Genomic DNA, 143,744 nt, shown 5'->3' on the forward strand with positions numbered 1-143,744 from the left:
GGCCTTCATTTGTTCCGGGCCCCAGAGTCACTGTTGTCCGTTCTGCAGGAGGTCGCTCAAGGGTTCTGTGAGTCTGGCCAAATTAGGGATCGATTTCCCCACCCGGTTTACTATCTCCAGGAAAGGTTAACTTTTCGTGATACACACAGTTCGGAAGCTCAGTAATGACTTTCGTTTGCTGACATAAAAAAAATAAATTACTGCGGACGCTGGAATCTGAAACGAAAGAGAAAATGCCGGAAAATCTCAGCAGGTCTGGCAGCATCTGTCGGGAGAGAAAAGAGCTAACGTTTCGAGTCCGATGACTTATCGGGCTTTGACAAAGAGTAATCGGACTCAAAACGTTAGCTCTTTTCTCTCCCTACAGATGCTGCCAGACCTGCTGAGATTTTCCAGCATTTTCTCTTTCGTTTCGTTTGCTGACGATCGACTGTAATGCCATTGATATACCTTCAATTCACCGAGAGGCAGAGAGAGCGAGTGAACATTAGGTTTTATTAATCATGAACTTGCCTAGCCAGAGTCGGTTGTACAGATGAATGCCGCCCACAGGCGGCAGGTCTATATATGGCCCCGGTGAGGGCGGAGCCAGAGGCGGAGCCCATTGGGGTTACAGTACAGTACCTGGAAGCAGTTCATATCACCACTTCCAGGTCATAGGTCACAGGTTACAGTGTCATACATGCATTAGGTGAATACATTCACCACATTCATCCCCTGTTAAAAAAATCAAGTCCAGCGGGGGTGACGTGGGGTCATTACATATTCAGTCTATCTGGAGGCCGGATCGTTCTCTTCGGCCTCCTCAGCTCTGGCGGTGCGGCGGGCACGGTTGTTGCAGGTGGTGACTCCAGGGGCATTGTGTCTGGAGTTTGAGCCTCAGTCCGGCTTGTTGGAGACGGTTGGGGTGTGGGGGCAGGCAAGGGGGTGATGGGTGGCGGCAGTGTCGGCACGGGACAATACAGGAGACCCAGGGGAGCGTGCTGGGGGTGGCGGTAGGCAGCGGGGAGGGGGGCGCGTTAACAGGGGAACCAGCTGGTGCCAGGTACCATAGGGAGACCGTATCTGCCGTCCGTCCTGGTGTGCGATATAGGCGTACTGGGGGTTGGTGTGGAGCAGCTGGACCCTCTCGACCAGGGGGTCGGTCAAATGGCTCCTTATGTGCCTCCGGAGAAGGACTGGTCCCGGAGTTGACAGCCAAGATGGAAGCGAGACCCTGGAGATGGACTTCCTGGGGAAGATAAACAAACGATCGTGAGGGGTCTCATTCGTGGCTGTGCAGAGGAGTGATCTGATGGAGTGGAGGGCGTCAGGGAGGACCTCCTGCCAGCAGGGGATTGGGAGACTTCTAGACCTGAGGGCCAGAAGAACGGCCTTCCATACCGTCGCGTTCTCCCTCTCCACCTGCCCGTTTCCCTGCGGGTTATAGCTCGTAGTCCTGCTCGAGGCGATGCCCTTACCGAGCAGGTGCTGACGTAGCTCATCGCTCTTGAATGATGTGCCCCGGTCGTTGTGGACGTAGGCAGGGAAACTGAACAGTGTGAAGATTCTGTGCAGTGCCTTTATTACAGTGGCCGAGGTCATGTCGGGGCAGGGGACAGCGAAGGGGAAGCGGGAGTACTCATCGATGACGGTGAGGAAGTATATATTACGGTTGGTGGAGGGGAGGGGCCCTTTGAAGTCAATGCTTAGGCGCTCAAAGGGCCAGGAGGCCTTTATCAGGTGGGCCTTGTCTGGCCGGTAGAAGTGCGGTTTGCACTCTGCGCAGACTTGGCAGTCCCTGGTCATTGCCTTGACCTCCTTGGTGGAGAAGGGCAGATTGCGGGCCTTAATGAAGTGGGTGAGCCGGGTGACCCCCGGGTGACAGAGGTCATTGTGGCTAGCCCAAAGTCGGTCATCTTGCGCGCTGGCGCATGTGCCACGGGACAGGGCATCTGGGGGCTCGTTGAGCTTCCCAGGACGATACTTGATATCGTAATTGTAGGTGGAGAGTTCGATCTTCCACCTCAGGATTTTGTCATTTTTAATTTTGCCCCGTTGTGCGTTGTCAAACATGAAGGCGACCGACCGCTGGTCGGTGACGAGGGTGAACCTCCTACCGGCGAGGTAGTGCCTCCAGTGCCGCACGGCTTCCACTATGGCTTATGCTTCCTTCTCGACCGAGGGGTGTCGAATTTCGGAAGCATGGAGGGTCCGAAAGAAGAATGCTACTGGCCTGCCCGCCTGGTTTGATGTGGCGGCCAGTGCGACGTCTGACGCATCGCTCTCTACCTGAAAGGGGATGGACTCGTCCACTGCCTGCATTGCGACCTTGGTGATGTCGGCCTTGATGCGGCTGAAGGCCGAGCGGGCCTCATCCGTCAGGGGAAAACTGGTGGTTTGAATAAGTGAGCAAGCTTTGTCCGCATAGTTGGGGACCCACTGGGCATAGTATGAGAACAGCCCCAGGCATCGTTTTAGGGCCTTGAGGCTGTGGGGAGGGGGGTGTTCTGTAAGGGGGCGCATACGGTCGGGTCGGGCCCTAGGACTCCGTTCTCCACGACGTAGCTGAGGATGGCTAGTCGGGTAGTATGGAAGATGCACTTTTCTTTGTTGTATGTGAGATTGAGGGATTGGGCGGCCTGGAGGAACCTCTGAAGGTTGGTGTCATGGTCCTGCTGATCATGGCCGCAGATGGTCACATTGTCCAAGTACGGGTATGTAGCCCGCAAACCGTACTGGTCCACCATTCGGTCCATCGTTCTCTGAAAAACCAAGACCTCGTTAGTGACGCCGAAGGGGACTCTGAGGAAGTGGAAGAGTCGGCCGGCTGCTTCAAAGGCAGTGTAGTGGCGTTCTTCCGGGTGGATTGGGAGCTGCTGGTAGACCGACTTCAGATCGACCGTTGAGAACACACGGTACTGCGCGATCTGGTTGACCATCTCTGCTACGTGGGGAGGGGGTAGGCATCCAGTTGCGTGAACCGGTTAATTGTCAGGCTGTAGTCCACAACCATCCGATTCTTTCCCCCGGCCCGGACGACCACCACTTGCGCTCTCCAGGGGCTGTTGTTGGCCTTGATGATCCCTTCACTCAACAGTCGCTGGACCTCCGACTTGATAAATGTCATGTCTAGCGAACTGTACCGCCTGCTCCTGGTGGCGATGGGCTTACAGTCAGGAGTGAGGTTCGCAAAGAGTGAAGGGGGGGAGACCTTTTGGGTCGCGAGGCTGCGTACCGTGAAGGGGGGGGGGGGGGCAAGGGTCCGCGAAACTGTAAGGTCAGGCTTCGGTGATTACATTGAAAGTCCAATCTGAATAATAGTGGGGCGCAGAGGTGGGGGAGGACGTAGAGCTTAAAACGAGCGTACTCTGCGCCCTGCATCGCGAGATTGGTGATACAGTACCCCCGGATCTGAACCGAATGGGACCCGGAGGCAAGGGAGATTGTTTGGGAGGCTGGGTAGCTGTGGAGGGAGCAGCGCCTTACCGTGTCAGGGTGGGCAAAGCTCTCTGTGCTCCCGGAGTCGAAAAGACAGGGGGTCTCGTGCCCGTTGACCCAGACGACCATCATGGAGTTCTTCAGCTGTTTCAGGTGCGACTGGTCTAGAGTGACTGCACCCAGCTGCAGGTAGCCTGTGTGGTCGGTGGAATCACAAGATGGCGGCACCCATGAGTCGCACGTGTCGGGCTGGGGTGAAGATGGCAACCAAGATGGCCGCCCCCATCGGTCGCACGTGTTGGTCGGTGCTGGAGCCGGCGGCCAAGATGGCGGTCCCTATGAGTCGCACGTGTCGGTCGGTGTTGGGGCCGGCGACCAAGATGGTGGCCCCCACGAGTCGCACGATGCTGATGACGCATCTGACGGGGGAGTTCCGGGCAGGCACGCAGCCAAATTGCGGGATCTGTGGGGCTGCGAGTCCATGAGTTGGGCCTGGTGTGTTTTCGATTTCTGGGCCTTAGGTCGGCCCAGACAGACTCTCTCGTAGTGCCCCTTTTTCCCACAGTCGCTGCACGTCGCTGTGCGGGCTGGGCAACGCTGCCGGGGGTGTTGGCCCTGGCCGCAGAAGTAGCACTGCGGTTCCCCGGGCTGGGCTGGCAGGCACGTGACGCAGGCCTGCGACGTAGTCGGGTTCGACGGGGGCTGCGACGAGGGTGTCCATGAGGGGTTCGCCAGGCCTGCAGGGAACGCACTGAGGTTCTGGTAGGCCATCTCTAGCGAGGTAGCTAGCTTTACCATGTCCTGCAGGTCGGAGGTCCCGTTTTCCAGCAGTCGCTGCCTGGTGTAGTTCGAGCGGACCCCCGCCACGTAAGTGTCCCGGATCTGTGAGTTCATGCGTTCCTCCACCGTCACATCTCGATAGCTGCAGTTCCTCGCGAGTAGAGTCAGAGTTTCCAGATACTCGTCCAGCGATTCTCCGGCGTGTTGACGACGAGTAGTGAGGAGGTGTCTGGCGAACACCTCATTTACGGGCTTCACGAAGTGTGCCTTGAGGGTTGCAACCGCCGCCTCGTACGTGGCCGCTTTCTCGATCATTACTGAGATTCGATGGCTCACCCGAGCGCGGAGGAATCGCAGCTTGAGGGTCTCAATGGGAGGCGTTGTGGAGGAGTCGAGGTAGGGTTCGAAGCATTGAAGCCAATGTTCAAATATCTCCTTGGCTTCGGACGGGCTGGCGTCGAGTTCGAGCCTGTCTGGCTTTAGAGAGGCTTCTATAGTGCTCTCTATGATTAATAAATTGATATACCTTCAATTCACCGAGAGGCAGAGAGAGCGAGTGAACATTAGGCTTTATTAATCATGAACTTGCCTAGCCAGAGTCGGTTGTACAGATGAATGCCGCCCACAGGCGGCCGGTCTATATATGGCCCCGGCGAGGGCAGAGCCAGAGGCGGAGTCCACCGGGGTTACAGTACAGTACATGGAAGCAGCTCGTATCACCACTTCCAGGTCATAGGTCATAGGTTACAGTATCATACATGCATTAGGTGAATACATTCACCACAGCCATGCCAATGGATTCTGTGTCCTTGGAATTTTGTATTGATTCTGGCAAACTCACATTTGTTGTTTGGCATGAGACCTGCTTCCTGGAGAGCCTTGAGGACCTCAGATACCCAATGGTCATGCTTGGCTCTTGTGGAACCATTTTTAAGGATTTTGTCCACATAGCAGATAACTTGTTTGCCCTCAAAGATTTGCGATATGGTACGTTAGAATATCTCCAGAGCAGACGATATGCCAAAAGGCAATGTCGATCAAAGAGCATGATAAAGGTCGCCAGGAGCCACGATTCCTTGCCGAGGGATATTTGCCAAAAGCTGGTGCGCGGTTCTCCAAAATGGAGACTAAGTGCTCGCGCCGTCACGTTTCACGACGGCGCGAAACAGGCGCGGGCAGTAGGGATTCTGCTCCCAACAGGGCCAGCATATCGTTGGAGCGGTTCATGCCGCTCCAGCCTTACATCCTGGACTAATGGGGATCCGCGGACTGGGGCAGCGCCAACCCGCGCATGCGCAGTGGCAAAGCGCCAACCGACGCATGCGCGGTAGACTCGCGGAACGCTCCGGCCTCGACGCAACATGGCGTGGGGGTTCTGGGGCTGGAAACGGAACAAAGTAGGCCCGGGGGGGGAGAGGCCGGCCCGCCGATCGGCGAGCCCCGATCGCGAGCCAGACCCCATCGGAGGCGCCCCCCCCCCCGGTGAAGGAGCGCTTTACCCCACCCCACAGGCCGTCCCCCCCACCCTTCGCGCAGAGTCCCGCCGGCAGCAACCAGGGGTGAACGGCGCCGGCGGGACTCTGCCGTTTTCGCACGGGCGCTCTGCCCATCCAGGCCGGAGAATCAGCGGCCCGGCCGCGTACAGCGGCCCCCGACCGGCGCCGCGCCAAACGCGCCGTGCAAATGGCGCCGATTCTCCGCACCTCGGGAGAATTGCGCGCCAGCGCCAGGGCAGCGTGGCGTGATTGCGGCGATTCTCCGGCCCGGCGCGGGGCTTGGAGAATCGCGCCCATGGTGTTTGCATTGAGCTTCATACAAAGGACCCTATTGGCCAGCTTAATCAAACAGTCGTTTCCCAATGCTACCAGGTGGATCTCTGCTACACACTTTTATTAAACTGCGGAAGATCCACACAAAGCTGGAGGTGACCATTAGTCTTGGGAATGATGACCAGACCAGTGGTTTCGTTGTGTGATTGGGGAAATAACATTCCCTGTGTAACATGTGGTTAATCTCCTCCTTAATCTGTTGTGGACGCCTGGTCAACTCTCAGCAGGGGCTAAGATACTGGACTAGGGCCGTTTTAAAGTTTTAATGCTGTGTGGAAAGATCGATTCATTCCAGGAGTGATAACATAAGAAATAGGGCTTGGTTATTTTATAAACAAGCTTTATTAAAACAAAAGAAAATCACTATTTAAACTTTTAAACTACAACTCTAACAAAATAGTTAACATGTAGTTTCTTAAACCTAATACACGAGTTCCCAATGAACAGCACTTCAAAGGAACATGCAGTTCTCATACCACTTACACAGGCAGGCAAAGGTGATACTTGCATTTACAAAGCAATTTTTCTTCTGTTAGTGAAGTTACTTAGAACCCTTTTCAAAAGCCTATCTCTGGAACAGCTTTCCATGATCTCTCTATGTGGCTTTTCAAATCCTTCTACCCACCTGTTCAAACAGGATTCTTTCTATCTCTCTCTCGGAGCTCCGCCCAGCCCCTCAAACAAAAGTTCTTTCCTGGGGTCTCCAGACTTGAACCCATTATCATTATCTTGGCTGTCTGATTTCCCACTCCCATTTATACAAAAGGACAGAGCCATGCTATTGAGTTGCAACTAGACTCTCATTCTAACACTGGCATCTCCACATCATAGTGGTATTGTCATTGGACTAATAATTCAGAGACCCAGGGTTCGAATCCTGCCATTGCAGATGGTTGAATCCAACACAAATATGGAATTAAAAGTCTAATGATTACTATTGTCTTAAAAAACCATCTGGTTCACTAATGTCCTTTAGGGTTACTGTCTGTGTGGAGTTTGTGCGTTCTCCCTGTGTCTGCATGGGTTTCCTCCGGGTGCTCTGGTTTCCTCCCACAGTCCAAAGATGTGCAGGTTAGGTGGTTTGGCTATGCTAAATTGCCCTTAGTGTCCAAGAAGATGTGTAGGTTAGATTAAGGAATTAATGGGATAGGTGGGGGAGTGAGTTGGGTGAAGTACTCTTTTAGAGGGTTGGTGCAGACTCGATGGGTGAGTGGCCTCCTTCTGCACTGTTGGGATTCTATGAAATCTGCTACCTTTACCTGGCCTACGTGTTCTTAACTGCTCCCTGCAAGGGAAATGAGGGATGGACAATAAATGCAGGCTCAGCCAGCGATACCCACATCCCAGGAATGAACTTTTAAAAACTCAAAATCCTCTGCTGGGCAATCCTGTCATTTGTGCTATTGTCTTGTGCACAGACATTTCAAAATGGTGGTCCATTTTGGCAAGCTTTGGCCGGGTCGGAATTACTGCGTGTGGCCCTGGGAAAGGAGCAACGTGGATTGGCTGTGGATATTGTCTATTTGCCATGGTGTGTCTTGCAGGAGAAATCTCCATGTGTGTCCCCAAAGTTTGTAAATGAGCGGGGTAGGGCCAGTGATCGCTCTGGCCATGCCGCTCAACAAGTCATTTTGGCAGGGCGGAACTGTAGTCACCTGGGACCATCACCATATAGTACGAACAACAGGCTAAATTGGTGCCACCACTGCTACCATGTTGTAGAATGTGTTAGGTCTGGATTCTAGCAAGGGGAACGTAGCAGGGTATTGATGTGTTGGGTACTCAGCTACACAGACGAACCAACACGGTTGCGAATGGTACAACTCAGTTTTATTGCGAACATTTATCTACAGTGGTAAACTGGTTACTGAGGTTCGATCATAACCCTAGAATCTGTGGACCTATTCCTAATACTATCTTGTAGTGGCACTCAGCACATGGCGGATGTCTGAGTGGCTTGCTATGAGCTCTGTGCCCTGAGCTGTCTCCTGCTGGAATGCTCAGGAAGTGTCGTGTTCCCTGTTTTGTACTGTGTATGCTCTTGCCTGTAATTGGCTGTGGTGTTGTGTGTGTGTTTATTGGTCCGTTGATCTGTCCATCAGTATGTATGTGCTATGATGTTTACCTGAATATCATGACATCCCCCCTTTTGTACAAGAACATGTGCCTATGTGGTTATAAATAGAGATGTGTACTGAGTGCAGCTGAATGTGTGTGTGTGCAATATCTACAGCATGTACATGGGGCTAAACTATATACAAGGGGCGATGTGGGGTGCGACATAACAACGAGGTTGTACCATAAACAAAGAACGGGGAAATGTTGAACGACAAAAACAAACTCCTGTAACGACAAGGAAGAACAGAAACATATCAACACAGTGGTATTATGAGTTCAATGTACAAACAGGCTCATAAGTCCAGTCTAGTAGGTGGGCGACAAATTCGGGTTGACCGCCTCAAGGGTGGGTCTGGATCCACTGGCTGAGGAATGGGCCTGGCCACGGGCGACGACGGAAGGGGCATGGTGGCAGGAAGCTCCACGAAGTCGATATCAGGAACAACAGGAGGGCGCGGTGTTGGTGTAAGTTCCCGTAGCGAGTGTGGAAGTAGGCGAAGAGCCTGGCGATTGCGCCTACGAATGGAGCCATCAGGCATGCGAACCAGGAACGAGCGGGGAGCCACGCGTCGTAGAACTTCGGCAGGTGCTGACCAGCCACCTTCTGGTAAGTGGATGCGGACGTCGTCTCCAGGCGCTAGGGCGGGAAGGTCAGTTGCCCGTGTGTCATATGCCATCTTCTGGCGAACGCGCTGCTGTTGCGTTCTGTGTAGTACCGGAGCATGGTTGGTTGTGGGTACCAGAATGGATGGCACGGTGGTCCTGAGGGTGCGACTCATCAACAGCTGGGCTGGTGAGAGGCCAGTGGCTAGTGGGGCCGAACGATAGGCCAGCAGGGCTAGGCAGAAATCCGATCCGGCAGCAGCAGCCTTGCAGAGGAGCCGCTTGACGATGTGAACGCCCTTTTCCGCCTTTCCATTGGACTGGGGATGCAGAGGGCTGGACGTCACGTGTGTGAAGCCATACGAAGCAGCAAAGGACGACTATTCCTGGCTGGCAAAACAGGGCCCATTGTCCGACATGACAGTAATCGGAATGCCGTGGCGAGTGAAGGTGTCTTTGCAGGCCCTTATGACAGCGGACGATGTTAAATCATGCAGGCGTATGACCTCTGGATAGTTGGAAAAGTAATCAATAACGATTACATAGTCCCTACCAAGCGCGTGAAAAAGGTCCACACCCACCTTCGCCCAGGGGGACGTCACTAGCTCATGGGGCTGAAGCGTCGCAGGAGGCTGCGCCGGTTGAAACCTTTGGCAGGTGGGGCAGTTGAGCACCATATTGGCAATGTCATCACTGATGCCCGGCCAGTATACCGCCTCTCGGGCCCTCCGTCTGCACTTCTCGACCCCCAGATGGCCTTTGTGTAGTTGGTCGAGGACCAGCTTGTGCATGCTGTGTGGAATCACAATCCGGCCCAGCTTTAGAAGGACATCATCAATGACGGCCAAGTCGTCTCAGACATTGTAGAACTGCGGGCACTGTCCTTTGAGCCACCCACCCATCATGTGGCGCATCACCCGTTGTAGAAGGGGGTCAGCTGCAGTTTCCCGGCGAATACGGGCCAGACTGGAGTCGTCAGCTGGCAGATTTGCCGATGTGAAGGCCACCTGCGCTTCGACCTGACAGACGAACCCCTCCGAATTGGGCGGTGTGCTCACTGCTCTGGATAGGGCATCCACATTGATAAGGTCCTTTTTCCAGGGTGTAGACCAGTTGGAAGTCATACCTCCTGAGTTTAAGTAGGATGCGCTGGAGGCGAGGGGTCATCTCGTTCAGGTCCTTATTTATGATGCTGACCAGGGGGCGATGGTCAGTCTCAACGGTAAACTGGGGGAGACCATACACGTAGTCATGGAACTTGTCTATTCCAGTCAGCAAATCCAGGCACTCCTTTTTGACCTGCGCATAGCGCTGTTCTGTGGGGGTCATGGCCCGCGAGGCATAGGCGACCGGGGCCCATGACGCAGTGTCATCCCGCTGTAGGAGACCCGCCCCAATACCGGACTGGCTGGCATCAGTCGAAATTTTTGTATCACGAGAAGTGTCGAAAAAAGCCAATACCGGGGCTGTGGTGAGCTTAATTTTGAGCTCCTCTCATTCCTTCTGGTGTGTGGGCAGCCACTGGAACTCCATGGACTTCTTGACGAGGTGGCGCAGAGCCGTCGTGTGGGGGGGCAAGGTTGGGAATGAACTTTCCCAGGAAGTTGACCATGCCTAGGAAGCATAGCACTGCTTTCTTGTCTGCCGGCTGCGGCATGGCTGTAATGGCGCTGACCTTGTCTGCATCCGGACAGACCCCTGACCGGGAAATGTGGTCCCCCAGGAACTTCAGCTCAGTTTGGCCGAAAGAACACTTGGCTCGGTTGAGGCGCAGGCCGTTTTCCCGTATGCGCGCAAAGACGCGCTGGAGACGATTGATGTGCTCCTGTGGTGTGGTGGACCAGATGATGACGTCGTTAACGTAGACACGCACCCCATCGATGCCCTCCATCATCTGTTCCATGATCCCGTGAAAGATCTTGGATGCCGAGATGATGCCAAATGGCATTCTGTTATAGCAGAACCTGCCGAAAGGGGTGTTGAAGGTGCACAGCTTTCAGCTGGACTGATCCAGTTGGACCTGCCAAAAACCCTTCGAGGCATCCAGTTTTGTGAAGATTTTAGCCCGGCCATTTCGCTCGTGATCTCTTCCCGTTTGGGTATGGGATAGTGTTCCCCTGTTATGTTGTTGTTGAGGTCTTTTGGATCAATGCAGATCCGGAGCTCGCCGGAGGGCTTCTTAACACACACCATGGAGCTGACCCATGGTGTGGGCTCCGTGACCCGGGATAGCACCCCTTGGTCCTGGAGATCCTGCAGCTGCTGCTTGAGGCGGTCTTTGAGTGGCGCTGGGACACTGCGAGGTGCGTGAATGACCGGGGTGGCATCCGGTTTGAGCCGAATTCTGTAGGTGTAGGGCAGTGTTCCCATGCCCTCGAATGCCTCCTGGTTGTGGGTGAAGAGCGATTGGAGATGTGCCCTGAATTCTGCATCCGGAAAGTCAGATGTGCCTTCTGGAGACAGACCGTGGACTCGTTGCACGAGGTGGAGAACCTTGCACGCCTGTGCGCCTAGCAGGGAGTCCTTTGATGACCCGACTATCTCGAATGAGTGTGTGGCCATGTGTGTGTTGTGTGTCACCTGGAGCTGGCAGGATCCCATAGCCGGGATAACGTTCCCATTGTAGTCGACCATCTTGCAACGGGATGGCCGAATTGGTGGTCTGACCTTCATGGCGTAGAAGGCTGACCATGCTATGAGGTTGGCGGAGGCGCCAGTGTCCAGACGGAATGTTATCGGTGATCGATTAACCGTTAGGGTGGCACACCATTCATCACCCGGATTGACACTGTTCACTTGCAACGGCTGGTGGGTCCTGGCTGGAGACATCCGGTTCCCATCAATGACCGCAACACGGAAGGCGTCCCGGTCGTCTGTGTTACTGGTCTGGATATCGTCTGGGCACGACTCGTAGTAAGGAGGCTGAATGGTCCGCACGTCCCTGCGAGGTTGTCGGAATTGGGGAACATTGACAGGTTGAGCTGCTCGACAGCAGCAGCGTAGTGGCCCATCTTGCCACAGCGGAGGCATTGTCAGTTTCTTGCGGGACATTGCCGCTTTAAATGTGCGGCTCTGCAGTTGCCGCACGTCGTGACGTCATGGCGTTCTTTGCGCCACCGCGCATGCGCAGTTCGGTCTTGCGTCGGGCGCGCCTGCGCATCACGTCCCTCTGTGTCGCCGTCGTTTTTGGCGCGCACAAACGCGGGAGACCTCGGAAAGCGCGCAAAATGGTTGCCCTCGTCCGGGCCGCGGGCCGGGAGGAACTCGATCGCCTGGACCCGTTCGGCCTCGTAGGACGCCTGCCTCGCCGATCCAGCCGCGTAGGACCCCTGCCGTGCCGATTCGGCCGCCTGAAATTGGGAATAGCGGCTAGTCGCGTTTTCATGCAGGACACAGGCTTCGATTGCGGAGGCTAGGGTGAGGCCTTTTATTTTTAAGAGCTGCTGGCGTAGGGTGCCCGAGGTGCCCCCAAAAACGATCTGGTCCCGAATCATGGAATCGGAGGTGGTGTCGTAACCACAGGACTGCGCGAGGATACGGAGATGCATAAGGAAGGATTGAAAGGGCTCATCCTTACCCTGCAGGCGCTGCTGGAAGAGATACCTCGCGAAACTCTCGTTGACCTCGACGTTGAAGTGTTGGTCGAGTTTGAGAAGGACCGTCTTGTACTTGGTCTTGTCCTCACTTTCCGCAAACACCAGGGAGTTGTAGACATGGATGGCGTGTTGACTTGCCGTGGAGAGGAGGATGGCGATCTTTCTGGTGTCCGAAGCGCTCTCCTTTTCATTGGCCTCCAGGAAGAGCTGGAAGCACTGTTTGAACAGCTTCCAATTAACGCCAAGGTTTCCAGCGACTTGTAGCGGCTGCGGTGTGCTGACGGTGTCCATGGCGCAGGATGGCAGATTCCGGAGGATCCGGAGGTAGGTCCCACAGTTACTCCTGGTACTATGATGTGTTGTGTACTCTGCTACACAGACGAACCAACACGGTTGCGAATGGTACAACTCAGTTTTATTGCTAACATTTATCTACAGTGGTAAACTGGTTACTGAGGTTTGATCACAACCCTTGAATCTGTGGACCTATTCCTAATACTATCTTGTAGTGGCACTCAGCACATGGTGGATGTCTGAGTGGCTTGCTGTGAGCTCTGTGCCCTGAGCTGTCTCCTGCTGGAATGCACAGGAAGTGTTGTGTTCCCTGTTTGTACTGTGTATGCTCTTGCCTGTGATTGGCTGTGGTGTTGTGCGTATGTTGATTGGTCCGTTGATCTGTCCATCAGTATGTATGTGCTATGATGTTTACCTGAATATCATGACAGGTATCTATTTAAAAACTAATTTATTTACAATATTTACAGTATGCTGATCGTGAGTTGGCAGGAAGGTACATTGCCACTCAGGGCTGCCTATCTGCTCCTTACAGTACTCAGTATGCGACTCCCTGAAGTCAGTGCCACAGCATTCTGTGTCCCATGGATGAACCTATCCATTTTGTTCACCACATGGCCTGCAGCAGTTCAAAAAGGTGGCTCACCATCACCTTCTCAAAGACCATTTTGGGATGAGCAGTAAATGCTGGGGTTGCCACATCTCATAGATTTACTGGGATAATTGCATGGCTAACGACCTTCAGTTAGGAGATGTGACTGAAACTGGAGCTTTTCTAATTCGAACAAATTAAGTAAAGGAGAGACCGAATAGATATGTTTATTACTATGAGATGTTTTCATTCAGCAACACCTCACTTTTATCTATGTGAAAGTTTATTTGTCATCGAACCGGCCAATCTGCAAATTTTCCAATGTATACTTCTTCCAAAGGGCTTTCAGTGCTCTGCAGTATAAATCAGCTTTTCAAAGAGAATGGGATGGACAGATATTGGAAACGAAAATGTGACTGCTTCACGACTGGCTCCCGGTTCCTGCATGGACTCCTCCCGGCCGCCAGAGGGCGGCAGAGGCACGTCACGCATGCGCCACCCCAACAACGGGACTGGCGGGACTACAGTTCCCGGCACGCCCTGCTGGATTCCCCCGGCGCCCCCCGCGGCAGCTCCAGTCACGTGGAAGAGTCACCCCCCCCCCCCCCCGCGCGATCATGTGACAGATCCCAGTCAGAGTCAGAGCTGCGAGAGTCGGGCTGGTGTGCATGTACCCGGAACGACCCCGCAACCTCCTCAGGTAATTGGGGTAACGGTGTTGGGGGATGGGTCCCTCCCTGGAGTTGGGCCCCCCCGCGGTGGGGATGTGTCTCCCTCTGGGATGATGCTTCATACTCCACAATCCAGCCACTCTGCCCTAAAATAGTCCAAGATTCTGCTTTCAGGAAGAGATTTCCAGACTCAGAATAGGAGGAAGAAAAATCTCAACTCCGTCTTAAATGAGTGTTGACCCTCGGTCTAGATTCTCCCACAAGAGGAAGCATCCTCTCCACACCCACCCTGTCAACACCCCTCAGCATCTTCTATGCTTCAGTCAAGTCGCTTTCCTGCCCAACATTTCCTCATAAGGCAACCCACCCTCTCATCTTTGTAAAATGATTCATTTTCCTGCGAGGTAGATTTTGATATCAGTTGTAAAGTTAGTGATTGTAATTTGGGAATCTGAGTGGCCTGGGGAATGAAACTGTTTAAAGTTGCAGTGATCATGTGCTAGTGACCAGTTCACATTGCGCAAACTGTCGAGATAGGAATCACGTGTTTGCTCAAATGCTTCGGGTGGCACGTAAGAGGTACAAGAAAACTTGTACTCCGTAGCAACTTTCAGTGTGTTAAAGTCTTCATAATCAATTAAATAGTTTTAAAGTCACTTGAATTTAAGGAATCTGCAGCTATGTGCATCAGCAAAATTGTACAAATGGTTACCTGCTTTCGTTGAGGGATAAGTATTGACCAGTTCACTGGAGGGCTAACTATCCTGTTTTCTTCCAAAGAGGAGTGCAAAATCTTTTACTAGGCCTCCAATTTATGTCTTGTTCAGACACCTGCACTCCCCCCTCTGATAGTGTTGCACCCCGCCCCTGACAGCTACCCACACCCCTCTGACAGGACTGCACCCCCCCCCCCCCCCCCCAATCACTGCACTGGAGTGGAAGCCTGGATTATGTGCTCACGTCTCAGGAATGGGACTTGAACTGATGCTGTTCAGACTCGGAGGTGACAGTGTCGCCCACTGAGCCAAGGTGATACTGTTCATAGAATCTAAGTGCAGAAGGAGACCATTCAGCCCATCGAGTCTGCACCGGCCCTTGGAAAAAGCACCCTACCTAAGCCCAAATCTCTACCCTATCCCCGTAACCTAGTAACCCCCACTTAACCTTTTTGGACACTGAAGAGCAATTCAACATGGCCAATCCACCTAACCCACACATCGTTGAACTGTGGGAGGAAACTGGAGCACCCAGAGGAAACCCACACAGACACTGGGAGAATGTGCAGACTCCACACAGACAGTGACCCAAGCCAGGACCCCGGAGCTGCTAAGCAACTGTGCTAACCACTATGCCACCATGCTGAAGCAAAATATTGCTTCACCTGGGGCAATGCAGGTTAAGCAAGCACAGGGGCGAGTGGGGAATATCTTGCTGCAAGCCAAAACACTAGCAGAGATGTATAGACAATCATAGCGATGGCACAAATATGAAGTGCAAGTTCACCACAGGATTAAGTGTCGCGATGGAGATAGTTGACCGCTTCAGATTCCTAGGTGAATCTACCCTGGTCCACCCAAGTCGACACTACGACAAAGAAAACACAACAGCGCCTATATGTCCTCAGGAAACTAAGGGAATTCTGCATGTCCACATCGACTCATCTATGTTTTACAGATGCACCATAGAAACATCTTATTTGGCTGCAGCAAAGCCTGGTATGGCAACTGCTCTGCCCAAGACGGCAAGAAACTACAGAGTCGCAAACACAGTCCAGTCCATCACATGAACCCGCCTCTCAGCCATTGACTCTGTCTACACCTCCTGCTTGCCCCCACCCACCCAGGTTATTCACTCTTCCAACTTATCCCATCGGGCAGGAGATACAAAAGTCTGAGAACACGCACTAACTGTTGCCAGACTCCTGAATGACTCTTATGGACTGATCTAGTCTCTTCACATATCTTCTCTATTGAATAGTACTACACTCGATATGCTTCATCCAATGCCTGTGTCAATATATTTACATTTTGTATTTATGTATGTCCTATTTTTTAAAATTCATGTATGGAATGATCTGTCTGGACTGTACACAGAACAATACTTTTCACTGTACCTCAGTACACGACAATAAATCAAACCCAAATGTGGCACCAAGGTTATGAACAGACTGGCTTAATCTCATACCATCTCCAGGGAGAGGGATACAGCCAGTAGCTGGGAGCAGGCTTTGGTGCATGGTCCGAAAACAATGGCTTCAGTCTTCCCAATATTTAATTGGAGGAAATTCCTGCTCACCCAGTATTGGTTTTAACTAAGCAGCTTGATCATTTAGCAAGAATGAAGTAGAGAGAAGTGGTGGTGAAGGAGAGCTGGGCGTCATCTACATACATGTGAAAACTAACACTGATCTCAGAAGATGTCACTAAGGGGAAGTATGTAGGTGAGAATCAGAAGGGGGCTGAAGGTACATCCTCGGGGACAGGGATAGCAGTGCAGGAGCAGGAAGAGGAGCTACTGCAAATTATTCTCTGGCTAGGATTAGTACAAGACAAATGGAACCACATGAGAGCAGCCTAACCAACCAGACAATAGTAAAGACATGTCGGAGGAGGATGCTGGTCAACTGTGTCAAAGTCTGCCGGCAAGTTTCATTTGAAAGTTTGATAAGAGCATTTTTGGACTTTAGCTGGGGCAGAAGCTTGATTGCAGGGTTCAGACATGAGTTCCAAGAAAGGTGGGAACAGATTCGTCAGGCGACAACACACTCATGGGCTTGGGAGAGAAAAGGGAGGTTGGTGATGGGACATTAGCTTGTAAAGATGGATGGATCATGGTTTGTTTGTGGGTGGGGAAGAAAGAGCAATGATAACAGCAGGTTTAAAGATGACAACAACTTGAGAGAACAGTTTACAAACTTAGCCAGGAAATTTGGGTGATCCAACAGTTCAGTGGGAACAGGACAGAGCACAGGAGATGACTTGCATGGTTCAAACATGGACAAAAGAGCTGACCGGGGCAGCACAGTCGCACAGTGGGTAGCACCGCCGCTTCACAGCTCCAGGGTCCCAGGCCCGACTCCCGGCCTGGGCCGCCGTGTAGAGTCTGCACGTTCTCCCAGTGTCTGCGTGGGTTTCCTCCCACAAGTGAAATGAAAAATGAAAATCGCTTATTGTCACAAGTAGGCTTCAAATGAAGTCACTGTGAAAAGCCCCTAGTCGCCACATTCCGGCGCCTGTTCGGGGAGGCTGGTACGGGAAAGTCCCGAAAGACGTGCTGTTTGGCAATTTGGACATTCTGAATTTTCCCTCTGTGTGCCGGAATGGGTGCCGGAATGTGGCGACTAGGGGCTCTTTACAGTAACTTCATTGCAGTGTTAATGTAAGCTGTTGAAAGAGTTGTTTTAGTGGTTTCTAAATAGGGTGGGCGATTAACCTGGCATCATGTTCTTTGTTTTCTGTCTCCTATTTTATTTTAGATGCTGAGGCTGAATAAGTGAAGAGGAAGTCTGTGCTTTTCACTTCTCCATGGATGCTTCGAAGGTTTGGAGCCTGTCATAGTTTAAGCTGTTGGCAGCTTTGCCTTGCAGGGTGGCTGACTAAGAGCTCAGGTTGTGGCTTCTCCTGTTTGGTCGAAGCTGCGGACAGTGTGTGTGGATGGCCTTCTGCGAAGTCACAGTGAACAATGACCGGCGGGATTGGAGCTGGACTGAGGAGACCGGGGAAAAGGCCAGTCTCCTGCAGAACCCATTGACCACCGAGCGGCCGAGGGGCAACAGGAAGCAGGAAGGCAGCACGTCGGCCTCTGGGGCTGTATTCATCGTGGTAAACGCCGCACTCGGCGCAGGGCTGCTCAACTTTCCCTATGCCTTCTTCGTGGCTGGTGGAGTGGTGTCCGGAATCATCCTGCTGCTGGTGAGCTGGATAACGTCTGGCCGCTCGATCTCCGCGGAGTTTGGTCTTGGCGCCCTCATTTTGTGTCTTTCCCAGTCGGGTCTGTGCTGTGGACAAGAGTCTGAGAGTGAATGAGTGACTCCGCAGAGAATGCCAGAAATGGCAGGGTGTGAGATGTCAGTCTGCCCTGGTGCCTTCTTTGCCCATGTGCTGCTAAACAGGAGCACGGGACAATGGTCAGAATGTAAATCTGAAGACGCTTGAATGGATCCTTGAAGGAGAACACCTGGTTTCTGCTTCACTCTCAGCACATTCCCCAATCCCAATTCTTACCGCGGAATTCTGGCCTTTGCACAACAATGAGAGAACCACAAGTGTTTCATATGGGGTGAATGCTGACATCTTATATTATCCCTATCACCCCCAGTGACTGGTCTGTCATTGTTAGGACCTTGTTCCAGCTTCAGACCGGAATCCTTGTTTCTGCAAGTCCAACATTCGAATCTCTCTCCAGACAGTCCCAGTTGGAGGAGACTGGAATTCCTGATCGGAATTCTGAGTTGACCTCCAGTGGGATGCTTGCGGCCGGCGAGTCTGGGTGCCTTTCTGTGGCAGGTGTGCAAGCCAGAGACTGTTGTCAAAGAGCCAGATCTGTTCCTGCTGGCTCCTCACTTTTGGTAAACACGGTTAGTGCAAATCTTCCAGTATGAACAGCAGGTCAGCCAGCGTCCACAAGAGAGAATGGCATGTGGAACATGTCCTCGTTGCTGAAGGCAAGAGACACATCAACAGCCCCCACTAGAGTTTACTGCTCGGCAGGTAGAGGTGTTTATATGGCACCTTTAAACCAGCAGAATGTCCCTAAGTCTTTCACAAGAATTTTGTTGTGGCTTGAAATTATTAGCACTGTACCATAAGAACGTAATATGTAGGAACAGGAGTAGACCGTTCTGCTGCCATGGGCAGCACGGCAGCACAGTGGTTAGCACTGTGGCTTCACAGCTCCAGGGTCCCGAGTCTGATTCCCCGCTGGGTCACTGTCTGTGCGGAGTCTGCACGTTCTCCCCGTGTGTGCGTGAGTTTCCTCCGGGTGCTCCGGTTTCCTCCCACAGTCCAAAAGATGTGCAGGTTAGGTGGATTGGCCATGATAAATTACCTTTAGTGACCAAAAAAAAAGTTAGGAGGGGTTATTGGGTTACGGGGATGGGGTGGAAGTGAGGGTTTAAGTGGGTCGGTGCCGACTCAATGGGCCGAATGGCCTCCTTCTGCACTGTATGTTCTATGTGCACCATTCGGCCCATAGAACTTGGCATATGAACAGACCTGATCTTGGGTTTCAACTCCATTTTCCTTCTCGCTCCCCATATCCCATGATCCCCCGAGAAGCCAAAAATCTGTTTAGCGCCGCCTGAAATATATTCAATGATGGAGCACCCACAACCCTCAGGGGTAAAGAACCCCAAAGACTCACAACCCTTTGAGGGAAGAAATTTCTCCTCATCTCAGTCCTCAATGACTGGCCCCTTCCCCTGTGACTGTACCCCCACCCTCACGTGTTTTATATCCCCCGACCAGAGGAAACAACCTGTCTACCTTGTCAATCTCCTTCAGAATCCTGAATGTTTCCAGTAAACCATCTCTAATTCTTCTAACCTCCAGAGAATATTGATGCAATTTACTCAGCCTCTCATCAGAGGACAACCCTAGGGCTGCATGTGGCGCAGTGGTTAGCACTGTGACTGCGCGCTGAGGACCCGGGTTTGAAACCCGGCCCTGGGTCCGTGTGGATTTTGCACATTCGCCCGTGTCTGTGTGGGTTTCACCCCCACAACCCAAAGATGTGCAGGTTAGGTGGATTGGCCACACTAAATTTCCCCTTAATAGGAAAAGAAAATAATTGGGTACTCTAACTTTAAAAAAATAATTTAAAAAAAATCAGAGGGCAACCCTCTCATCCCAGGGTCCAATCTAGTGAACTTTTATCCTTGCTTAAATATGAGACCAAACTGTTCCTTCACTGTCGCTGGGTCAAAATCCTGTAACTCCCTCCCTAACAGCGCTGTGGGTGTACCTACACCTCAGGGACTGTAGCAGGTTCAAGATGGCAGCTCACCACCACCTGCTCGAGGGCAATTGGGGATGGGCAACAAATACTGGCCGAGCCAGCAACGCCCGCAACCCGTAAATGAATAAAATCAGTGATATTGAGCAACAAGACAGGTAGGAGCCATCGGTCTGCTCAAAAAAGTTTAATGAATGTCTCAGAGCGTGAGAGATTTTTGAGGGGGGGGGGGGGCGGGGAGAATTCCAGCAATGAGTGGCAGGCTGACGATGGTGGAAGGAAGGAAGTTGGGGATAGAAATGAGTTGGGAGAATGCAGAGTTCTCAAAGTGACGTAGCACTGGAGCATGTGACGAGCTTACTGAGATGGTGAGAAGTGAAACCGTTGAGGAGTTGGTGCTGCGTCTTTCTTTTCAGTTCCCTTCCCCTGCCCCCTGGAGTTTTGCCAACTGACTTAATTCTGTGTCATCTGCTTACTAACCATCCAGTACTTTGTGACTCTTATATTGTACCCAACCCCATATTTTCCAAAGCTGTCGCTGGAGTTTTACTCCGGGTGATTTCACCTTTGGGTGAAGTAAGCCCTGTGTTTGATTTCTTGCAGTGTTTAGTGTTGTTCATCATTGCTGGGCTGGTGATTCTGGCATACTGCTCGCAGGTCAGCAACAAGGCCACTTACCAGGAGGTGGTGCGGGCAGCCTGCGGGCAAGTGGTTGGCACAATCTGCGACGTCCTCATCGCTGTTTACACCTTTGGTACCTGCATCGCATTCTTAATCATCATCGGAGATCAGCTGGACATGAGTGAGTGAGCGCGGAGCGGCGCGTTAGTCCCTCAGCTTGGGGGGGGGGGGGGGGTTGTAATTGTGGGCAGCGGGCAGACGGCAGTTTGAGAGATGGGGCGGGGTCTGGGCCATTGGGTGAAAGTCTGATCCAGCCGTGGGGGGTAGTATGTGATACGAGTTCACAGCCTCAGCCCAGTCCCCCAACAGGCCCACAGTAGACAGTCATCAAATTGTGCAGTAAAGTAGGACACTTGGTCCACCTGTCTGCTGGATTTTGAAAAAAGCTATCCAATTACACCCACTGTCCTGCTCCTTCCCCCAAGTGCTGACATTTACTTTTCAAAATATTCATCCGCTCTCCTTTCACCCTGGTCCTTTTGCTAGTGACTTTAGCTCCGTGTCCGCCCAGTTACTGACTCTCCTCTCATGGTGAACAATTACTCCTTATTCACTCTATCACAACTGGGGGAACCAGACCATGCAGTTCGGCTGGGCCACTCCTCGTCTCTCACTAACTGGTGTCCCAACAGTTTTCCGGGTTTTCAACTCGGCTGATGCCCTTCATCTTTACCGCGTCCCTGGGGTTCAATTTACTGTCAGCAAAAAAGAAAACCCACTCACACCCTGGGAATGTTGGGGGTGGGGAGGGTGCAGTTCTGATCTGGATTCTTGAGCAATGGCTGTCACCGTTGTTGGACAGCCAGGAAGAGCAGGAGTTCGGTCCACGTGTGTGTGTGTGTGTGTGTGTGTGTGTGTGTGTGTGTGTGTGTGTGTGTGGTGGGGGGGTTATCAGAACCTTTTTTGGCACCAACGGCTCCATTGCTGATCATGTTCTTGCGGCGTCCAGCTACTGGCCCAGCTCACTTGATGTCACGGTGCGTACCCCTCAACCCAGCCTGCTGCCACTGCTCTGTACCTGCTCCACGTAGACATGGGGCGAATGTGCAAACTTCACACGGACAGTGACCCAGGGCCGGGATTCGAACCTGGATCCTCGGCACCGCCAGCCCCCCCTCCTTGACAATCCCACAGACTCCCGTTCTGGAACTTGCCCTCCCCGATGTAATATCCGTGTGCCTGCCAGGAGGTGCCAGTCACTTTGCAGGTTAGGCTGGCCTCTCCCATCGGCCCAGTTGGCCTCTAGAGCAGCCCACTGGAATGTTCATAGCAGACATCAGGATTGCACAATTCTCCTTCGACTGAGTTTATTGATTAGTTAAGTCAATCTGCCGATTGCCGTAGAAGCCTATCTGGTTCACTGATGTCTTTTAGGGAAGGAAATCTGCTGCCCGTACCCGGTCTAGCCTACATGTGCCTCCAGACCCACTGCACTGTGGTTGCCCTATGAAATGGCCCAGCCAAGAGGCTCGGTTCAAGGGCTGTTAGAGATGGGTAACAAATTTTGGCCTTGCCGGTGATACCCACATCCACAGAACCATAGAAAATGTATGGCACAGAAAGAGGCCAAGAGGTCATTCAGCCAACTTTCTAATCCCAATTCCCAGCAAGACTTAAAAAAAAAGAGTCATCAATAAAGAGAGGCTAGGGGTATGAATTGTAACCCAAGCATCGAATAGTCAAGATGCATCTCTTGCCACGGACAAATATAGATGTTTGAGGAAATGTTATTCACTGATAAATGGTAAATGCGATCCTCCAGTTGCATGCTAATGTAATCTGTTCATGTGTTCAACTGTACCGAACAGGCTGGATTGCTGACGGCGCTCTTCTGACTTAATGCATTCATAATTACTGTAATTTCATAGAATCTCTACAGTGCAGAAGGAGACCATTCGGCCCATCAAGTCTGCACCGACCCTCTGAAAGAGTACTCAACCCAAACTCACTCCCCCGCCCTTTCCCAAAAATCCCTTAATCCTACACATCCTTTTTTTGGACAGAAAGGGGCAGTTTAGTATTGCCAATCCACCTAACGTGCACATCTTTGGACTGTGGGAGGAAACCGGAGCACCCGGAGGAAACCCACACAGACACGGGGAGAAAGTGTAAACTCCACACAGTCACCCGAGCTGGAATCAAACCCGGGTCCCTGGAGCTGTGAGGCAGCAATGCTAACCACTGTGCCACCCTTTCACGCATATTGTTTGTGCTGAAGTGGAGTATCATGCAATGTAGAAAATTAAAGCAGGATTGGAATGGTTTCTTGAAGGCCTGAAGTGTGCTGCCTGGTTTTACATGAATCAATCGGCAATGTGACTGATCCATTGTGAAATTCAGAACAAAAGCAAAATACTGCAGATGCTTTCTCTTTCTTTTTCTCTCTCTCTCTCTGTTGCTGACTATTTCCAGTGTTTTCTGTAAAACCAAACATGATTATCAATTTGTGCCCACCGTTGAGCTGTTATCGATCCACCAGCCCTGCACTGTATAATTAAGCCGCATTGTGCAATATGTCAGGTTGCCAAAGGCTGATAAAGGCATTACAATAATCACGTTGTTTGTCAGTTGGTGTTGGCAGTTTGAATGCAAGGTTTTTAGAGGCAAAATAAAAATGAGCCTGGACATTGGTGAGTAACTTGCTTTGTACGACAGGAGAGACTCTCTCTGCGCCCCTGCTTCACTTGCTGTCCTCTAAATCTAAATTGCTGTCGAGAACCCTGTCAATTGGAAGGGAAATATTCTATATAGAGAAGGCCCTGACTGCTTTTCTTTGTTTTGCAGTAATTGGGGCATTCATGCACACACCCGAGGGAGATACTTCAGTCAAAGGCCACTGGTATAGTGACCGCAAGTTCACCATCTCAGTCACCTCTATTCTGGTCATCCTGCCCCTCTCCATCCCCAAAGAGATTGGATTCCAGAAATATGCCAGGTAAGTGTTTCCACCAGCTTGATCTATTGGGTGAAACCGTGCTGTCGGACTCCATTGTTGAATCCTCAGCTCACGCCAGGGCATGTGGGTTTGAGGGATAGTTGCAAAAAGATAGGAAATTTGTACAATTCACATTGTCTCGTTTTTCAATAATAATGTGGGATTTTTGTCCCTGCTAACCGAACCTAATCCCCACGTTGTGTGAGGAAAAAATTCTCACAACCCCAGACTTGCCTTTCAGAAGCCTCTTTGCCAGACAGCCCAATCAGAGAGACTCTCATCACCAACTCCTATTTGGGCGTTTATTCTGAGGGGTACTCGCCATTTCTCACTCTACCCACTTTTTACTCATCCTCTCTGACCCTAGATTCCAAAGTCATCCCCTGGCTGCTCTCCACAATTTTTGCCTCCTACCTCCTTTTAGCTCCCATTTTCCCACCATCAGTTACCTTGCCAAATTGTCTGCTTTAATTCCCCTTTGTACCCTTGTCTTTAACAAGTCCAAGGGGATCATTGATTTCTTCATCTCGAGCGGTTGAGGCCTTTGGTGTGGCTGCCTCTTTGACGTTGGCCATTCCCTGCTCCTCGTTGCTACCCCCATCCCGTACTCCATCTTGTGATTTTTACCTCCTTCATCTCCCGCCAGCCTTTTCAAAGCTCATTTCGTCAAGACTCACTTTGATCTCCATTCCTCTCTGCCCATCCTCCTTCCCATGAACTGCCTTTCCTGCCCATGCGGTTAGGCGCTGTTCCCCTTTAAAATCTAGTATCGCCCAACATCAATCCTCTCAACTACCGTCAAATCTCTACCCTCACTTGCCCAATGTCTTCCAGGTGTCTGCTGTGTCTGGCAAGGCTCTTGTCCACCTGTTACTTCAGGAGCAGATCTTGCCAGCTCCTTGTACGGGTCTAACACTAACTCCAGTTAGTTTCTGCAAAGTGAACTTAGATTTTCTTCTTCCACATGTTTTTCTGTCTTTTTTCCCCCCCGATAATCTGGGAAATTGCTCCAAACCACGGTTTGCCACAACCAACTGACGACTTTGAAATGATGATCGTTGCCATCCATACACATCCCAGTCTGGTCCCTCTTCCCAGAACTGCCACAACTGCTGCTCCTGTGGACCTTGGGAAAAGCCTATGCCTGCTTTGCGACTGCATGCGTGTTTAGCAAAGATTGAAATTGCGAGATTTGAAGCGTGAGATCATGAACAAGGTTCAAAAATCGCAATTGTTGCGATGAATTTGTCCTTTAAACTAAATTTAGAGTGTCCAATTCTTTTTTTTTTTCATATTAAGGGGCAATTTAGCGAGGCCAATCCACCTACCCTGCACATCTTTGGGTTGTGGGGGCGAAACCCACGCACACAGGGGAAGAATGTGCAAACTCCACACGGACAGTGTCCCATGGCCGGGATTGAGTCCGGGTCCTCAGTGCTGTAGGCATCAGTGCTAACCACTGTGCACCATGCGATGAATTTGTGAGAATTGTCAAGTCTGAGGTATCTGAAATAAGAAGGGGACCACTCTTGTGAACTCATCCTTTCCAGTAGCAGCCCAACAAGTTTCTAAAGGGATGTTGAATATCATATAATAATCTTTATTGTCACAAGTAGACTAACATCAACACTGCAATGAGGTTACTGTGAAAAGCCCCTAGTCACCATATTACGGTGCTAGTTCGGGTCCACTGAGGGAGAATTCAGAATGTTCAATTCACCTAACAGCATGTCTTTCGCCACTTGTGGGAGGAAACCGGAGCAGCCGGAGGAAACCGACGCAGACACGGGGAGAACGTGCAGACACCGCACAGACAATGGCCCAAGCGTGAATCGAACCTGGGACCCTGGAGCTGTGAAGCAACAGTGCTAACCACTATGCGACCGAGATGCCTAAATACTTCAAAGCAAAGATTTCTATTGGAGCTTTATATTTAAGGCAGATCTACAGGAGGATGCTCAAAGTTAATTTTGAATCTGTTTTGATTATCTTCTCTCTCTGTCTCTAGTACCCTGAGTGTGCTGGGGACTTGGTACGTGACCATCATAGTTATCATTAGGTACATCTGGCCAGATCAAGGTATCATTGTCGGAGAAATCCCAACCCGGTAAGTGCTGGCTGTTCAGTGCCCATCTTGTCACCGATGCTAATTTAATGAGGAAGACTCTTCCACTCTTGCGTGCTCATGGATTTATTTTGGCTCGGGGCACGATTTCAATGGTGCCGAGGTCACCAGCACTCATGGGGCTGCTGCTCAAAGGAATGATTGCTGCGGCCCTTTGCCCACACCATCTGGGTGAACCCCCGCACCCCCCCCTGGGTGACACCCTGCGCCCCCCCCGGGTGATCCCCTGCGCCCCCCTGGGTGACCCCCTGCGCCCCCCCGGGTGACCCACCGCACCCCCCGGGGTGACCCACGCGCCTCCCCGAGGTGACCCCCCGCACCCTCCCTGGGTGACCCCCCCCCGCGCCCCCCCGGGTGACCCCCCGCACCCACGCGGGTGACTCCCCGCGCCACCGCTGGGTGACTCCCCGCGCCCCCGCTGGGTGACTCCTCGCGCCCCCGCTGGGGGACTCCCCGCGCCCCCGCTGGGGGACTCCCCGCGCCCCCGCTGGGTGACTCCCCGCGTCCCCGCTGGGTGACTCCCCGCGCCCCCACTGGGTGACTCCCCGCGCCCCCGCTGGGTGACTCCCCGCGCCCCTGCTGGGTGACTCCCCGCGCCCCCTCTGGGTGACTCCCCGCGCCCCCGCTGGGTGACTCCCCGCGCCCCCGCTGGGTGACTCCCCGCGCCCCCGCTGGGTGACTCCCCGCGCCCCCGCTGGGTGACTCCCTCCCGGGTGACTCCCCGCGCCTCCCCCCTGGGTGACTCCCCGCGCCTCCCCCCTGGGTGACTCCCCGCGCCCCCCCCCCCCGGGTGACTCCCCGCGCCCCCCCCCCCCGGGTGACTCCCCGCGCGCCCCCCCCCGGGTGACTCCCCGCGCGCCCCCCCCGGGTGACTCCCCGCGCCCCCCCCCCCCGGGTGACTCCCCGCGCCCCCCCCCCCTCCCGGGTGACTCCCCGCACGCCCCCCCGGGTGACTCCCCGCACGCCCCCCCGGGTGACTCCCCGCGCCCCCCCCCCGGGTGACTCCCCGCGCCGCCCCCCCCGGGTGACTCCCCGCGCCACCCCCGGGTGACTCCCCGCGCCCCCCCCGGGTGACTCCCCGCGCCCCCCCCCGGGTGACTCCCCGCGCCCCCCCCCCGGGTGACTCCCCGCGCTCCCCCCGGGTGACTCCCCGCGCCCCCCCCCGGGTGACTCCCCGCGCACCCCCCGGGTGACTCCCCGCGCCCCCCCCGGGTGACTCCCCGCGCCCCCCCCCCCCCGGGTGACTCCCCACGCACCCCCCGGGTGACTCCCCGCGCCCCCCCCGGGTGACTCCCCGCGCCCCCCCCCGGTGACTCCCCGCGCGCCCCCCCCCCCGGGTGACTCCCCGCGCCCCCTCGGGTGACACCCCGCGCCCCCCCCCCTGGACGGCTCTTCTCTCCCCCCCCCCCCCCCCGGACGGCACTTCTCCCCCCCCCCCCGGATGGCTCTTCTCCCCCCCCCCCCCCCCTTTCCCGGACGGCTCTTCCCCCCCCCCCCCTTCCCGGACGGCTCTTCTCCCCCCCCCCCCCCACCGGACGGCTCCTCCCGCCCCCCCGGGTGGCAACCCTTCCCCCGCTGAGTGACCCCTTTCTGGGTGCGTCTCTTTCTCCAAGCCATGCTCTCTGAGTGCATTCACCCTCCCTGACCCATGGGTGCACCCCACCTGTCCCTGGAAGAATCTCTTCCCCCCCCCCCCCCCCCAGGTGTGTCCTGTACAGGAAATTTTTGGTGTCCATTGCAGACATTTCCTAATTCGAGTCCCGACCCAGCACCCTCAGGACGAGTTAGATTGGTTGGCTCAGTAGTTGTGTTAACTGGACCATTTTCCTCTCACTGTTGCACCTGGGATTATAATATCTCATTGCAGTGCAGCATTCCCTTCCCATCATGGGAGAACAAAGAACAAAGAAAAATTACAGCACAGGAACAGGCCCTTCGGCCCTCTAAGCCTGCACCGATCCAGGTTTCAATGTGAACTTGTCCTGATGTGGGGAGGGGGAATATCATACCTTTCCCAACTTCCCACTGTCCCTCTGCTCTAATACAGCCAATGGAGCTTTTTGCAAATGTAATCTGAGGAATATTTGAAGGAAAGGCTTGAGGTTGGTGAAAGATTTAGACGGTGAATAGGGAAATACTCTTCAAGGGGCTGGTGATGAATCATCAATTTAAACCAGTCAAGCGGAATTAGGTTTGGATAATAAACACTGGGTTAGCAGTGACACCTTCATTCTGGGAAAGAAAAGAAAATGAGTAATTGAGTGACAAGCGAGACTGGTAGAAATCTACAGAGCAGATTATTGGGAAGGAGGGCGATTACACTGGAGAATGGGAGCCCAGCTTGTGGTGGTCACTAAGGGCAGTATCACCCCAAAGGGTTGTCAGGTTCGGGCAGTGACCGTATAATGAGAGAGGGAACCGAGTTGAATTGTGCAGTTTGAGGGGTGGGGAGTGAGTGTAATGGTTTGCAGAGTTGCCGATGGCATTAACTTTTTTTTTCTTCCTCTCTCCTCAGCCCTTACTCCTGGATGGCCGTGTTCAATGCCATTCCAACCATCTGTTTCGGCTTTCAGGTATTCATATTTTTCCCTGACCTCTGTGGTTCTCTGTTGCTTGGTCCCTCATTTGCCACAGCTTACGGTCAAATGTGGGCAATTCAGGAAAAATTTCTGGAAACTTCTCTCCCACTCCCGAAGGCAATTGAGCACCAGCAGACTGTGGTAGCCCACATCACAATCTCAACTCGCTGGAAATTTACTCGACAAAACTGGAGATGTCCTCGTGTCTCAGGCACTTGTCCGCTTCCCTTTTAAAGGTCGGGAGCAATTCTGCAGACGTCACGTGTCTTGTTGCTTTGTTACCAGATCATTTGGGGGTGAGTGGACAATGGCTTCCTAACACTCAGTCTAGCTTCAGTGTATTCCCATGTAGTCCTGCTATCACTTATCTGTCTGAATTCACCTATTCGACTAGACTGTGTACACAGATAAGGAAACCTCCTGCTGATTACCACCTACCCCCTGCCACCCCCACCTCAGTGCTCCTCTATGTTGAACAGCACTTGGAAGAAGCACTGAGGGTGACAAGGGCACAGAATGCACTCTGGGCGGGGGACTTCAATATTCGTCACCAAGAGTGGCTCAGTAGCACCACAAAGGACATAGCTGCTAGACTGGGTCTGTGGCTGTCGCAAAGGAACCAACCAGAATGAAAAACATTCTATTTTTAAAAAAAATTTCTAATTAAGGGGCAATTTAGTGTGGCCAATTCACCTACCCTGCACATGTTTGGTTTGTGGGGGTGTGACCCACGCATACATGGGGAGAATGTGCAAACTCCAAACGGACAGTGACCTGAGGCTGGGATCGAACCTGCTCCTCGGCGCTGTGAGATAGCAGTACTAACCACTGCGCCAGTGAGTCGCCCTGAAAAAAAAAACTAAACCTCATCCTGAACAGTGTACCTTTTAAAATTCATTCATGGGATGTGGGCATTGCTCGTTGGGCCAGCATTTATTGCCCATCCCTGAGAGCATTTACGAGTCAACCACATTGCTGTACATCTGGAGTCACATGTAGGCCAGACCAAGTAAGGACGACAGATTTCCTTCCCTAAAGGACATTAGTGAACCAGATGAGTTTTTACGACAATCGACACTGGTTTCATGGTCATCATTCGACTTTGAATTCCAGATTTGTTTTTAACTGAATTCGAATTTCATTATCTGCCAAGGTGGGATTCAAACCCAGGTCCCCAGAGCATGACTCTGGGACTCTGGATTACTAGTCCAGAGACAATACCACGGCACCACCGCCTCCTCTCACCTGTTGTACATCTGTACATGACAGTATCGGTAGGGGTGACCATTGTGCAGGCCTGTGGAGATTAAGCCCCCTGTTCATACTGAAGATAACTGTTCATCGTGTTGTGTGGCATTATCACTGTGCTAAAATGATGGATTCCAATCATATCTAGAAACTCAAAGCTAGGCAACCATGAGGTGCTGTGGGCCACCAGCAACAGCAGAATTGTACTCCACCACAATCTGTAACCTCATGGCCTGACATATCCCCCACTCTACCATTACCACCAAGCCAGGGGATCAACCCTGGTTCAATGAAGAGAAGGACATGCCAGGAGCAACACCAGGCACACAGAAAAATGAGGTGTCAACCTGGTGGAAAAAAAAGAGCAACACAGGACGACGTGTGTGTAATAGACAGAGCTAAATGATCCCCAAACCAAACAGTTCTGTCATATTTAGTGAGGAGTAGACAATTGATCAGCTAACCGGAGCAGGAAGCTCCACGAACATCCCGATCTTCAATGATGAGAGATCGAGCAAGACCATGCAGAGGACGAGGCTGAAGCATCTCCAATCATCTTCAGCCAGAAGTGTTGAATGAACGATCCATGTTTACCTCCTGCTGAGGTGCACAGCATCACAAATAAGAACCAGGAGCAGGCAGAGACCATCCGGCCCATCGAGTCTGCTCCACCATTCAATATGATCACCTCTGACGAACAATTCCTCAAACCCCTCCTTCAACCCCCTAAGGGCAAACTTTATCCCGCTACATCCCCCAACCAAGTGTGATCCCCGACATCGCTGCCAACCTCCAGTTCAGTAGTATCCGGGTAATCAGGAGAGGCGAAGGCCGGAACATCGGCCCCGTCCCCTCCTGCAGGACCGGTGCCACTGACACCCCAGTTGTGATGGCGACGCTGTTTCAATTGGCAGAACGGTCGATAACTATATTTAAAATAATTAGCAACAAACTCGGGGGAAATGTTTTTTTCATAAAATTAGAGCACCCAATTAATTTTTTCCAGTTAAGGGACACTTTTCGCGTGGCCAATGCACTTACTCTGCATATCTTTGGGTTATGGGGGTGAGATCCACGCAGACACAGGGAGAATGCGGCAACTCCACACCAAGGGCCGGGATCGAACCCAGAACCTCGGCGCTGTGAGGCAGCAGTGCTAACCACTGCGCTACCGTGCTCCCTCGGAGGATGGGGGGGAAATGTTTTGAATGACAGTCAATGTGACAGGGCTGGAGAAGGGGCCTCAGCTGGTTCAGGGTTTACAGATGGAGGCTAGGTGCCAATGAAGTGGATCCGGGGACAGATGATTGAAGTCAGGACAGTGGATCCATTTAAAGAATAAATGCCAGTGGAGTTGTTTTGGGTGGACCTGGTCAAATAGACTGAACGATATAAAGAGCAATATCACCACCCAGTGATAGAATCTCGCTATTGCAACTCCAGGAGCCATTGAGCCTTGTCTGTCACAGAGTCCAGGGTTTAGCAAGAAGGCGAGTGTCTGACACACTGATAACTATGTTCTTTCACCCGATATATAAATAATTGCCCGTCCATCCTCATGCCTGTTTCTTTCCTGTTTTTTTTTTTTTACAGTGCCACGTGAGCAGTGTTCCCGTGTTCAGCAGCATGGAGAGGCCGGGGGTGCGGCGTTGGAGTTGGGTGGTGACGGCGGCTGTGGTGATCTGTCTGTTTGTGTACACAGGCACAGGTATGGCACACACTTCCTCCACTACAGGAGAGAGAGGTGGGGCTGTCAGAAGTTCCAAGTCCCAATGCGAGACTTTTTACACATACATAAAAAGCAAGAGGGTAGCCAGAGAACGGGTTGGCCCACTGAAGGATAGGCAAGGGAATCTATGTGTGGAGCCAGAGGAAATGGGCGAAGTACTAAATGAATACTTTGCATCAGTATTCACCAAAGCAAAGAAATTGGTGGATGTTGAATCTGGAGAAGGGTGTGTAGATAGTCTGGGTCACATTGAGATCCAAAAAGACGAGGTGTTGGGCTACTTGAAAAATATTAAGGTAGATAAGTCCCTAGGGCCGGATGGGATCTACCCCAGAATACTGAAGGAGGCTAGAGAGGAAATTGCTGAGGCCTTGACAGAAATCTTTGGATCTTCACTGTCTTCAGGTGATGTCCTGGAGGACTGGAGAATAGCCAATGTTGTTCCTTTGTTTAAGAAAGGTAGCAAGGATAATCCAGGGAACACCAGGCCGGTGAGCCTTACGTCTGGTAGGGAAATTACTGGAGAGAATTCTTCGAGACAGGATCTACTCCCATTTGGAAGCAAATGGATGTATTAGTGAGAGGCAGCATGGTTTTGTGAAGGGGAGGTCGTGTCTCACTAACTTGATAGAGTTTTTCGAAGAGGTCACAAAGATGATTGATGCAGGTAGGGCAGTAGATGTTGTCTATATGGACTTCAGTAAGGCCTTTGACAAGGTCCCTCATGGTAGATTGGTACAAAAGGTGAAGACACATGGGATCAGGGGTGAGCTGGCAAGGTTGATACAGAACTGGCTAGGTCACCGAAGGCAGAGAGTAGCAATGGAAGGGTGCTTTTCTAATTGGAGGGCTGTGACTAGTGGTGTTCCGCAGGGATCAGTGCTGGGACCTTTGCTGTTCGTGGTACATATAAATGATTTGGAGGAAAATGTAACTAGTCTGATTAGTAAGTTTGCAGACGTCACAAAGGTTGGTGGAATTGCAGATAGCGATGAGGACTGTCAGAGGATACAGCAGGATTTGGATTGTTTGGAGACTTGGGCGGAGAGATGGCAGATGGAGTTTAATCCGGACAAATGTGAGGTAATGCATTTTGGAAGGTCTAATGCAGGTAGGGAATATACAGTGAATGGTAGAACCCTCAAGAGTATTGAAAATCAGAGAGATCTAGGTGTACAGGTCCACAGGCCACTGAAAGGGGCAACACAGGTGGAGAAGGTAGTCAAAAAGGCATACGGCATGCTTGCCTTCATTGGCCAGGGCGTTGAGTATAAGAATTGGCAAGTCATGTTGCAGCTGTATAGAACCTTAGTTAGGCCACACTTGGAGTATAGTGTTCAATTCTGGTCACCACACTACCAGAAGGATGTGGAGGCTTTAGAGAGGGTGCAGAAGAGATTTACCAGGATGTTGCCTGGTATGGAGGGCATTAGCTATGAGGAGCGATTGAATAAACTCGGTTTGTTCTCACTGGAACAACGGAGGTTGAGGGGCGACCTGATACAGGTCTACAAAATTATGAGGGGCATAGACAGAATGGATAGTCAGAGACTTTTTCCCAGGGTAGAGGGGTCAATTACTAGGGGGCAGAGGTTTAATGTGCGAGGGGCAGGGTTTAGAGGAGATGTACGAGGCAAGTTTTTTTACACCGAGGGTAGTGGGTGCCTGGAACTCGCTGCCGGAGGAGGTGGTGGAAGCAGGGACGATAGTGACGTTTGAGGGGCATCTTGACAAATACATGAATAGGATGGGAATAGAGGGATACGGACCCAGGAAGTGTAGAAGATTTTAGTTCGGACGGGCAGCATGGTCGGCATGGGCTTGGAGGGCCGAAGAGCCTGTTCCTGTGCTGCACTGTTCTTTGTTCTTTGTACTTGAGCACAACAGTCAAGGCTGACATTCTTGTGCAGTGTTGAGGGAGTGCTGCTCCATCAGAGGTGTGCTGTCTTTCAAAGTCTTGAGCGGTTGTAAAGCTCTTTGCGGTTTCTCATGGTGGTGATCGAAACTTTAAACAGCAAGTCTTCTTTCCTACCTACCCACCCACCATCACATCGTAAAATATCCCAACCAGCACTGCTGCCTCACGGCGCTGAGGACCCAGGTTCAATCCCGGCCCTGGGTCACTGTCCGTGTGAAGTTTGCACATTCTTTTTGTGTCTGCATGGGTCTCACCCCCACAATCCAAAGATGTGCAGGGTAGGTGGATTGGCCACACTAAATTGCCCCTTAATTGGAAAAAAATAATAATTGATTACTTTAAATTTAAAAAAGAAAAATCCCAATTCTGTTTCATAGAATATAGGATCAGGGAGGTTTTGGTACAACTTTATAAAACATTGGTTAAGCCACAGATGGAATATTGTGTGCAGTTCTGCTCGCCACACCATTGGAAGAATGTGATTACGCTTGAGGGGGTGCAGAGGAGATTCACTAGGATGTTGTGTGGGATGGAAGGTTTCAGCTATGAGAAGAGACTGGATAGGCTGGGTTTGTTTTCCCTGGAGCAGAGGAGGCTGAGGGGGGTTCAGATTGAGGTAAACAAAATTATGAGGGGTATAGATAAGGTATATTGTAAGAATCTTTTCCCCATGGCAGAGGTGTCTAAGACCAGAGGGCATCGGTTGAAGGTGAGGAGTAATTGGTTTAGAGGGGACCCAAGGCAACATTTTTTCATCCAGAGGGTGGTAGTAATATGGAACGCGCTGCTTTAGAGGGTGTTGGAGGCAGGAACTCTCGCAACACTTAAGAAGCTTTTGGACAAGCACTGAAATCGCCACGGCAGAGTAGGCTATGAACCAAGTGCTGGTAAATGGGATTACTGTAGATTGGTGTTTGATGGTTGGCATAGACATGGTGGGCCAAAGGGCCTGTTACCATATGATTCTACATTATCAAACTGAATTTGACAAGTGAGCCACAAAGGGAGATATTAAGGAAAATAAACAAAAGCTTGGTCAAAGGTGCAGGATTGAAGTAAAGGGGTGTCCTAAAGGAGGAAGAAGAGTCATTCTCAAGTTCTATAAAACTACTTTCTATTGCTTTCTTCATCGCTGTAATCTTGCTGACATTAATTTTGTTAAGTCCCTGTCCCAGATTCAATAACAGTTCCCTTGGGATTTCCAGTGTGCTGACTGTTTTCCTGTAAGTACACAGCAATTACTCAGCACATTTGCCAATTCCTGATTTTCATTGATCACACCATCACTATCAGTTGTCAATCTACATGCTCTCTTTTTGCACCTTACTGTTTTGTCATCCTTGCTGTTCTTGTATCTTTCCCATTAGCAAGGTTCTGCACTGGATTTGTATGCTTTTTCCTTTAGTTTCATTTTGTCCCTCACCTCTTCACTTGTGCAGGTCTGCCTTTTTCTGGCAAGTGGAGCTCTAGCCCCCTTAAGGGCTAGGTTCTGTTCACATTCAATCTTTGAAGAGCTCCCACTGATCCTCTGTCCTTTTAACCACAAACAGATTTGCCCACTTTGCTGTGAACTCTCTGTCTCCTCAAATTGAAGGTCCCATGATCTAAATCTAGAATCCTAGCTGTTTAATGTTTCTCCCTTTCAAACTCTGTACCTGTCCTGGGAGTGTTGATGGGGACAGTGTAGAGGGAGCTTTACTCTGTATCTAACCCCATGCTGTACCTGTCCTGTGAGTGTTTGATGGGGACAGTGTAGAGGGAGCTTTACTCTGTATCTAACCCCGTGCTGTACCTGTCCTGTGAGTGTTTGATGGGGACAGTGTAGAGGGAGCTTTACTCTGTATCTAACCCTGAGCTGTACCTGTCCTGTGAGTGTTTGATGGGGACAGTGTAGAGGGAGCTTTACTCTGTATCTAACAATGGGCTGTACCTGTCCTGGGAGTGTTTGATGGGGATAGTGCACAGGGAGCTTTACTCTGTATCTAACCTCATGCTGTACCTGTCCTGGGAGTGTTTGATGGGGACAGTTTAGTGGGAGCTTTACTCTGTATCTAACCCTATGCTGTTCTTGTTATCGGATTGTTTAATGGGACTTTAGCCTCCGGTCAGGTGTTGAATGTTTAATTGAAGTGTCTGTGTATCAGTGATCTGTGCAGGATGTTTAAATCTGACCTTCGTGGCCTCCCTGTACCTGCCCTAAAGGCCTGCGGGCGGCTACGACAGCTTGCTGTTTGCTGATGGAATGTCTCTCTCCAGGAGTCTGCGGTTTCCTGACGTTTGGTTCCAGTGTGAATGTTGATGTCTTGCTGTCCTACCCTTCAAATGATATCGCCGTAACCATTGCCCGTGCCGCCATCATCCTTTGTGTGCTCACATCCTACCCAATCCTTCACTTCTGCGGCAGGTAAGGCTTCTGTCTGCGTCCAACAGTGAGAAGGAGAGCAGGGAACAAGACAGAAGGCTGTTAGCCATGCTCAGTCTTTGATTAGCCCATGGTATCAGCACCATTAACTGGCACTCAAATCGGGGCTTAACAGAGATGACCATTCAGCCTTTTGAGCCTGTTCGATTCGGTCATGGCTGATCTGTATCTTAACTCCATTTACTCAGCTGGGTCTCTGCCTAACAATCTCTCCATTTCAGTGTTGAATTTTGAAAAGCTTAAACAGCTGTTTTGGAGTTAAGAGTCCCAGATTTATTTTCTGTTTATGTACAAACATACGAATGAGAAGCAAAAAGAAGTCTTTTGACCCCTTGAACCTACTCTGCATTTGATAAAATCTTGGTTGGCCTGCTTGTGGCATCAATTCCCATTTTCCTTCCCCCCCAGCCTCCCCCAACCTTTGAATACTTTGAAGACTGAGTCAGATATATTCTTGATTGACAATAGGGTCAATGACTCTGCCTGTACTCTGTTGTAAAGAGAGTGTTTAGAGGCTTACTACTCTGAGGGAAAAAAAGACTTTCTTCCCATCTCTGTCTTAAATGGAAGACCCCTTATTTTCAAACGGTGTCCCCGAGTGTTAGACTCTCCTACAAGTGGAAACACCCCCTTCAGCATCCGCCCTGTCACAGGTGGTAAGTGTTGAGCAAACCAAATCCTAAAGGGAAACTTGGCAAGCTATCACAACTCTTTACTTTTCGTATTTTACTCCAAGCAGAAGTGTACTGATGTCTGCAGTCACAATTTCCAATCACACTTCTGGAGATTTGAAATATAAAATTAAAAGATTTATTAACAAAGAAAAGAAAACTTAAACACACAAGATTACTTTGACATAGATAGAATTAGTCTTCCAGACCATTCCTCCCAAAAATATTCCTTCTTGGCTAGACTCAAGTATCCTTTAGGCAACAATCCCTTTATAGATATTTAATCTGTTTAAAAAAAAAAGTAATATTACCACAAGACAACCCCACAGTTGCTGTAGGGGAGGTATGTCATAGGGCTCCTCTTCCCCTCTCACCTCCTTCTCTCCCCTGCTGCCCTCTCTTTGTGCCCCCGCCTCCCTCCCTCACCCCGCCTCCCTCCCTCACCCCGCCTCCCTCCCTCACCCCGCCTCCCTCCCTCACCCCGCCTCCCTCCCTCACCCCGCCTCCCTCCCTCACCCCGCCTCCCTCCCTCACCCCGCCTCCCTCCCTCACCCCGCCTCCCTCCCTCACCCCGCCTCCCTCCCTCACCCCGCCTCCCTCCCTCACCCCGCCTCCCTCCCTCACCCCGCCTCCCTCCCTCACCCCGCCTCCCTCCCTCACCCCGCCTCCCTCCCTCACCCCGCCTCCCTCCCTCACCCCGCCTCCCTCCCTCACCCCGCCTCCCTCCCTCACCCCGCCTCCCTCCCTCACCCCGCCTCCCTCCCTCACCCCGCCTCCCTCCCTCACCCCGCCTCCCTCCCTCACCCCGCCTCCCTCCCTCACCCCGCCTCCCTCCCTCACCCCGCCTCCCTCCCTCACCCCGCCTCCCTCCCTCACCCCGCCTCCCTCCCTCACCCCGCCTCCCTCCCTCACCCCGCCTCCCTCCCTCACCCCGCCTCCCTCCCTCACCCCGCCTCCCTCCCTCACCCCGCCTCCCTCCCTCACCCCGCCTCCCTCCCTCACCCCGCCTCCCTCCCTCACCCCGCCTCCCTCCCTCACCCCGCCTCCCTCCCTCACCCCGCCTCCCTCCCTCACCCCGCCTCCCTCCCTCACCCCGCCTCCCTCCCTCACCCCGCCTCCCTCCCTCACCCCGCCTCCCTCCCTCACCCCGCCTCCCTCCCTCACCCCGCCTCCCTCCCTCACCCCGCCTCCCTCCCTCACCCCGCCTCCCTCCCTCACCCCGCCTCCCTCCCTCACCCCGCCTCCCTCCCTCACCCCGCCTCCCTCCCTCACCCCGCCTCCCTCCCTCACCCCGCCTCCCTCCCTCACCCCGCCTCCCTCCCTCACCCCGCCTCCCTCCCACACCCCGCCTCCCTCCCTCACCCCGCCTCCCTCCCTCACCCCGCCTCCCTCCCTCACCCCGCCTCCCTCCCTCACCCCGCCTCCCTCCCTCACCCCGCCTCCCTCCCTCACCCCGCCTCCCTCCCTCACCCCGCCTCCCTCCCTCACCCCGCCTCCCTCCCTCACCCCGCCTCCCTCCCTCACCCCGCCTCCCTCCCTCACCCCGCCTCCCTCCCTCACCCCGCCTCCCTCCCTCACCCCGCCTCCCTCCCTCACCCCGCCTCCCTCCCTCACCCCGCCTCCCTCCCTCACCCCGCCTCCCTCCCTCACCCCCGCCTCCCTCCCTCACCCCCGCCTCCCTCCCACACCCCCGCCTCCCACACCCCCGCCTCCACCCCCACCTCCTTCCCCCTCCGCCTCACTATCTCCCCGCCTCACACTCTCCCCGCCTCACTCTCTCCCCCCGCCTCACTCTCTCTCCCCGCCTCACTCTCTCTCCCCGCCTCACTCTCTCTCCCCGCCTCACTCTCTCCCCCCGCCTCACTCTCTCCCCCCGCCTCACTCTCTCCCCCCGCCTCACTCTCTCCCCCCGCCTCACTCTCTCCCCCCGCCTCACTCTCTCCCCCCGCCTCACTCTCTCCCCCCGCCTCACTCTCTCCCCCCGCCTCACTCTCTCCCCCCGCCTCACTCTCTCCCCCCGCCTCACTCTCTCCCCCCGCCTCACTCTCTCCCCCCGCCTCACTCTCTCCCCCCGCCTCACTCTCTCCCCCCGCCTCACTCTCTCCCCCCGCCTCACTCTCTCCCCCCGCCTCACTCTCTCCCCCCGCCTCACTCTCTCCCCCCGCCTCACTCTCTCCCCCCGCCTCACTCTCTCCCCCCGCCTCACTCTCTCCCCCCGCCTCACTCTCTCCCCCCGCCTCACTCTCTCCCCCCGCCTCACTCTCTCCCCCCGCCTCACTCTCTCCCCCCGCCTCACTCTCTCCCCCCGCCTCACTCTCTCCCCCCGCCTCACTCTCTCCCCCCGCCTCACTCTCTCCCCCCGCCTCACTCTCTCCCCCCGCCTCACTCTCTCCCCCGCCTCACTCTCTCCCCCGCCTCACTCTCTCCCCCGCCTCACTCTCTCCCCCCGCCTCACTCTCTCCCCCCGCCTCACTCTCTCCCCCCGCCTCACTCTCTCCCCCCGCCTCACTCTCTCCCCCCGCCTCACTCTCTCCCCCCGCCTCACTCTCTCCCCCCGCCTCACTCTCTCCCCCCGCCTCACTCTCTCCCCCCGCCTCACTCTCTCCCCCCGCCTCACTCTCTCCCCCCGCCTCACTCTCTCCCCCCGCCTCACTCTCTCCCCCCGCCTCACTCTCTCCCCCCGCCTCACTCTCTCCCCCCGCCTCACTCTCTCCCCCCGCCTCACTCTCTCCCCCCGCCTCACTCTCTCCCCCCGCCTCACTCTCTCCCCCCGCCTCACTCTCTCCCCCCGCCTCACTCTCTCCCCCCGCCTCACTCTCTCCCCCCGCCTCACTCTCTCCCCCCGCCTCACTCTCTCCCCCCGCCTCACTCTCTCCCCCCGCCTCACTCTCTCCCCCCGCCTCACTCTCTCCCCCCGCCTCACTCTCTCCCCCCGCCTCACTCTCTCCCCCCGCCTCACTCTCTCCCCCCGCCTCACTCTCTCCCCCCGCCTCACTCTCTCCCCCCGCCTCACTCTCTCCCCCCGCCTCACTCTCTCCCCCCGCCTCACTCTCTCCCCCCGCCTCACTCTCTCCCCCCGCCTCACTCTCTCCCCCCGCCTCACTCTCTCCCCCCGCCTCACTCTCTCCCCCCCGCCTCACTCTCTCCCCCCCCCGCCTCACTCTCTCCCCCCCCTCGCCTCTCTCTTTCCCCGCCCCCCCGCCTCTCTCTTTCCCCGCCCCCCCGCCTCTCTCTTTCCCCGCCCCCCGCCTCCCCGCACCCCCCGCCTCCCTCTCTTCCTCTCACCTCCCATAAGACCATAAGACAGAGGAGCACAATTAGGCCACTCGGCCCATCAAAGCTGCTCCGCCATTCAATCATGGCTGATATTTTTCTCATCCCCATTCTCCTGTCTTCCCCCTATAACCCCTGATCCCATTATTAATCAAGAGCCTATCTATCTCCGCTCAATGACACTCCGTGATTTCGTTTCCACAGCCTTCTGTGGCAAAGAGTTCGACAGATTCACCACCCTCTGGCTGAAGAAATTCCTCCTCATCTCTGTTTTAAAGGATCGTCCGTTTAGTCTGAGATTGTGTCCTCTGCTTCTAGTTTTTCCTACAAGTGGAAACATCCTCTCCACGTCCACTCTATCCAGGCCTCGCAGTATCCTGTAAGTTTCAATAAGAACCCCCTTATCCTTCTAAACTCCAACGAGTACAGACCCAGAACTGTTCCTCATTCTACAAGCTGTTCATTCCAGGGATCATTCTTGTGAACCTCCTCTGGACCCTTTCCAAGGCCAGAACATCCTTCCTTACATACGGGGCCCAAAACTGCTCATAATACTCCAAATGGGGTCTGACCAGAGCTTATGCAGCCTCAGAAGTACATCCCTGCTCTTGTATTCTAGCCCTCTCGACACGAATGCTAACATTGCATTTGCCTTCCTAACTGCCCACTGAACCTGCATGTTAACCGTAAGAAAATCTTGAAGAAGGCCTCCCAAGTTTCTTTTGCTTCTGATTTCTAAGCATTTACCCATTTAGAAAATAGTCTATGCCTCCATTCCTCCTTCCAAAGTGCATAACCTCACAGTTTTCCACCTTGTATTCCATCTGTCTCCCCACCTCCATTTCCCTCTCTCTCCCCTTCCCCACCTCCCTCCCTCTCCCCCGCCCCACCTCCCTCTCTCTCCCCCTCCCCACCTCCCCCTCTCTCTCTCCCCACCTTCCTCTCATCTCTCCAACCCCCCCCCCCCCCCCCCCCCCCCACCCCCCCCCACCCCCTTCAACCGCTGACTGTTATTTCCTGTTTCTCCAATCTAGGACATCTCCTCTCCCCCCCCTCTCTCTCTCTCTCTCCCTTTCCACCTCCACCTGGCTCCTCTTCACGTGCGGGAAGTGTGTCCAGCTGCAGCTCTTGCTAGACCGCATGACGGCTCTGGAGCTGTGAATGGACTCACTTTGGAGCATCCGCGATGCTGAGGAGGTCGTGGATAGCACCTTTAACGAATTGGTCACACCACAGATTAGGAATGCTGAGGGAGAAAGGGAATGGGTGACCAAAAGGCAGAGAAAAAGCAGGAAGGCAGTGCAGATGTCCCCTGCGGTCATCTCCCCCCAAAACAGGTATACCGTTTTGGATACTGTTGGGGGAGATGGCTCACCAGGGGAAGGCAGCAGTAGCCAGGTTCATGGCACCGTGGCTGGCTCTGCTGTACAGAAGGCCGGGAAAAAGACTGGCAGGGCTATAGTCATAGGGGATTCAATTGTAAGGGGAGTAGATAGGCGGTTCTGTGGTCGAAAACGAGACTCCCGAATGGTATGTTGCCTCCCAGTTGCACGGGTCAGGGATGTCTCAGATCGGCTGCAGAACATTCTGAAGGGGGAGGGTGAACAGCCAGTTGTCGTGGTGCATATAGGCACCAATGATATAGGTAAAAAACAGGCTGAGGTCCAACAAGCAGAATTTAGGGAGTTAGGAGCCAAGTTAAAAAGTCGGACCTCAGAGTTAGTAATCTCAGGATTGCTACCAGTGCCACGTGGTAGTCCGAGTAGAAATTAAAGAATAGGCAGGATGAATGCGTGGCTTGAGAGATGGTGCAGGAGGGAAGGGTTCAGAATTTCGGGACATTGGGACCGGTTCTGGGGGAGGTGGGACTATTACAAATTGGATGGTCTACACCTGGGCCGGACTGGAACCAATGTCCTTGGGGGTGCTTTTGCTAACGCTGATGGGGAGGATTTAAACTAATGCGGCAGGGGGATGGGAACCAACTGAGGAGGTTAGTGGACAGTAAGGAGGTAGTAACTAAAGCCTGTAAGGAACTAGATCATGAAGTCAGTGTGACTTAAGGGGAAGAGTAGGCAGGGAGCAGATGATGAACGCAAAGGGACTGGTGGTCTGAGGTGCATTTGTTTTAATGCAAGAAGTGTAGTAGGTAAGGCAGATGAACTTGGGGCTTGGATTAGTACCTGGGAGTATGATGATATTGCTAATACTGAGACTTGGTTGAGGGAAGGGCATGATTGGCAACTAAATATCCCAGGATATCGATGCTTCAGGCGGGATAGAGAGGGAGGTAAAAGGGGTGGAGGAGTTGCATTACTGGTCAGAGAGGATATACAGCTGTGCTGAAGGAGGGGACTAGGGAGGACTCAAGCAGTGAGGCGATATGGGCAGAGCTCAGAAATAGGAAGGGTGCGGTAACAATGTTGGGGCTGTACTTACAGACCTCCCAACAGCGAGCGTGAGATAGAGGTACAAATATGTAAACAGATTATGGAAAGATGTAGGAGCAACAGGGTGATGGTGATAGGAGATTTTTATTTTCCAAACCTTGATGGGATACACTTAATGTCAGAGGTCTAGATGGAGCCGAATTTGTAAGGCGCATCCAGGGGGGGTTTCTACAGCAGCATGTAAATAGTCCAACTCGGGAAGGGGCCATACTGGACCTGGTGTTGGGGAATGAGCCCGGCCAGGCGGTTGAAGTTTCAGTCGGGGATTACTTTGGGAATAGTGATCACAATTCCGTAAGTTTTAGAATATTCATGGACAAAGCCGAGAGTGGTCCTAAAGGAAGAGTGCTAAATTGGGGGAAGGCCAACTATACCAAAATTCGGCAGAGGCTGGGGAATGTGGATTGGCAGCAGCTGTTTGAAGGCAAATCCACATCTGATATGTGGGAGGCTTTTAAAGAGAGGTTGATTAGAGTGCAGGACAGACATGCCCCTGTCAAAATGAGGGATAGAAATGGCAAAGATTAGGGAACCATGGATGACAGGTGAAATTGTGAGACTAGCTAAGAGGAAAAAGGAAGCATACATAAGGTCGAGGCGACTGAAGACATGACGAAGCTTTGGAAGAATATCGAGAATGTAGGACCAATCTGAAACGAGGAACCAGGAGGGCTAAAAGGGGTCATGAAATATCTTTAGCAAATAGGGTTAAGGAAAACCCCAAAGCCTTTTATTCATATATAAGGAGTAAGAGGGTAACTAGAGAAAGAGTTGGCCCACTCCAGGACAAAGGAGGAAAGTTATGCGTGGAGTCAGAGGAAATGGGTGAGATTCTTAACGAGTACTTTGCATCGGTATTCACCGAGAAGAGGGACATGACGGATGTTGAGGTTAGGGATAGATGTTTGATTACTCTAGGTCAAGGTGGCATAAGGAGGGAGAATGTGTTGGGTATTCTAAAAGGCATTAAAGTGGACAAGTCCTCAGGTTCGGATGGGATCTATCCCAGGTTACTGAGGGAAGTGAGAGAGGAAATAGCTGGGGCCTTAACAGATATCTTTGCAGCATCCTTGAACACAGGTGAGATACCGGAGGACTGGAGAATTGCTAATGTTGTCCCCTTGTTTAAGAAGGGTAGCAGGGATAATCCAGGTAATTATAGACCGGTGAGCCTGACGTCAGTGGTAGGGAAGCTGCTGGAGAAGATACTGAGGGATAGGATCTATTCCCATTTGGAAGAAAATGGGCTTATCAGTGATAGGCAACATGGTTTTGTGCAGGGAAGGTCATGTCTTACCAACTTAATAGAATTCTTTGAGGAAGTGACAAAGTTGATTGATGAGGGAAGGGCTGTAGATGTCATATACATGGAAAGTAAGGCATTTGATAAGGTTCCCCATGGTAGGCTGATGGAGAAAATGAAGTTTCATGGGATCCAGGGTGTACTAGCTAGGTGGATAAAGAACTGGCTGGGCAACAGGAGACAGAGAGTAGTAGTGGAAGGGAGTTTCTCAAAATGGAGAACTGTGACCAGTGGTGTTCCACAGGGATCCGTGCTGGGACCACTGTTGTTTGTGATATACATAAATGATCTGGAGGAAGGTATAGGTGGTCTGATTAGCAAGTTTGCAGATGACACTAAGATTGGTGGAGTAGCAGATAGTGAAGGGGACTCTCTGAGAATACAGCAGAATATAGATAGATTGGAGAGTTGGGCGGAGAAATGGCAGATGGAGTTCAATCCGGGCAAATGCGAGGTGATGCATTTTGGAAGATCCAATTCAAGAGCGAACAATACGGTAAATGAGAAAGCCCTGGGGAAATTTGATGTACAGAGAGATGTGTGTTCAGGTCCATTGTACCCTGAAGGTGGCTGCGCAGGTCGATAGAGTGGTCAAGAAGGCATACAGCATGCTTTCCTTCATCGGAAGGGGTATTGAGTACAAGAGTTGGCAGGTCATGTTACAGTTGTATCAGACTTTGGTTCGGCCACATTTGGAATACTGCGTGCAGTTCTGGTCGCCACATTACCAAAAGGATGTGGATGCTTTGGAGAAGGTGCAGAGGAGGTTCACCAGGATGTTGCCTGGTATGGAGGGCGCTAGCTATGAAGAGAGGCTGAGTAGATTAGGATTATTTTCATTCGAAAGACTGAGGTTGAGGGGGGACCTCATTGAGGTTTACAAAATCATGAGAGGTATAGACAGAGTGGATAGCATGAAGCTTTTTCCCAGAGTGGGGGACTCAATTACATGGGGTCACGAGTTCAAGGTGAGAGGGGAAAAGTTTAAGGGAGATATGCGTGGAACGTTCTTTACGCAGAGGGTGGTGGGTGCCTAGAACGCAATGCCAATGGAGGTGGTAGAGGCGGGCACGATAGCGTCATTTAACATGTATCTAGACAGATACATAAATGGGCGGGGAGCAGAGGGATACAGATCCTTAGAAAATAGGCTACAGTTTTAGATAGAGGATCTGGATCGGCGCAGGCTTGGAGGGCCGAAGGGCCTGTTCCAGTGCTGTAATTTTTCTTCTTTGTTCTTCTCTCCAGCCATCCACCCCCCTCAACCACTGACTGTTACTTCCTGTTTCTCCAATCTAGGACAGTGATTGAGGGCCTTTGGCTTCGTTTTAAGGGTGAGGATGTGGACATGTCCCTGGAGAAGCGCCGCCGAATTCTGCAGACTCTCATCTGGTTCATCCTGACACTGGTGTTGGCACTTTTCATCCCTGACATTGGGAAAGTGATCTCTGTGATTGGAGGACTGGCTGCCTGTTTCATCCTGGTCTTCCCAGGTACAGCACTCGCTGGGGTCGGATGGATAGGTGGCTGAGTGATGGGGTGAGAGGTGTTCAGGGGCCACAGGCATTGGGAAGGAGTTGGGGGAAATTGGGAGGGGGGATAGTTAAGGGGGTCAGGCGAGAGTGCTCAGCAACAAGCAGGCAGGGTGTGATCTGTCCCCAGTGTCTCACTGTGCGGAGATTATTGTGGAGCTACAGCAGGGGGGTGCAGTAGCGTAGTCGGTCTGTTCCTAGACTCAACTCAGAGACATGAGTTCAAACCCCACCACGGTGACGGTGAAATTTAAGTTCTGTAATTGAACAATTAGTCTCAATAATGGTGACCATGAAACTATTAAGTTCTTGTAAAAACCCATCTGCTTCACTAATGTCGTTTACGGAAGGAAATCTGTCATTCTTATCCGGTCTGGCCTACATGTGACTCCAGACCCAAAGACATGTGGTTGACTCTTAACTGGCTGCAAAATTTGTGCAAGTTACTTGGGTCAGGGCCACACTATCGATGACGGGCTGGAACTTTGTGGGAAGGTGGGGCAAAGGCAGGTGGGACCCATTTGAAGTTAAACTGCGATCCGCCTGCTCATTGCTCTTTGTAGAGTCTTTCATTTTTAAAAAAAAATAATTTTTATTAGGGTTTTCTCAAAATATCAACAACAGAATGGAAAAGAAACCCAATAAAATTAAATACAGAACAAATTAAAACAACCCCCGTGCCCCCCTTCCCCCTATACATAAATAATAAATTAACACCCTGAGTTTGACACAAAGCAAACATAGCAAATATGTACACCCCCTCAGATCCCCCAGGGCAAATACAAATAAAGACTCGTACCCACACAAGACGCCGTCTCCAGCCTCTTCCATGCAGCCCCCTCCCCCTCCATCACCCACTTGCGCACCATCGCCGCAATGGCGGCCCAGTAGTACGCACAGAGGTTGGGCAGCGCCAGCCCCCCCCATCCCTACTCTGCTCCAGGAACACCCTTCTCACCCTCGGAGTCCCTCGCGCCCACACAAACCCGGTTATGCTCCTGTTGACCAGCCCAAAGGCTCTCTGGATAACAATGGGGAGGCACTGGAACAGGAACAAAATCCTTGGGAGCACCGTCATCTTAACTGACTGCACCCTACCCGCCAGGCACAGCGGCAGCGCGTCCCACCTCTTGAACTCCTCCTCCATTTGCTCCACTAGCCTCATGAAATTGAGTATGCAGGGCCCACCAGCTCCTGGCCACCTGAACCTCCAAGTACCTGAAGCTCCTCTCCGCCCTTTTTAGTGGGAGCTCGCCAATCCCCCTCTCCTGGTCCCCTGGGTGAACCACGAACAACTCGCTCTTCCCCATGTCGATCATGTACCCTGAGAAATCCCCGAACTCCCTGAGAATCCTCGTTACCTCCGGCATTCACCCCACCTGGTCCGCCACATACAGCAGCAAGTTGTCCGCATAGAGCGACACCTATGCTCCTCCCCGCCCTGCACCAGCCCCCTCCAGTTCCTCGACTCCCTCAGTGCCATAGCCAGGGGTTCAATCGCCAGTGCGAAGAGCAGGGGGGACAGTGGACACCCCTGCCTCGTCCCTCGATACAACCGAAAGTACTCAGACCTCCTCTTGTTTGTGGCCACACTCGCCATCAGGACCTCGTACAACAACCTAACCCACCCTCCCCAAACCCGAACCTCTTCAGCACCTCGTCCATCGCCAGCACTATCTCCGCCTCCCCCTCCCTAGCCAGCATCATAATCATGTTCAGGAGCCTCCGCACATTCGTGTTCAACTGCCTCCCCTTCACGAATCCCGTCTGGTCTTCGTGGATCACCTGCGGCACTCAATCCTCAATTCACGTGGCTAAGACCTTCGCCAGCACTTTGGCATCTGCATTTAACAGCGAAATCGGCTTGTAAGACCCACACTGCAGGGGATCCTTGTCCCGCTTCAGGATCAAGGCGATCAGTGCCCGGGACATCGTCGGGGGTAAAGTCCCTTGCCTCATTGAAGGTCCTAACTGGCAACGGGCCCAACAGGTCCACATATTTTTTGTAAAATTTGACCGGGAAACCGTCTGGCCCCGGTGCCTTCCCCGCCTGCATGCTCCCTATCCCTTTGGCCAGCTCCTCCAGCCCAATCGGGGTCCCCAATCCCGCTACCAGTCCCCCCTCCACCTTCGGAAACCTCACTTGGTCCAGAAAGCGGCCCATCCCTCCCTCCTCCCGTGGGGGCTTGGACCGATACATATCCTTCATAAAAGTCCCTGAAGATCCCATTGATGTCAACCAGACTCCGTACCACACTCCCTCCCAGTCCTTAACTCCCCCAATCTCCCTAGCTGCGTCCCGCTTCCGAAGCTGATGCGCCAGCATCCGGCTTGCCTTTTCCCAATACTCATAAATCGCCCCCTGGGCCTTCCTCCACTGCACCTCTGCCTTCCTGGTGGTCAACAGGTCGAATTCGGCCTGGAGGTTACGCCTCTTCCTCAACAGTCCCTCCTCGGGCACCTCCGCATACCTCTTGTCTACCCTCCCCATCTCCCCCACCAGCCTCTCCCTCTCCCACTCCTCTCCTTGTGGGCCCTAATTGAAATCAGCTCTCCCCTAACCACCGCCTTCAGCGCCTCCCAGACCATCCCCACTCGGACCTCCCCGTTATCGTTGGCCTCCAGGTATCTCTCTATGCTTCCTCGGACCTGCTCACTCACCTCCTCGTCCGCCAACAACCCCACCTCCAAGTGCCACCACGGGCGCTGGTCCCTCTCCTCCCCCAGCTCTAGGTCTACACAATGCGGGGCGTGATCCGAAATGGCTATCGCCGAGTACTCGGCAACATGCGCCGCATAAAACCCGCGTCATCCCAGTTCGGGGCATACACATTGACCAGCACCACCCTCTGCCCTTGCAGCTTACCACTTACCATTACGTACCTGCCGCCATTGTCTGTCACAATGCTCGACGCCTCGAACGACACCCTCTTTCCCACCAAGCTCGCCACCCCCCGATTTTTGGCATCCAACCGTGAGTGAAACACCTGACCTATCCACCCCTTGCTCAATCTTACCTTGTCTGCCACCTTCAGGTGTGTCTCCTGGAGCATGACCACATCCGCCTTGAGCCCCTTCAGGTGCGCGAACACCCGGGCCACTTGATCGGCCCGTTCAGTCCCCTTACATTCCAGGTTATCAGCCGGATCGGGGGGGGCCACCCGCCTCCCTCCCCCGCTGACTAGCCATAACCCCTCCTTGGCCAGCCACGCGCCCGCACCCCACACCCGGCCCGTTCCCCTCGGCGGCAGACCCTCGTCCCAACCCCCTCTACTCGCTCCAGCTCCCCCTTGACCATAGCAGCAGCAGCAACCCGGTCCCTCGTCCCACCCCAACAACAATCCCCAACCACCCATCCTGACCCTCAGTTTGTGTCCAGTTTCTCGGCCTGAACAAAGGCCCACGCCTCCTCCGGAGACTCGGAAGTAATGGTGCCGGTCCTTGTAGGTGACTCACAGTCGCGCCGGCTGCAGCATGCCAAACTTCACCACCTTTCTGTGCAGCACCGCCTTCGCTCGATTGTACCCGGCCCTCCTCTTTGCCACCTCCGCACTCCAGTCCTGGTATATCCGAACCTCCGTGTTCTCACATCTGCTGCTCCTCTCTTTCTTGGCCCACCTGAGCACGCACTCCCGATCAACAAACCGTTGAAACCGCACCAGCACCCCCCCGCGGTGGCTCGTTAGCCTTGGGCCTCCTCGCCAGCACTCTATGGGCCCTTTCCAGCTCCAGGGGCCCCTGGAAGGACCCCGCTCCCATCAGCGACTTTAGTATGGTGACCACATAGGCCCCCACGTCCTGCCCCTCCAGCCCCTCCGGGAGGCCCAGAATCCGCAAATTTGTCCGCCTCGACCGATTCTCCATCTCCTCGAACCGTTCCTGCCATTTCTTGTGGAGCGCCTTGTGCGCCTCCACCTTTACCGCAAGGCCTAAGATCTCGTCCTCGTTGTTGGAGACCTTTTGTCGGATCGCGGATCGCCACCCCCTGGGCTGTCTGGGTCTCCAGCAGCTTGTCTATAGAAGCCTTCATCGGCTCCAGCAGGTCCGCTTTAATCTCCCTGAAGCAGCGCTGGATAACCTCCTGCTGCTCCTGTGCCCACTGCATCCACGCTGCCTGGTCCCCGCCCGCCGCCATTTTGCTCTTCTTCCCTTGCACCTTCATTGGGTTCACCACCACTTTTTTAGTCGCCCCGCTCCTGGTCCAAGCCATACACTGTCGGGGAACTATTGCAATCTCCTTCCCACACTGGGAAACGTCGAAAAAGTGCCATTGAGGGCCCTGAAAAGAGCCCAAAAGTCCGTTTTTAGCGGGAGCTGCCGAATGTGCCACTTAGCTCCGCAGAGCCACAACCGGAAGTCTCTTTGTAGAGTCTTTCTGTGCACTGACCATACTTCAGAAGTATTTTGGGTGCAAAGTATGGGAGTTTGGTGTGCTTTGGTATGCTTTGAGGTTGTGAGTGGTGCTATGCAAATGCAGAGATGGGCGGCATGGTTAGCACTGCTGCCTATGGCGCTGAGGACCCAGGTTTGATCTTGGCCCTGGGTCACTGGCCGTGTGGAGTTTGCACATTCTCCCCGTGTCTGCGTTGGTTTCATCCCCACAACATAAAGATGTGCAGGTTAGGTGGATTGGCCACGCTAAATTGCCCCTTAATTGGAAAAAAATATTTGGGTGAAATAAACAAATGCAGAGATGTTTTACTGAATTGGTACCAGCGATGAGGAATGTCACATATGTGGAGAAACCCAGACTATATCCTTTAGAACAAAGCAGATGAAGTAAAGATTTGATCAGAGCACCCAGATTCAGGACCATTGGCAAACAATAGTATGGAGATGAGATTTCTCTGAGTTGTGATCAGGAATGCGCTTCCTGAAGAGGCAGTGGAGATGGGTTCTCTACGCCCTCTCGTTAATGTGGTGTTCTCTGCGTTTAGGACTCTGTCTGATTGAAGCAAAATTCGCGGAAATCCAGCAAGTCGGCTCTGCCAGGTAAACATTGACAGTGTGAGTGAACTTCAAACCCTGGGCACATGACCAGCGGAGGGGTCTATAGGGTTTGTAAACTGGTAGAGGAGTCTCACCCAGTGCCACGTGCATCAGCTCCAAGTTCAAAGAATCCAGTGTCCTCAGCTGAATTTCTATTTTGTGCCGACAGGGGTGTACAAAATGACTGTGTTCCGATAACAGCTTCACTTGAAGGAATCTGGGTTTGGAGACTGGGGGAGGGGTATATTGAGATTGTAGTCTGGGGGTAGTGGGGTGGGGGTCTATTGGGACAATGGATTGAGGGGCAGGGTCTATTAAGATTGTAAACATGGGGAAAGGTCTATTGGGATTGTAGCCTAGGGGGTGTGATGTATTGGGATTGTAGCCTAGGGGGTGTGATGTATTGGGATTGTAGCCCACTGGGGAGGGGGGGTTATTGGGATTATGGACTGAAGGAGTCTACTGAGATTGTAGACTGGGGGAGGAGTCTATTTGGATTATAGCCTGCGAAGATGGGAGGGGGTCAATTGAGATTATTGACTGATGGGAGGAATCTATTGGGGTTGTACACTGGGTGGAAGAGTCTATTGGAATGGTAGCCTGTGGGGGTGGGGGGGACTATTGGGATTCTGGACTGAGGGGAAGAGTCTATTGGGATTGTAAACTGGGGAGGAGTCTTTTGGGATTGTAGACGGGAGAGGAGTCTACTGGGATTGTCGACTGTGGGGGGGAATCTTTTGGGTTTGTAGACAGAGGAGGAGTCTTGGGATTTTAAACGGGAAGGAGTCTATTGGGAATGTAGACGGGGAGGAGACGATTGGGATTGTAGATGGGGAAGTCGATTGGGATTGTAGATGGGGAAGTCGATTGGGATTGTAGATGGGGAAGTCGATTGGGATAGTAGATGGGGGAAGTCTATTGGGATTGTAGACGGGGGAAGTCTATTAGGATTGTAGATGGGGGAAGTCTATTGGGATTGTAGATGGGGGAAGACTATTGGGATTGTAGACGGGGAGGAATCTATTGGCATTGTAGACGGGGGGAGGAGTATATTGGGATTGTAGACTGGGAGGAGTATATTGGGATTGTAGACTGGGGGAGGAGTATATTGGGATTGTAGACTGGGGAGGAGAATATTGGGATTGTAGACTGGGGGAGGAGTATATTGGGATTGTAGACTGGGGGAGGAGTATATTGGGATTGTAGACTGAGGAGGGGAATATTGGGATTGTAGACTGGGGGAGGAGTATATTGGGATTGTAGACTGGGGAGGAGTATATTGGGATTGTAGACTGGGGGAAGCGGTCTATTGGGATTGTAGACTGGGGAGGAGTATATTGGGATTGTAGACTGGGGAGGAGTATATTGGGATTGTAGACTGGGGGAGGAGTATATTGGGATTGTAGACTGGGGGAAGCGGTCCATGGGGATTGTAGACTGGGGGAGGAGTATATTGGGATTGTAGACTGGGGAAGGAGTATATTGGGATTGTAGATCGGGGGAGGAGTATATTGGGATTGTAGACTGGGGGAGGAGTATATTGGGATTGTAGACTGGGGAGGAGTATATTGGGATTGTAGACTGGGGAGGAGTATATTGGGATTGTAGACTGGGGAAGGAGTATATTGGGATTGTAGATCGGGGGAGGAGTATATTGGGATTGTAGACTGGGGGAGGAGTATATTGGGATTGTAGACTGGGGAGGAGTATATTGGGATTGTAGACTGGGGAGGAGTATATTGGGATTGTAGACTGGGGGAGGAGTATATTGGGATTGTAGACTGGTGGAGGAGTATATTGGGATTGTAGACTGGGGGAAGGGGTCTATTGGGATTCTAGACTTGGGGAAGGGGTGTATTGGGATTGTAGACTGGGGGAAGGGGTCTGTTGGGATTGTAGACTGGGGGAAGGGGCCTATTGGGATTGTGGACTGGGGAAGCGGTCTATTTGGATTGTAGACGTGGGGAAGGGGTCTATTGGGATTGTAGACTTGGGGAAGGAGTCTATTGGGATTGTAGACTGGGGGAAGGGGTCTATTGGGATTGTAGATTGGGGGAAGGGGTCTATTGGATTGTAGACTGGGGGAAGCGGTCGATTGGGATTGTAGACTTGGGGAAGGGGTCTATTGGGATTGTAGACTGGGGGAAGCGGTCGATTGGGATTGTAGACTTGGGGAAGGGGTCTATTGGGATTGTAGACTGGGGGAAGGGGTCTATTTGGATTGTAGACTGGGGGAGTAGTATATTGGAGTTGTCCGAGTAGTTGCTGCTCCTTCACTGGAAAGAGGGATAAAATGGTGTCAAGAGTTGGGATATTGTTAATTCTTAGAAAAATACCCAAAGTCTTTGGCCCCTGGCTGCCCAATAATTACAGTCACCGGGTTTGTAAATTTAAACACACTTTTTATTTATACCAAAAACTAATGAAATATGCAGCAAATACAACTGGTTAACTATTATCTAATTCTTATTCCCCATTTTAACTTGCCCCCACTCTCCCTCTCTCTCTCTATATGTGTCTGTATATATATTTATAAATACCCGCACACAAGACAGACAAACACAGAGGAGAGGGGTGTAAAGGTAAAAAGAGTCTTTCTTTCAGATGGTTGGCTCTGCAGACCTTCCTTCAAAGTAAGCTTTCAGAACCAGGTCTCTGCTGGCAGCCTGTATTGGTTTTCACTGGAGACTCATTCAGATCTCTGAAGTTATAGCAACTAACAGCCTTTCTGGAGAGAGAGAGAGAAGAGCAGGTCCTTCCTGTGAGTGTCCAAGATTCAAACTCTGCTTTGCTTGGGTCTCTGGAACCTATCCCACTCAGGCAGGATTCAATCACCACCTGTTACCAGGCAGAAGACAGTCTTTTGGCCAATTCATTGGCCACCAGTCAATCAATCAAACCGAGTCCCACCGTATCGCTTGGGTGCCGAGAAGCCTGAGTCCTGTTGTCCAAAGCTAGGAGAGTGCACAGTGTTGTAACTTTTTGAATTCCTCATACTCTCTGCTGCTTGACGCCAAGATACATGTCCATTAAGCATTCGTGGATCAAAAATTATAACAAAAATAAAGAAAGGGGAACAAAGGGAATCAGCGGGAATGACCCTTACAATATATTGAAGTTTTGATGGGTAACTCCTTCCATTAATTTGCCAACTTGATCTTTTTTAATATGTTTTATTCTGGTGTCACTAACGGGATGTTTCTTTCTGTCTCACTCCAGCTGGTGGACTTTAGTGCTGTGCGGGATCCTCATGATGTGTATGGGAGTCTTTATCTTTGGTCAGAGCACGGCGAACTCTATCTACCAGGACCTACATAACTGACCACCTGAAGGCTCCCTCTTCAACCCCTTCTAACATTTTACACAAGAGACTGGTGGTTGATTGACCCAGTCTTCAGGGAACTGAATTGTTATCATCAGTACAATGTTTACAGCGACTTTGCCTGGCCCATGAGCTGAGACACGATTAGAGCTGTCTCTGTCATGGCTTGATCAGTTTCTGCAATAATCTTGGTGCTACGGGGCTGGTTTAACACACTGGGCTAAATCGCTGGCTTTTAAAGCGGACCAAGGCAGGCCAGCAGCACGGTTCAATTCCCGTACCAGCCTCCCTGAACAGGCGCCGGAATGTGGCGACTAGGGGCTTCTCACCGTAACTTCATTTGAAGCCTACTTGTGACAATAAGCGATTTTCATTTTCATTATGGTATTTCCTGCTAGAAGTGTTACAGTTCTGGTGATTCTGACACTCAAACACTGGTTTGTGACGGTTTATTCCAACCCCCCCGAGGTCCGTTTACTCCCGCGCAGCTCCGTCTCCAGCTGAGGCGATGGGGCAGTGATCCAGTTACAGCTGTGCAACAGGCGCGGTGGTCACAGGAGACTTTAAGGGCATCTCCCCAGCCCCTCCTTCCTCTCTTCCCTCTGAAGACCTGGCTCAATATAATGTCTTGATTTACACCTGCATGGCCAGATGTGTGACTTCTGTTTTTGGTCCTGGGACTGTGTGGTGCAGAAACTAGCTGATGAGAGTTCTCTCTCCAGAATGAGGTTTATCTTTCAGTTGAGCAACTTTGCCTTTCAGTCCCACCAGATGAGATGGTGCATCATGTGAGCTTTTCTGACCTGGATGGAAGAGTTTTCGGTTGAATCCAGACCTTTACCTGTGCCAGAGCCACAGAGTTAAATAGTGCCTGTCTGTTATGATAGTGTGAAGTATGACAATGTTGGTGAAAGCTTTCAAATCTGTTCTTCATGGTGAGATTTTTAACAAAACAGTTTCCGTCTAAATATTATGGCCATTCTGGCAGTATTAATATACAGCAGTTGAGAATGGGACCAGCTCTCATTAAAACACCAAGCACCCTCTCCCTGAGCGTGTTACTAACTCCTGCTATCACAGACCCTGCGGCACTAACACTGCCCTGCCTGTCACCATGTTGAGCTATTGTTTGCTTATCTAGCTCCTCATGCAGCTTTGATGTTTTGATCAGATTCAAATTTAAAACCAGCTCTTTGGAAGGGATTTCCCTCGGTTAATTGGGACGTCTGATCGCTAACTCACCCAGTACCTGGAGATGTAATACTCAGGCATCACTGTGCTTAGCACTGCTGCCTCACAGTGCAAGGGTTCGATTCCGACCTTGGGTGAATGTTTGTGTGGAGCTTGCACTTTCTACCGTGTCTGCGTGGGTATCCTCCGGCTGCTCTGGTTACCTCCCACATTCCAAAGATGTGCAGGTTAGGCAGATTGGCCTTGCTAAAAATTGCCCCTTAGCGTCTAAAGATGTGTAGGTTAGGTGGATTGGCCATGCTAAAATTGCCACTTAAGTGTCCGAAGATGTGTAGGGTAGGTGGGGTTACGGGGATAGGGTGGGGGAATGGGCCTAGGTAGGTTGCTCTTTCAGTGGGTCAGTGCAGACTTGATGGGCTGAATGGCCTCCTTCTACACTGTAGGAATTCTATAGTTCTGTCTGTCCACATGGACTGCAGAGGTTCAAGAAGGCGATTCACAACCATCTTCTTGAGCGCTGTTAGGGATGGGAAATAAATGCTGGCCCAGCCAGTGACACACATGACCCGTGAACAAATAAATACATCCAAACTCCCTGGTTTCCCCCTCCCAGTCACCAGGGGTCAGTGTCCATTCTTTGCCACAGAATTGGCATCGACAGTGCCAGCCCCTGAGTAGCTGTTGTCACTAAGTTTCACCAATTTTGCCCCAAGATTAGTATTACATACACATGGATATATGAATTAGGAGAAGTAGGCCATTCGAGCCTGTTCCACCATTTGATAAGATCATGGCTGTTCAGAATTTGGCCTCTACTTTCCTCTCTGTGTCGTAAAATATTAATCGGAGATCGGGAATGCAGTCTCACGATGGTCTTTCGTGACCCATTTGCTGCCCGTATCTCCCACCGGTGGGAGGGAGGGCAGCGCTGAAATGATTGACAGAGGGAGGAAGCTGTGATTCAGGACTGTTGAACAGTCGGAGAGGGTTGGTTTTACGGCAGAATCAGGCGGCTTGCCGACCACTGATTCCAGGTTGCAGATGGTAGGTTTGGGTTCACAGCTGTAACCTGGTCTCTGTTCAGTGAGGCCTGTCCTCTATAACACACTGAGGTCAGCCTGCCTGTACCTGTAGCCACTGTGGGACACTCATAAGCAGCGTTTGATAATGCAAATCACTGCTGATGTCTGATCATTCTCAACCTTTTGCAAAATGCCCATTTTTCACTAGACACACTTTAATTCCTGAGGGGATATTTGCTTATTCTGCAGTGAGTGTTACCTACCCGATTTGGATTGTAAATCAGCCACTCAACAACAGGCTCAATCTTTGGACTGCACTGAGTTATGAATCGCAGCGTGGTATCCAGTTCCTCCATTGCTGCTCCCTATCAGTTTAATCTCCGGTGTACCCCTCCCCCACCTTGAGACCTTTGTATTTCTCCAATTCTGACCGCTTGCACATCCCCCATTTCCATCATCCTTTCATTGGTGGCTGTGTCTTCTGCTATCTGGAGCCTGGGCTCTGGAATTCCCTCTCTCCCCCTTTCACATGTTGTTTGACCAGTTACCGATCCTAATATCTCCTGGTGTTCCTCGGTGGCAGAAATTGTCTGATCAGCCTCTCTGAAGTGCCTTGTTACGTTTTGCTAGTTAAAGGTGCTAAGTAAAGGCAACTAGTTTTCCATGGGCTGGGAGGAGGAGGGAGCCCGGGATTCCTGATTGCCATCCATTGCTGGAAAGTGCTACTTATCGGAGAGCAATCTAGGCCAAGATTTCAGTGAAGAGGCGATGCAACATGAGAGCTGATGTCCTTCCGGTGAGGCTCCATCTCTGCCAGTTTCGGCTAAATAGCCCACCTTGTGGGGGTAGTACTGGCGTCCTGGGTAATGATCCTTCTTCAACTACCCATTGCAGTTGTAAGGACCTGGTAATGTGTAAAATAAGCTTTGACGTTACCTGCTAATGCATTATGCGTTGAAGTAACTCCTTGTGTGTGACGTTTTTATGTGAAGGTATATGTAAGTGTCTCTTCCCGCCGCCGCCCCCCACCCCCCCGGAAGATAAATATGAGAAATTCCTGAAAATTTGGACTTAAATCTTTCCAAGAGGAGGTAACACTGGGACACTCAAAGGACAAGTTTAGCTAACATTTCCCCAACCGCTCTTGAGACACTCCTGCCAGTTGAGATTACAGATTCATGGCCACTGACCTTCCTCATTACCTAATCTCCTGTGCCCAGTTTTTGTGACAGTGCCCAGGTGCTGAATGTCACCAAGACCTTGGACTGGGGAAGCTTAACCTTTTATCCAGCGACCCATTCAGGAAACTGCACACTGGCTCTCAACTCCCCACACACACGTACAATGTTACCATGCATTGAGGAGTGTATATGGCCTCTTCAATCTGTGTGGCTCCTTGTGCTGAAACTGAACCCCTCGCATCGTCGAACTTCAATAAACACCGAGTACTCCACGATTCAGACTCTGCCACGTTAATTCATCAGATCATGAACCAGGAGTCGCAGGTTGGAGAGGAGATCCAGATTGACTGAGGTTTATCGTTGGTGTGCATTGTGATCAAACTGCCTAGAGTTTGGTTCATCAACATCCGTCATCCTGCAGTATTGACAGGGGTTGCTCTGAGTTCTCCTGATGGTTTTGCAGCATGTGTGATTGAGGCAGGGACGAGTTGAGGTTGTTTGGAAGTGGAAGAGGCTCTCTAGCCTGAGTGGGCAGGTGGTAGAGCCAGGCTGGTGTTGGGCGGGAGCGAATTGTGTGGTCTGGCTGGGAGTAAATGTCACTCCTGTCTCCCCATTCCCCTGATCATTTGGTGCTTTTATGTTTGGAGTAGATATTTATGGGAATTGTTAGTTCACTGGTAGCTCTGTCACCTCGAAAGCCAAATGTGTAATCCAGGCTGACAGTACATTGCAGTACTGAAGGAGTGTTATACCGTTGAGTGTTATACCTCAACACCTTGCAGGGGCTCTGAGGGGCTCTGGGAAGCACTCATCCCCGCTGTCTCTTTCTTGCCCACCTCTCCCAGTGGCGCCCCGGGAAAGGTGGGGGAGGGCCCAGAGGAGCACTTTCCGCCTCACATGGAGATGAACACAGATGTTTTGTTCACTTCACAGGGAAGAACTTAGAATCAAAAGGGCACACTGGGACACCCAAAGGATGAGTTTAGCTAACCTTTTCGCCATCTGTTCTTAAGACACTCCTCGTCAAGATTCATGACCTTCCTCATTACCTAACCTTCCGTGCCCAGCTTCGGCCCATTGAGTCTGCGCAGGCCAACAAGCACCTATCTATTCTAATGTCATTTTCCAGTACTTGGTCTGTAGCCTTGCCTGCAATGGCATTTCGAGTGCTCATATAAATACTACTTAAATGTTGTGAGGGTTCCTGCCTCTACCACCCTTTCAGGCAGTACGTTCCAGATTCCCACCACCTGGGTGAAAAGGCTTTTCCTCAAATCCCCTCTAAATCTCCAGCTCCTTACCTTAAATCTGTCCCCCTGCTTTTGACACCTCAATCAGGTCTCCCCTCGGACTTCTCTGCTCTATGGAGAACAACCACAGCCTCTCTTCATAGGTGAAACACTCCAGCCCAGGCAACACCCTGGTGAATCTCCTTTGCCCCCTCTCTAGTGCAATCCCATCAACCTGTAGTGTGGTGACCAGCTTGTGTAATAAAAGCATCAAAAGTTCTTTTCTGGGACTTCTGGTGGAGGCTACGGAGTGAGTGGTGTCACATTTGGTGGCTCCTGCTTAAGGTGGATTTGTTGGTCCTGGCCATCCAAATAGTGTGGTATTTGAGGGCAAAAGGTGTACGAGTGGCATAGGAAGGTAATACTTCTCTGGTGTATGGATCAGCGGACGAGAAATGCCGTGAGAAAGAGAGAGCAGTTGGAGCAAGAAAGTTTTCAGGGTGCAACACAGGTGAAGATGGTGGAGCACAAGGGGGCAGCGCTGCCCACCCAGTGGTCAACGGAGCAGCTGGTGGAGGTTTTAAATAACAAATTCCAACAGCAGAGGAAAGGGGCCTTGGAGGATTTGGCCAAAGTGGTGAAGCCGCTTAGGGCGGCGATAGAGCGAGCAGAGGCAGGAGGCTCAGGGCCTGGCGATCCAGATTGTGGAAGGGTCGGTGGGGGAGCAAGAGGATTGGCTGAGCTCGCTGGAGAGGGGATGGTATTGAGCAGCCAGAAGAGCCTGAGCAAGAAATTGGAGGGCCTCAAGAAACACACCAGGAGGCGGAATTCGGGGATTGTCAGGATGCTTGAAAGCATCGAGGGAGCTGAGGCCACCAAGTATGTGGCAAGCATGCTAGAGAAGTTGATGGCGGACGGGGCCTTTGACCACCCCTTTGAGGTGATCAGGCGCTGAGGAGGAGGCCGCAGGTGGGGGAACCGCCGAAGGCGATGGTGGTGAGGCTGCAATGGTTCCTGGATAAAGAGAAGATCCTGAGGTGTGCAAGGCAGACCAAGAAATGCAGCTGGCAGGGGAGTGAGCTGTGGATTTACCAGGACCTGGGTGCAGACCTGGCTAAATGGATGGCCATGTACAAGCGGATAAAGGCGCCCTCTTGAAGGGGGTGAAGTTTGAGATTTTGCACCCTGCCTGCTTGTGTGTAACGCATCAAAAGCAGGAATTTTATTTGAACTCACCAGAGGGGTGATGAACAAGGGACCATGGACTGGGAGAAGTGTGAGGACATTTAACTTTGGAGAAGTAAATTGGGCACATTGGGGTGGGTGTCAGCAGGGGAACGGGGATGTTGTGCCTTTTTATTTTTGTTGGTGGTTGCGAGGATTCTGGGAAGGGGTGGACTGGAAGGATGAGGCGAGTGCCACCATGCTAGCTGGGTGGGTGAGTTAACAGGAGTGAAGTTGGGGGTTGCCAGGGAGAAGGTCTGGTGGGGGGGGGGGGGGGGGGTGCTTTGGAGTTGGTTTTTTGGTTGGTGGTAGTGGGGAGGGTTGCTGACATGGGTGTGGTGCAGTTCGGAAGGGAGAGATCGCAGCAGACATCGATAGGGGCGGGCTTGGAGAGGTGCAGGAGGGCGGGGCTGGCTTAAAAAGGTGCGGGCTGGGACATGGGTAGAGGCCTTCCAGAGGGTGAATGTGTGCGAGGTGAACGTGCCCTCGTCATGTGCGATGTTAAGCCTCATCCAGTTTCAAGTGATGTATAGGGCCCACATGATGGTGGCGACGATGAGCAGGTTTTTTGTGGGGGTGGAAGACAGGTGTGGGAGGACCCGCAAATCACATCCACATATTCTGGGTGTGTCCAAGACCGAAGGGGTTCTGGCAGGGGGTTCTCAGATGTTATGTCCAAGGTGCTGGGTGTGGGGGTGGCCCCGAGTCTGGAGGTGGCGTTATTTGGTGTGTCAGAAGATCGGGGAATCCAGATGGGGAAAGAGGCCGATGTATTGGCCTTTGCCTCACTGATAGCCCGGAGACGGATTTTGTTGTGTTGTGTTGGAGGGACTTGGAGCAGCTAAAGGCGGGGGTGTGGGGAGCGACCTTGGCAACATTCATGCAATTGGAGAAAGTCAATTTTGCTTTGCGGGGGTCGGTAGTGGGGTTCACCCGGAGGTGGAAGCCGTTATTGTTTACTTCGCGGAGGATTGAGGAGTCAGCGGGGGGAGGGGATGTGGTGGTGTATTGGTACGGGGGAGGTTGGGGATTTGTGATTTGTTTGTTCAGGTTGATGTTATGGTCTTCTGATATTTTGTGTATCTATGTAAAAAGCCTTGAACAAAGCCTTTAAAAAAGTTATTTTCTGGAGGAAGTAAAGTTGAGTTTATTCAGCACTCACTTTTTCTTAACAATCACATTTAACAATTATCTTTGAAAGCTAATTAAAAACTTCCCACAGGGAACTGATTGACTTGGACATTCCAATGATTAGCAAGCTCGAAATTACAAAAAGCCACATTCCAAAACGGGATTTTTACCTCAACATAGCAACAGCAACAGACTTGGTGAACTGAGCTGAGGGGAACTTCCTGTGAGCACAGGACCCCAGGCTGGGCCTAGGAACTCCCCGTGTACACACTGCCCCAGGTGGGTCAATGGGGACTCCATGTAGACATAGGGTCTCAGACTAGGCCGAGGTGGCTTCCAGTGTACACAGGGCTCCAGACTGGTCTGAAGTGGAATTCCTGCGTACACACGGCCCTGTTCCAGACCGTGCTGAGGGGACCCTCCCTATCGAAGGGTTTTCACTGCATATGAGGAAGGGTCTGATTCCCAGGGCAATGATACAACCTAACATGAAAGCGTGATGTGAGATGTTCTGAATCGCCCTCTGGGGGAGATTTATCTTTTTATAATGGTCATTGTGCTGGGTCCAATATTTTGTTTCTGGTTGCTGCTCCATACCCTGATTAGCCAGTGATGGTGAGTGGCCCTGACAGAGAATATCCAGGGTGTGGGACTGGCTCTTGAAACATGGGTTTCAGACAGTCCCAGGAACACTGACTTTAATAGGAATAAGAAAATGCAGGGTGCCCTTATTGAGCACTCCCGGCAGTTTGAGCTCTTTTCTCCTCTTGTTCTCTGATTATTGACAGCAACCCTTCTCTCACTCAAGTTGGTATCCTGATCGAATCTCTCTTACGAGGCAAGGTGTTTTGTTTCACTTGGCTCAGCTTGGTGCGGTTTGCTTTGACAATAAACGGGTAGCACAGTGGTTATCACTGTTGCTTCACAACGCCCCAGGTTCGATTCCCGGCTTGGGTCACTGTCTGTGCAGAGTCTGCATGTTCTCCTCATGTCTGCGTGGGTTTCCTCCGGGTGCTCTGGTTTTCTCCCACAAGTCCTGAGATATGTGCTTGTTCGGTGAATTGGACATTTTCAATTCTCCCTCAGTGTACTGTAAATTCTATGTGTACAGTACCTTCTGCACTGTAAATTCTATGATTCTATGTACCTGAACAGGTGCTGGACTGTGGTGACTAGGGGCTTTTCACAGTAACTTCATTGCAGTGTTAATGTAAACTTACTTGTGACAATAATAAAGATTATTATTATTAAAATCCCAATTATATGTGAAAGATGGATAGAAAATTAACAATTAGATGAGAATAAGGCAACAAGATAGCAAAGCAACGAGCTGCAACGGCAAGACTGTGTTCCTATCAGTACGCAGCATTGGCGAGGAAGGACCGAATCATATTCAAGGCTCGTGCTGGTGCCCACTCTGGTACCAAGTGTCCAGCTCCCTGAGGAAGAGAGAGAATGAAGAGTTAGGATCATCACCACCCTGATAATTCTAATCCATACACCAATTCCACTTCCCTTCCTGAACTAGAAACAGTCCATAATAACCAGTGTTCAGGGAAGTTCGTTGCTAGGCATTTCATCAGTGATGTCATAAAGCAGCTCCATGACACTTTGCCTGAATATTGTGACATCACAGATGGAACTTGGCAACAGTGAATTTTATTGACAACAATGTTGCTGTGCCAACCAGCTAACCAATATTCAAACACGCACATCCGATCACAAATGTTACTGTTCTGGGTAGATTTGCAATTTCCAAAGAGTTGAGCCATTTCTCCTTGATGGGAGACATGAGTTGCTACCTCCTAATCGATACTGTCCTTTTTACTGAGTATTCCAGGTGAGGATTGGAGTATGGGACAGGAACAAAGAACAATAACCAGTGACGGGATGATGCTGACCCTCTAGGTTTTGGGAGTATCAAACTACAGGAAATGGGGATGCCTGTATATCAAGGCAAGCGTCTACCACCGACATCTCAGGCAGCTCGGGGTGGACAATAAATGTCCGCCTTGTCAGCAAAGCTTCAGAGAGAATTAAAATAGACTGGAGGGTGGAGTGTTACAGAGTCAGTGCAAGACGAAAGAGGGGTGAGTATGATGGGGCTGAGTTTCTTGGGAGGGTATAACAGCGGTCAGTGAGAGATGGCATGTGTGGTAGCACTGATTGGAAATGTTAGCAATTTGGTGCAGAGGAGGGAGGAACTGCTGTTTTTTTGTTTCTGAGACTTGTATTGGTCCCTTTAAACTTGAGTTTACAAGTGTTTAAAATGCTCCCCTGGTTTTCAAGGTTAGTACAAGATAATGGGCCCGATCTTCCAAACAGAGCTAATGTTGATTGCAGGGATCATTGCATGCTTCTGTCTTTGCATCCTCTCAGCTAGGACCTCCAATTGCAGTTAGAACAACAAAGCTTTGACGCAGCCATCCAGGAGAAAACTGGTGGAGACCTCATTTTAGGAAGGTTTATAAAGTCTCAAATGTATGGGTGGGTGAATGGAAAAGTGGATAAATGTATGGACGAGTGAGTGGATGGCGAGATGGGAGAGGATAGATGGACTTCTGGGCTCTCAGCCAAGCCAAAATTGACCAGGAATCCATTGGAGTACTGAAACTCCTCGGCCACAGAGAAAACATTCCTTGACTGCTGCCAGCTAGGTCAGGAGTGCAGGTTGTGGGCTCATGATCCAAACTAGCCCACCCTGTTAAAAAGGCATTAGTGAAAATTGGGAATTCTGGAATCGGACCTCAGACTCCATTTTTAATGATCACGAGACTTGATGAAAATCCATTCGGGAGTCATTGAGTTGGAGCGTGAGCACTCTGACATATAAGGGACGGGGGCACAGTATTTGGACATTATGCTCCAGAGTACAGTCACACCTGGCAGAGAAGTATAGATTCAGAATGGGGCCCATGTGACTGATGGTGTAGAATGAACAAAACCAGGTGAGAAAGAGAATGAGGAAGCCCAGAAACGAATCCTATCCAACAGGTACAATGCACTTGCTTCCTGTGAGGATATGGATAAAGACAGCTGGAAGCACTGCTGGAATGTTGCCCACATTTCTCCTGCCAGGAGCTATGGTCATCTTAGAAACTGATCATAGTGACATTGGACTTGCTGATATATCACTTTGTGTCAGGATTTGTAGTGGAGGAAAACGTCAGCAAGATATACATTCCAAGGAAACTTAATATTGAATCGTTGTTTCAAAATTTGTACATGGGTAGCACCAAAACATTGACCCAATAAAATTAAATAAACAATAGAACAGTAATGAAGGACATATTAGCACTGATGAGTGACAAATCCACAGTGACAGAAGGTTTTCACCACAGGGTTTAAGCTAAGTAGGTGTGAATCTTGTAGATTCCCGAGTTACAATCTTCCAAAGTTCACTCGATTTGGAAACCATTCCTCTAGATTGGAAAATAGTGAATGTCACTCTACTATTTTACAAAGATTAGGGGAAACCAGGGGTTTCTAAGCTTGCCAACCTAACATTAATGGTTGGCAAATTGCTCGAATCTGTAATTAAGGATAGAGTAACTGAACATTCAAAATTTTCAGATGATCAGAGAGTGTCAGCATGGATTTGTAAAGTCATGCAGGACAAATCTAATTGCATTTTTTGAAGATGCTATTAAAGTAGTAGACAGGGGAATGTCTGTGGATGTTATTTATATGGACTTTCAGGAGGCACTTGATAGCATTCCTAATAATAGACTGTTAGCTAAAGTTGCAGGTAAATTATTGTCCTGATTAGGAAATCAGCTGAACAGAAGAAGACGGAGTTTAAATAATGCACAGGCACACACAAGCAATATACAGCAGATGTTGGAAATCTGAAATAAAAACAGGTAATGCTAGAAATAGAAGGTCTGGCAGCATTTGTGAAATATGTGTGAATGGCCAAAGACCTTTATTTAGCTACAGTTACTCAAAGTGACACAATGTGACTAGTTGTGTCCGGCTAAGTTCTGTATTGGAGCCTCAACTGTTCACTGTATTTATTCATGGCTTAGATAATGTGATAGACAGTCACATATCCAAATTTGCTGTCAAAGATAGGCAGCATTGTAAGCAATGTAGAATTAAGCATAACATCATAAAGAGATATTGATAGATTAAGTGAATGGGAAAATTGTGGCGAATGGATTTCAAGTTAGGCAAATAATAAAAACTGATGGAAGAATTTCAACAAAATTTGTACACTGGTAGATTATAGCTCAAAGAAGAACTAATAGTTTTTGGCAAAGGGACAAAACTGGATCTGGATTCTGGAATTTTTCAAAGGTTGTCTCAGCTGCTGTGGTGCAATTTGAACCTGCTTTCAAAATATGAGCAGAGCTTTCTGAGCAGGTTGTTGGATATAGATTGCCATAAGTGCAATAGAAAAAAAATCTTTTGCAAGTTTTTATTTTATGGAGCCTCAACCAGGCAGGAAGAAGCCCCTGGAAGAGCTGTGTCATTGTAATAATCTTATGTTAACAAAACATTTGGGGGAATATGCCCCACTGGGTGTCCTTTTCAGTTTTAAAATTGAAATTGATAGATTCCTGTTCACAAAAAAGTAAGAGGAGATGTGAGACACGTCGGGTATGTGGAGGCGGGGGCCACAGATCAACCATGATCTCATTGAACGGCAAAACAGGTTTGTGGGTGCATAAATTGAGTATCACGAGGGTCAACATCAGAGGGGAGGTGAATGGGGTCTCCTACGGGTTCATTCTGCTTTGTGTTTGGGACAATATTTCTACCTGAAGCAAGTTCACCAGGACAGGTTACCTGGTCTTGATCATACTTCTGGTTGTGGAAACTTGCTGGGCACAACCTTGCTGCTATTACAACAATAACTGAACTTCAAAAATAAATAATTGATTTTAGTATTTTGGGACAGACTAAAGTCAAGAAAGGTGTGTATATAAATGCAAGTTTTTCTTTCTATCTCAGATTAACTGTATCAATCACTCTGCTTCATTCAGTGATGTGGAATCAGAATGTGTCTGGTCTCAAGTTACACTTTTATTTCTAGGTGCAGATTCCACTCTTACGCACATGATTCTAGATTAGATCGAAAGGAAAAGCAATGTAAAGTAAGGCGAGTTACCTTGACAGTCAGGAAGGTGAGGTTCCCATACCGTTCGTGGAATCCTGCGATCTGATTTCTGTAAATCCATGGTTGGTAGTCCATGGTTTTCTGGTAGTGAAACAACCAGTGAGTTAATAATTCATTGGGAATGACACACCTCTTACTGAAGCTCAAAGGCCTCCACACAAGTTGGAGATTATATCATGACCTGTAAAAGACCTTGCTCACAGACACACTGCTGGGCAGATTCTGAAATTAGTGAGAGGGACAGTTCAGAGATTGTGGGCAGTATTTTCTGCCCACCCCTTGGCATGTTTTGCTGTGGTGGAGGTGGCCCGCTGGTGGCAGGATCACCATGTCCCACCGCTGTCAACGGGATTTCACATTGTTGGGGTTGCCCTCCACCAGGGAATCTGCAGTGGGGGATCACCATTGGTGGGACTGTATGATCTGCCAGTGGGAATAGCTGAAAATCCTGCCCAGTGTCAGGGTGATTCTGTTGACATAGACCTTTCATGTAGATGGGACACTGGGAGTGCTGAGCTCATGTCAGCATCTGGGATCACAGCACAGTCCCATCTGCAAGGTGCGAACTGCTTAACTCTTTAATTAGCAAGACTGTTTACCCCACTCTCCGCACCATTCCTCCTGACGTTGCTGATCCTTGTTTAGATTCACTTGTACAGGTCTAACACCATTCCCAAGGCTACCAGCCTTTTGGTGAGCATGTTGACACCGTCCAGGACACTAAAACCCCTCCACTCCCTCCACCATAGGCACACAATAGTAGCAGTGTGTACCATCTACAAGATCCACTGCAATAATGTACCTTGGTCCTTCAACAGCATCTTCCAATCCCACGACCACTACCACCTAGAAGGACAAGGGCAGCAGATACATCGGAACACCACCGCCTGCAAGTTCTCCTACGATTCCCTCCCTCACCATCCTGACTTGAAAATCTATCGCCGTTCTTTCACTCTCCCTGGGTCAAAATCCTGAACCCCCCGCAACAGCACTGTGGGTGTATCTACACCACGTGTACTACAACAGTTCAAGCAGGCAGCTCACCACCACCTTCACAAAGGCAATTAGGGATGAGCAATAAATGCTGGCCTAGCATGACACCCACATCCTGTAAATGAATAAAAACTGAAACCTCAGCAGACTCTTCATTGTTGATCCAGGTCTTACCCCACCCCCATCTACAAACTTTCCACAGGGGTCAGTGATTAGTCACAGCGAAACTCCCACTTATTAACTCCCTTCCATAACTACAAACATCTCCACTGCCCCACACCCAGAGCTGGATCAGCTGCCTAACTGAGCACAGAATGTGATGATAACAGTATTTAAACCTGAAAAGTTTACAGTCACGGAGTTTTATAAATCAATTCAGTACATCTAAGCTTGAGTCTGAGTATCAAATACATACCTTCTGATTCAGCGACTGCACAAACCAGTTTTCACCAAGGAAGTTACAGACCATGTCAGTGTCTCCGTTGTAGACCAATGCACGGAGACCCTTGCTGAGCAGTTGCAGATAGAAGTCTTGCATGTTGTCATAGATTTGTTGGTAGTTGGCACTAACCACTGAACTGCAGGGGAGGAGAATGTTTAGCTCAGGTTAGAATAAATACAATAAATAACTCTAAATTAATCCAAGATTCTGTTCATGAGTTTAGAAGGACACTGAGTAATCTAATGGTGGCATGGTCTAATCGAGGTGTTTAAAGTTGTAAAGGAGTCCTCAATAGATTTGATTTTCGTTAGTCAAGCGGATTAAGTGTCAAAGAACCAAGGCAGCTAAATGGAATTGAAATCATTCTTGATCTTATTGAACGGCAGACAGACTTGAGGGGCTGAATGGCCTCTTGTTAATGCTCGTATTGAACACACCCACTTGTAAATTCAGGTAATTGGAGCATTCCAGTTGTTGATACTTAACTTTATTTTCTCTCTTACAAAACAAGTTTAAAATGTTTTTCCCCTGGCATTTGTGTGTATATAGGGGCTGTTTAGCACTGGGCTAAATCGCTGGCTTTGAAAGCAGACCAAGGCAGGCCAGCAGCACGGTTCAATTCTCATACCAGCCTCCCCGATCAGGCGCCGGAATGTGGCGACTAGGGGCTTTACTCAGTAATTTCATTTGAAGCCTACTTGTGACAATAAACGATTTTCATTTCATTTTCATTTCATTTCATATATCAAACACAACCACAACCAAAAATAGAGCAAACAGGAATTCACATAGCAAATAAATATCTAACACTAAACCGTCCAGTCTCCATGCAGCTACCCTCCACCTCCCTTACCTCCTTTTTTAACCCCCCACCCCCCGGTCCCTCCATTCTAGCGCAAGTTCCGTCTTGTGGGCTACCAGGAAACCAAAGGCCAGCACATCAACCTCTCTCGCTCCCTGGACTCTCGGGTCTTCTGACACTCCAAAGATTGCCACTTCAAGACTCGGGACTACCTTCACCCCCAACACCTCAGACATAACGTCAGCAACCCCCCCCCCCCCCCGCCACACACATTCCCTCTAGCTTCGGAGAGCCTCACATGTGGACATGGTTCCCGGGCCCACCCGCACACCGCCCACACATATCCTCCAACCCCTCAGAAAACTTACTCATCCTGGCCACTGTCATCTGTGCCCTGTGGACTACCTTGAATTGAATAAGATTAAGCCGTGCACACCAAGAGGATGCATTCACTCTCCTCAAAGCCTCCCCCGCAGCCCAGCTTCCAACTCCCTCCCCAGCTCTTCCTCCCACTTGCCCTTGACTTCTCCTATCGGGGCGCCCCTCCCAGTCCATTAGTTCTTTGTAGATCTCTGACACTCTGCCCTCACCCACTGCTGTTTTCGACACCACCTTGTCGGGAGAGAACGGAACCTGCATCCACACACAGTCCCTCACCTTCAAGTACTGGAACCCATTCCTGCTGGGCAACTCATAATCCTCTACCAGCCCCTCCAAGCTCGAAAAGCTGTCCCCAGTGAATAGGTCCCCAAACCGCTCAATCCCTCCTGCCGCCACCCCCGGAACCCATCGTCTAGCCCACCCGGAGCAAATCTATGATTCCCGCAGATCGGTGCTGTCGCCACTGTCCCCACACCCTCAGGGCCGCCACCACCACTGGACTTGTGGAGTACCTGGCTGGCGAGAATGGCAGAGGCGCTGTCAACAGTGCCTCTAAGCTCAGGTGCTTATGTCATGTGAGAGTACCTTTAAGAAATGGGTGTTTAAGAAATGTGCCTTTAAGAAATGGAACTGCTCATGTTACTGAAGTGATGTCAGAGTGTAGGGGGAGCTGAGCTATACTTCTGCTTTTTGAGTTTCAATTTGAGAGGGCAGCTTGGGTGTGTCTGCGTGTTTCCAGTGAGCTGCATGAAGAAAACAAAGGGGCTGAAGTAACCAAAAGCAACAGCACGTTTGAATCCTTTCTCACTATTTATATATATATATATACATATATATATATTGAATGTAACCTAATATGCTCTTGTTTGAAGGTTGGTTAAGTCTTTTGGCTGTTAAAAGGACAGTTGAAACGATTACTTCGTCTTGGGGGTTATCTTTGAATTAATGGGTGTTAAGATATTCAATGGTTGTTTTAAAAAGGTTAACTTGAGTTGATAGAATAAACATTGTTTTGTCTTAAAAAACATTTGTCCATTTCTGCTGTATCACACCTGTAGAGTGCGCCGTGTGCTCCCCACACCACAATCTATTAAAAGTTGTGGGTCAGTTGAACTCCATGCTAAACTTTGGGGTTCTCTAAACTCTGACCCATAACACTTATAAGTGGCTGCCTCCATCCGCTCCTATACTGACCCACTTTCTTACCATGGCTATATGTGCTGCCCAGCAATAGTTCATCAAATTTGGCAGGGTTGGCCACACCCCCCTCGTCCCCGCTCTAGCAGCACCATCTTCACCTGTGGGGCTTTACTCGCCCACACAAACCCCGAGATCAGTGCATTAACCTTCCTAAAAAAAGCTTTTGGAATAAAAATTGGGTGGTTCTGGAACAGAAATAAAAAATCTTGTGACAAACCGTCAACTTCACAAACTCCACCCGCCCCACCAATGACAGTGAGAGCACGTCCCATCTCTTAAAATCCCCCTCCATTTGCTCCACCAGGCGTGCCAAATTCAATTTTTGTAGCTTCTCCCATCCCTGTGCCACCAGATACTTGAAACTTGCTCCCATTACCTTGAACGGCAGCTCACCCAGCCTCCTCTCCTGGACCGGGAACATCTCACTCTTCCCCATGTTTAATTTATACCCAGAGAACCAGCCAAATTCCTCCAATACGCCCATGATCTCCCAATACCTTCCAGTGGGTTCGATTTATAAAGCAATAAATCATCCATGTACAGCGAAATCCTATGCTCCACCCTCCCGCACTATCCCCTGCCAACTCCTTGATGCTCTAAGCACCATTGCTGATGGTTCAATCGCCAAGACAAAAAGCAGCGGGGAGAGTGGGCATCCCTGCCTGATCCCACGATGCAACCTAAAATACTCCGAACTCACCCAGTTTGTCTGTACACTCGTTGCTGGTGCCCAGTACAACAACCGGACCCAATCCACAAAACCCTGCCCGAACCCAAACCGCCCCAGCACCTCCCACATGTAGTCCCACTCTACCAGGTCAAAGGCCTTCCACTTACAAATAAGTTTAATGTATTTTAACCAGCGAGATCACCAAGGCTTGTTAAGAAGACGTGTTACATAGAATATTAATTTATAGTGTCATCAGGTGGACAGCTATTACTTTATAATGTTATTGACTGGTCATACATACATGCTGGGCTTTTTGCTAGGAACACGTTTGCTGAGCAAAGGACAATGGCTACAGCAGCTACTGTGTTGTATTTGTGAAGGGCACAAGCTGATTTATTGAGAGAGTGGCTGAAACTAGAGAGGTCATGTGGTGTGGTTCTTGGGTGCAAAATATACTGGATTTGAACTAACAGAGAGAGACAGCTACAGGGGCAACAACCTTATCTCCCCGTCTCCTCTGGAACCACTCTCATCAAAGCTGAGGTTTCTGTGATTTGAAAACCCACCAGAAGACCTCATTGCTGCAAACTGAGGGGTCTTAGAAGCAGATCCCGAATCAACACCACTGTTCCCAAGAGAAAAGAGAATCAATAAATCAAAACTTTTTCAATCAAAAACCCAAATACCAGCAGCTCCTGTGAAAAGTGACCCTTCAGCTACAAATAACACCCAGACAATCAATGAGCGTTTCTTTCTCCCTTTACTTTTTAAACTTGACAGAGGTTTTAGATCTGATACTCTACAGAGTGTTAGTTCTCTTTAGCATGCTTGCAGGGGTCATTGTGTATGTGTGTGTTATTCTTGTATTAGTGGGTAGTTGGCCAAATTTGTACATTTTAAACCTTTTCTTAACATTTTCTGCAAATTAACTAATTTCTGGCAGAATCTACCCCCGTAGATTCTCTATCCTTTTTATAATAGGAGGCCTGAAACTATATAATGCCCATCCAGTGATTTGTATAAATTGATCATTAAGTCTTCACAATTATTTATAAAATCCAAATTCTGTTGCCCTTATTTTGATTGCTTTATCTATCTATATATGAACTTTCAGCAAACTATGTATTTGAACTCTTGGGGGTCTTTTCATCCACACCTTCAATGTCTTTTGATTTAACGCACACTCCCTCACCTTAAGTTTTCCTCTTTAAATAATTCCCTTTCACTTATCCACATGATGTGGAATTTCCAGCTGACAACCATCCTCTAACATTTCATGTCTTTTCTCGTCGGCGGCCATTTTCTAAACCTCTTGTCTTTGGGGGACATCAGCAATCTTCAGGGTTATGGGGTGAATTTTAACTCTTACCCACAGGAGGTAATTGGTCAGCAGCCCAATTTATACCTCCCTGACTTTCATTCCCACTGACCCCATTTGTAGGGGTTGCAAATTGGCCATTTGATCCACAAGCAGGAACATTCACCCACTATTGAGGTTAGCCGAACTAGACAAGATGCCCAGTTTATCCCCCCCCCCGGAAAATGGGATTAGAATAGAGAGGTGCTTGATGGCCATCGCACACAGGATGGGCCAAAGGGCCTCTTTCTGTGCTGCAAGACTCAATGATTGTGACACTTCAGTGGTAATGAGGGAGTGCTACCCTACTGGATGTGCCGCCAGTCGACGGTGTGTCTTGCTGATACTGCCAGAATGTCCTCTTACCTACAGAGTTCCCAGGTCTGGACAAAGTCTGGGATGTGCAGGGCCTTTCTCACATCTGCGCGATTTAGCCAGGTCCGCTGAGCAGTATCATTGAAACATGGGGGAACATTACTACTTAATGTAGCTGGTTTCTGATAATCGAGAAAAGGAAAGTATTAGGAACACACAGATACACCATGTGATGCACACACATGCCAAAGATAACCAGTGCATCACAGAAAGATAGGTGAGATCATTTTAAAAATGCACTGGGCACTCCAGATAATTGGGAAATATTTTACAGTGTGATCAGGAACTATCTATATGGAAGAAGAGTGAACCATTAGGATTTTGTAGAATTGGAAATAAGGCTTGGGCACATCAGAATTGTGCGGAGAGTGAATGAAATGGGGTCTGGTCCACTGGGAGTGAATGGGATGTGGTTGGGCTCATCGGGATTCTATATGATGGAAAGAGGGTTGGTATATAAAATAGAAATAGACAGTTTATACCTCTGGCACTTCAAACTGGTAAAACCGGAAGAGGTTCTTGAGTTCTGTACGGAACTGCAGATTACTTCCTCTTACTCCCCCAGCACAATTCATATACAGCGCGTACATATTGAGCCCGCTATTGTAGAGGATCGTGAAGACTTTGTAGACCTGGAAAAAAAAGAATTTTCACTGACTGTTTTCTCAGGTTATCTGGATACCCATCACTTTGTCAAATTTGTAACAATTGTCACTCTGTCCAACTGGGAACACACATCTGGGCTTATATCTCCATGGAAACTGACAGTCACGTGCTCAAATCGTTGAGGGCAAGTTGATGAAGCCTTTGTAAAACATTATGGGATCCTGAGCTTTATACACAGAGGCAGGAAGTGTGAAATTAAGGAAGTTTGCTAAATGATTTGTCAAACTGTCAACTATTGTATTAGAAGAGATGAAATAGGAAAATATTCTACGGTGCTATTTGAAGCAGATTAGGGGAATCCCCTCCACATTCTGGCCCTCAGAGGAGGGGGCGGCATAATGACAATGTCACCGGACTAGTAATCCAGAGACCCAGGTACTGCACTGGGAACATGGGTCCGTATTCCCACTATGGAAGCTGGTGGCATTTAAATTCAATTAAAAAGAACAGACAGCTGGAATTGAAAGCGAATCTCAGTAATGGGGACCTTGAAGCTTCCGCTTATTGTTGTAAAAATCCAAATGGTTCAATAATGTCCTTCAGGTAAGGAAATCTGACATTCTTACCAGCTCTGCCCTAGATGTGACTCCAGACCCATAACAATTAGTTGACTTTTGTTGACTTTCTGAAATGGCCAAGCAAGCTAAGGGCAGTTCGGGATGGGCAACAAATGGTGGCCTCGTCAGTGATGCCCATATCCCATGAATTTTTTTTAACTATCTGCAATCAGCAACATTAAAAACAGATGATCTGATAGATTACATTGCAAGCTGTGGGATCTTGCTGTGTGAAAATTGGCTGCTTCATTTACAACATTACCTCGACTTCAAAAGTACGTCATTGGTTTTCAAGCAGTTTGGCATGTTCTGAGATTGTGACAAGCACTAGAAATACAAATCTTTCATATATTCACAAGGTGTGGAATCAGAAAGCGAGCTGTGGGCAATAAGTGAATGAGGGGAAAACCTACTGATTCTCGGCAGTTATTGTTGCTGTTGGTGACAAAGTTGCAGGATCCACCGAGGCAGCAGTATGTGTTCAGGTTTTTCCACAATCTTAATCAGGGAAGAAAGAGAAAATTGTAATTTAAGTCACAACATTGGATCGTGCTTCTTGTGTGTTGAGGGCCAGGCACCCTTATCATGAAATATCATGAGATCTTCCCTTCCCTCCTTTCCTTCCCATCCCTTTACCCCAGTCTTTGGGCATCCTTTCATTGATCCTCCATGCACTCACTGAGTTTCTTATCTCAGCTGGTAGGAGCCAACAGTTCAATATTGAAATGATGTCGCCGGACAGGTAATCCATGGACCCAGGCTCATGCTCTGGAGACATGGGTACAAATCCCACCATGGCAACTGATGGAATTGAAATTTCAATAATAAATCTGGAATATAAAGTCAGCCCTCTGTATGACCATAAACAACTCTCATTGATTGTCCATCTGGTTCAGTTTTGCCCTTTAGGGAAGGAAATCTGCCGCCCGAATCCGGTCTGGCCTACATGTGACTCTAACAATGGTTATCTCCTAATCGGGGCCCGTTTAGCTCAGTCGGTTGGACAGCTAGTTTCTGATCCAAAGCAAGGCCAACATCGCGGGTTCAATTCCCATACTGGCTGAGGTTAATTATACCCCTCGTCTGAGGTGTGATCTCAGGTTAAATCACCACCAGTCAGCTCTCCCCCCACTTAAAGGGGAAAACAGCCATTGGTCATCGGGGATTATGGTGACTTTACTGACTTTTTTTTTAGGAAACATTTTATTGAAGCATTTATAATTTTAATATTTTAACACTCTAAACAACCGAGCGGTACGTCACACGCAACAACCTCACAGTAACATACGCAATTTCCCCCTGCCCTACCTCCTGACTACCCATATATTAGATTCACTACCCGTATGCTTCACTGCCATGCCTCCCTTTCCCCCCCTCTTCTGCTGATGGTCATTTTTCCTTAAGGAAGTCGATGAACCGCTGCTACCTCCAAGCGAACCCCTGAATTGAACCCCTTAAGGTGAATATAATCTCTAGTCTGAGAAATCCTGCCATGTCACTAACCCACACTCCTGACTTTGGAGGCACTGAGTCCCTCCATCCCAGCAAAATCTGTCTCCGGGCCACCAAGGAGGCGAAGGCCAAAATGTCCCCCCCCTTGGGCTCTCGGATTTTCCGACACTCCAAATATTGCCATCTCTGGACTCAGAGTAACCCTCCCTCCAGGACCTCTGACGTGGCATCTGAGAATCCCTGCCAAAACCCCCTCAGCTTCGGACACGCCCAAAATATGTGTACGTGATGCGCTGGGCTTCCCCCACACCGCCCACATCTGTCCACCACCTCCTTGAAAAACGTACTCATCCGGGCCACAGTCATATGAGCCCTATGAACCACCTTGAACTGGCTCAGGCTAAGCCTGACACACAATGAGCATGAATTGATTCTCCTCGGGGCGTATTCCTATAGTCTGACACCCCCGCCCCCTCCCCCCAACTCATCCTCCCACTTCTTCTTCACCTCCCCGATTGGGGCCCCTTCCCACTCCATCAATTCCTTATATATTTCTGAGACCCTCCCTTCCTCAATCGCTGTTTTTGACATCATCTTATTTTGTAGTCCCCTTAGGGGGCGAGGAAAGCCTGGAACCTGCCTCCGGACAAAGTCCCGTACCTGCAGGTACCGAAATCCGTTCCTACCCGAAACTCAAACTACTCCTCCAGCTGTTCCAGGCTCAGGAAACCTTCCTCAGTGGAGAGATCCCCAAACCTCTCAATCTCACCGTGCTGCCACCTCCAAATTCCCCCATCCAGCCCCCTGGAGTAAACCGGTGATTGTCACAGATTGGTGACCACACCGATGCCCCCTCCAGTCTCATGTGCTGCCTCCATTGCCCCCACACTCTCAGGCTTGTGGCGTACCGACAGAGGTGCCGTTAACAGAGCCTCCAGACTCGTGCCCTTACAAGATGCTGCCTCTACTCGCTCCCAGACTAACCCCTTCCCCACTACCCACTTCCTAACCATCGATATATTAGCCGCCCAGTAATAATTAATAAAGTTCGGAAGGGTCAAGACCCCCTCCCCGCGCCCCCGTTCCAGAAGGGCCTTCTTCACCCTCGGGGCTTTCCCAGCCCATATAAAACCCAAGATCGCCGCGTTCACCTCCCTGAAAAATGCCTTGGGGATGAAGATTGGGAGACATTGAAACACAAACAGCAATCTCGGGAGGACTGTCATCTTCACAGTCTGTACTCTCCCCGCCAATGACAGGGGGAGCAAGTCCCTCTTGTGGAAGTCCCCTTTCATTTGCTCGATCACCCTGCCCAAATTTAACTTATGGAGCTGGCCCCAGTCCCTAGCCACCTGAATCCCCAGGTACCTAAAACTCCTTCCCACCACTTTAAACAGCATCTCCCTCAGTCTCCTCTCCTGCCCCCTTGCCTGGATGGCGAAGACCTCGCTCTTGCTCATGTTTAATTTGTAACCTGAGAACCGCCCAAATTCCTCCAATATCCCCATAATTCCTGCAATTCCCCCCAACGTTATGTAAAGAAGCAAATCGTCCACATAGAGTGAGATCCTATCATAGAATCATAGAATTTACAGTGCAGAGGGAGGCCATTCGGCCCATCTAGTCTGCACCGGCCTTTACAAAGAGCACCCTACTCAAGCCCACGTCTCCGCCCTATCCCCATAACCCAGTAACCCCCACTTAAGCTTTTTGGACACTAAGAGCAATTTAGCATATCCAATCCACCTAACTCGCACATCTTTGGACTGTGGGAGGAAACCGGAGCACCCGGAGGAAACCCACGCAGACACAGGGAGAACGTGCACAGTCCGCACAGACAGTGACCCAAGCCAGAATCGAACCTGGGACCCTATGCTCCACCCCCCTGTCACTGTCCCCCACAAAATGTTCGATGACCTAAGTGCCATTGCCAAAGGCTCTATGACCAGGGCAAACAGTAGTGGGGAGAGTGGACACCCCTGCCTTATCCCCCTACACAGACTAAAATACTCTGATCGAACCCGGTTGGTCCTTACATTCGCCACCGGTGCCTGATATAGCAACTGGACCCAGTCCACTAATCCCGACCCGAACCTTCCCAGGACATCCCACAGGTACTTCCATTCTACCAGATCAAAGGCTTTTTCTGCACCCATGGCCACAACCACCTTGACCTCGTGACCCTTCCTTCGTGACATAATTCTCACGTTTAGGAGCCGCCTAATATTGGACGTCAGGTGACGTCCCTTCACAAATCCCATCTGGTCCTCCCCTATTACCCCCAGGACACAATCCTCGATGTGCGTGGTCAAGATATTTGCCAGCAATTTTGCATGACCCACAACTCTCCGGATCCTTATCCCGCTTCAAAATAAGGGAAATCGATGCGAGCGATAGCGTTGCGGAGAGCACTCTCAACTCCTTCGACTCATTAAAAGCCTTTACCAGCAGCGGCTCCAGCAACCTGGAAAACATTTTATAGAACTCAACCGGATATCCCGGGGCCTTACCCATCGCCCCCAACAGGTCTATAACCTCCCGAAGTCCAATTGGGGCTCCCAAACCTTCCACCAACTCCTCATCTATCCTCGGGAATTCCAGCGCCCCCAAGAATCGCTTTATACCCTCCTCCCCGGCTGGTGGTTCCAATTTATATAATATACTGTAAAATTCCCGAAACACATTGTTCACCCCCGCCGGATCCACCACCACCTTCCCCCCTTGTGTCCTTTACTTTCCCAATCTCTCTCGCCGCCTCCTGTTTGACTTTACTGACTGAACCACCTGCTGAAATGGCCGAGCAAGTCACTCAGATCAAGGGCAATTGGGGATGGGCAACAAATGCTGGACTTGCCAGTGACATCCGCATCCCATAAAAGAATAAAGAAAGACATTTGTGACATTGCTGTCAATGTGTATATAACTCAATGCTTGCATAGATTGGATTACTATTCTTGCAATATTTAATGCACTGTTGCAGATTCTAAAAATCCCAATAGAAATTAATGAAGTTAATTAATCCACTGTGTTTAAACTGTCCCCTCCCCTACACATACTTCTCAATGAGAGAGATTACAGTCTCTCGGTGTAATGATGGCAGTACATCATCTTATAGCTGAAACAGCGTACCATCAAATTACTCCAAATTACAAAAGTGTTAAATGTTACATTAAAAAAAACATAAATGTACAATTTTTTGAATATGAGAAAATGAATTGAACAAATGAATGTTGACTTCAGTTGGACTGAACCACACCAGTGGTTGAAATAAGCCACCATCTCCTTCTCTGGACTCCCACAATGGCCAATAAATGCCAATGATGCTCATATGCCAAAAATGAATATAGAAACAAAGAGGCCAAGACCGCCCTGTTGGGAGCTGGGAACCTCCTGGTCAATTTACCTCAAGATCACTGACAGGCGCTTGTTCTCTGCCATAGATAGTACCAACAGTGCAGCCTCTGATAAAATAGTGCCTCAGACATGTGGGGCGAAATTCTCCAGTATTGGTGCGATGTCCGCCGACCGGCGCCAAAAACGGCGCAAATCAGTCGGGCATCGCGCCGCCCCAAAGGTGCGGAATCCTCCGCATCTTGGGGGGCCGAGCCCTAACGTTGAGGGGCTAGGCCCGCGCCGGACTGATTTCCGCCCCGCCAGCTGGCGGAAGTGCCCCGCCAGCTGGTGCGGAATTGACATTGCCGGGCGGCGCATGCGCAGGAGTGTTAGCGGCCGCTTACGGCACCCCGCGCATGCGCAGTGGAGGGAGTCTCTTCCGCCTCCGCCATGGTGAAGACCGTGGCGAAGGCGGAAGGAAAAGAGTGCCCACATGGCACAGGCCCGCCCGCGGATCGGTGGGCCCCGATCGCGGGCCAGGGCGCCAGATCGCCCCGCGCCCCCCCCAGGACCCCGGAGCCCGCCCGCGCCGCCTTGTCCCGCCGGTAAGAGAGGTGGTTTAATCCACGCCGGTGGGACAGGCATCCTAGCAGTGGGACTTCGGCCCATCCGGGCCGGAGAATCGCGGGGGGGGGGATGCCCGCCAACCGGCGCGATTCCCGCCCCCGCCGAATATCCGGTGCCGGGGAATTCGGCAACTGGCAGGGGCGGTATTCACGCCAGCCCCCGGCGATTCTCCGACCCGGCGGGGGGTCGGAGAATCTCGACCGTGGTCTGTCAATTCAATTCAAAGGAATATTGAGAATTTATTTAGAAAAATAACATTGGCTAAATTAATCCTATCGCTGCAAGCACCTCCTGGCTACAAAAGCTAACTTCCTGTTGTCAATTTTCACCCTTATGAACTCCTGTGTCCACATTTAGAATGTAAGATGTCTATGTAGACTTTTGGCATTGTAATTACCCCTCCCTACCATTTTGGGAAGATTCAATTACATTGTTAAAAAATTATAAATGTTGTTTCTATTATAAATGTAGACATTGGAATGTATAATGGAAACTAAACAATCTCCTGTGACATTGAACATGATAAGTCAGAAAATATCTCTGGCCTCTCTCTGATGTCTCATGTTGCCTCCTCTTTCTTCCTGCTTCTTTCCTCTTAACTATTCTTTTTGCTTCTGCCTTTCTGTCTTGCCTTTCATTTCCTTCCAATGTGAGATGTTGTAGCGGGGCAAGGAGCCTCTAATCAACTGGAGGTTGTGGAGAAAATGTGTTTCCTTACTCTCGTTCAATTCTGGTCACCACACTACCAGAAGGATGTGGTGTCTTTGGAGAGGGTACAGAAGAGGTTACCAAGATGTTGCCTGATTATGGAGGGCATTAGCTATGTGGAGAGGTTGATTAAACTCCGTTTGTTCTGACTGGAATGATGGTGATTGAGGGGCGACCTAATAGAAGTCTACAAAATTATGAGGGGCATGTGACAGAGTCGGTAGTCAGAGGCTTTTCCTCAGGGTGGAAGTGCCAATTACTAGGGGACATAGGTGTAGGGTGCGAGGTGGAAATTGTAGAGGAGATGTGCGAGGGAAGTTTTTTTTACACAGAGTGGGTGGGCGCCTGGAACTCGCTGGCAAAGAGGTGGTGGAAGCAGGTACGATAGTGACGTTTAAGGGGCGTCTTGACAAATACATGAATCGGATGGGAATAGAGGAATATGGACCCCGGAAGTGTAGAAGGTTTTAGGTTAGACGGGCAGCATCGTCGGCGCAGGCTTGGAGGGCCGAAGGGCCTGTTCCTGTGCTGTACTTTTTTTTGTTCTTTCTTGCTGCATCCGATCATGTACTTACATATTCACACCACCTGCTCCATTCTCATACTCTTCCCAAATCCTGCCCCAGTCAGCCCGTTCCTACTTGCTCCCCAAAGAGCAGCTAGAAAAAGGATAGGCTCCCCTAACCCAGAAGCAGTATCTGATTCCCTTCCTTGTCTCCCTTCTGTGATTTTCAAAGTTCAATCTGTTGTGTTTTCCTTTTCCAAAATGAACTCCAATTAGAATAAGGAAAGGCTCCCTGTCTCTTTGTCACCATTTTGCGCTTTGTACCCTAGGAGTTGGAAAGTCACAAATGTGAGAGAAATAACATTTACCTTTCCTAACAAATCAGCCAAAGTTAACAAAAGAAATAAGAGCAGCAATAGGCTATTCGGCCCCTTGAGACTGCTTTGCAATTAAATAAGACCAAAGCCAATCTGATCAAAGCCTGGCAGATATCCTTTGATTCCCTTGTAGATTAAAAATCTGTCTCACGACTTCCGGTTGCGGCGATGCACTGCTAAGCCGCACGTTTCGGCAGTTCCCGTTCTAACGGACTTTTGGGCTCTTTTTGGGAGCCCCGACGGAAATCTTTTCAGACCAAACCCAGTGTGGGGTGACGAAGGAAGGTGTCCCCCCTTGGGGGTGTATGGAAAGGACCAGTGGCAGTGGCCAGATTGCGAAGGATCCTTTGGAGCAGCGGCAGAGAAGAGAAGGAAGAAGCAAGATGGCGGCGGATGGAGCCCAGACGACATGGGGCCCAGACCAGCAGAAATTCCTCCAACGGTGTGTGGAGGAACTAAAGAAGGAGGTGCTGGCGCTGATGCTATTGGCAATCGATGGACTGAAGGAAACACAAAAGGTCCAGGCGATAGAGCTCCGTGGAGTGAAGGCATAGGCAGCCGAAAATGAGGATGAGATACAGGGCCTGGTGGTAAAAACGGAGACACATGAGGCGCTACATAAGAGGTGTATCGAAAGGTTGGAAGCCCTGGAGAACAGCTCGAGGAGGAAGAACCTACGGATTCTAGGTCTCCCCGAAGGAACAGAGGGAGCTGATGTTGGGGCTTATGTGAGCACGATGCTCCATACGCTAATGGGAGCTGAGGCCCCAACGGGCCCCTTGGAGGTGGAAGGAGCGCACCGGGTCCTTGTGAGACGACCAAAGGCGGGCGAAATACCAAGGGCGATAGTGGTGAGATTTCACCGCTTCATGGACAGAGAGGCTGTTCTGAGCTGGGCCATGAAGGTACGGAGTAGCAGGTGGGAGAATGCGGTGATACGAGTGTATCAGGACTGGAGCGCGGAGGTGGCGAGAAGGAGGGCGAGCTTTAATCGGGCCAAGGCGGTGCTGCACAGGAAGAAAATAAAATTTGGGTTGCTGCAGCCGGCGCGATTGTGGGTCACGCATCAGGGCAAGAACTACTACTACGAAACGGCGGATGAGGCATGGACCTTCATCCAAGAAGAGAAACTGGACTAGAACTGAGAGTTGGACGTTGGGGGGGAAACAACGAGGTTGTGGTACAGAAATGTAAATTGGGAAATGGGAGGTTTATTATATAGTAACGTTGGATGGGGAATTACTCTCCCCTTGATGGGGAGACACGAAGAAATGTGGGCGCCGGTGGAAAAAGGGACAGAGAGGGGGGATGGGGAATGAGGGAGCTGTGCCATAGGGGGCGGGGCCGATAGGAAAGCGCGGGGTTTTTCCGCGCTATGGAGATGATGGCAGGAAGATAGGCGCAGGAAGGAAGAGAGCCCCACACGCATGGGGGTCAAAGAGAAAACGGGGGAAGCTGGGGTCAGCTAGAATTATCCGACTTTCGGAAGCATTATGGGGTGAGTAACCATGCTAGATGGGGATCTAGCGGCGGGGGGGCGGGGGGAGGTGACGACGACTAACTGGGTTGCTGCTGCTGAGTGCAAGGGGGAGCTGGCAAGAGAAGAGTGGTCGGGACGGGAAGACGCCGCCTGGGGAACAGGTGGGTGCGCGGGATCTGGACGGGGGGGCTGGCCCAGAAAAGGGGATGGCTAGTCGGCGGGGGGGGCGAGTGGCCCCCCAATCCGGCTGATCACGTGGAATGTGAGAGGCCTAAATGGGCCGATTAAGAGGGCCCGGGTGTTCGCGCACTTAAAAAGACTGAAGGCAGACGTAGTCATGCTCCAGGAGACGCATCTGAAGGTGGTGGATCAGGTTAGGTTAAGAAAAGGATGGGTGGGACAGGTATTCCACTCAGGGTTGGACGCGAAAAACAGGGGGGCGGCGATACTGGTGGGGAAACGGGTGTCGTTCGAGGCTAAGAATATAGTGGTGGATAACGGGTGAGTGGTAGATTGCAGGGAGAGGCGGTCGTGCTGGTAAATGTATATGCCCCGAACTGGGATGACGCGGGATTTATGAAGCGGATGCTGGGACGTATCCCGGACCTGGAAGCCTGGTAATGGGGGGGGGCATTAATACTGTGCTGGATCCAGGGCTAGACCGGTCTAGATCCAGGACCGGAAGAAGGCCGGCAGCGGCCAAGGTGCTATGGGGATTTATGGAACAAATGGGGGGAGTGGATCCGTGGAGGTTTGCTAGGCCGTTGGCCAAAGAGTTCTCCTTTTTCTCCCATGTCCACAAGGTATATTCCCAAATGGACTTCTTTGTTATGAGTAGGGCACTGATCTCGAAGGTGGCAGGAACGGAGTACTCGGCCATAGCTGTTTCAGACCATGCCCCGCACTAAGTGGATCTGGAACTAGGAGAAGAGAGGGAGCAGCGCCCACTCTGGCGACTGGATGTGGGACTATTGGCGGATGAGGGGGGTCTGTGGAAGGGTGCGGGGGTGTATTGAGAGATACCTGGAGGTCAATGATGATGGTGAGGTCCAGGTGGGGGTAGTATGGGAAGCGCTGAAGGCGGTGGTTAGGGGAGAGCTGATCTCCATTAGAGCCCACAAGGAGAAACAAGAGGGCAAAGAAAGGGAGAGATTAGTGGGGGAGATTTTGAGGGTGGATAAAAGATATGCGGAGGCCCCAGACGAAGGACTATATAGAGAAAGACGAAGACTTCAGACGGAGTTTGACCTGCTGACCACATGAAAGGCAGAGGCACAGTGGAGGAAGGCACAGGGGATGAGATATGAGTATAGGGAAAAGGCGAGCCGGCTGCTGGCCCATCAACTTCGTAAGAGGATAGCGGCGAGAGAGATCGGGGGAGTTCGGGATGAAACGGGAACTATGTAGCAGAGAGCAGGGAAGGTAAATGAGGTATTTAAAGACCTTTTATGAGAGGCTATATAAGTCCCAACCCCCGGAGGGAAAAGAGGGAATGCTACATTTTCTGGACCAACTAAGGTTCCCGAGGGTGGAGGAGCAGGAGGTGGCAGGTCTGGGGGCGCCAATCGAGGTGGACGAGGTGACTAAGGGACTGGGGAACATGCAGGCAGGGAAGGCCCCGGGACCAGACGGGTTTCCGGTGGAATTCTACAGGAAATATGTGGACCTGTTGGCCCCGCTGTTGGCGAGAACCTTTAACGAGGCCAGGGAAGGGGGGATACTACCCCCAACAATGTCGGAGGCGACGATATCATTAATCCTGAAGCGGGATAAAGATCCGCTGCAATGCGGGTCATACAGGCCTATCTCACTCCTAAATGTAGACGCCAAACTGCTGGCAAAAGTGCTGGCGACAAGGATAGAGGATGCGTCCCGGGGGTGGTGCATGAAGACCAGACAGGGTTTGTAAAGGGGAGACAACTGAATGTCAACGTTTGACGGCTGCTGGGGGTGATGATGACGCCCCCAGCGGAGGGGGAGGCAGAGATAGTGGCGGCGATGGATGCGGAGAAGGCATTCGATAGGGTGGAGTGGGAGTATTTGTGGGAGGTGCTGAGGAGGTTTGGGTTCGGGGGAGGGGTTTGTCAGATGGGTCAGACTCCTATATGGGGCCCCAGTGGCAAGTGTAGTCACAAACCGGCAAAGATCGGAGTATTTTCGGCTACACAGGGGAACAAGACAGGGGTGTCCCCTGTCCCCATTACTGTTCGCATTGGCAATTGAACCACTGGCCATAGCGTTGAGGGACTCTAAGAAATGGAGGGGGGTGGTTAGAGGGGGAGAGGAGCATCGAGTGTCACTCTACGCTGATGACTTACTGCGATATGTTGCGGACCCTGTAGAGGGGATGCCAGAGGTTATAGAACATATAGAACATAGAACATAGAACATAGAACATAGAACAATACAGCGCAGTACAGGCCCTTCGGCCCACGATGTTGCACCGAAACAAAAGCCATCTAATCTACACTATACCATTATCATCCATATGTTTATCCAATAAACTTTTAAATGCCCTCAATGTTGGCGAGTTCACTACTGTAGCAGGTAGGGCATTCCACGGCCTCACTACTCTTTGCGTAAAGAACCTACCTCTGACCTCTGTCCTATATCTATTACCCCTCAGTTTAAGGCTATGTCCCCTCGTGCTAGCCATTTCCATCCGCGGGAGAAGGCTCTCACTGTCCACCCTATCTAACCCTCTGATCATTTTGTATGCCTCTATTAAGTCTCCTCTTAACCTTCTTCTCTCCAACGAAAACAACCTCAAGTCCATCAGCCTTTCCTCATAAGATTTTCCCTCCATACCAGGCAACATCCTGGTAAATCTCCTCTGCACCCGCTCCAAAGCCTCCACGTCCTTCCTATAATGCGGTGACCAGAACTGTACGCAATACTCCAAATGCGGCCGTACCAGAGTTCTGTACAGCTGCAACATGACCTCCTGACTCCGGAACTCAATCCCTCTACCAATAAAGGCCAACACTCCATAGGCCTTCTTCACCACCCTATCAACCTGGGTGGCAACTTTCAGGGATCTATGTACATGGACACCTAGATCCCTCTGCTCATCCACACTTTCAAGAACTTTTCCATTAGCCAAATATTCCACATTTCTGTTATTCCTTCCAAAGTGAATCACCTCACACTTCTCTACATTAAACTCCAATTTGCCACCTCTCAGCCCAGCACTGCAGCTTATCTATATCCCTCTGTAACCTGCTACTTCCTTCCACACTATCGACAACACCACCGACTTTAGTATCGTCTGCAAATTTACTCACCCACCCTTCTGCGCCTTCCTCTAGGTCATTGATAAAAATGACAAACAGCAACGGCCCCAGAACAGATCCTTGTGGTACTCCACTTGTGACAGAACTCCATTCTGAACATTTCCCATCAACCACCACCCTCTGTCTTCTTTCAGCTAGCCAATTTCTGATCCACATCTCTAAATCACCCTCAATCCCCAGCCTCCGTATTTTCTGCAATAGCCTACCGTGGGGAACCTTATCAAACGCTTTGCTGAAATCCATATACACCACATCAACTGCTCTACCCTCGTCTACCTGTTCAGTCACCTTCTCAAAGAACTCGATAAGGTTTGTGAGGCATGACCTACCCTTCACAAAGCCATGCTGACTATCCCTGATCATATTATTCCTATCTAGATGATTATATTGAGGGAGTTTGGAGATTTCTCGGGATACAGGCTAAATATGGGGAAGAGCGAGCTTTTTGTAATACACCCCGGGGACCAGGGAAGAGGAATAGACGCTCTGCCGTTAAGGAGAACGGAAAGGAGCTTCCGATACTTGGGGATCCAGGTAGCTAGGAACTGGGGAACTCTACACAGACTTAATCTGACGCGACTGGTGGAGCAGATGGAGGAGGATTTCAAGAGGTGGGATATGCTGCCGCTCTCATTGGCGGGCAGAGTGCAGGCGGTAAAAATGTTGGTCCTCCCGAGGTTTCTTTTCTGTGTTTCAATGTATCCCCATTCTGATCACAAAGGCCTTTTAAAAAAAAATAGACAGGAGCATTATGAGCTTTGTGTGGGCAGGGAAGACCCCGAGGGTAAAGAGGGGGTTCCTGCAGCGCAGTTGGGATAGAGGGGGACTGGCGCTGCCGAGCCTGAACGACTACTACTGGGCCGCCAATGTGGCGATGGTTTGTAAGTGGATGAGAGAGGGAGAGGGGGCGGCGTGGAAGAGGCTGGAGATGGCGTCCTGTAAAGGAACGAGCCTAAAGGCGCTGGTGACGGCGCCGCTGCCGTTCTCCCTGAAAAGGTAAATCACAAACCCACTGGTGGTGGCAACCTTGAGGATCTGGGGGCAGTGGAGGCGACACATGGGGGTGATGGGTGCCTCGGTGTGGCCCCCGATCAGGAATAACCACAGGTTTGTCCCAGGAAGGATGGACGGGGTGTTCCAGAGTTGGCAACGAGCAGGAATTAGGAGACTGAGGGACCTGTTTATAGACGGGACGTTTGCGAGCCTGGGAGCGCTGGAGGAAAAATATGAGTTGCCCCCGGGGAATATCTTCAGATATATGCAAGTTTACGAGGGCGTTTACGAGGCAACAGGTGAGGGAATTTCCGCAGCTCCCGACACAGGGGATCCAGGATAGAGTGATTTCAGGGGTATGGGTCGGGGAGGGCAAAATGTCCAAAATATATCAGGAGATGAGAGATGAGGGGGAGGCGCTGGTAGAGGAGCTGAAGGGAAAATGGGAAGAAGAGCTGGGGGAGGAGATTGAGGAGGGGCTGTGAGCTGATGCCCTAAGTAGGGTAAATTCCTCGTCTTCGTGTGCCAGGCTTAGCCTGATTCAATTTAAGGTTCTACATAGAGCACATATGATGGGAGCAAGAATGAGCAGGTTCTTTGGAGTGGAGGACAGGTGCGGGAGGTGCTTGGGAAGCTCGGCGAACAACACACGCATGTTCTGGTCGTGTCCGGCACTGGATGAGTACTGGAGGGGAGTGGCAAAGGTGATCTCAAAGGGGCTGAAGGTCCGGGTCAAGCCAGGCTGGGGGTTGGCTATATTTGGGGTAGCGGAAGAGCCGGGAGTGCAGGAGGCGAAAGAGGCCGATATTCTGGCCTTTGCGTCCCTGATAGCCCGGCGAAGGATCCTACTTATGTGGAAGGAAGCGAAACCCCCCGGCATGGAGGCCTGGATAAACGACATGGCAGGGTTCATAAAGTTGGAACGAATGTAATTTGCGCTGAGAGGATCGGCTCAGGGGTTCTCCAGGCGGTGGCAACCGTTCCTTGACTATCTCGCGTTAAGGGAAAATAGATTGGCAGCAGCAGCAACCCAGGAGGGGGGGGGGGGAGCACTTTTTTTTTGTCACTTTGTTAGTTCACTATATTATTTAAATAAATCAGTTATTGTATTATTTTTATATTGATTTGTAAAAACGGAAAAATTTTGTTTGAAAACTTTAACAAAATATATATATTTTTTAAAAATCTGTCTTTCACAGCCTTGAATATATTCAATGACCCAGTCTCCTACTGCTCGCTGGGGGAGTGAATTCTAAAGATTAATGACCCTCTGAGAGAAGAAATTTTTCCTCATCACTATCTTAAATCGGAGAACACCTTAATCTGAAACTGTGCCCTTCAATATTCCTCCATGAGGGAAAATATTTTCTTTGCATCTACTCTATCCCCTCAGAATTTGCATGTTTTAATCTGGTCACTGCTCATAATGGTAGTCTGGCTGCCCATTCAGTGGGTATAGGTTATCCAACATTGAACACTGGTCTGTGCAACATTTCAGGGAGAGAACACTATGCCCCTATTAGCCCGACCTCGCGTTTTATACAGAGGGGAGTGGTGCCTGGAACTCGCTGCTAAGGAGGTGGTGGAAGCAGGGTCGATAGTAACGTTTGAAGGGCATCTTACAAATACATGAATCGGATGTGAATAGAGGGATATGGACCCCGGAAGTGTAGAAGGTTTTAGTTTAGACGGGCAGCATGGTCGGCACAGGCTTGGAGGGCAGCAGGGCCTGTTCCTGTGCTGTACTTTTCTTTGTTCTTTGTTCCTGCATCCTATCATGTACTTACATATTCACACCACCTGCTCCATCCTCGTGCTCTTCCCAAACCCTGCCCCAGTCAGCCCGTTCCTACTTGCTCCCCAAAGAGCAGCGAGAAAAAGGATAGGCTCCCCGAACCCAGAAGCAGTATCTTATTCCTCTCCTTGCCTCCCTTCTGTGATTTTCAAAGCTCAATCTGTTGTGTTTTGCTTTTCCAAAATGAACTCCAATTAGAATAAGGAAAGGCTCCCTGTCCCTTTGTCACCATTTTGTGATTTGTACTCGAGGAGTTGGAAAGTCACAAATGTGAGAGAAATAACATTTATCTTTTCCAACCAAAGTTAACAAAAGAAATAGGAGCAGGAATAGGCCATTCGGCCCCTTGAGACTGCTTTGCAATTCAATAAGACCAAAGCCGATCTCATCATGGCCTGGCAGATATCCCTTGATTCCTTTGTAGATGAAAAATCTGTCTAGCTCAGCCTTGAATATATTCAATGACCCAGCCTCCTACTGCTCGCTGGGGGAGAGAATTCTAAAGATTAATGACCCTCTGAGAGAAGAAATTCTTCCTCATCGCAACCTTAAATAGAAGAACACTTTAATCTGAAACCGTGCCCTTCAATATTCCTCCATGAGGGAAAATATTTTCTTTGCATCTACCCCGTCCCCTCAGAATCTGACATAAGTTAATAAGATCACTGCTCGGACTGGTGGTCTGGCTGCTATTCAATGGGTATAGATTATCCAACATTGAACCATGGTCTGTGCAACATTTCAGGGAGAGAACACAATGCCCCTTTTAGCCCGACCTCGCGTTGTGATTTAATACACCTGGTTTAGAGGTTCGAACATAATACCCACGTGTCGCCGAAGAGTCCGTGGTAATATCCGAAATAGACGACTGACTGGTCATTGAAATACGTGCTGCTCAATCCGTTCCCGACTGCAAACCCCTAGAACAGAGAATGTAGCTTCATCACAACAGCCTGGGCCCCTGCCCCCATCCACATTCGGAAGGATATACGAGTGCCGACATTCATCAGCGTGTACAATGGGGAAAATCTTAACTGGAAGGATACCCACAGCAACGATTTGCCTAAATCAGCTGCCACCAAGGATTGGCTGTAGGATTGGACGTTTGTCCTGCCCACCTAGACATTGAAGAACAGCAGCCTGTGCCAGTCACTCAATGGGTATCATTTTCATCTCCAAGTCAAGCGATTGTGTGTTTGAACCCACTTCAAAACTGGAGGATATAAACCGAGCCTCACACGTGAGTGCAGTACTGAGAGAGTGCCTCATTGTCAGAGGTACTGTTTTTTTTTGATAAGTCATTAAACCAAATCTTCACCTCGCCATCTCAGATGGGGATAAAGAATAACACAGCACAAAATCAAAGAACAGCTGGTTGTCCTCCCTCGTGTTCTGGCCAAATTTTATCCCACCAACATCAGAAAAGCAGATTATTGCTGTTTGTCAGCTGGTGGTGTCCAAATTGGCAGCCATGTTTCCTAAATTACTATAATGATGACACTTCAAAAGTATTTCATTACTGTGAGGCTAGGGCGGCATGGTGGCGCAGTGGTCACGGCGCTGAGGACCCGGGTTCGACCCTGGCCCAGGGTCACTGTGTGGAGTTTGCACATTCTCCCCGTGTCTGTGTGGGTCTCACCCCCACAGCCTGAAAGATGTGCAGGGTAGGTGCATTGGCCACACTAAATTGCCCCTTAATTGGAAAAATAGAATTGGGTCTCTAACTTTTTTTAAAACAAAATTATCTGTGAGGCTTTTTCTGACATTGTGATAAAATGTTGTATCAAATACAGACTCTTTACTCTCTCACACCCTTTATTAATTGCTTCAATTCCATATGTGCGGCTGAGCCACTGTTCCAGATTACAGGCAGGACAATTCACCCAAACAATAACAGGGAGAGGGATGAACACGGGGCCGGGAAGACGCTAGACTTCTAGAGCAGAAGGAAATGGAAATACCTTCAAGTTAATCTTGGCTGGGCCATTGGCGATTTTCAGACTCAGACTCGGCACATAGACGCCCCCATAACTTTCACCAGTGACGTAGAATTCATTCCGCTGGAAGCTGGGAAACTTTCTGAAGAAAGCCAGCAGGGCCAGGTAGTTGTTCTCGGCAACCTGTTGAAGTGAGGAGTAGGGAGGCGAATACAAGATCAGGAGTTAGAGCTGTGCTTCCTGCAGGGTGAAAGACTCATAAAGAACCTGCCAGCTAAAGTCATTGACATTACTGGGTTCAGGGTGCTGGCTGCCCTGAAAACTTTGAGATTGAAGTTGTTCATCTCCTAAGTCATTTGAGTGTCAGCTCGCTGGGTAGCTCCGGTACCTCAAACAGTTAGTAGGATGTGGGTTCAAGTCCCACTCAGGAGACTTCAGAGCACCATCCAGGGTCGTCCCCAGTGCTGGTATTGAACCGCCTGCAGCCAGATGTGTTGTCTTTCAGATGAGACACTAAGCCAAGGTCCAAAATGCCTCTTCAGCGATGCAAGAGGCCCATGGCACTATTATGAAGACAACCAGGGAAATTCTTGCTAGCGACTGTTTGTGGGATCTTGCTGTGCCCAACCTTAGCTACCATACTTCCTACAACAATGTCCGCCCTTTTGAAATACTCGATTGGTTCTGAGGCACTTTGGGATATCCCGAGGTTGTGAAATACAAGTTTTTCTTCTTTATTTGACCCAATAATCAAACTGTTCTTGGCTACAGAACGGCGCAGGAGTTCAGAAAATTGATGAAACGAGAGAAAGCAAAATGTTTTTGTGAATGGAGCTGGGTCAGAGTGGAAAAGGGTCATGATTTAGTGCTACAGGGATCACCAACCCCCAGCAAACTGCTGTAACTACCCGGGGTGTCCAACAGGTTGAGCACAATGACCCATCATCAGAGTGGAAAAGGGTCATGACTCAGTTCCACTGGGCTCACTGCTGAGGCCACATTATTAGGTGGAGGCAAAAATTGAAGTATTTTTGTTTGCTGACGTCTCCAAACAGTAGGGAAGAGTCAACATAAACGGGAAAGTCGATAGTTTGAGAAGTCAGTAGAAAAGTGGCAAATGTTAGTTAGGAATTGGAAATAAGTAGTGCGAACATAAATTAAGTAACTTTGCTCCGTGATACAATACAGAGGTACATGGGGCAGTTGTGGAGATTTCATTGAAGCCAACACCATTGTAGGCAGTAGCAGTAAGCTGAATATTGGGAAGTGTTACACAGGAATATGAGGAAAATCCCTATAGAGTACTGAACTACGTATACTGTGGTTGTGCTACTAGAAGAATTTTCTAGCATTACAGGGAGTGCAATTGATCTTCATTGTGATGAAGATAAGGCTGAGGAGAGTTTTATCGAAGATTTTTAAGAGAATTGATAAACCCAGCTCCAATAATAAATTTGCCATTGACGCCAGGTCTAGAACCAGTGTGTATTTTAAAAGGGAAGATGCAGTCAACTTAGTTTAAACTACTTCACGAAGATGGTGGTTAACATGTGAAATGGAGTGACGAGGGGAAAGGAGAACTGGATAGATATTTGAGACAGCGCTGATCAGGGACTATCAGATTTAGGGAGTGCTCAGATAAACAATGTTTTTCTGTACCTTCCTGTGTCCAACATTCAGAATTTTGAAATGAAATGAAAATCGCTTATTGTCACAAGTAGGCTTCAAATTAAGTTACTGTGAAAAGCCCCTAGTCGCCACATTCCGGCGCCTGTTCGGGGAGGCCAGATCGCTGAGTATGCCGCATGCTGTTGGGATGGCCTCAGGACGTCACCTGAAGCCCCCCCCCCCAATGGGCCGACTTCCCGACGGCGTCGGTCGCGTGTCCTCTCAGTTTTCCATGGCAGCTGTGGACTGTGTCCAACACTGCCACAGTCGGGAGGCGGGGGAGCCATTCCACTTGCTGTGGCAGCTTCGGCGGGGGCTGGGGGGACAGGTGGGGGTGGTCCGGGGGTGGCGAGCGGGGCTACAGGGGGGCACTATCTGGCAGGCTGGGTCTACGCGTGCCGGCGCCATGTTGTACAGGTCGCTGCCGTGCGCATGTGCGGCCACAGACCCAGCCATTCTCCATCAATATCTGCAGGTAAAGCTGGGGACTTTACGTGGCGCGGTTACTAGCCCCCCACCAGGCGGAGCATCGGTGCGGGGGTGGAGCCGACGTTTTGGTCATAAGACCAGGTGCTTCCTCCGGACATAGCCGCAAAACCGGAGAATCCAGCCCTCAGTCTCTCAATGAAGAAAATGAAGCTGGTGATGTGCAAAGGTCCATCTCGACGAAGGTCCATTTCACTCAACAGTCTGGATAGGATAGTTAACAGCAGCTGCTCAAACAGCTATCTCGAGTGACACACTGATTGTTGGAGGCAAGAAATAAATAGCCCTGGTTGTCAAAGGATCCCTGTTTTGTCTTTTCCTGGCACATTTCTACCTTCTCCAGGCCGGACGTGATGACCCAGCCCCCAGCAAACTGCTCTCACTCCCTGGGTGTCCTAGCAGCGACAGCAGATTGAGCGCAATACCTCCATATCATTGGTGGCGTAGTTCCTATTATCAGAATAGGAGAAGCCAACCCCAGCTGGGGATTCCAGGTACAGAACATTGGCCATCTTGTTCCAGCTGTACTCGTTGATGTAGAGTGTACGGCCATTGTCATTCACCTGGAAGGAAATGCACTGAAGTTAACAGGATGTGACCGATCAACCTGAATCTGCATTAACCAGCTCCCCCAGGCTCCCACTCTCCACTGCAACTGTGCCCCCCCCACCCCCCCCTCCCCATACACACACCAACCTTCAAGAGCTCCTTGGCTATTTACCTCCTGTTCACTTATTGCACTTTCATACATCATAGACCATAGAATTTACAGAAGAAAAGGAAGCCATCGAGTCTGCACCGGCCCTTATAAAGAGCACCCCCCACCCTGCAACCCGCAACCCAGTAACACCACCCAACCTTTTTGGACACTAAGGGCAATTTATCATGGCCAATCCACCTAACCTGCATCTCTTTGGACTGTGGGAGGAAGCCGGAGCACCCGGAGGAAACCCACGCAGACACGGGGAGAACGTGCCGACTCTGCACAGATAGTGACCCAAGCCGGGACTAGAAACTGGGACTGTGAAGCAACAGTGCTACCCACTGCTACCGTGCCGCCCAGAAACCTACAACATTCTAAGAGGACTAAACAGGGTAGATGCAGGAAGGATGTTCCAGATGGTGGGTTTGTCTAGAACCAGGGTTCATAGTCTAAGGGTACAGGGTAAACCTTTTAGGATTGAGATGAGGAACAATTTCTTAACCCAGAGAGAGGTGAGCCTGTGGAATTCACTACCACAGAAAGCAGTTGAGGCCAAAATGTATGTTTTCACAAAGGAGGTAGATGTAGTCCTTGGGACTAAAGGGATCAAAGTATTTGGAGGGAAAGCAGGAATAGGTTACTGAGTTGGATGATCAGCCGTGATCATAATGAATGGTGGAGCAGGCTCGAAGGGCCAAAAGGCCTCCTTCTGCTCCTATTTTCTATGTTTCTATAACAAACTCTATTCTCAATTCTCCCAATGGCTCAGAGTATAAATGTACAACCCTGGACAGCACTGAGCTAGACTAACCAGAAGGTTACAGATTCCATTCCTAATCCATGTTCTGGGAATGGAAAGGGGAAACAAGAGTTTGGGTTTTCTGATCTTCAAACACCAACTTGGGCTGGTCGGTGAGCAATGGGTCAGGACAGAACCAGGAGCCCTCGCTGTCCCTTCCCACCAGCCCGGGCGTGACTTAAAGTCAACACTGCTGTCTTAACTGAGATTTGCCAACAGAAAACTCAATCATCACCCTTCAGTAAGGCGAGCACTTACATGCAAAGGTCCATTTTCAGAGAGCAATCCACCTAAAGAACTGCACCCAGGTCCACCATTCAGCCACAGGACCACAGGGTCATTGGCTGGGTCTTGCTGGGATGTCACAAACCTGCAGGAGCCAAAACAAGTTGGAATTAATGTCTGGGTCAGAGGAGCCTGCAAGAGCATGGAGAGGTGAGGCACAGTTTTAGAATCATTAAACAATTCCAGCACAGGGAGGAAGCCATTCAACGGTTTGTAACCATACTAACTCTCTATGAGAGCTACTCAGCTAGTTTCACTCTCCTGTTTGTTCACTGTAGCAATGCCAATCTTTTCCCTTCATAATTTCCAATTTCCTTTTGTAAACCACAAATGGAGCTGCCTCCATCACCCACTCAGGTAGTGCTCTCCAGCTCTTAACCATTCCCTCACATCACTCTTTTTTGTCAAACACTTTAAATCAATGTCTTCTGGTTTTGTGATCCTTGAACCAATGGGAGCAGTATTTCCCTATCTACTCTATAGTCACTGGATTGGAGAGTGATCCATCAAGGTCACTTCTGGCCCTGGTCTTCTGAAAGCAATTATTCTGTTTATACTGTTGACATTTTTCAGTAAGGGCAATCTAATTGAGGCCTTTAATATGTTAAAAGGGTTTGACAGGATAGATATGGAGAATCAATTTCCTTTAGTGGATTACCCTTCAGGAGTGAAATTATAAATTAGTTCTTCAGCCAAAGGGGAGTGGAAATCTTGAGGTCTCACCCAGAAGGTTGGGGACTTTGAGGGGCATTTGGAGCTTTCAGGATGGAGATCAATGAAGTTCTGTTAGGTAGCGGCATCAAGGGAGGTGAAGTAAAGATTGGGGGGGCGGGGGGGGGGGGCAGTGGAACTGAGGTACAGATCAGAACACAAGAAATAGGAACAGGAGTAGACCATTCGGCCCGTCAATCTGATCCACCATTCAACCTGATCATGGCTGATTTTGCCTTTCAACTTCATTTCCCCACCCACTTCCCATATCCGTTGATTCCCGAAGAGACCAGAAATCTATATTCCAGTGTTAAATATATCCAGCAATGAAGCATCCACAGACCTCTGGGATAGAGAATTCCAATGATTCACAACCCTTTGAATGAAGAGATTGCTCCTCATCTCAGCCCTAAATGATCAGCCCCTTATTCTGAGACTATGTTCTAGATTCCCCAATCAGCAGAAATGATCTCTCAACGTCTACCCGATCAAGCCCCTTCAGAATCTTTTATCATTCAATGAGATGACTTCTCATTCTTCTATTACTCAGCCTCTCATCAGTGGACTATCCCCTCACCACAGGGACAAATTTAGTGAACCTTCACTCTTCTGTCTCTAATGTAAGTGTATCCCTCCTTAAATATGGGGACCGCAACTGCACACAGTGTTCCAGATGTAAAAGGTCTGACCATTTGCTGACCATTTCAGTTTGGAATGCTAATGCAGCTCTTAGTACATTCAGAGTCTTCTCGTTCAGCTCTCCTTTGTAAGTAATGAGAGCGAGCCACCTGGCTTCAATGACAGGCTCCATCACAGTGATGTTAGCTTCAAACCAATCAACATTTTTTTCTCTTGCTGTTGAGGGTGTGGTATTGTGGATGCTGTCCCGAAGTTTGTTGGAAGGTGTATAAAATACTAAATGAGATTGATAAAGTAAACATGGACCAAATGTTTCCCCCTTGTGTGCAATCTAGAAAGAAAGGTCACGGATATAAGTTGAGAGGTGGTAGATTTAGAACTGAAATGAGGGGGAACTACTTCTCGCAGAGGGTGGCAAATTTGTGAAACTCGCTGCCTCATTGTGCGGTGGAATCTGAGTCATTAAATCACTTCAAGAACGAGCGAGGTAGGGCAGCAAGGTAGCGCAGTGGCTAGCACTGCTGCCTCACAACTCCGAGAAACCGGGTTCGATCCTGGCCCCGGGTCACTGCCTGTGTGGAATTTACACATTCTCCGCGTGTCTGCGTGGGTCTCACCCCCACAACCCACAATCCATAAAGTTATGGGGCTATCCATCCATGGCTGGGAGTTTGGTTCATGAGTGCCAGGGCGTGTCACATGCCTGTGGGCCTGCACACCACATGTCTGGGAGCCAAACCTGTGTGTTCCTCTGAAACATTAAGCTGGGGCTATAAAGGGCCTAGTTTCTGTGTGTCTCCATGAGGAGGTACAGTGGAGGACTTGCTGCCGACGGAGGGTCTATGTACTGTTATGGGCCAGGGCTAGAGAACCCCAAAGTGTATCATGGAGTTCATCTGACCCACAACTTTTAATAGATAGCGGTATGGGGAGCACACGGCCCACTCTACAGGTGTGGTACAGCAGAAATGGAAAAGTATTTTTTAAAGCAAAACAATGTTTATTCTATGAACTCAAGTTAACCTTTTTGAAACATACAGTGAACATCTTAGCAACCATCAATTCAAATACAAACCCCAAAGAATACAACACTACGTAATCCTTAACAACTTCCCAAACAACATCCAGAAGACAGAAGAAACACCTTTTGACAGAAGCACATTAGGTTTACATTCACTACTGAGAACATTTATAATTCTGAATTCACCAAATGATCAAGCGATAGTCTTTTCATGGCAGAGAGATCAACAGTACACCCGCTCTGTCTGGCTTCAGCTCCAACACTGAAAACGAAACTAAAACACACCCTGCAGCAAACAGCCTAAAACGAAAGTAAAAATCTGACAGACTGCCCAGCTCCACCCACACTCTGACATCACTGATAAACATCCATTTCTTAAAGGTATATTTCGTAAACACCCATTTCTTAAAGGTACTCTCACATGACAGTACCGACAGAAAAAGATTTACACGTTTGTCTCTCTTTTTCACATTGCTGCTATCCAGTGGCGGAGGCTGAAAATGTGGAGAAAACAATCACACAAAATCAGAAAACAAACAAATTATCTGACCCACACACTAGACACATCGGGCGGGATACTCCGATTCTGCGACCATGTCCGCAGAATATATCTGGTCTTACGACGAGAAAGTCGGCGCCGCCCCTGCACTGGCCCGCCGCCCGGTGGGGGGAGGGAGCTATCAGCCGCGCCGCGTAAAGCTCCCGGCTTTACCTACGGATACGGCCACAGAATGGCCGGGCCAATGGCCGCACATGCGCATGGTGGCGGCCTGGGGCAGCCGCGCCGTACAGCATGGCGCCGGCTGCGCGCGGACCCGGCCTGCCAAAAACTGCACTTGTAACCCCCCTTGCCACCCCCGGACCACCCCTCTCCAATCCCCCAGCCCCCGCCGAAGCCCGCCCTGCCAGCAGAACGGCTCTCCCCTGACTATGGCGGCGCTGGACACAGTCCGCAGCCGCCAAGCGAGGTCCCCGAAAAGTGAGAGGATGCGTGTCCCACGCCATTGGGAACTCGGCCCATCAGGGGCGGAGCATCGGGGGAGGACCTCAGGTGACGTCCTGAGGCCGTCCCGATGGTGTGCGGTGTACTCCTCAAGTATGCCATTTTTGAGGGGGCGGACCAATGGCCAAACAGCGCCGCCCCTGATTTCAGCGTATAAGTGGATTCTCCGGCCAATCGCCAAACGCGATTTCAGTGTCAGCGATTGGAGAATCCAGCCCATCACGTTGAGCAGCTGGACACAGTTCTTCTATCAATTCCTTTGAATTATCTAGGTTATAAACCTCTTTGCGAAGAGAAATAGATCCTTCCTATTCACACTGGACTTCAGATCATTTTATACTTCCCTCAGCCTCCTTTGTCCAGTGAAAACAACTCCAGCTGACCCAATCTTGCTCATAAACAAACTTTTCCAGCCCTGGATAGATGAGTGTGAAATCAAGGCTGTCTTTTCGAGTGGACCTCGAAGATCCCATTGAAGAACAATGGGGAGTTCTCCCCACTACCTTGGCCAATATTTCTCCCTCAATCGGCATCACAAATTCAAATTATCTGGTCAGGGTCACATTGCTGTTTGTGGGAGCTTGCTGTGCACAAATTGGTTGGTCCATTTCCTACATTGCAACAGTGGCTACTCTTCAAAACAACATCATTGGCTGTAATGCACTTTGAGATGAGCAGTAATCATGAAAAATGCGATATAAACGCAAGACTTTATTTTCCTTAATCTCCCCTCTGACTCTTCCTGGATACAACCTGCAATCAGTCAGAATCTGTATCCACCCCCTCACCTCCCCCCAGCATCCATTCTTCCTGCCTTTTCCCAAACACTGGATGCCAATGGGATATTGAACAGTGGAGGGCATCACTCAGTAATTAACTGGAAAATGATTAGTCGCAGCGAAAGCTGCACAGCCTCTCAATCACAATCTTACCCCAATTCCACCTCATCCACAAATCCAGAATTTAGTTTAGCCCAGTTGTGATTCCCAACTCTACAGAGACCAGGGATCTGATTTGGGATCTTCACCCACTAAGAGTTCAGGAGACCGGGGGACTGTCAGACACTAACTTTACCTTGTGCCCAATGCCAGGGTAGGGTATCCCCGTGTCTTAGCTCCTGTGGAGCCCCTTTCACCTACCAGTAATGTAGATGTTGGCCTGTAGATGCCTGCAGGTAGCCGGACCACTGCCTGAAGTTGAGTTGGGTGTTCAGACCCGGCAAGGACAGGATTTCATCTGGGGCGTAATATCCCAGAGCGCCGCCCACACAGAGCAACAGCAAACTCCACCACATTGCTGCGAAGCAGGCGGAGAGAGGGAGACCGTAAGATTAACAACTACAACCCGGAGGATCTCACAGGAATGTGGTGGCAGACAACTCCTTATATAACTGGGGCTAGGAATTGCATGATCACATGACTGATAGTAAATTATACAAAGAGGCAGGGAGTTACAATATCAGACAATAAAGAGAGAAATCACAAGGTATTAAACCAAATATTGGAATGATGTCAATGCACATTTGTACTGGAAAATGTGCCAATAGTCTTGGTAAAGTAATTAAATGACCTGTGTCCTTAGGCTGTCCTTTAAATACATTAACAGTGTAAATAAGAACTCGTGCTCCTCTCAACCATTGAATATTTTCCAAACGGAGTTTGCCCAACAACCACCCAGCTAAAGAAAGACGGCTATCTATGTAACACTTTATCATATCCTCAAGGTGTCTCAAAACAGTTCACATTTCAAATTGCAGTTTTAATTTGTTTTTGTGATGTGGGAGTGAATCTGGGCAGGCCAGCATTTATTGCCCATCCCTAATTGCCCTTGAGAAGGTGGTAGTGAGCTGCCTTCTTGAACCGCTGCAGTCCATGTTGCGTAGGAACAACCACTGTGCTGTTAGGGAGGGAATTCCAGGATTTTGAGCCAGCGAAAGTGAAGGAACATCAATATGTTTCCAAGTCAGGATGGTGAGTGGCTTGGAGGGGAACATGTATCTGCTGCCCTTGTCCTTCTAGATGGCAGTGGTCACACGTTTGGAAGTTGCTGTCTAAGGAGCCTTGTTGAGTTGCTGCAATGCATCTTGGAGGGGATACACACGGCTGCTACATGCATTGGTGCTGGAGGGAGTGAATGTTTAGTGTTGTGGATAGGATGCCAATCAAGTGGTCCACTTTGTCCTCGATGGTGTCAAGCTTCTTGATTGTTGGAGCTGCACGCATCCAGGCAAGTGGAGAGTATTCCATTTCATTCCTGACTTGTGCCTTGCAGATGGTGGACAATCTCAGGGGAGTCAGAGGTGCGTTATTCTCCACAGGATTCCCGGTCTCTGAGTTCAATTGTTTTAAAAATATATATATTTTTATTCAATTTTAGCAAATTTTCAACTTACAGAAAAAGAAAAGCATAAAACACACAGATCAACATCGTACACTTATATCGCGAATTCCTCCAATGTACAACCCCCCCCCCATTGTGGATAGCACAATTGCTTCACAGCTCCAGGGTCCCAGGTTCGATTCCGGCTTGGGTCACTGTCTGTGCGGAGTCTGCACATCCTCCCCGTGTGTGCATGGGTTTCTTCCGGTTTCCTCCCACAGTCCAAAGATGTGCAGGTTAGGTGGATTGGCCATGATAAATTGCCCTTAGTGTCCAAAATTGCCCTTAGTGTTGGGTGGGGTTATGGGGATAGGGTGGAGGTGTTGACCTTGGGTAGGGTGCTCTTTCTAAGAGCCGGTGCAGACTCGATGGGCCGAATGGCCTCCTTCTGCACTGTAAATTCTATGATATGATAACAAACACCTACCCCCCCCCGGGCTGCTGCTGCTGACCACCTCCAAACGTTCCGCTAGAAAGTCTAGGAACGGTTGCCACTGCCTGAAGAACCCTTGCACAGACCCTCGCAAGGCAAACTTTACCCTCTCCAATTTAATGAACCCTGCCATGTTGCTGATCCAGGCTTCTACTCTTGGGGGCTTCGCATCCTTCCACTGTAGCAGAATCCTCCGCCGGGCTACCAGGGACGCAAAGGCCAGAATACCGGCCTCTTTCGCCTCCTGCACTCCCAGCTCATCCGATACCCCAAATAATGCTAACCCCCAGCTCGGCTTGACGCGGGTGACCACCACCTGAGACACGGTCCTCGCAAAGTCCCTCCAAAACCCATCCAGCGCCGGACACGCCCAGAACATATGGGCGTGGTTCGCTGGGCTCCCCGAGCACCTCACACACCTGTCCTCTACCCAAAAAACCTACTCAACCTCACCTCTGTCATATGCGCTCTGTGAAGAACCTTAAATTGTATCAGACTAAGCCTGGCGCAAGAGGAGCAAGAATTAACCCTACCCAGGGCATCAGCCCACAGACCCTCATCTATCTCCTCCCCAAGCCCCTCCTCCCATTTACCCTTTAGCTCCTCCACCGAGGTCTCCTCCTCTTCCTGCATCTCCTGATAGACCGCCGAGACCTTGCCTTCTCCAACCCACACCCCCGAGAGCACCCTATCTTGAATCTTACGTGCTGGAAGCAGCGGAAATTCCCTCACCTGCTGTCTCACGAACGCCCTCACCTGCATGTACCTCAAGGCGTTTCCGGGGGGCAGCTCAAATTTCTCCTCCAGCGCCCCAAGGCTCGCAAACATCCCATCTATAAACAGGTACCCCATTCTTTTAATTCCTGCCCGATGCCAGCTCAGAAACCCCCCATCCATTCTCCCCGGGACAAACCGATTGTTCTCTCGGATCGGGGATCAAACCGAGGCCTCTACCTCACCTCTGTGGTGCCTCCACTGCCCCCAAATTTTCAGAGTCGCCGCCACCACCGGACTCGTGGTGTACCTTGTCGGCGGGAGTGGCAGCTGTGCCGTCACCAGCGCTTTCAGACTCGTGCCCACACAGGACGCCATCTCCAGCCTCTTCCACGCCACCCCCTTCCCTTCCATTATCCACTTACGGATCATCGCCACATTGGCAGCCCAGTAGTACCCACATAGATTGGGCAACACTAGCCCTCCTCTGTCCTGCTACGCTCCAGAAACACCCTTTTTATCCTCGGGGCCTTATTCGCTCGCACGAATCCCATGATGCTCTTGCTGACCTGTTTAAAAAAGGCCTTAGGGATCAGGATGGGAAGGCACTGGAACACAAACCCGGATAGATTTCTTCATTTTGAGTAGGGCACTAATCCCGAGAGTGGAGGGCACGGAATATTCAGAGATAGCTATCTCAGATCATGCCCCGCATTGGGTGGAGCTGGAGTTGGGGGAGGAGAGGGACCAGCGCCCGCTGTGGCGCCTCGATGTGGGACTGTTGGCGGATGAGGAGGTGACCGGGCGGATCCGGGGGTGCATTGAAAGATATTTAGAGGCTAACGACAATGGGGAGGTGCAGGTGGGGCTGGTCTGGGAGGCGCTGAAGGCGGTGGTCAGAGGAGAGTTAATCTCCACTAGGGCCCATAAGGAGAGGAAGGAGAGGAGAGAGTGGGAGAGATTGGTGGGTGAGATATTAAGGGTGGATAGGAGGTATGCAGAGGTCACCGAGGAGGGATTACTCAAGGAGCGACAAAGACTCCAGGCCGAATTCGACCTGTTGCCTACCAGGAAGGCAGAGGTGCAGTGGAGGAAAGCGCAAGGGGCGGTGTACGAATATGGGGAGAAGGCGTGCCGGATGTTGGCACATCAGCTTCAGAAGCGGGAGGCAGCGAGGGAGATTGGGAGAGTGAGGGATAGAGGGGGGAACACAGTGCGGAGTGCGGTGGGAATAAATAGGGTATTCAGGGAGTTTTATGAGGAGCTGTATAGGTCTGAGCCCCCGACGGGGAGGAGGGGATGTGCCGATTTTTGGATCGGCTGAGGTTCCCGACGGTGGAGGAGGAGCAGGTGGTTGGGCTAGGGGCACCAATTGGGCTGGAGGAGCTGGTTAAGGGGTTGGGGAGCATGCAGGCAGGGAAGGCCCTGGGGCCGGATGGGTTTTCGGTGGAATTCTACCGGAAGTACATGAACCTGTTGGGCCCACAACTAGTGAGGATTTTCAATGAGGCGAGGGGGGGGGGGGGGGGGGGGGGGGGGCGGGGGGGGGGGGGGGGGGGGGGGTCGGGGGGGCCCTGCCCCCGACAATGTCCAGGGCGCTGATCTCGCTGATCCTGAAGCAGGACAAGGACCCATTACAGTGTGGGTCGTACAGGCCGATCTCACTCCTCAACATCGCGCGAAGTTGTTGGCGAAGGTGCTGACTACCAGAATTGAGGACTGTGTCCCGGGGGTGATTCACGAGGACCAGACGTGATTTGTGAAGGGTAGGCAGTTGAAAGCAATGTGCGGAGACTCCTCAACGTAATTATGATGCCTGCAGTGGATGGGGAAGCGGAGGTTGTGGCGGCTATGGACTCGGAGAAGGCCTTCGATAGGGTGGAGTGGGAGTATCTTTGGGAAGTGCTGAGGAGGTTTTGGTTTGGGGAGGGGTTCATCAGTTGGGTCTGGCTGCTATATTGAGCCCCGGTAGCGAGTGTGGGCACGAACCGGTGGAGGTCAGAATACTTTCGGCTGTACCGGGGGACGAGGCAAGGGTGTCCCCTATCCCCCTTGTTGTTCGCATTGGCAATTGAGCCTTTGGCCATGGCACTGAGGGAGTCCAGGAACTGGAGGGGACTGGTCCGGGGGGGGAGAGGAGCTGTATGCCGATGACCTGTTATTGTATGTGGCGGACCCAGTGGAGGGGATGCCGGAGGTTATGCGGATCCTCAGGGAGTTCGGGGACTTTTCCGGATATAAGCTTAATGTAGGGATGAGTGAGCTCTTTGTGATACACCCAGGGGACCAGGGAAGAGAGTTAGACGGGGTTCCGCTGAAGAGGGCGGAAAGGAGCTTTCGGTACCTGGGGATCCAGGTGGCTAGGAGTTGGGGGCCCTGCACAAGCATAATTTGATGTGGCTGGTGGAGCAGATGGAGGAGGAGTTTAAAAGGTGGGATATGTTGCCACTGTCGTTGGCGGGTAGGGTGCAGTCGGTGAAAATGACGGTCCTTCTGAGTGTTGGTTCCACTAGGAACCTTTGTCTAATGTGGGAAAAAAGGTAAATTCCCTAGCCCCCGGCCTGGCAAACCTCCATGGGTCCACTCCCCTCATCTGGTCCATAAACCCCCTAAGCACCTTGGCCGCCGCCGGTCTTTTACCCGTCCTGGACCTGGAGCGGTCCAATGCTGGGTCCAACACCGTGTTGAAGTCCCTCCCCATTATCCAGCTCCCTGTCTCCAGGTCCGGAATCCGACCCAACATGCGCCTCATGAATCCGGCATCGTCCCAATTCGGGGCGTATACATTCAGTAGTACCACCCGCACCCCCTGCAGCTTATCATTCACCATCACGTACCGACCTCCAATATCTGCCACGATGTTCAGCGCCTCAAACGACACCCTCTTCCCCACCCAGATCGCCACCCCTCGTTTCTTCGCATCCAACCCCGAGTGGAAAACCTGCCCTGCCCACCTCTTTCTCAGCCTAACCTGATCTGCCACCTTCAAATGAGTCTCCTGGAGCATAACCACATCTGCCTTCAGTCCCTTCAGGTGCACGAACACACGGGCCCTCTTGACCGGCCCGTTCAGGCCTCTCACATTCCAAGTTATCAGCCGGATCAGGGGGCTTCAGGGGCTTCCCCCCTCCCCCCTCCCCCTCCCCCCGTCCCCCCTCCCCCCTCCCCCTCCCCCTCCCCCCTCCCCCCCCTCCCCCCCCCCTCCCCCCTCCCCCCCTCCCCCCTCCCCCCGACTAGCCATTTCCCTTTCTAGGCCAGCCACATGCCCGTGCCTCCCGCAACGTCCATTCCCCCAGGTGGCGGACCCCCGCCCTGACACCCTCTCCAAACTCCAGCTCCCCTTTGGCCAATGCAGCAGCAACCCAGTCCCCCTCCCCTCCCCAGCTAGGTCCCCCCTAGGTGTATAGCTCCCCTCATGGCATTCAAAGAACAAAGAACAAAGAAATGTACAGCACAGGAACAGGCCCTTCGGCCCTCCAAGCCCGTGCCGACCATACTGCCCGACTAAACTACAATCTTCTACACTTCCTGGGTCCGTATCCTTCTATTCCCATCCTATTCATATATTTGTCAAGATGCCCCTTAAATGTCCCTATCGTCCCTGCTTCCACTACCTCCTCCGGTAGTGAGTTCAGGCACCCACTACCCTCTGCGTAAAAAACTTGCCTCGTACATCTACTCTAAACCTTGCCCTCTCACCTTAAACCTATGCCCCCTAGTAATTGACCCCTCTACCCTGGGGAAAAGCCTCTGACTATCCACTCTGTCTATGCCCCTCATAATTTTGTATACCTCTATCAGGTCGCCCCTCAACCTCCTTCGTTCCAGTGAGAACAAACCGCGTTTATTCAATCGCTCCTCATAGCTTATGCCTTCTATACCAGGCAACATTCTGGTAAATCTCTTCTGCACCCTCTCTAAAGACTCCACATCCTTCTGGTAGTGTGGCGACCAGAATTGAACACTATACTCCAAGTGTGGCCTAACTAAAGTTCTATACAGCTGCAACATGACTTGCCAATTCTTATACTCAATGCCCCGGCCAATGAAGGCAAGCATGCCGTATGCCTTCTTGACTACCTTCTCCACCTGTGTTGCCCCTTTCAATGACCTGTGGACCTGTACTCCTAGATCTCTTTGACTTTCAATACTCTTGAGGGTTCTACCATTCACTGTATATTCCCTACCTGCATTAGCCCTTCCAAAATGCATTACCTCACATTTGTCCGGATTAAACTCCATCTGCCATCTCTCCGCCCAAGTCTCCAGACAATCTAAATCCTGCTGTATCCTCAGACAGTCCTCATCGCTATCTGCAATTCCACCAACCTTTGTGTCGTCTGCAAACTTACTAATCAGACCAGTTACATTTTCCTCCAAATCATTTATATATACTACAAAGAGCAAAGGTCCCAGCACTGATCCCTGTGGAACACCACTGGTCACAGCCCTCCAATTAGAAAAGCATCCCTCCATTGCTACCCTCTGCCTTCTATGGCCTAGCTAGTTAGTGAGACACGACCTCCCCTTCACAAAACCGTGCTGCCTCTCACTAATACGTCCATTTGCTTCCAAATGGGAGTAGATCCTGTCTCGAAGAATTCTCTCCAGTAATTTCCCTACCACTGAAGTAAGGCTCACCGGCCTGTAGTTCCCGGGATTATCCTTGCTACCCTTCTTAAACAGAGGAACAACATTGGCTATTCTCCAGTCCTCCGGGACATCCCCTGAAGACAGCGAGGATCCAAAGATTTCTGTCAAGGCCTCAGCAATTTCCTCTCCAGCCTCCTTCAGTATTCTGGGGTAGATCCCATCAGGCCCTGGGGACTTATCTACCTTAATATTTTTTAAGACACCCAACACCTCGTCTTTTTGGATCACAGTGTGACCCAGGCTATCTACACCCCCTTCTCCAGACTCAACATCTACCAATTCCTTCTCTTTGGTGAATACTGATGCAAAGTATTGATTTAGTACCTCACCCATTTCCTCTGTATTGATTTAGTACCTCACCCATTTCCTCTGGCTCCATACATAGATTCCCTTGCCTATCCCTTGCCTATTCCCGTAAGTCAGCTGACTCCTGCTGACCCCGGCCTTTCCCGCCACTCCGCCGACCCCCCAGTGTGAGAATATCTCCTCCCCCTCCTGGCAGTCTGCGTGCGCTCCTCTCCAACACCGCCCTTCCCCCCGGCCCCTCCCCCTTCCTTCTCTAGCGCGGGAAAAAGCCCGCGCTTTCCACCAAGCCGGCCCCGCCCTCTCTGGTGCAGCACCCTTTTGCGGCCTTATCTCAGCTCCCCCACCTTGGGCCTCCCATTCCCCCTCCCCCTCGGCGGGGCCCCGTCCTTCCAACCACCGACGCCCATAGTCTCACACAACCCCCACTTCGAACCATTTACCCAACCCCACCCAGCACCAAAGAAAAAAGAACAGAACATCCCCCAAAACACAATAACCACAATAACCCCCCCTCGACACCTCCTCCCAACAAACCCTCAGTCCGTGTCCAACTTTTCGGCCTGGATAAAGGTCCACGCCTCCTCCAGCGTCTCAAAGTAATGGTGTCGGTCCTTAAACGTGACCCACAATCGCGCCAACAGCATCCCGAATTTCACCCCCTTCCGATGCAGAACCGCCTTAGCCCGGTTGTACCCGGCCCTCTTCTTGGCCACCTCCGCGCTCCAGTCCTGATACATACGGATTTCTGCGTCCTCCCACCTGCTGCTCCGCTCCTTTAGCTCATCTCAGGACACACTGCCTGTCCACAAAGTGGTGGAACCGCACTATTACCGCCTGCGGCGGACTCGGTGAGCCCCATCCAGCTCCAGGGGCCTCGGGAAAGCTCCCGCGCCCATCAGGGGGTTCAGCATCGTGACCACGTATGCTCCAGCATCTGACCCCTCCACTCCCTCCGGGAGACCCAGAATCCGAAGGTTCTTCCTCCTCGACCGATTCTCCATGTCTTCGAACTTTTCTTGCCCCTTCTTGTGCAGCGCCTCGTGCGCCTCCACCTTCACCGCCAGGCGCAATATCACGTCCTCATTCTCCGAGGCCTTCTGCCGCACCTCCCGGATCGCTGCCCCTTGGCCCTTCTGGGTCTCGACCAGCTTATCGATCGATGCCTTCATCGGCTCCAGCAGCTCTGCCTTCAGGTCCGCAAAACAGCGCTTGAAGGACTCCTGCTGCTCTTGCGACCATTGCGCCCACACTGTCTGGTCTCCACCCGCTGCCATCTTGGTTCTCCTCCCTCGCATCAAAATCACTTTTTTCACCGCTCCACTCCTGGTCCAATCCATACAATGCCCGGGGAATCGTACTGTCGCCTTCCCACACTGGGAACCGTTGAACAAATGCTGCTAGGGCCCCTAACAAGAGCCCAAAAGTCAGTTTCTGACAGGAACTGCTGAACCTGAGAATTAGCTCAGCATAGCCGCAACCGGAAGCCTGAGTTCAATTGTTAACAGTAACCCCCAGGATGTTGATGGCGTGGTATTCTTTAAAAAAAAAATCCCAATTGAGGGGCAATTTTGCATGGCCAATCCACCTCCCCTGCACATCTTTCAGTTGTTGGGGTGAGACCCATGCAGACATGACGAAGAATGTGCAAAATCCACACGGATAGTGACCCGGGACCATGATATAGTGGGGTATTCAACTATACAATGCAGTTGAATATTGTGGATAGATGGTTAGATTCTCTCTTGTTCATGGTGGTCATTGGCTGCTGCTTGTGTGGAGTGAATGTTATGCACCACTTAGCAGCCTAAACCTGAATGTTTAAAAAAAAATTTTTTATTAAGGCATATATAATTTAAACAATTTTGAAGAGGAAAACCAACAAAGTAAATAGCACCCACCCAACCAGCAATCAAACCCAGCCAACATGGCTCACAAACACAGTTCCGCCAATCCCCTTTTCCTGCTAACTATTTCCCACCTTAATCAACCCCAGATGCCTCCCTCTTTCCTACTGACCCCTACCCCTCTGCTGACAGCTTAATGTTTCCCAAAGAGGTCGATAAACGGCTGCCACCTCCAGGCGAACCCTAGCATCGGTCCCCTCAGGGCGAACTTGATTTTCTCGCCTGAGAAACCCGGCCTAGTCACTAGCCCATACCCCTGATTTTGAGGGTTCCAAGTCTCTCCACGCCAGTAAGATCAGTCTCTCTCGCCTCCTCGACTCCGGGGTCTTCCGACACACCAGAAATCTCCACCTCAGGACTCAGAACCACCCGTACCTTCAGTACTTTTGACATGACATCAGCAAATCCCTGCCAAAATCTCCTAAGCCTCAGAAATGCCCAAAACATATGGACATGGTTTACAGGCCCACCCGTACAGCGCCCACACCTGTCCTCCACCCCTTTGAAGAACCTGCACATTCTGGCCACAGTCATATGCACCCTGTGGACCTACTTGAATTGTATCAGGCTAAGCCTGGCACACGACGAGGACGAATTGACTCTACTCAGGGCATCCTCCCACAACCCTGCCTCTAATTCCCTGCTCAGTTCTTCCTCCCCTATTGGGGCTCCGTCTCATTCCATCAGCTCCTTATAAATCTCCGATACTTTCCCCTCCCCCACTCTTGGTTTCGACACTACCTTGTCTTGTATTCCCTGAGGCGGCTGGTGCGGAAAGGTCGAAATCTGCCTCCACACAAAGTCCCTCGCCTGCAAGTAACGGACCCCATTCCCACCGGGCAGCTCCAACTCCTCCTCCAAATCCTCCAAACACGGAAACCCCCTTCGATAAACAAGTCCCCAAACCGCACGATCCTAGCCCGCTGCCACTTCCGAAACCCCCCATCTACCCCCCCCCCCCCCTCCCGGTGCAAACCGGTGGTTGCCACAAATTGCTGCCCATACCGATGCCCCCTCAACTTCCAAATGCTTCCGCCACTGTCCCCACACCCACAGCACAGCCACTATTACCGGGCTTGTGGAATACCGAGCTGGCGAGAATGGCAGAGGTCGGGTCCAAGATCATATTCTCTCCCCTGTCCTTTACTTTCCTGATCTCCCTCACTGCCTCCCGCTTCCTTAGCAGGTGTGCTATCATCCTACTAGCCTTCTCCCCTACTCGTACACTGCCTTCAACGCCTCCCATACCGTAGTTGCCAAAACCTCTCCCGTATCGTTTATCTCCACATACCTCCGAATGACCGCCCTCACCCGCACACAGACCTCTTCCTCCGCTAACAGCTCTACATCTAACCTCCAATGCGGGCGATGCTCCCCCCCTTACTCACCAGCAAGTCCACCCAGTGCGGGGCATGATCAGACATCACAATCGCCGAGTACTCAACGTCCACCTATGTCAGCTACGTCCTATCCATAACAAAAACGTCAACAAAAACGTCAAACCTAGTGGAGTGGTGCAGCGACAACAATCTCTCCCTCAATGCCAGCAAAACTAAAGAGCTGGTAATTGACTTCAGGAAGCAAAGTACTGTACACACCCCTGTCAGCATCAACGGGGCTGAGGTGGAGATGGTTAGCAGTTTCAAATTCCTAGGGGTGCACATCTCCAAAAATCTGTCCTGGTCCACCCACGTCGACGCTCCCACCAAGAAAGCACAACAGCGCCTATACTTCCTCAGGAAACTAAGGAAATTCGGCATGTCCACATTGACTCTTACCAACCTTTGCAGATGCACCATAGAAAGCATCCTATCAGGCTGCATCACAACTGCTCGGCCCAGGACCGCAAGAAACTTCAGAGAGTCGTGAACACCGCCCAGTCCATCACATGAACCTGCCTCTCATCCATTGACTCCATCTACACCTCCCGCTGCCTGGGGAAAGCGGGCAGTATAATCAAAGATCCCTCCCACCCGGCTTACTCACTCTTCCAACTTCTTCCATTGGGCAGGAGATACAGAAGTCTGAGAACACGCACGAACAGACTCAAAAGCAGCTTCTTCCCCACTGTCACCAGACTCCTAAATGACCCTCTTATGGACTGACCTCATTAACACTACACCCTGTATGCTTCATCCGATGCCAGTGCTTTTGTAGTTACATTGTATATGTTGTGTTGCCCTAACGAACCCCAGGCATCGTTTGAGGGCCTTGGGGCAGTGGGGAAGGGGGAGATCCATGAGGGGGCGCATACGATCGAGGTTGGGCCCTAGAACTCCGTTCTGAACCACATAGCCGAGGATGGCTAATCGGTTCATGCTGAACACACACTTCTCCTTGTTGTAGGTTAGGTTGAGGAGTTTGGCGGTGTGGAGAAATTTAGAAAGGTTAGTCGTGGCCCTGCTGACCGTGGCCGCAGATGGTGACGTTATCCAGGTACGGGAAAGTGGCCCGCAGTCCGTACCGGTCAACCATTCGGTCCATCTCCCGTTGGAAGACCGAGACCCCGTTAGTGACGCCGAAGGGAACCCTAAGGAAATGGTAAAGGCGGCTGTCCGCTTCAAACACGGTGTACGGGCGGTCTGCCTTGCGAATGGGGAGCTGGTGGTAGACCGATTTCAGGTCCACTGTCGAGAAGACCCGGTACTGTGCAATCTGATTGACCACATCAGATATGCGTGGGAGGGAGTACGCATCGAGCTGCGTGTACCGATTGATGGTCTGACTGTAGTCAACGACCATCCTGTTTTTCTCCCCTGTTTTCACCACTACCACTTGGGCTCTCCAGGGGCTGTTGCTGGCCTCGATGATACCTACCCGCAGCAGCCGCTGGACCTCAGACCTGTTGAAGGTCCTGTCCTGGGCGCTGTACCGTCTGCTCCTGGTGGCGATGGGTTTGCAATCCGGGGTGAGGTTTGCAAACAGAGAAGGCAGGTCGACCTTAAGGGTCGTGAGGCCGCATACAGTAAGTGGTGGTAGGGGCCCGCCACATTTCAGGGTTAGGCTCTGGAGGTTGCACTGGAAGTTCAGGCCGAGTCGCAAGGCAGCGCAAAGGTTGGGGAAGACGTAGAGCTGGAAGCCGCTGAACTCTACGCCCTGGATGGTGAGGGTGGCGATGCTGTACCCCCAGATCGCCATGGAGTGGGATCCGGAGGCCTGGGAGATTCTTTGGTTAATGGGGTGTACCGCGAGGGAGCAGCGCCTTACCATATTGGGGTGGATGAAGCTCTCAGTGCTCCCGGAGTCCAAAAGGCAGGATATCTCATGCCCGTCGACCTTCACCTTTGTCGACGTGTTGTGCGGTCGGGACTGGTCAATCGTGACGGAGGCGAGACGCGGCTGGTCGTCGGCGGTTGCAGGCGATGAGCGGCCCGATGAGGTGCCCGACATCAGGTGTCTTGAAGCGGGGAAGATGGCGGCGCCCACGGGCCGCACGTGTCCTGAGGCAGGCAAGATGGCGGCGCCCTCGGGCCACATGTGTTGTGAGGGGAGCAAGATGGCGGCACCCACAGGCCGCACGTGGTCTGAGGCGAGGAAGATGGCGGCGCCCACTGGCCGCACGCGGGGGCTGCAGGGACAATAGCGGCGATTGAGCGGGCCTGGCACACTGCAGCGAAATGTCCTTTCTTGCCGCAGGCCTTGCAGAGCGCGCTCCGCGCAGGGCAGCGCTGCCGGGGTTGTTTTTTCTGTCCGCAGAAGTAGCACTTGGGTTCCCCGGAGTTGGTTGGTGCCGCGCGGCGCAGGCATGGGGTTGGCTGGGGGCGGTCGCTGATGGGGTCCATGATGCCCAGGAGGGGTGGGCCGTGCGGTCTGGGGCATACGCCTGTACGTCGCGTGAGGCGACTGTGAGCGAGAGCGCTAGTTTCTTGGTCGCCGCGAGGTCAAGCGTAGCCCCTTCTAAGAGGCGCTGCCGGATGTAGGCTGACCCTATGCCCGTAATGAACACGTCTCTCATTAGCAGGTTAGAATGTTCAGCGGCCGAAACGGCCTGGCAATCACAGTCTCTCACCAGGGCGAGCAGAGCACGCCAGAAATCTTCCACAGACTCACTGGGAAGTTGGTGCCGCGTGGAAAGGAAGTGCCTGGTGTAGATCTTGTTGGTCTGCTGAGCATAGTTCTCCTTCAGTAGCGCCAAGGCCTCTGCGTAGGTAGGCACGTCCTGGATGAGGGGAAAGACATTGGAGCTCAGCCGCATATACAGAATCTGGAACTTCTGTGCTTCAGGGATTGGGTCTGTCGCAGATCCGATGTATGCTTCAAAGCAAGCTAGCCAATGTGCAAAGTCCTTTTTGGCGTTGTGTGCTTGAGGATGCAGCTGCAGGCGATGCGGCTTGATGCGGAGATCCATCTTTGTAAAATCTCTGTAATAAATTGATGCACTGTATTACGATGAGACGAGAGTTGAGAGTAATCGAGGCTTTATTACACAGAGCTGTGTGGCCTCCTACAGCTGCTGCCGAAATGGCTGCAGTTCGGAGAGCACACACATTTATACTCTACCTACTGGGCGGAGCCAGCAGGCAGGGATCTACCCCCATACCTGTAGTATAGGGGCCTTACCGTATCCTCAAATGCAGTGCAGTATATACAATATAATACAACAGTGGTGACTACCACAGCAGCCTAAACCTCCACGGATCCATCCTCCCCCATGTCATAGACATAGAATTTACAGTGCAGAAGGAGGCCATTCAGCCCATCGAGTCTGCACCGGCTCTTGGAAAGAGCACCCTATCCAAAGTCAACACCTCCACCCCATCCCCATAACCCAGTAACCCCACCCAACACTAAGGGCAATTTTGGACACTAAGGGCAATTTATCATGGCCAATCCACCTAACCTGCACATCTTTAGACTGTGGGAGGAAACCGGAGCACCCGGAGGAAACCCACGCACACACGGGGAGGATGTGCAGACTCCGCACAGACAGTGACCCAAGCCGGAATCAAACCTGGGACCCTGGAGCTGTAAAGCAATTGTGCTATCCACAATGCTACCGTGCTGCCCATGTGTTCCATAAACCCCTTTAGTTCCTTCGCTGCCACTGACACTCTCCCTGTCCTTGAGCTCAACCGATCCAGCCTTGGAGCTATAACCATATTTAATTCCCCCCATAATCAGCCGATGCGAGCCCAGATCAGGGATCTTCCCTAGTACCGCCCAGTTCGGAGCATAAATGATCACCAGCACCACCGGCATCCCCTCCAGCTTCCCGCTCACCATAATGTATCTACCCCCCCAAATCCGCCACTATACTTCGCACTTCAAACACCACCCGCTTGGTAATCAAAATCGCCACCCATCTTGTTTTGGAATCTAGCCCCGAATGGAATACCTGCTCTACCTACCCCTTCCTCAGCCTAGTCTGATCTACCACCCTCAGTTGTGTCTCCTGTACCTTTGCCACGTCCTCCTTTAAGCTTTTCAAATGTGTGAACACTTGGGCCCTCTTGACTGGCCCATTCAAACCCCTCACGTTCCATATGATCAGCCTGGTCGGGGGGCACCCCATCCACCCCACCTCCCTCTGCCGATCAACCATAATCCTTCTTGGGCTAGCCTCCATCCCGCGTCCCGCACCTCCTCAGGCCCGCCCTTGGGTGCCAATGTCACCTTTTAACAACCCTCCCCTCTCAGTCGTCTCCCCCCTCCTCCCCCCGCCCAATAGCAAAATAGCAACCCCAATCCCCATCGACACACTAACCACCTGCTCACCCCCCCACTGCGCTTCCGTGAGCTAGTTCGCACAGCTAGCCTGGTAGCCCACGCCCATGGCGCCTAGCATCCTACCCCCCACTGATTTCCTTCCCCCCCCCGCTCAACCATCCTCCCAGTGCAAACTTTACAATCCCCACCAAACACAAAGAAAGGAGCGACACACCAACCCCCATCGAGAACAAAATAAACGCAGAACAAACCAACAGCCCCTAACCCAGTGAAAAAGTGGTTCAGACAAACCACAAAAATACAAAACAAGGACATCTTCTCCAGAGTTCAATGTCCTCCTTCTCCTGCCAGTCCATTGTCTCCAAAAAATTCCATTGCCTCCTCTGGCGACCCAAAGTAAAGTTCCGGGCCTTCATATGTTACCCACAAGCGCACTGGGTATTTGCATGCCGAACCTCACCCCCTTCTTAAAGAGGGCCGTCTTCACCTTGTTGACGTTCGCTCTCCTTTTGGCCAACACCACACCCAGGTCCTGATAAATGTGCAGCTCACTGCCTTCCCAAGTGCAGTGCCTCGTCTGCCTGGCCCACCTCAAAATCCGTTCCATATCCAAGAACCGGTGCAGGCGCACCACCATCTCCCTCGGCGGCTTGTTCCCTTGCGGCTTCCTCATCAATGCTCTGCATGCCCGGTCCACCTCCAGGGGCCGAGCAAATGCCCCTTCACCCAGTAGCTTCTCGAACATCAGCGCCCCATATGCGCCGGTGTCCGCTCCCTCGCGGCCTCCGGCAGGCCCACGATCCTTATATTCTGCCTGCGCAATCTATTCTCCAAATCCTGCACCTTCTCCTGCAGCCTCCTTTGTTGATCTCGCATCAACCCATCTCCGCTGCCATTGAGGCACGCTGCTCCTCATGCTCCGCCACCGCATTCTCCACCTTCTGGATCGACTGGCCCTGGGCCTCTAACCTCATCTCCATGCGGTCGATCCCCACTTTTACCGGGTCCACCACCCTGGCCAGGTCCTCCAGGTTCTCCTTCCTCTGCTGGGCAAATTTCTCATGGAGGAAGCTCACTAGCTGATCCGTCAACCACTGTGCGGGCAAGATCAGACCCTAACCTTCTGCCATCGTCCCCTGTGCCGCAGGCACCACACCAGCTTTCGACGATTGTTCCCTCCTTTTTCAACCACTTCTGGTACACAAATCCATACACCGGTGGGACACTCTATCCTTCCACTCCTACTGCACCTTTTACAATCTCCCAGCCCCGCTGTTAGCTGGGGAAAAGGTCCAAAAAGCCCACCAGGAGCAGGAGCCACCAAATGTGCGACCACACACACCATGGCCGCCACCGGAAGTCCCCAAACCTGAATGTTGTCCAGATCCTGCTCCATGCAGGCAGAGACTGGGTCATTATTTGAGGAATTGCAATTGGTACTGAGCATCGTGTAATCATCAGCGAATCACCACTTCTGACCTTATAATGGAGGGAAGATCATTGATGAAGCAGCTGAAGATGGTTGGGACTATGCAAAGACCCTAAGGAACTCCTGCAACAAAGTCGTGGACTTGAGATAATTGACCTTCAACAAATACAGTCGCCTTCCTTTGTACGAGGAGAGAGAGTTTTCCCCCAACTCCATTGACTTCAATTTTACAAGGACTGTTTAATGCCATATTTAGTCAAATTCCACCTTGATGTCAAGGGCAGTCACTCTCACCTCACTTCTGGCATTCAGTTATTTGTTCATATTTGGACCAAAGCTGCAATGACGTTCGGAGTCAAGTTATCCTAGTGGAATCCAAGCTGTACATTAGTGAATAGGTTATTGGCAATTAAGTGCTATTTGATAGCATGATTGACAACACCGTCCATCTCTGTGCTTCCCCATCATTGAGGGTAGAATGGGGCCTCCTCCTCCTGTTAGTTTAATTGTACACCACCATTCACGACTGGATGTGGAAGCACTGCAGAACTTAGATCTGTTCTGTTCGTTGTGGGATTACTTAACTCTGTAGCATCGCTTCTCGGCCTTTTGGCTAAGATGAGCGTCAGGTCAGGTGTCGTGCCAGGATCTGGTACCCGGTGGAATTGTACTAGAAGTTCTTGGGGGTGTTGGGACTGCTGTTGGAAAGGGCCTTCAATGAAGCAAAGAAGTTGGGCGTGCTCCCCCCGACGTTGTCACGGGCGTCGATCTCCCTCGTATTAAAATGGGATAAGGACCTGGAAAACTGTGGGTCATATAGGCTCTCTCCCTGGAGCTTCCTCATTAGAGCCCTGTGCACTCAATCCACCTTCAACGGCTGTGGAAACGCACCCTCTCCAAGCAGCTTCTCCAGCATCCACTCCACATACGCGCCAGCATCAGCTCCTTCATTCCTCTCCGGCAGGCCAACGATCCTTATATTCTGCCTGCGTGACCGGTTCTGTAGGTCCTCGACCTTCTCCTGGAGCCGCTTCTGCTGATCGCGCGTCAGCCCCATCTCCGCTGTCATCGAGGCAAACTGCTCCTCGTGTTCCCCCACCACCTCCTCCATCTTCTGGATCACCTGACCCTGGGTCGCCAGCCTCATCTGAACACGGTCGACCACCGCCTTAATCGAATCCACCGCCCGGGCCAGGTCCACCAGACTCTCCTTCCTTTCTCGTTCAAGAAGCTCACCATCCGCTCCAACGACCACTGAGCCGGCAGGGTCCCTCCCTGCCCCTCCGCCATCTCCACGTGCGTGGCAGGCACCGCACCAGCTCCAAACACCAGAGGGTAAATCTTTTCCTCTCACTCTCCTGCACCTTTATTCCACCTCACATCCACTTGTTAGCCAGGGAAAAGGTTTGAAACAACCACCACGAGCGGGAGCCACCAAATGTGTGACCACTTACTCCATGATCACCAATGGAAGTCTGCCAGTTTTACTCCTAATGAACATTCTCATTGTGGTTAGATTAGGAGTACCCAATTCATTTTTTCTATTAAGGGGCAATTTAGCGTGGCCACTCCACCTACCCTGCACATGTTTTGGGTTGTGGGGGCGAGACAAGAATGTGCATACTCCACACGGACAGTGACCCAGAGCCGGGATCGAACCTGGGACCTCAGTGCCGTGAGGCAGCAGTGCTAACCACTGCACCACTGTGCTGCCTGGCTAACTGGATAAGTTAAGGACAATATTAGATTACAAGGTTAACAATGTTGCCAAAGAGACACGATGGGCCTACTGGGACAGTAGTTTGTGGATTTTGGGGAGGAAGCAGGCTGTCCGGGGTTGGGAGCTTATGAGGTTGGAAGCTGTGGAGGGAACAACTAAGTTTGAAAGGAAGATTCCGCATGGAGCTGCTCCTCTAATCGCTGACCTCTTTTTTCCCGTGTTTGCTCCTGATCGGCTGACTGGTGAGCCTACCTACAGCAAATGTGGGAAAGAAACAATTTGACTGGAGGATGTGCGAAACTCAGTGATGGTGAGTCTGGGCTTGTGTGGCCAAGGAGCGAGTTCCAGGGAGCACAGGAGCCAGGGAACAGTGTCTAGGCATCCAGAGTGAATCCCATGAGGGCTGGAGCAGGGTGTGAGACAGCTGGAGCAGGGATCAGGCACATCACAGCAAAGCAGGAGCAGGGCCTACTGACATCTGAGAGTGAGAGTGACTAGAGATCGCATGAGAGAGTGAGTGTGAGGGGGGGGGGGGAGAGTGATTGTGATGAGGAGTGAATGAGGGGGTGAGAGTGTGTGTGATGGGTGAGAGTGTGTATGTGTGAGGACGGTGGCTGTGTGTGAGATGGGATGAGTGTGTGTGGGGAGGGTTGAGTGTGTGGGGGGGGTGAATGTGTGTGGGGGTGAGTGTGTGTGGGGGGCGAGTGTGTGGGGGTGAATGTGTGTGGGGGGTGAGTGTGTGTGGGGGTGAGTGTGGGGGTGTGTGGGGGTTGGGGAGAGGTGGGGTGGGGGGGCGAGAGTATGTGTGAGATAGGGTGAGAGTGTGTGAGGGAGGGTGAGTGTGTGTGTGAGGGAGGGTGAGTGTGTGAGGGAGGGTGAGACACTGTAAGTACACAAAGGGTTAATATACATACACTACACTTAGCTAGACACTAGAGGGAACACCAGAGACGTGACACACAGTCAACCAATCGGTCAGTAAGATAGGACACATGGGCAGTCATGATACATAGAGGTGACACTGCCACAGGAGGGCATTACACCAACCCATATAAAAGGACACATCACACATGCTCAGTCTCTTTCCATTGGAGACACTCAGTGAGTACAGACACAGGGTTGATTGAAACACATCACTCCCACCACGTGGATTGTAGCAGACTGGTTCATCAGCCTGTGTAGCAAGAGCAGGATTAACAGTAGTGTCGAATCCAAGTAGGAGAATTGTTAATAGTTTAATAAACGTGTTAAAGCTATCTCGAAGTCTGAACCTTTCATTGTCAGAGTGCACATCAAGGAAGCAGCTTATGCTACGTCAAGAGCATAACAAAACATGTGTGAGGGAGGGTGTGTGTGTGTGAGGGGGGGGGGGTGAGTGTGTGTTTGTGTGTGTGGGGGTTGGGTGGGAATGGGGTGGGGGGGTTGGGGTGAAGGGGTGGTTGGGGCAAGATGGGGTGGGGGCGAGAGTATGTGTGAAAGAGGGTGAGAGTGTGTGAGGGAGGGTGAGACTGTGTGAGGGAGGGTGAGTGTGTGTGAGGGAGGGTGAGAGTGTGAGGGAGGGTGAGAGTGTGTGAGGGAGGTGAGAGTGTGAGTGAGGGAGGGTGAGGGTGTGTGAGGGAGGGTGAGAGTGTGAGGGAGGGTGAGAGTGTGAGTGAGGGAGGGTGAGGGTGAGAATATGTGTGCGTTTGGGGAGAGTGAATGAAGATAAAATGTGGGTGAGTGTGTGTGTGGGGGGGGGGGGGGGGGAGAGTGAGTGTGAGGAGGGGTGAGAGTGAGGGCATAGAGGTGCGAGGGAATAGTTTGACACATTACCGATGTTTTATTTTAATGAGGTACGAAAAGAAATAACTTTCTGAGTGGAAAAAAAGAGTAATAAATAAAAATGAGTGTCTGAGGGTGAAAGTGTGGGTTCCTGGCTCCCCGCAGTCTCGGGTGCTGACTGTGAGAGTGGCTGATGGTGGGTGTGGATGAACGAGCTGAACACTGGGGGTGAGCCACACTGACAGACACAATCTGCACCCGCGCGCATTCCCCGCGCGCCCCTCTCCCCTCTCGCGCGCACAATCCAGTCGCGCGCACACGCCCATCGCGCCTCTATTCCCTCGCGGCGGACCCCTCTCGTGGCAGAGTCCCCTAACGCCTCAATCCCCTCACGCCTCATGTTTAATGTTGTGCCAATCTTTATCTTTCTGAAATTTCCTCATCGGCTCCGTGAGCGAAATGGTTGGGCAAGCGTGATCGAAGCCAGCACTTTCAAGCTGTGTGCATCCTTCCCTATCTGTTCAAATTTCATAATCTCTCAGGAAAAGGGGAGTTAAACATCAGGTGTGAGGAGTATGAGTGGAGTGGGGGAGAATGTGATGTGTGAGGAGAGGGAGAATGGAATTGGCGAAAAAGGGACAACTGGATGCGGGTGGCTTTGGACATGTGACACAATTCATGTATTAGAGGAAAGTTGACGGGGCTGAAGGAGAGTTGGAAGTGATGGAAGGATAACAGGGGCAAGAGTGTGGGGGAAGGGGGGGGGGAGTGCAATCTGGAATATATCATCCATTGAAATTAAAGAGGCTGCTTTGAAATGCGATCTGCAATGGACAGAACGTTAGTGCTCAGAGGAGGTCGTAGCCCACTCAATATAAGGAACATTTCAAGAGAATGTTTCATCCAGTATGTGTATATGCATTAATGGGTGGCACGGTGGTGCAGTGGTTGGCACTACTGCTTACAGCGCTGAGGACCCGGGTTTGATCCCGGCCCCAGGTCACTGGAGTTTGCACATTTTCCCTGTGACTATAGGTTTCACCCCCACAACCCAAAGACGTGCATGGATTGCCCACAGAAGTGATCAGAATACAAAGTAGGAAGGTATTGAATATGGGTCAGACATTAGAGGAGGACTGAAAATTAAACTTCAATAATAAATTCACTATTGACACCAGCTCTAGAACCAGTGGATATTTTAAGAGGGAAGATGCAGTCAACTTAGTTTAAACTACGAAGATGGTGGTGAACTTGTGAAATGGACTGATGAGGGGAAGGGAGAACTGGATAGATATTCGAGGCAGCGACTGTTCAGGGAGTATCAGATTTTGAGAGTGCTCAGATAAACAATGTTTTTCTGTACCTTCCTGTGTCCAACATTCAGAGTTTTCCATTGATTAATGAAAGATTTCAAAGTGTATTTATTGAAGTAAAGGGATAAGAGGAGAGGGTTAGTTCTGTCACCAGACTGCAGTCACCGTGCTGGAGCCAAGAGTTCTTTGTACCTATTATTTACCTAATGATTAAATCCTCAAGTGTTTTTGATATTGTGATGTCCCCTAAACTACTTCACACTCACTTCTGTTCTGATCCTGGGACATTGGGTCCACAAGCTGCCACCTGGATTAGCAGAGTGAAATCCTATTTCCTTTCCCATTGGAAACGCTGAGCCAAGAGTTGGTGTTTCAGATTCCAAATGGAGCAAGTGGAGTGAGGACCCTTCAGCGTGAGGGAAGCACCTTCTCTTTACAAAGGCACATGTCATAGAACATAGAACATAGAAAATACAGCACAGAACAGGCCCTTCGGCCCACGATGTTGTGCCGAACCTTTGTCCTAGATTAATCATAGATTATCATTGAATTTACAGTGCAGAAGGAGGCCATTCGGCCCTTTGAGTCTGCACCGGCTCTTGGAAAGAGCACCCTACCCAAACTCAACACCTCCACCCAACACCAAGGGCAATTTGGACATTAAGGGCAATTTATCATTGGCCAATTCACCTAACCCACACATCTTTGGACTGTGGGAGGAAACCGGAGCACCCGGAGGAAACCCACGCAGACACGGGGAGGACGTGCAGACTCCCAGTCAGGAAATGCACCCAGTTTAGAAGCAAGGAAAGTCAACAAAAAGGAAAAATATAAATTAAGAACTAGCCAGGAATATAAAAATAGATTATAAGAGCATTTACAAGTATATAAAAAGGAGGCGAGTTGCTAAAGTAAATTTGGTCATTTTAGGCAGAGACAGGAGACATTATCATGAAAAATTAGAAAAATGGTAGAGGCATTGAACAGATATTTTGTGTCTCATTCCACTGTAGAAAACTAAATTATGTAGGGCGTAACTAAAGGAATAATAAGAATGGAGAACTTCAAGCAATTAATGTCAGCAGTGAAAAAGTCAGAGATACTTAAGGGACTAAAAGCAGACAAATCTCTAGGAACTGATGGCCTACATCCTATGGTTCGAAAGAAGATAGCTACAGAAATAGTGGATGCATTGGTTATGAAAAAATTCCTATGCTCTAGAACAGTTCCAGTGGACTGGTCATTTGCAATGTAACACCATTTTTCAAGAAAGGAGAGAGAGTGACAACAAGGATCTACAGATCAATATCCTGACATCGGGAACAGGTAAAATGCTGGAAGGCATTTCTTTGTAAATATTTTTATTGAACATTAAAAAAAATTATATATAGATACAAAAATATGACACAAAAACAAGAACAGCCCCCCAAACCCACTCCCCCTTCCCCCCAACAACTGACAGTGACAAGCTCTTTAAAATACAAAACACAGGACTTCTGGTGGCAGCTATGAAGGAGTAGGTCGCACATTTGGTGGCTCCCGCTCGGGTCGGAATTTTGGACCTTTTCCTCCGATTTTTTGTCGGATCGGAAGTGGAAAATTGATGTTGGATGCAACTGTGATGAGGAATCCTACATCAGTGCATGGAGAAGCGGACCAGGAGTGCTCGCAAAGGAAGAAATAGGCGAATGGAGCTGAGGCTGCAGGGGCTGAGGCTGCAGGGGGAGAAAGCATGGCGGACGACGGGAGTTCTGGCTCGACGACCCAGGGGTCGACGGAGCAGCTGATGCAATTCATACAGGAGGGCTTTGCCAAGCAGAAACAGGAATGCTTGGACCTGATTAAGGAATCGAATGCGCGGCTGGAACTCAAACTGGATGCTCAAAACCGGGCGATCTGAAAAGTGGAGAAGGCACTGACTGAGCAGGAGGAGAACCAAGCTGCAGTGGAGTTGGAATTGCGGATGCTGAGAGACCAGCAGAAAAGGCTCCAGAAGAAGGTGGAGGACCTAGAGAACAGGTCCTGCTGGCAGAACTTGAGAATCATGGGTCTCCTGGAGGGATCCGAAGGAACGGACGCAGGGGCATACATAGCGGGTATGTTCGAGAAGTTACTGGGGGAGGGGATGTTCACCCGACCCTTGGAGGTGGACAGGGCGCACAGAGCGCTAGTGAGGAAGCCGCATGTAGGTGACCCCCTGAGAGCAATAGTGGTGAGATTCTACAGGTACCTGGACAAGGAGTGCATTCTACGGTGGGCCAGGCAGACACGAGCTGTAAATGGGAGAACAACGTCCTGCGTATATATCAGGATCTGAGCGTGGATGTGGCCAGGAGAAGAGCAGGGTTCAATCAGATAAAATCAACCCTCTTAAAGAAGAACGTTAAGTTTGGACTGCTGTATCTGGCCCGTCTTTGGAACACTCACGAAGAGCAGCATTTCTACTTTGAGTCGCCCGAGGAAGCAATGGACTTCGCTAGAAGGAAAAGGCTGGTAGCGGACTGAGGTGTTTGGACTGAGCTTTGCTGCAGTATTCATGTTTTTTATAAAAAAAGTTTTTGTTTTTGGACGTTATTTGTAATGCCGTCTGTATTGATTTGGGGTCTGCGGATGAGCTGTGTGAGTTAAAATTTGCATTTGCACTGATGGGGGATGGAGGTGTGAATGGTAGATGTTGGATCTTCTTTTTGATTTTCTTTGTGTTTCTTTTGGGCAATTGGGTTGGGATTGTTTACATTTGCATATGTGTGGGTCCGAGCGAGGGGTAGGGAACAATAGGTGGGAAAATGTCTGGCGCCATGGGCAGGAGCCACCAAGCTAGCTGGGCGGGCTAGCTCACGGAAGGGCAGTGGGGGGTGAGCGGATGTTATGCTTGGTGAAGGGGGCTGTGTGTATAGTGCTGTTACTGGGGGAGGGGGGTGAAATGTTTTGCTTATGGGGGAGGGACTTTTGCTGCGGGACAATAGGGAGGTCGAGGATGGACCGTGGGGGGGCTGCTGATGTGTGGGGTGCGGGCTGGAGACTGGCCCAAGAAAGGTGATGGCTGATCGGCGCGGGGGGGGGGGGGCGGGGGGAGAGGTGAGGGGGCTGAAGGCTATGCAGTCGGGACCGGACAGCCTTCAACCAGGCTGATCACATGGAACGTAAGAGGGCTAAACGGGCCGGTTAAGAGGGCACGCGTGTTCGCGCATTTGAGAGGACTGAAGGCGGACGTGGCAATGTTGCAGGAGACGCACCTTAGAGTAACTGACCAGGTCAGATTAAGGAAGGGATGGGTCGGACAGGTTTTCCACTTGGGGCTTGACTCTTAGACACAAGGGGTCTTAGAGTCGAGTGATAAGCGAGTGTCATTCGAGGCGGAAGAATAGTTGCGGATGTGGGGGGTCAGTACATTATGATCAGTGGGAAGCTGGAGGCGTTGCCGGTGGTACTCTTGAATGTGTACGCGCCAAATTGGGATGATGTGAAGTTTATAAAGATGATGTTGGTGAAGATCCCGGACCTGGATTCGCATTAGCTGGTCATGGGGGGGGGACTTCAACACAGTCATTAACCCAGGGCTAGACCGGTCTAGCTCAAGGACAGGCAGGGTGCCGGCAATGGCAAAGCAGCTGAATGGATTTATGGAGCAAATGAGGGGGGTGGACCCATGGAGATTTGGGCGGCCGAGAGCGAAGGAATTTTCCTTCTACTTGCACGTGCATAAAGTGTACTCCCGGATTGACTTTTTTAATCCTGAATAGGGCTTTACTGACAGGGGTAGTGGACACTGAGTATTCAGCAATCACAGTCTCGGATCATGCCCCGCACTGGGTTGACCTACAGGTGAGCAAGGAGGGTAGCCAGCGCCCGCGCTGGAGGCTGGACGTGGAACTTTTAGCTGATGAGGAGGTGTGTGGGTGGCTGACAAAATGTATCCAGAACTATCTGGAAGTCAACGACACGGGGGAAGTTCCGGCTGCAGTGGTCTGGGAGGTGCTGAAGGCGGTGGTGAGAGGGCAGCTGATCTCGATACGGGTCCACAGGGAGAAGGCAGACAGAGCAGAGACGGACCGACTGATAAAGGAAATACTACAGGTCGACAGGAGGTATGCGGAGACCCCAGAGGCAGGGCTTCTAAGGGAACGACGGAGGCTACAGGCGGAGTTTGGCTTGTTTTTAAAAAAATATATATATTTATTAAAGTTTTTTAACACCATTTTTCTCCCTTACAAACAATAACCCCCCCCTCGTAACAAAAAAAAACGAGAAATCGCGCAGAGCAAGATATATACATGGCAAAATGATATATTTACACAGCTTTGTACACTGGCCCTCACCCGTACCTGCCAGTTTCCCCAACCCTTCATGTTATCTCTTGCTCATCCACCCTCCCAGGCAGTCCATCCTTTCCCCCCCCCTTTCCCCCCCCCCTCCCAGGACGTCCCCCCCCACCCCCATCCCCCCCCCCGTCCCCCCCCCAAGGTTGCTGCAGCTGCTGACCGACCTTCCTCTAACACTCCGCGAGATAGTCTAGGAACGGTTGCCACCGCCTGTAGAACCCCTGCGCAGACCCTCTCAAGGCGAACTTAATCCTCTCCAACTTTATGAACCCAGCCATATCATTTATCCAGGCCTCCAGGCTGGGGGGCTTCGCCTCCTTCCACATTAGCAAGATCCTTCGCCGGGCTACTAGGGACGCAAAGGCCAGAATGCCGGCCTCTTTCGCCTCCTGCACTCCCGGTTCGTCCACTACTCCAAATATTGCTAACCCCCAGCTTGGCTTGACCCGGACTTTCACCACCTGAGATATTGCTCCCGCCACTCCTCTCCAGAACCCCTCCAGTGCCGGGCATGACCAAAACATATGGACATGGTTTGCCGGGCTCCCTGAGCACCTTCTACATCTGTCCTCTACCCCAAAGAACCTACTCAACCTCGCCCCCGTCAAGTGCGCTCTGTGAACCACCTTAAATTGTATCAGGCTGAGCCTGGCACACGAGGAAGCGGAATTAACCCTACCTAGAGCATCAGCCCACAGACCTTCCTCGATCTCCTCCCCCAGCTCCTCCTCCCATTTACCCTTCAACTCTTCTACCAGCGCTTCCCCCTCTTCTTTCAACTCCTGGTGTATTTCCGACACCTTGCCCTCCCCGACCCATACACCCAAGATCACCCTATCTTGAACTTCTTGTGCCGGGAGCAACGGGAATTCCCTCACCTGTCGCCTCACAAAAGCCCTCACCTGCATATATCTAAAGGCATTTCCCGGGGGTAACTCGAACCTCTCCTCCAGTGCCCCTAGGCTCGCAAACGTCCCGTCGATGAACAGGTCCCCCATTCTTCCAATCCCCGCCCGATGCCAGCTCTGGAACCCCCGTCCATCTTCCCCGGGACAAACCGGTGGTTACCCCTGATCGGGGACCAACCGATGCTCCCATTGCACCCCGGTGCCGTCTCCACTGGCCCCAGATCCTTAGCGTTGCCGCCACCACCGGGCTCGTGGTATACTTTGTCGGTGAGAGCGGCAGCGGTGCCGTCACCAACGCCCCCAGGCTCGTTCCTTTACAGGACGCCATCTCCATCCTCTTCCATGCCGCCCCCTCTCCCTCCATAACCCACTTGCGGATCATCGCCACATTTGCTGCCCAGTAGTAGCCCCCCAGGTTTGGCAGCGCCAACCCTCCTCGGTCCCTACTGCGTTCCAGGAACCCTCTCCTTACTCTCGGGGTCTTATTCACCCACACAAACCCCATAATACTACTGCCTACTCTCTTAAAATAGGCCTTAGTGATCACGATGGGAAGGCACTGAAACACAAACAGAAACCTCGGAAGGACCACCATTTTGACCGACTGCACTCTACCCGCCAGCGAGAGCGGTAACATGTCCCATCTTTTGAAATCCTCCTCCATTTGCTCCACCAACCTCGTCAGATTCAGTTTATGTAGGGTCCCCCAACTCCTGGCTATCTGGATCCCCAGATACCGAAAGCTCCCCTCCGCCCTCCTCAGCGGTAGGTCCCCTATCCCTCTTTCTTGATCCCCCGCCTGTAATACAAAGAGCTCACTCTTCCCTACATTGAGCTTATAGCCCGAAAACTCCCCAAACTCCCTTAGAGTCTGCATGACCTCCACCATCCCCTCCATTGGATCTGCCACGTACAGCAACAGGTCACCCGCATATAGCGACACCCGATGCTCTTCTCCCCCTCGGACCACCCCGCTCCATTTATTAGACTCCCTCAATGACATGGCCAATGGTTCGATCGCCAATGCAAACAACAGGGGGGACAGGGGGCACCCCTGCCTCGTCACTCGGTATGGTCGAAGGTACTCCGACCTCCGCCGGTTCGTCACTACACTCGCCATCGGGGCTCTGTAAAGGAGCTTAACCCAATTGATAAACCCTACCCCAAACCCAAACCTACGCAGCACCTCCCAGAGGTACTCCCACTCTACTCGGTCAAAGGCCTTCTCCGCGTCCATAGCTGCCACTATCTCCGCCTCTCCCTCCTCCGATGGCATCATTATCACGTTTAAGAGCCGCCGCACATTGGTGTTTCGTTGCCTGCCCTTTATAAATCCCGTCTGGTCCTCGTGTATTACCCCCGGGACACAGTCCTTGATCCTCGTGGCCAGCACTTTTGCCAGCAACTTTGCATCCACATTGAGGAGCGAGATCGGCCTGTACGATTCAAATTGCAGTGGGTCCTTGTCCCGCTTTAGGATCAAAGAAATTGTCGCTTCCGACATTGTCGGGGGCAGGGTCCCCTCCTCTCTTGCCTCATTAAAGGTCCTCACCAGTAGCGGGGCCAACAGGTCTGCGTACTTCCTATAGAACCCCACCGGGAATCCGTCCGGTCCCGGGGCCTTCCCCGCCTGCATGCTCCCCAAACCCTTGCTCAGCTCCTCCAACCCAATTGGTGCCCCCAAACCAGCCACCTCTTGCTCCTCCACCCTCGGGAATCTCAGCTGATCTAGGAATCGTCTCATCCCCTCTTCCCCCGCTGGGGGCTGGGATCTGTACAGCTCTTCATAAAAGGCCTTGAATACCTCGTTTATTTTCGTCGCACTCCGAACCGTGGCTCCCCTTCCATCCTTGACTCCCCCTATTTCCCTCGCTGCCATCCTCTTACGGAGCTGGTGTGCCAGCATCCAACTAGCCTTTTCCCCATACTCGTAGGTCGCCCCCTGCGCTTTCCTCCACTGTGCCTCCGCCTTCCCTGTGGTCAACAGGTCAAACTCCGTCTGGAGCCGTCGTCTTTCCCCAAGTAATCTTTCCTCCGGGGCCTCTGCGTATCTCCTGTCCACTTTCAAAATCTCCCCCACTAACCTCTCCCTTTCCATACCCTCTGTCTTCTCCCTATGAGCCCTAATGGAAATTAGCTCTCCCCTGATCACCGCCTTCAACGCCTCCCATACCACCCCCACCCGCACCTCCCCGTTGTCGTTGGCCTCCAAGTACCTTTCGATACACCCCCTCACCTTCCCACACACCACCTCGTCCGCCAGCAGTCCCACATCCAGCCGCCACAACGGGCGTTGGTCCCTCTCCTCTCCCAGCTCCAGTTCCACCCAGTGCGGGGCATGGTCCGAAACGGCTATAGCCGAATACTCCGTCCCCTCCACCCTCGGGATGAGCGCCCTACCCAGAACAAAGAAATCTATCCGGGAGTACATGGGAAAGAAAGAAAATTCCCTGGCCTGCGGCCTTGCAAACCGCCATGGGTCCACTCCCCCCATCTGACCCATAAACCCCCTAAGTACCTTGGCCGTCGCCAGCCTCTTTCCAGTCCTTGATTTGGAGCGGTCCAGTGCTGGATCCAACACTGTATTGAAGTCCTCTCCCATTATCAGGCTTCCTATCTCCAAGTCCGGAATGCGCCCCAACATGCGCTTCATGAATCCTGCATCATCCCAGTTGGGGGCGTATACGTTTACCAACACCACCCACGTCCCTTGCAGCCTACCGCTCACCATTACATATCGCCCTCCATTGTCCGCTACAATAGTCTTGGCCTCAAATGACACCCGCTTTCCCACCAATATTGCCACCCCTCTATTCTTCGCGTCCAGTCCCGAGTGGAATACCTGTCCTACCCATCCCTTTCTTAACCTGACCTGGTCCGCCACCTTCAGGTGTGTCTCTTGGAGCATGGCCACGTCCGCCTTCAGTCCCTTTAAGTGCGCGAATACTCGAGCCCTCTTCACCGGCCCATTCAGGCCCCTCACATTCCACGTTATCAGCCGGATTGGAGGGGCTCTCACCCCCCCCACGCCCCGCCGACTAGCCATCTCCTTTTCTGGGCCAGTCCCGTGTCCATGCCTCCCTCGCCCTCCAGTCCCCCAGAGGGGGGACCCCCGTCCCGACCACCTCTTCTGTGTCCCATTCCCTTTCGGCCAGTGCAGCAGCAACCCTTTTTCCCCCCCCTTCACCCCCTTCCCTCCCCCCGCTAGACCCCTGTCTAGCTTTTTTGCTCCCCCATGTCACTCCCGTAAGTCAGCTGACGCCTGCTGACCCTGCCGTCCCATTGACCTCCCCGCGTGGGAGTCTCCCAATCCATATGTATTCCTTCGTTCCCCTTCCCGCCTTTCCAAAGCCCGCTCCACCCCCTCTGGCGCAGCTCCTGTCGCGGCCTTGTCTCTCTCCCCCAGCCCATGTAACATTTCCTACGCGTGATTGACCCCCTATATACAACAACCATCACACATCAAACCCCAAACATTCCCCCCACCCTCACAAACCCTCAGTTAGAGTCCAACTTTTCGGCTTGTACAAAGGTCCACGCCTCTTCAGGCGTTTCGAAGTAATAGTGTTGGCCCTTGTATGTGACCCACAGTCGCGCTGGCTGCAGCATTCCGAATTTCACTTCTTTCCGGTACAACGCCGCTTTGGCCCGGTTGAAACCCGCTCTATGCTTTGCAACCTCCGTGCTCCAGTCCGGGTATATTCGGATCTCTGCATTGTCCCACTTACTGCTCCGCTCCTTCTTGGCCCATCTCAGGACCCACTCTCTGTCCGTGAACCGGTGGAACCTCACCACCATCACCCTTGGCGGCTCATTTGCCTGGGGCTTCTTCGCCAGCACCCGATGTGCCCCGTCCAACTCCAGCGGCCTCGAAGGGGCCTTCGTGCCCATCATCGCCTCGAGCATCGTGCTCGCGTATGCCCCGGCATCAGCCCCCTCCACTCCCTCAGGAAGACCCAGGATTTGCAGATTCTTTCTCCTCGACCTGTTCTCCAGGTCTTCGAGTCTTCCCGCCCTCCTCTTGTGTAGCGCCTCGTTCTGCTCCACTCTCACCGCCAGGCCCATGAGCTCGTCCTCGTTCTGACTGACTCTTTTCTGTACCTCATGGATCTTAGCTTCGTGGGCCTTCTGGGTGATCCCGAGTCCTTCAATTGCCGAAAGCATAGGCGCCAACATCTCCTTGCGCATCTCCTCGCGCTGCTCCTCGAAGCAGCGCTTGATGAATTCCTGCAGCTCCCCTTTGTCCCTGGCCGCCGCCATTTTGTTTTCTTCCCCTCGCTTCTCCCGTTGCTCCAGTGCCGCTCCTTTGGCCGTTACACTTCTGGTCCGTTTCATAGAAGTTGGAGGGGGACCTCTCTCTTCCCTTCCCCACGGGCTGCGTCAAAACAAAAAGGGTTCCGTTGGGGCTCCTCTAACGAGCCCGAAAGTCCGTGGTAGTGGGAGCTGCCGAATCGTGCGGCTTAGCTCCGCATAGCTGCAACCGGAAGTCGAGAGGGAATCCTTTTGGCAGTGTTCGCTTCACCAGTCTGCCCCAAAAAGTCTATGGAAACTCCTGAAAAAGGTCTGGGAGCCCGTTCCAGACGGGAGCTGCCGAATGCCGAACCTACTCCTCCATGGCCGCCACCGGAAGCCTCGTCCCTGCTTCTTCAATGGCCTTGGTAGATCTTTTCACAGTTGTTCCCTCTGCTGCTAGAATTCACCTTTGATAGAGTCAAGTCAGAATGCAGCTTTAAGCTTGCCCTTCCCCCGCCTGCATGCTGGAAGAGGCCCTGTTTATCCTGTTGCAGCCAAATCTTTTACTGTTTCTGCCGGGTCTGGCAGCCAAAAGACATAACATTCCTGGGGGACACTGTCAGGGGAATGCTGCAGTCTTCTTGCCACACCGGGAAATGTCAAACAAATGCCGTGGGGGCCCTCTAAAAGAGCCCGAAAGTCCGTTCCAAGCGGGAGCTACCGAATATGCGACCTAGCTCTGCATAGCCGCACCCGGAAGTTCCGGAGTTTGGCTTGTTAACTACAGGGAAGGCGATGGAGAAGCTGAGGAAGGCGAGGGGGCGATGTATGAATATGGGGAGAAGGCCAGTAAAATGCTTGCGCAGCAGCTTAGAAAGTGGGAGGCGGCCAGGGAGATTGGGAAAGTAAGGGACAGGGATGGGAACCTGGTCTGAGATTCAGCTGGGGTCAATAAGGCATTCGAGGAATTCTACAGCAGGCTGTATGAGTCGGAACCCCCAGCTGGGCCGGAGGGGATGAGGCGATTCTTAGGGAGGCTGAAGTTTCCGAAGGTTGATGAAGAGTTGGTAGAAGGGCTGGGGGCCCTGATCGGGTTGGAAGAGATAGCAGAAGGGCTGAAGGCCATGCAGCCGGGTAAAGCCCTGGGACCGGACAGGTACCCTGTGGAGTTTTACAAAACATTCTCTGGGTTATTGGGGTCACTGCTGATGAGGACATTTAATGAGGCAAGGGAGAGAGGGGGCTTCCCCCAACGATTCACAGGTCACTATCTCACTGATCTTGAAGCGGGATAAGGACCCAGAGCTATGCGGATCCCACAGACCGATCTCCTTACTAAATATAGACACCAAACTGTTGGCTAAGATCTTGTCCAAAAGGATTGAAGACTGTGTTCCGGATGTGATTGGTGAGGACCAGACGGGATTTGTTAAGGGGAGGCAGTTGACGGCCAACGTAAGAAGGCTGCTGAATGTAATTATGATGCCCCCAGAGTGTAGGGATGTAGAGGTAGTGATTGCAATGGACGCAGAGAAGGCATTTGACCAGGTGGAATGGGATTATCTATGGGAGGTACAGGGTGGTTTGGATTTGGACGGGGCTTCATTGACTGGGTCAGGCTGCTGTGTCAGGCGCCCGTGGCAAGTATTCGGACGAACAGGCTGACATCGGGCTATTTTAGGCTGCTCCGGGGGACGAGGCACGGAGCCCCCTCTCCCCGCTGTTGTTCGCACTGGCCATAGAACCGCTGGCAATTGCGTTGCGAGCCTCAAGGGGTTGGGAGGGTCTGGAACACAGAGTCTCACTATACCTGGGCGACCTGCTCTTATATGTGTTGGACCCATTGGAAGGGATGGAAAAAATTATGGAGATTCTGGGGGATTGTGGCCGGTTTTCGGGTTACAAATTGAACATGGGGAAAAGTGAGATGTTCGCGATCCAGGCAAGGGGGCTGGAGAGGTGATTGGGGGAGTTGCCGTTTAGAGTGGTAGGGGGAAGCTTTCGGTACTTCGGCATCCAGGTGGCGCGGGAATATGAACGGCTGCACAAGCTAAATCTGGCCTGACTAGTAGACCAAATGAAGGAGGATTTTCAAAGGTGGGACGTGCTCCTGCTGTCATTGACTGGGAGGGTATAGACAGTGAAAATGACGGTTCTCCCAAGATTCCTGTTTGTGTTTCAGTGCCTCCCCATCTTTATTCCTCGGTCCTTTTTTAAACATGTCAACAAGGTGATCTCGGGATTTGTATGGGCGGGTAAGACCCCGCGAGTTAAAAAGGGGATGCTGGAGCGCAGCCAGGGGGAAGCGTGCTGGCACTCCCAAACTTTAGTAATTATTACCGGACAGCGAATATAGCCATTATTAGGAAGTGGGTGGTGGTGGGGGGCAGGGTCAATGTGGGAGTGAGTAGAGGCGGCATCATGTAAGGGCACTAAGTTGGGGGCATTGGTAACGGCGCCTCTGCCATTCCCGCTGACATGGTACTCCACCAGCCCTGTGGTGGTTGCGGCCCTGAGAGTCTGGGGGCAGTGGAGGAAACGTGGGAGCAGAGGGAGCATCGGTCTGGTCTCCAATTTGCAATAATAACCGGTTTGCCCCGGGGAGGTTAGATGGAGGGTTCCGGAGATGGCAGAGAGCAGGGATCGAGAGGATTTGAGATATGTTTATAGAGGGAGCTTTCCCAGCCTGAGGGAACTGGAGGAGAAATTTGAATTGACAGGGAGGGAATGAATTTAGGTACCTGCAGGCACGGGACTTCTTACGCAGGCAGGTCTCAACCTGCCCGCTCCTACCACCAAGGGGGATACAGGACAGCGTAGTTTCCAGAGTAGTGGGTGGGAGAAGCGAGGGTTTCGGACATTTGTAAGGAACTTATGCAGTCAGAGGAAACGCAGACCGAGGAGCTGGAACACAAATGGAAAGAGGAGTTAGGAGGAGAGATAGAGGATGGTCTCTGGGCGGATGCGTTGTGTAGAGTCAACGCGTCCACAACATGTGCCAGGCTCAGCCTGATACAGTTTAAGGTTGTTCACCGGGCTCTCATGACAATGGCCCGGATGAGCAGATTTTTTTGGGTAGAAGACAGGTGCGCAAGGTGTGCGGGGGAGGACCAGCAAACCATGTTCATATGTTCTGGGCATGCCCAAAGCTTTAGGGGATTCTAGCAGGGGTTTGCGGATGTCATGTCCAAGGTGTTGAAAACAAGGGTGTTGTTGAGTCCAGAGGTAGCGACTTTCGGAGTGTCGGAAGATCCGGAATTCCAGGAGGAGAAATAGGGAGACGTTCTGGCCTTTGCCTCTCTGGTAGCCCGGAGACGGATACTATTAGCTTGGAAGGACTCAAAGCCCCCGAAGTCGGAGACCTGGCTAACTGACATGGCTAGCTTTCTCTGTCTGGAGAAAATCAAGTTCGCCTTGAGAGGGTCAATAATAGGGTTCACCCGGACGTGGCAGCCGTTCGTCGACTTCTTTAGGGAAAATTAACCGTCAGCAGAAGGCGGGGGGGGATGTGCTGAGGGGTTAGTTTAGTTTAGAGTGGGGGATTAGAAAAGGTGGGACCTGGGAGGGAGGAAGACGGCATTTGCACTATGTTTATAATTGTATGTTTCTTCTGTTACTGTTATAAAACCATAAATACCTCAATAAAATGTTTATTAAAAAAATACATAACATGGGCAGCACGTGGCACAGTGGTTAGCACTGCTGCCTCGGCGCCAAGGTCCCAAGTTCGATCCCGGTTCTAGGTCACTGTCCGTATGGAGTTTGCACATTCTTCCTGTGTTTGCGTGGGTTTCGCCCCCAGAACACAATGATGTGCAGGGTAGCTGGATTGGCCATGTTAAATTGCCCCTTAACTGGAAAAAAAATGAACTGGGTACTATAAATCTATTTTTAAAAATACATAACAAACGGTTGCCATCTGGTATAGAACCTCCCAATTGACCCACTCTGCGTGTATTTCAATTTCTCCTAATACAAAAATTCCTGGAGGTCCCCCAGCCACACTGAGGCACTGGGTGGAGAATCTGACCTCCACTCCAGCAGAACCAGCCTGCAAGCAATCTGCGAGACGAAGACAAAAACATCTGCCCCGCTCCCGCCTGCAACTCCGGCAGCTCTGACAGCCCAAAATATGGCCTATTGGGGACCTGGCTCCAGCTCCCTCCCTAAGATCAGCAACATGGTGCTGAAGAAAGTGCCCAAAGGTTCATTAGCTAGGACATGCCCAGAACGTGATCTGCTGGGTCCCTCCCACACCGCTCGCAGTTATCTTCTATCCCCTCAAACACCCAACTCATCCTTGCCCTCATTAAGTGTGTCTGATGCACCAACTTCAGTTGGATGGGCCCGAGCCTTGCACATGATGATGTGGCATCCACCCTCCGTAAAGCCTCACACCGCACTCCTTCCCCCACTTCACCCCTAGCTCCTTCTCACAGTTTATCTTAAGCCCCTCCAGAGAGGCCACGCCCTCCGCTAGCAGCCTCCCATAGATACCTGAAGTTTTACCCTCCTCCAACCCAGCCAGCCACAGTACTCTCTCCACCAACGATGCGCTCACCGCAACCGGAATACTCAATTAAACTTTGCTCGCAAAATTCCGGACTTGCAAGAACCTGATCGCCTCCAAATGCGTGAGCCTATACTTTTTCACCAACTCCTCCAAATTCACAAACCGCCCCTCCAGGAACAAATCCTCCACGACTGCCACTCCATTATCCTCCCATCTCCTAAACCTGGAGTCCACCCTAGACGACTCAAACATATGGTTGTCCCAGATCGGTATAATCCTCAACCCTCTCCCCGCTTTAAAGTGTTGCTGTAATTGCCTCAAAATTTTTAGCGTAGCCACCACCACTGGGTTCTCTGAAAACTTCCACAGGAGAACAGGAGTGGGGCCATCACCAGCGCCCTCAATCCCATTCCTGTTGAAGTCTACATAATCATCCAACACCGTGGCCACCTTTCCACAAAACCCAGGTAGCCTAACAGCCTCACATCCAAACTCCACGCCGGCCGTCAAGCCGGCCCCCACTCCAAAACTACATGCACCAGGTGCGGAGAACGTCAGAAATGGCACTCATCAGAACAAATGCAAGAATGTCAAAGTTTAAAGGGAACAACAATGTATACTGCATGGAAAAAGGGTGATGATTGATTGGCAAGTGGACGGTGATTGGTTGAGGTGTTGCAATGGAGAATGCAACAGGGAACTATTGCCCAGATGCTTTTATTTAAATCAATAATTCCTGGACATTTCCTACACAGCCAGGTTCCTACATGTGGCACAGTGGTTAGCACTGCTGCCTCACAGCACCAGGGACCTGGGTTCAATTCCGACCTTGGATGACTGTATGGTGTCTGCATCTTCTCCCTGTACCATTGTGGGTTGCCTCTGGGATCTCCGGTTTCCTCCCAGAGTTCAAAGATGTGTAGGTCAGGTGGATTGACCATGCTAAACTGCCCCTTAGTGTCCAAAGGTTAGGTGGGGTTATGAGGATAGGGCAGGAGAGTGGGCCTAGTTAGGGTGCTCTTTCAGAGGGTCGGTGCAGACTCAATGGGCTGAATGGCCTCCTTCTGCACTGTAGGGATTCTATGAAATATATGTAATTTTTTGCAAGTGTAAATATTTTTATTGAACATTTTAAAATTTAAGGCGCAGGTGGATAGGGAAGTGACAGAGGAATGCCAGCAGTTAGTATATGAGATATTGGATGTGAATGAGAAGTATTTGGAGGACTCTATCCCAGAGCTTTCTTTAGAAGGATTGAAATGGAGGCCTGACACATGTTTCTGAGAGCACTTCCCGAGCCATCCTCAAACGCCTCCATCAGCAGCGGGACCAACCTGTCCGTGAATGTTTAATAAAACTCCACTAGAAATTAATCCGGCTCCAGTGCCTTCTTCATCTACATATTCCCAATTGCCTTCCTGACTTCCTCTGCCCCTATAGGCTCCTCTGATCCCTCACGGTCATCCTCCTCCACCCTTGGACAATCCAATCCCTCCATGTCTGAATTGTCCTCCGGAGGTTCTGAGCTGCGCAACCTTTTGTAAAAAGCCTCAAACACTCTATTCATTTTCTCTGGGGCTGAAACCAACTCCCCCGCCTGTCTCCTCAACTGGCACGTCAGCAGCCTGTTGGCCTTCTCCCAATACTCATAAACTGCCCCCCTCGCCCGTTTCAACAGCTGTGCCACCTTGACACCAGGTCAAACTGTGCCTGCAACGGCTTCATGTTCACCAAAAGCTCTGGGTTAGGGTCCTCCAAATACTTTGCATCCACATCCAATATCTCATTCACTAACTGCTGCCATTCCTCCGTCATTGGCGGAGTTACAACAGAAAGATTTAGAAATAAAACAGATGTATCAGAAAGTATACACGGAAGAGGAATCTGAGTGTATACCAGAATGTTATTACCGTAAAGATGATGTCTTGATGAGAAAATGGAGACCTTTACATATGCAGGCGGATGAAAAATGGGCAGAAGTTCATCAAGTGGTATTGCCGGTAGGGTATAGAAAGGAGGTGTTGCGAGTAGCACATGAAGTACCAGTGGGAGGTCATTTGGGAGTAAGGAAAACTCAAGCTAAAATACAAAAACATTTTTATTGGCCTGGACTACATAAAGATGTAGTTAAATTTTGTCGATCATGTCACACTTGTCAAGTGATAGGGAAGCCTCAAGCAGTGATAAAACCAGCACCCTTAATACCCAGTCCAGCATTTGAGGAACCTTTTACAAGGGTCTTAATTGATTGCGTAGGACCGCTTCCTAAAATGAAAATTGGGAATCAATATCTTTTGACTATAATGGATGTGTCTACTAGGTTTCCAGAGGTCATTCCAGTACACAATATTGCAGCTAGAAATATTGTGGAGGAGTTACTTAAATTCTTTACTAGATATGGACTACCCACAGAAATACAATCGGATCAAGAATCAAATTTTACCTCAAGGTTATTCAAAGAAGGTATGGATAGATTAGGAATAAAACAATTTAAATCAACTGCATATTATCCAGAATTGCAGGGAGCATTAGAAAGGTGGCATCAGACATTAAAGACAATAAGAAGTCTTATAGCACCAGGTTAAAGTCCAACAGGTTTGTTTCAAATCACTAGCTTTCGGAGCACTGCTCCTTCCTCAGGTGAATGAAGAGGTAGGTTCCAGAAACATATATATAGACAAAGTCAAAGATGCAAGACAATGCTTGGAATGCGAGCATTTGCAGGTAATTACGTCTTTACAGATCCAGAGAGAGGGGTAATCCCAGGTTAAAGAGGTGTGAATTGTCTCAAGCCAGGGCAATTGGTAGGATTTCGCAAGCTCAGGCCAGATGGTGGGGGGTGAATGTAATGCGACATGAATCCAAGAACACTACCCACCAGGTACACGGTACATACTCGTGCGACTCGACCAATGTTGTCTACCTCATACGCTGCAGGAAAAGATGTCCCGAAGCGTGGTATATTGGTGAGACCATGCAGATGCTGCGACAACGGATGAATGGACATCGCGCGACAATCGCCAGGCAGGAATGTTCCTTTCCAGTCGGGGAACACTTCAGCAGTCAAGGGCATTCAGACTCTGATCTCCGGGTAAGCGTTCTCCAAGGCGGCCTTCAGGACGTGCGACAACGCTGATTCGCTGAACAGAAACTTATAGCCACGTTCCGCCCACATGAATACGGCTTTAACCGGGACCTTGTATTCATGTCGCATTACATTCACCCCCCACCATCAAGCCTGGGCTTGCGAAATCCTACCAACTGCCCTGGCTTGAGACAATTCACACCTCTTTAACCTGGGATTACCCCTCTCTCTGGATCTGTAAAGACTTAATTACCTGCAAATGCTCGCATTCAAAGTATCGTCTTGCATCTTTAACTTTGTCTATATATATGTTTCTGGAACCTACCTCTTCATTCACCTGAGGAAAGAGCAGTGCTCTGAAAGCTAGTGATTTGAAACAAACCTGTTGGACTTTAACTGGTGTTGTAAGACTTCTTACTGTGCTCACCCCAGTCCAACGCTGGCATCTCCACATCATTAAAGACAATGTTGAGGGCTTATTGTCAAGATTATCCAGAGGATTGGGATAAAGGAATTCCATTCGTACTGTTTGCAATTAGGGATGCACCTAATGAGTCAACCAAATTCGGTCCTTTTGAACTAATTTTTGGTCATGAGGTAAGAGGACCACTTAAATTGATTAAGGAAAAATTGGTGAGTGAGCAGTCGGAACTTACATTATTGGATTATGTGTCAAATTTTAGGGAACGATTAACTAGAGCAGGGGAATTCGCTAGACAACATTTAAAAGTTGCACAACATGTGATGAAACGTGTAGCGGACAAGAAAACAAAAATTTGTAGTTTTGACAGTGGAGATATAATTTTAGTATTGTTACCAGTGGTAGGTGAACCTTTAAAAGCAAGGTTTTGTGGATCTTATCAGATTGAAAGGAAATTAATTGAGGTGAATTATGTGGTAACAATGTCGGATAGAGGGAAAACTCACCATGTGTGTCATGTGAATATGCTTAAACGGTACTTTGAAAGGGAAGGAGAGCAAAAGGAGGAGGTTTTAATGATTCTAATTCAAAGCGAAGAACCAAATCCAGATGACTTTGAATTTGATATTCCTCAAATTAAATTGGAAAACGAGGATGTTCTTATAAAATTGGATAAATTGTTGAGTTAGCTTCCAGAGGAAAAGAAAACTGACTTGAAAGAGTTATTGATATCACATGGGCAAGTTTGTGGGGATAAGTTGGGAAGTACTAAAATGTCTATCCATGATGTAGATGTGGGAAATGCTGTTCCAATTAAACAACATCCATATAGACTTAACCCTTTAAAATTGGCACAGGTTAACAAATAAATTGAAAGTATGCTTACAAATGGCATAATAGAATGGGTTGCAGCCAATGGAGCTCACCCATAGTGATGGTATCGAAACCGGACGGTACCCAATGGTTGTGTGTGGACTATAGAAAGGTTAATGCAGTTACAAGAACGGACCCTTATCCTATCCCACGCTTGGAGGATTGCATTGAGAAGGTGGGACAATCAGTTTTTATTTCCAAACTGGATTTACTTAAAGGTTACTGGCAGATATCAGGGGCGAAATACTCCGGAAACGGCGCGATGTCCGCTGACTGGCGCCCAAAATGGCGCAAATCAGACGGGCATCGCGCCGCCCCAAAGGTGCGGAATGCTGCGCATCTTTGGGGGCCAAGCCCCAACATTGAGGGGCTAGGCCGGCGCCGGACGAATTTCCGCACCGCCAGCGGGTGGAAAAGGCCTTTGGTGCCCCGCCAGCTGGCGCGGAAATGACATCTCTGGGCGGCGCATGCATGGGAGCGTCAGCGGCCGCTGACGGCATTCCCGCGCATGCGCAGTGGAGGGAGTCTCTTCCGCCTCCGCCATGGTGGAGACCGTGGCGAAGGCGGAAGGGAAAGAGTGCCCCCACGGCACAGGCCCGCCCGCTGATCGGTGGGCCCCGATCGCGGGCCAGGCCACCGTGGGGGCACCCCCCGGGGCCAGATCGCCCCGCGCCCCCCCCAGGACCCCGGAGCCCGCCCGCGCCGCCTTGTCCCGCCGGTAAGTAAGTGGTTTAATTTACGCCGGCGGGGCAGGCATTTTAGCGGCGGGACTTCGGCCCATCTGGGCTAGAAAATCGAGCGGGGGGGCCCACCAACCGGCGCGGCGCGATTCCCGCCCCCGCCGAATATCCGGTGGTGGAGACTTTGGCAACCGGCAGGGGCGGGATTCACGCCAGCCCCCGGCGATTCTCCGACCCGGCGGGTGGTCGGAGAATTTCATCCCAGATTTCAGCTTTTGTGACTCCAGATGGTATATACCAATTCAAAGTTGTGCCATTTGGCATGAAAAATGCCCCAGCCACATTTGAACGGTTAACTAACAAAGCTGTTTCAGGATTACCCAATTGTGCGGTATACATCGACGATCTGGTAATTTTTAGTGAGACATGGAAAGAACATTTGAAGCATCTGATGAAGTTATTCGATCGACTTCAGGAGGCGGGTTCGGTGGTAAACCTAGCCAAAAGTGAATTTGGAAAAACCCATAGTCACTTTCCTTGACCATATAATTGGACAGAGTCGAATGGTCCCACGGGATGTGAAAACAAAAGTTACTGGGGAGTTTCCAATATCCACGACACAAAGGGAAATAATGCGATTTCTTGAAATGAGTGCATTTTACCGGAAATTTGTGCCGAATTTTAGCAGTGTGGTCGCTCCACTGGCGGACTTGCTAAAGAAGCGTAGCAAATTTCAGTGGACAGCGGAGTGTCATGTTAAGTAATAGATTGAGAGACATTGCAATTAGTTGTCTCATTTATGTTAAGTATTCATTAATTGACACTGATATGTAAAGGGGCTTCAGGTGGCCTCTGTCAGGTGATGTATAGTGAGAATTTTGTGCAAAGGCTGTTGGAATGAAATAAATGTGTGTTTGTGAAAAAGGAACAGAACTTTAGACTCTTCATTTCACAGCAACTAAAATGTCAAACAATTGGTAGCAGAGGATGGTTGCTGTGTAAATGTGAAGGGTTGAAAGATACAACTTTTCCAGATCAAACCAAGGAGTGAGTGAGAAAAAAAAGAGGGATATATGGCTGAACCGAGGATAAAGATGGCTGGATATGACTACCCCCCTTATTTTCTGAAAGGGAATCGTATGACCAATGGAGAAGTGCAGTAGTTATGTGGACTAAGGTAACTGCTTTGGGAAAGAGAAAACAAGGTATGGCATTGGCTCTTTCTCTACCATATGGCAGTAAAATCTGAAACAAAGTGCTTCCTGAGCTGGAATTGGAAGAGTTAGACTCAGAAGAAGGTCTGGAGACTTTATTACATAATATGGATAAGATTTATAAGAAAGGTGACTTGTTAAGTGCATATGAAGCATGGCCGGATTTTGATAAGTTCCGGAAAATGGAGGATATCTCCATGGAAGACTATATAATGGAATTTGGCAGACTATATAAAAGGCTGCAGAAACACAACCTGGAATTTCCACAGTCTGTGTTGGCCTTTAAATTACTTGACTGTGCTAGAGTGAGCAACATGGATAGGCTCCTGGTTTTGACAGGATTTCAGCTGACTGATAAGGATACCTTATTCGAACAGATGACAAAAGCTTTACAAAAGTTTCTGGGGAAACATTCGATTCCGATGGCTCTGATGACCCAAATAGGTCAGCCTGCAATAAGGCAGAATATGGAAGATACACTACTAAAAGGATGGCGAAATCGTATGGCTATGAACAGGGCTCAAGACTACAGAAGGAGACCGAGACAAGGAAATTATGAAGACAGAAACCCAGTTAGAACCTACAATAGGAAGATGAACCCCAGAAATGCACGGGGCATGATAAATCAATGTTTTCGATGTGACTCTCAATACCATGATGCTTTCAACTGTCCAACTCGTTATGATAGAGTTTTTGAAGCGACACCTGACACGGAAGAGTCAGAAGAGGAAAAAGATAGTGACCAGAAAGAAGGCATTGTCCTATTGACAAGCAGTTTTACGCCGGTAATGAGGGTGTTGGTTGTAGAATACTTCAACTGTGCTGTATTGGACAGTGGCTGCACATCTACTGTGTGTGGAATTGACTGGTTAAAATGTTACCTGGACTCTTTGAATGCTGAAAATGGTAACAAGGTTAAGGAATTTGAAAGTTCCACAAGTTTCATGTTTGGGGCTGATAATACTCTGAAGTCGCTGAAAAGAGTGGTGATCCCTTGCAATATTGCCAGAGTGAATCATTTCATGAGCACGGATGTTGTATGAAGTGAGATACCTTTGCTTCTGAGCAGACCGTCGATGAAGAAAGCATACATGAAACTGGATATGAAACAGGATAAGGCAAAAGTTTTTGGAAAGATGGTGGACTTACAATTTACACAGTCGGGACACTATTGCATTCCATTACTGACAAATAATATTTCAAGTAGAGTGGTTAAGGATGTGTTAATGGCAGTTGAAAATGGGACGTTAGCTGATAAAAAGCTTGTGGTATTAAAACTGCATAGGCAATTTGCACATCCGTCTCCTCGGAGGCTGAAAAATGTATTAAAGGATGCAGGGGTAAGGGATGATGACTATACTAAACTGATAGAACAGGTTAGTGACCGCTGTGAAGTTTGTAGGAAGTACAGAAGGACACCAGCACGACCGATAGTAACCCTACCTTTGTCAGGGATTTTAACGACATTATGGCCATGGACCTTAAGATCTGGGATAAAGCAAATAATATATTTATTTTGCATTTTGTAGATTGAGCAACCAGATTTAGTCAATCAACGACTGTACGAAGTAAAGAAAAGAGAGTAATTCTGGATCAAATTGTGGAAAAATGGATAGGGCCAGGAATGGGTCCACTGGCAAAATTCCTTACGGACAATGGGGGAGAATTTGCTAATGATGAGTTTAGGGATATGTGTGAAAACATGAATATCAGAGTTATGAATACGGCTGCAGAAAGCCCATTTAGTAATGGTGTCTGTGAAAGAAATCATGCTGTCATCGATGACATGCTTCGGAAAATTTTGGCAGATCGACCAAATTGCAGGCTAAATTCAGCTTTAGCATGGGCAGTGCATGCAAAGAATTCATTGCAGATGGTCGGGGGCTATAGTCCTTATCAATTAGTGTTCGATAGAAATCCTAATATTCTGTCCATTTTGGATGACCAGCCTCCAGCTTGGGAGGGGACTACAATTAGCTCTGGTTTTGCTGAACATTTAAATGCATAGCAGTAGAAACGCAGAAGTCTCTGAAAGAATTCGCAGAGTTTTAAGACATAACGTACGGCCATCAGATGCCGTTTTTCAGCAAGGAGGCATGGTATACTATAAGAGAGACAATTCTAATGAATGGAAAGGCCCAGGGAAGATCATAGGCATAGATGGCAAAACAATTATTTTGCAACATGGTAATCAAACAGTTAGGGTACATTTGTCAAGGATAATGGGTACAGATTACAAATTTTCAAATTCAGACAGAGCAGCAAGACATGACGAGGAACCCGAGTCATCTGGTACGCATGTGTTACAGAACTATGAGGACCAATTAACCGATATAGACAGGGTTTCTGTGGAGGAACACAATACTTCTGATGAATTAGAACAGGCAATTTTTCCGAAAGGGCAACTGCCAAAAGTTGGTACAAAAGTGACATACTGGCCTGAAGGGTCTAGTCAATGGAAGGATGCAACTGTTATTAGTAGAGCAGGGAAGGCCACTGGAAAGTATAAACATTGGTTGAATGTACAGCATTCAGGGGAAGGAGTCAAGACAATGGATTGGGAAAACAAAGTTCGAAAATGGAAGGCACAGAAACGCAGTGCCAGTTCAGGTTGTACATCAGATAGTGAACAGGTCCGAAGGAAAAGGTCGAGAACTATTGAAAGGACACCCCACAGCAGAAGGGAAAGATCAAGCAGTAGCAGTACAGAACGAGATACCAGGCGGGAGAGGGGACGTAGTTTATCAAGATCTCGGTAAGAGATATCAAGTAAGACTACGAATACTAATAGGAGTAGAAGCCCAGATGCACGTGAGATTTTGGTGGCTTCAAATAAACTAGATGAAAAAGTTATCAAAGAAGCTAAACAGCAAGAATTGCATAGTTGGAGTGAATTTGGGGTATACACAGAAGTACCGGATAGGGGACAAAGAGCTCTATCCCACAGATGGATTTGCACGGAAAAGGTTCTTCCGGATGGAACTTATAAGACAAAGGCCAGGCTTGTGGCAAGGGGATTTGAAGAAAACTTAGAAGATCAGGATTTAAGGGTAGATTCACCTGCAGCAGGAAAGGTTATTTTAAAGATCTTCTTGGCTCGATTAGCCACAAAGGCATGAGAATGCAAATCTATAGATATAAAAGCTGCCTTTTTGCAGGGGCATCAGCACCAGAGAGACATTTTTCTCCGTCCTCCTAAAGAAGCAGCTAACACAGAAGGGGTACTCTGGAAGTTGAACAAATGTGTATATGGATTCTAAATGTGTATCTAGAGTCTGGTATTTTTCGGTAAGGTCAGATTTGTTAAAGTTAGGCTGTTGCCAGTTGAAAGCAGATCCTGCAATGTTTTACTGGCACTATAAAGGAAATCTTTCTGACATTTTTATGATGCATGTCGATGATTTTTTGTGGTGTGGGACTAGTGATTTTGAAGCTATTGTAATCTCTGGTTTGAGGAAAGAATTCAGGGTTCGAAGTCAGGCTTCCGGTGCATTTAAATATATTGGACTGGAAATTGGACAGACTAAGTTAGGGGCAACTTTACGTCAGCAATCTTATTTGGAAAGCATCAGCCCAATAGCAATTAGTCGTGGCCGAGTTTCACAAAAAGACGCAATGGTTTCAAAGATAGAAAAAGAGCAATTGCGAAGTTTAATTGGGCAACTGAACTGGTTAGGTGGACAGACTAGACCGGACGTGAGTTTTGATGTCTTAGAGTTGAGTACAAAAATGAATTATCTCAAAGTGGAAGACATAATAAGAGCAAATAAAGCGTTGGCCAAACTAAAAATGCAGGAGTGTGTTTTGAAGTTCCCGGTTTTAGGTGACCGTAGGCACTTGAAACTCATAGTTTATAGTGATGCGTCCTACGCAAATTTATGTGATGGGGTTTCAAGCGCAGGAGGTTTTATAATTTTCCTTTTGGGGAACAATGGCAAATGTTGCCCGCTTGTGTAGGAAACAAAGAAAATAAGGAGAGTGGTAAAAGCACTTTGGCTGCTGAGATGGTAAGCCTTGTAGAGGCGGTGGATATGGCCTTTTATATAAGTATGTTAGTGACAGAAATTTTGGGATTAGGGGATTTGGGTAATATACCTATTGACTGTCACATTGACAATAAATCCCTGTGGGAAAATGTGCACTCTACAAAAAGTGTCAATGAAAAGAGGTTACGAATAGACATCGCAAGTTTGAAGCAGATGTTGGACAGAGGGGAAATAACAAAAATTAAATGGGTCGACAGGAGCTATCAACTGTCAGACTGTTTTACGAAAAGAGGGGCGAGTTCACAGAAACGTTTGGATATTGTTAATGAAGGGCGCTTGTTTCTATGACTGATTTTTTTTTTCTTTCTCGTCCAAACAAAAAAAGGGGGGAAAATCATGTGTGTGTTTTTGAGTTTCTTGAAATTTTGTTTTCACCTAATTATTTTTTTTCTCCAAGGAAGGGGAGACTGTTAAGTAATGGGTTAAGAGACATTGCAATTAGTTGTCTCATTTATGTTAAGTATCCATTAATTGACACTGATATGTAAAGGGGCTTCAGGTGGCCTCTGTCAGGTGATGTATAGTGAGAGTTTTGTGCAAAGGCTGTTGGAATGAAATAAATGTGTGTTTGTGAAAAAGGAACAGAACTTTCGACTCTTCATATCACAGCAACTAAAACGTCTAACATGTCAACAGGCATTTGACAGCCTGAAGGCTGTGTTAACCATTGCTCCTGTGTTGGCCATCTCAAATGACACAAAACCATTCAAAGTGGCTGTTGATGCAAGTGATGTGGGCGTAGGCGCGTTGCTTTTACAAGAAGACGACAAAGGACTAGAG

At 50.7% G+C, this 143,744-nt stretch overlaps 2 protein-coding genes across 3 annotated transcripts; one reads left to right on the forward strand and one right to left on the reverse strand.

Moving 5' to 3' along the window:
* The first annotated feature begins 13,835 nt into the window (after positions 1–13,835).
* slc38a7 (solute carrier family 38 member 7) lies at positions 13,836–56,701 on the forward strand. 2 transcript variants are annotated; one of them, XM_072518629.1, is made up of 11 exons: positions 13,836–13,932; positions 17,379–17,814; positions 20,459–20,657; positions 23,321–23,471; positions 25,480–25,578; positions 28,112–28,169; positions 31,017–31,131; positions 35,327–35,474; positions 44,489–44,682; positions 49,659–49,713; positions 52,930–56,701. In XM_072518629.1, the coding sequence occupies exons 2-11, from the start codon at positions 17,557–17,559 to the stop codon at positions 53,030–53,032; spliced, it is 1,380 nt and encodes a 459-aa protein (XP_072374730.1). In that variant the 5' UTR covers positions 13,836–13,932; positions 17,379–17,556; the 3' UTR covers positions 53,033–56,701. The 2 variants fall into 2 exon arrangements, with proteins under 2 accessions (XP_072374730.1, XP_072374731.1); XM_072518630.1 differs by having other exon boundaries at positions 20,513–20,657.
* A 3,297-nt stretch (positions 56,702–59,998) lies between these two features.
* LOC140430867 (lysosomal protective protein-like) lies at positions 59,999–97,739 on the reverse strand. Its single transcript, XM_072518631.1, has 11 exons — positions 97,530–97,739; positions 92,990–93,101; positions 91,655–91,792; positions 89,100–89,258; positions 87,967–88,058; positions 72,989–73,073; positions 71,835–71,984; positions 71,344–71,474; positions 66,541–66,703; positions 65,124–65,213; positions 59,999–61,449 (listed from the first exon to the last, which is right to left on the reverse strand). The coding sequence occupies exons 1-11, from the start codon at positions 97,682–97,684 to the stop codon at positions 61,366–61,368; spliced, it is 1,359 nt and encodes a 452-aa protein (XP_072374732.1). The 5' UTR covers positions 97,685–97,739; the 3' UTR covers positions 59,999–61,365.
* Between the last annotated feature and the right edge of the window lie 46,005 nt (positions 97,740–143,744).

The sequence above is a fragment of the Scyliorhinus torazame genome, chromosome 10 (assembly GCF_047496885.1).
Source record: "Scyliorhinus torazame isolate Kashiwa2021f chromosome 10, sScyTor2.1, whole genome shotgun sequence".
Classification (NCBI taxonomy): Eukaryota; Metazoa; Chordata; class Chondrichthyes; order Carcharhiniformes; family Scyliorhinidae; genus Scyliorhinus; species Scyliorhinus torazame.

Coding starts and splice junctions, on each gene's coding strand:
- LOC140430867 (XM_072518631.1), bottom strand. CDS start 97,684: ATGTGGTGGAGTTTGCTGTTGCTCTGTGTGGGCGGCGCTCTGGGATAT. Junction 71,985..72,988: donor ACAATAACTGCCGAGAATCA/GTAGGTTTTCCC, acceptor TTTTTTTTCCAG/GTCTACAAAGTCTTCACGAT. Junction 66,704..71,343: donor CAGACCTGGGAACTCTGTAG/GTAAGAGGACAT, acceptor CCTCCCCTGCAG/TTCAGTGGTTAGTGCCAACT.
- slc38a7 (XM_072518629.1), top strand. CDS start 17,557: ATGGCCTTCTGCGAAGTCACAGTGAACAATGACCGGCGGGATTGGAGC. Junction 17,815..20,458: donor CCGGAATCATCCTGCTGCTG/GTGAGCTGGATA, acceptor GATTTCTTGCAG/TGTTTAGTGTTGTTCATCAT. Junction 49,714..52,929: donor CAGCAAGTCGGCTCTGCCAG/GTAAACATTGAC, acceptor GTCTCACTCCAG/CTGGTGGACTTTAGTGCTGT.